The sequence below is a fragment of the Macaca nemestrina genome, chromosome 14 (assembly GCF_043159975.1).
Source record: "Macaca nemestrina isolate mMacNem1 chromosome 14, mMacNem.hap1, whole genome shotgun sequence".
In the NCBI taxonomy this organism is placed as follows: Eukaryota; Metazoa; Chordata; class Mammalia; order Primates; family Cercopithecidae; genus Macaca; species Macaca nemestrina.
The window spans coordinates 14,221,826-14,357,335 of NC_092138.1; the positions used below are offsets into that span (position 1 = coordinate 14,221,826).

General features: G+C 39.0%; 1 protein-coding gene across 2 annotated transcripts; it reads left to right on the forward strand.

The window, feature by feature from the left end:
- The first annotated feature begins 18,830 nt into the window (after nt 1-18,830).
- On the forward strand, nt 18,831-100,227 carry LOC105498749 (G kinase anchoring protein 1). 2 transcript variants are annotated; one of them, XM_071077618.1, is made up of 13 exons: nt 18,831-18,968; nt 19,073-19,204; nt 29,866-30,124; nt 35,319-35,462; nt 45,980-46,057; nt 50,087-50,210; nt 54,487-54,509; nt 70,601-70,757; nt 86,354-86,451; nt 91,289-91,352; nt 97,059-97,129; nt 97,638-97,715; nt 99,905-100,227. In XM_071077618.1, the coding sequence occupies exons 3-13, from the start codon at nt 29,909-29,911 to the stop codon at nt 99,950-99,952; spliced, it is 1,101 nt and encodes a 366-aa protein (XP_070933719.1). In that variant the 5' UTR covers nt 18,831-18,968; nt 19,073-19,204; nt 29,866-29,908; the 3' UTR covers nt 99,953-100,227. The 2 variants fall into 2 exon arrangements, with proteins under 2 accessions (XP_070933719.1, XP_070933720.1); XM_071077619.1 differs by lacking the exon at nt 70,601-70,757 and having other exon boundaries at nt 86,350-86,451.
- Nucleotides 100,228-135,510: the final 35,283 nt, after the last annotated feature.

A 135,510-nucleotide genomic window follows, 5' to 3' on the forward strand; every position in this document is an offset into this window, starting at 1 on the left:
ATATTTGAAGAATAAAACTAATAATAGACTAAAATATCTATCAAGTATGTATTATTATATAATATAAATGTACATTATATTATAAAAGTATTTTACAATATAACTATATTATTGTTATTCTCAAATACAAGTATATTGTTATTTTTAAAAGATCCAGCTAAATATTGCTTTTGTCAGAGGGAGTCACCTGCTGCATATGTGGGCTAAGACAACCTCTCAGCTTTATAGATTGAGGTTCATTTACAGTCCTCAGAGCTCACAGAAATGGTCAGTCTTGACTTTTTAAACATGCTCACTATTCTGTTTCTGGAATTTTTTTGGATTTTTAAAAATTTATAATGTTATATTTTTTGTTTACTAATATTATGCAATATAAGTTTTCATGCCTTTCCTGATCTATACACTCAATATATCTCTCACTGTGCTACTAAAATTGGGAGAAGTGGATGCTGTTCCATGGAATAGGGAAATGATAGAATAAAACTAAAGCATTGTAACATTTCAAGAGAAAGAACACTGGTTATGACATCTCCGGTCATACGGAGTATGTCTGTAAAGCCTGAAGTCTCGCCAAAGCATCTTTAATGATCTGATGGGCTTAAGTCTGATATTTTTCTCTACAACCTCCTTAGTCAGGCTTTGCAAACTGGCCAAACTACATTGGGGCTGTAAATATGTCAATGAAATTTTTACTAAAATCTCCAAGTTTTTCTGGCCAAAATTTTACTATATAATGTACAATTTAGTTTGGAATTAAGAACTAAACAGTTTACCTACCAAATGTAGCTTGTACTTTTTAATCATATTTTTCAGTTATAGGAAACATCCATTGTAATGACCTGAGAAATTATTTTGTTACTTAAGTTGTTCTTTGTTACTTTTCCAAACTTTCACTTGTCAACCAAGGTTGAGTTTCTTAAACTTAAATTAATGTTTGGGTGGGGGCTGTAGCAAAACCATCCTGACATGGATGCTTACTCAGAGTCACCCACTTCCTTGCTGAATCCATTTTTTCTGATGTAGTGCTGCTACAGACCTTTTCCTTTTGTCCTTCCCTCTGTTGCTATGGACTTGATCACCTCACATAGGACCCAAACTGTCACCCTGTGCTCAAAGACTTAAGGCTTCCTTTCTCTCATTGCTAGCCCCTAGGGAGTAGAGTTTCTCGGTCTCCTTGCTAAAAACCAGTTCCTTTAGGAAACAAATCAAAACAAAACCAGCTTATAAAAAGGAAAATAGTTTCTCTTTTAAGCATGGTACTAAAATTTATTTAAATTAAATAGATTTCTGTGGACTTACCTGGGAATGAAACAATTTTTAATATTGGTCCAATGAGATACTATTTTCTAAATTTCAAAAAACTAATTTACAAACTAACCTGGGAAATTTTATTTTTACCAGATTGAAGTCAGATTCTGGTTTCCAGCTAGTCTTCCACTTTTATAAATTTATGTATATTCATATATATAAATATAAGTCATATAAACCAAAAGTAAAACATACACATTATAAATATGTATAAATGCACTGACCTTTTGCCATTTTTTATATATATATATTTTATATATGTATATACACACTTGTATATATACAAGTATATAAGGAAATATGTATTTCCACAGGTAAAACAAGTATATGTAAATTAATTATTTCTAATTAAGGCATAGCACATTACTTAATCTTACAAGGAATTTATCATTAGGACCTTCATTAATAAATACATATTTATTTAAATATATTATTGCGGTGCTTTGTTGAAGGCACTGACCTTTTACCATTGTCTATATATATACACACTTGTATATAAACACTTGTGTATATATATAGTATATATATACTTGTATATATAGGGTATACATTATACATTATTTCGTTATATATTTCATATCATATAATGATACATAGTTATATATAGATACACTTTGTATATATACATATAGAAATAATATATAATGGTCAATGGTCAGTGCCTTTAACAAGCATAGCAATATTTATAAATATGTATTTATTAATGAAGATCCTAATTATAAGTTCCTTGTAAGATTAAGTAATGTGCTATGCCTTATTTAGAAATAATGTATTTAAGAATGTATTCTGATACTGGAATCCTACTTGCTCAAGAAATTAACACATACTTGTTTTACCGTGGAAATACACATTTCCTCAAAGCCAACTCACTAATAAAGCAAAATTTATATGAAAACAACAATGATTAGGTTTGATTATGCAACTGTGAGTTGATTTCTAAATAACAAAGGTATGGGTTTTTCCTGCCTTTTGGTGAAACATACATCCTTTATATAGTATGACAGATTTCATGCCACATATGCAAACACACATATAAATAATGTCATGAATAATATATTCTGGAAATGAACCTCTGGTCATTCTAGTTTAGTCAGTGTTCTCACAAAGGAAAGAAAAAATCAGACACCTACACAAGGCAAGTAAAATTATTGTTTTACATTTACTAATAATGATTTTACTCTTTTTCACATGCTTTGTCTAAACATTTTGTCACTTTATTGCCTTTTTGCATGTATATAAAATGTTTGTGGTTTTCTTTTTTTTATTACGTTCTTTTTTTCTCTAACAGTAATAAAGCATTTGAAAGGAAAAATATTTGTAAAGTACTAGTTACTTTCCTAACTCTAGAGTGTTATAGCTAACAGATGGAAAATTCTGTAAGGTGGGAACCACAGGTGGTGAGAACATTGATGAAGGTGCTTTTGTGCTTTAATGTGTGCTTTATTTTTGTTAATGTATTTTTTTATTGTTGCCTCAGTGCTTCATATCTTCATGAACTCAGGGTCCAAGGAGCCAGCAAAAATATGATCTTCATTAATTGTGGACTAGATTGCCACTAGCCATTGCCTTGTTCAGTCTAGGCCAATAAAGTGAGGAATGCTTATTTGAGACTAAATTCCTTATATAGAAAAAAAATAAAAGTCTTAGTTTTGGAATGACTATCAGGGAGTAAAATCCTCAGTGGGAGTTGGTCAAAACAAATTCTCATACATTAAATGCAAGTATGACATATTTTGATTTTTCACTTATTTCCTTAGGCACCTAGTCGTGACTTTCAAACAGTGGGGTATCAGTATTTAAAAGTTCAGGTAGAAAGTTACTTATGTCCACAATTCCTCTCTCAACTTCACTGGAATTTTTTTTAAAAAATTCATTATGTATATTTTACATTTAAAGTTATAACAGATTGTAGGCTGCCTTAACACTGATAATATATTCTTCTACATTTATATTTTCAAAAATTGAAAATAAAGGCGAGAATGAGATCCATCTGCAATAAGCATCTCAAAAGCATTGGGCATATAGTACTTTTTTTTTTTTTTTTTTTTTTTTTTTTTTTGAGACGGAGTCTCGCTGTGTCTCCCAGGCTGGAGTGCAGTGGCGTGATCTCGGCTCACTGCAAGCTCCGCCTCCCGGGTTCATGCCATTCTCCCGCCTCAGCCTCCCGAGTAGCTGAGACTACAGGCGCCCGCCACCACGCCCGGCTAGTTTTTTGTATTTTTAGTAGAGACGGGGTTTCACCGTGTTAGCCAGGATAGTCTCGATCTCCTGACCTCGTGATCCACCCGCCTCGGCCTCCCAAAGTGCTGGGATTACAGGCTTGAGCCACCGCGCCCGGCCGGGCATATAGTACTTTTGAGCTTATGTTGGCAGACGTACACCAAGGGTAGGGTACTGGGGAGCCTCTGCCCAATAAGGAGAAGTATTTTATCACTGTCATTGCTGCTGATAAAAGCAGGCTCACTTTTCATAGGTTTTTTTGTTTTTAAATTATCTGTAAATAATGCATCCCTTATTGCCTACACCAAGGTTGACTGCTGCGATTCCTTCCATTCCTTCGACTGTACAGCATACAAAGATAAAGCATCAAATACTGGAATAGTGTTTGATTTTTATAATGGCTTTCATGTCTACCCCAACATGACTTCAACATGGAGGTAATCAGAACAAAAGAAATTATGAAAAGAAATCCCAGAAAAAGTTGATGTTACAATGATAGCTTTTGATATTTTGCATAGTTCTCATTTGTCTGTTTTTATGTTTCCTTCAGGAATTTCTACAGTAAGTCAACAGAATTGGCACTATTTGAAATGCTAACTGTAATTTGACTGAAACCAAATATATTGAATTAGACTTACATATTATGTTCTACTGGTTAATTATAACACACAACTCTATTCAGTTATCTACAGTACTTTAAGAGAAAAATACAGGGCCCGGCCCTGTGGCTCACGCGTGTAATCCCAGCACTTTGGGAGGCCAAGGTGGGTGGATCATGAGGTCAGGAGATCGAGACCATCCTAGCTAACACGGTGAAACCCTGTCTTTACTCAAAACACAAAAAAATTAGCTGGGCATGGTGGCGGGCACCTGTAGTCCCAGTTACTCAGAAGGCTGAGGCAAGAGAAGGACGTGAACCTGGGAGGCGGAGCTTGCAGTGAGCTGAAATCGTGCCACTGCACTCCAGCCTGGGCAACAGAGCTAGACTCCGTCTCAAAAAAAAAAAAAGAAAAACACAACAATCTTACAGTCTGTTATAAAGAGCAAGATCCCTATATGCCTAAGGAACAAAATCATTCACAAAAGAAAAGATAAAATTCAATATATTTTTAAAATGTATACTTAATGATTCTTGGAAATTTGAAACTATTAATAATTATATAATTAAAGTAGACCAAAAGGAAGTATTTTTAAACCTTATTTGTATACTGTATTATTGTGTTTTCAAGCTTACTACAGTACATATACAAAGCAAGGTACAATTTTTCAAGTCCAATATGGTAAATATTGTTAGAAGTTATTTCTAACTTGTGGCTGGGCACAATGGCTCACACCTGTAATCCCAGCACTTTGGGAGGCCGAGGCAGGCAGATCACGAAGTCAGGAGTTCAAGACCAGCCTGGCCATGGTGAAACCCCATCTCTACTAAAAATACAAAATTAACCAAGTGTGGTGGCACACACCTGTAGTCCCAGCTACTCGGGAGGCTGAGGCAGGAGAATTGCTCGTACCCATGAGGCAGACATTGCAGTGAGCCAAGATCACACCATTGCACTCCAGACTAGGCAACAGAGGCAGACTCCGTCTCAAAAAAAAAAAAAAAGTTACGTGGTCTGAAGTGTCTTATTTTTAAACGAACCATTCCTTGGACCCCACTCCACACTTACCAACAACAAATTATAGGCATGTACTTACCTTTCATTTCCCACAATGATCCAGGATTCCAATAGCTCTAAGACAGATGACTGGAGTGGGAGGGAGACAGGAGGGAAAGAGGTTTATTTGAAAGCATTCCATAGACAAGCAAAGGATTTTCAAAAAATATTTTGAGAGAATATATTTCTCTGGCATAAGGACTGAAACTTAAATTCAACCTTTGGCTATCTCTAGACACTAAAGAATACTCTTGATTAGTACTGGCTTTGCCATTTAAAAATAGACAACTATTTTTTATACTGGTTTTTATTTTTTATACTGGTATATTTTTATACTGGTTCCTTTTCCTATATTTACTATTCACTCAGGATATTATGAAAAGAAGCCATCCTAGATCATATTTGAATATAAATTGTGGAGCCATTCAATAGAGAATTACAAGAAATAGCAGTTTGTGGTAAATTCCAATCACCTAACAACATACACTGAAGGAAGGCAGTTAGGACTTAAGTGATCTTACCTTTGAAGAACCATGAACGATATGCCAAAACAAACAAACAAAAAACTGCTGTAGGCAAAATGGGATTTATTTTTGCAAAACAATGATATCTCAACTATTTTGCTTATTTTTTCCCTCTGCTAAAATATTCCTGAATTTGTCTACCGAAAAACCTGTGTATAAAAAACTTTAATTCAAGATTACAAGCCAGCAGCTACTGGCCTGCCTTGAGAGGCTGGATTAACATTACTCATTTTCATATGTGGGCTGTAGTTGAACTTCACCGTCCTATCCTCTAGGAGTGAAAAGCAGTGAGGAGTTATCTGAGTTCAACTAATTGATCATTTTCAGAATTTATAACTATTAAAGTCAAAGTGTTGTCGTTACTTTCTAGCATGCTTTTTCTAGATGGGAATAATGAGAACAGGGCAAGGTATTTTAATACTGAGGAGTTAATCTCCTTTTGAAATTTCCATCACCTGGGAGGGTTGGGCAGCATCTGAATTGTTCCATTCAAGGCCTGGGGCTAAGCCCATCTGTTTCACCAGATACTTTCCTGGCTAGCTCCAGGTGTCACCAGCTGTTAGACATGACTAGAATGACACAGGCTGTAATTTTATTAATAGAGTACATTAAATGATATTTTCTAAACCAGTCTTTAAAAAAAAATCTATTTATGAATCACTACCCCACATCTAAAATCAAAATCATATTTTTCAAATGCAACACAAAGTAATTAGGAGGGAAATTACTATTTTTGCTACATAGTAAATAGTCTTGCTTTATCAAATAAATGCTTTATCAAATGAAAGCACTTTGAAAATTGAAGCGTCATATATGTTTAAGATTAAATTATACGTAGGTTTTCTATACAGTTGGATGTCAAAATGGGGTAACTGGCACACATGGATGTTTATTTTATATATATGCAAATCATAAGACATCTTCTAAACAAATTCTCAGTTTTAGTTATATATATCTTCTAAACAAATTCTCAATTTTAGTTATATATGTTTCAACAGTATAAATAAGAGTATTCTCTGGGAAGATTCATGTGAATTCTAGCAAAAATGTTTTAAAGACTTGCTGAATCTATTTTTATAGGCATAGAAATGCTTCATGACTATTTCTTTGATTTATGAGTGAAAGAGGATGTTTTCTACTGGATCTTTGACCACCAGTTTTTGGCTATTTATTACTTATTTTTTTAGTAACAATTACATTTGTAAGTTGTTGAACTATGTCTAGAAAAATAACTTTTCTTAAAACTGATATGAATTTTAAACCCTATTTTCCCCCAAAGAAACTATAAAACAAGAAGTTAATTTTTTTGCACAAGTATAGGTATATGATCAAATAAAAAGCAAATCAGTCTTCATTTAGCATCTGAGACTTTTAGCTCCTAAATACAAGAAGTGTATTATAATTAAATTTAACATTACCATAGTGGCCTGTCCTTCATAAACATTCAGAGGGAAACTCATTCCCCTTAGTTTGCAAGTATTTGCCAGTGTAAGGAATACTTTTTCTCTAGATCACAGCACCTATGACCTGAGCAGCCAAGTAAAGAGAAGGTCAAGACTTTAAGGGTAATGGAACCTACAATCATAAGTATTCTAGTTGATTGTGAACACATAAATCAGAAAAGAAGAATACTAACATACAGTTTTCCTGAGTTACCTTAAGTGGTATGAGGTATTCTTAGTAAGGTTTATTACAAAATTCAGTATCTCCCATGAGAAAGGAAGCTAGGTTTAAGCATTTGATTATGTGAGTTTAGTTGGCCTTTCACCCTTCAACACATGGGCCAGCACTGTGGGGTTAAGTTCTTACATGGGAAATAATCTGTACCTCTTCCAAAGGGTGGGCTGGTAGCTAAAGTTATTTATTTTCTGAAAACATTAAAAAATGGCATCTATATGTAAATGCTAAAATGTAAAGATGGGAATTTCTACAGGCTTTTAATTTATAGGCATTTCCCTGCTTTATATTTTCTATCAACCTTTATATTTTTGCTGATAGAGTTGAAAACTAAAAGCCCTATCCCTCAAGGAACTTATAGTCCAGTGATACTATTTATGGAGAGAGTAAATCAGGGAAAGGAAATAGAAAATTAGGGGTGCTTTTTCAGATGGTAATAATGTTTCTGAGCTCATATATACATAAAGCTGTAAGAACTACATGTAAACATACTGATCAAAAAATGCTTCTGTAATGTATGCATGCTCAAAAGGAGCAAGTATCATAAATTGTATCTGAACATGGAAATCACATCCAACCAGCTTTGATGGAAGAAGAAGAGCACTTTACAGTTTTAAGTCTTACATTTGGGTCTTTGATCAATTTTGAATTAGTTTTTGTACATGGTATGAGGTAGGGGTCCAACTTCATTATTTTGCATGCAGATATCCAGTTGTGTCAATATAATTGGTTGAAAAAAACTATTCTTTCCTCATTAAATTGTCTTCATACATTTGTTGAAAACCAATTGACCATACAGGTTTATTTCTGCACTCAATTTTATTCCACTGGTCTATATGTCTGTCCTATGAAAGAACCACACTATCTTGATTATGTAGTAAATTCTGAAGTCAAAGTGTGAATCCATGAACTTTGTCTTCTTTTCCAATATTTGTTGGTTATTTGGGGTCCCTTAAGTTTCCATATGAATTTGAGGACCAGTTGTCGATTTCTACAAAAAGGGACATGGAATTTTGATAGGAATTACATTGAATCTATAGATCAATTTGGGGAGTACTGCCATTTTAGCAATATTCAGTCTTCCAATCCATGAACTTGAGCTGTCTTTCCATTCTTTTAACCATGTTTTTTAGTTTTCAGTGCACATATCTTACACTTCTTTGGTTAAATTTATTTCTAAATATTCTTTTTGATGCTACTGTAAGTGGAATTGTGTTCTTAATTTCATTTTCAGATGGTTCATTGCTAGTGTCAAGAAATACAACTGCTTTTTATATATTGATCACTATTTATTTTTAGTGGATAGTAAATTGGTTTAAGAACACATGCCATGAATCAAGAAACTTAGATGGTGCTTACCATACAAACTAATTTAATGAGCAGAAACCCCAACTACTTTTTTGTTGTTGTTGATAAAATTTTAGCTGTTTATTTTAAAGACTATTTCTTTAGGAATTGTTTCTATTTTATTTCTAGGCTAAGGGGCTAAGGGTGGTAAGAGCACAGTAGGTCATTTGGCATTTGTAGTCTATAGTATGAGATCTTTCATATGTATTTTTCCTATAAGTGAAACACAAAGGAACAATCCTGAGCAACCCATGTCTCTCTGTATCTTGAGAATACTTTCTATATATTCCTCAATGCTATTTACTGTATTTTAAAGATTATACTGCTGACAAAGTTAATTTATTCAATAAACTTCTATGCGCTAGGTCTTCATGCTGAGTGCTAAATGCTAAAAGAAACAAAGCTTAATAAACCACAGATCCATCTGCCAAGGAACATACAGCCTGTTGAGGAAAGACAAGTAAACAGGCAGTTACATTTGAATTTGTTCATGCAACAACCATTTGAATGCAAACAATGAGCCTGGCACTGTAGTGACATACCAATGAGTAAAACAGACCAGGTCTCTGCTTTTAAGGGCTCACAAAGTAAAGAGGAATATAATGACTCTGGTAAAAATATAGAGGGTACTGTGGGAGTATGGAGGAAGGGCATCTAACTTTTAGGGGTAAGTGAGAATACATGGTATTTGGTTTTCTGGTTCCTGCACTAATTCGTTTAGGATAATTGGCCTCCAGCTGCATCCATGTTGTTGCAAAGGACATGATTTCGTTGTTTTTTATGGCTGTGACTATTTTGTTTTTCTTGGAGTTTATTATTTTCTTCTTCTTCCTCCTTCCTCCTTCCTTCTTTCTCCTTCTTCCTCCTTCTCTTTCCTCCCCCCCCACTCCTTCTTTTCTTCTCCTCTTCTTCTTCTGCTGCTGCTGCTGCTGCTGCTTCTTCTTCTTCTCCTCCTCCTCCTCCTCCTCCTCCTCCTCCTCCTCCTCCTTTCTTCTTCTTCTTCCTTCTTCCTTCTTCCTTCTTCTTCTTTCTTCTGACGGAGTCTGGCTCTGTTGCCCAGGCTGGAGTGCAGTGGTGTGATCTTGGCTCACTGCAAGCTCCGCCTCCCGGGTTCACGCCATTCTCCTGCCTCAGCCTCCTGAGTAGCTGGGACTACAGGCACCCGCCACCACACCCAGCTAATTTTTTGTATTTTTAGTAGAGACGGGGTTTCACCATGCTAGCCAGGATGGTCTCGATCTCCTGACTCCTGATCTGCCCGCCTAGGCCTCCCAAAGTGCTGGGATTACAGGCGTGAGCCACTGTGTCTGGCTATTCCCTTTTTCTTAAGTAGCTTAGTTTTATCTCTCTCTCTCTCTTTCTCTCTCTTTTTTTGAGACTGGATCTCATTCTTTCACCAAGGCTGGAGTGCAGTGACGCAATGATAGCCCATTGCAGCCTCAATCTCCTAGGCTCCCACCTCAGCCTCCTGAGTAGCTGGGACTACAGATGTGTACCAGTACACCTGGCTTTTTTTTTTTTTTTTTTTTTTTAAGGTAGAGACAAAGTCTCAAAATGTTGCCTGGCCTAGTCTTAGAACTCCTGAGCTCAAGCCATCCTCCCGCCTCAGCTCCCAAAATGTTGGGATTACAGATGTGAGCCACCACACCTGCTGGTTGCTTAGTTTTCTCTATACCTATCACAATTACATCTCCGTATTTTCCACCAGAGTTGTGAAATTTTGTTCAAAAGGTTCAGACATATTAGGTAATCCATCATTTCCATTTTCTTTTCTTGGAGACATCCCTTCTAGAGGCTTCCATCCTCTAGTGTGCTCTCCAGGCCTGCTACACAGCCGACCTCCTGGAACCTCTCTTCACCTTCATCTAGGGCAGGGGTGTCCAATCTTTTGGCTTTCTTGGACCACATTGGAAGAAAATGAATTGTCTTGGGCCACACATAAAATACACTAACAATAGCTGATGAGCTAAAAAATAAAATAAAAAATCACAAAAAAGTATGTTTTAAGAAAGTTTACAAATTTGTGTTGGGCCACATTCAAAGTCATCCTGGGCCACACACCACGGGTTGGAAAAGCTTGATCTAGGGAATTCTCTTTGTTTTCTGCTTTGTTGGAGTTCCGGTTTACCAGATCCCACGTTTTTCTGTTTCTTTTTCTTTTTTGAGACAGACTGTCACTCTGTCACCCAGGCTGGAGTATAGTGGCATAATCTCAGCTCACTGCAGCCTCTGCCTCTCAGGTTGAAGTGATTCTCCTGTCTCACCCTCTCAAGTAGTTGTTATTACAGGCATGTGCCACCACATCGGTTTTTGTTGTTTTTTTTTTAATTTTTTTATTTATTTTTGGTAGAGATGTGGTTTCACCATATTGGCCAGCCTGGTCTCAAACTTCTGGCCTAAAGTGATCCACCCGCCTCAGCCTCCCAAAGTTCTGAGATTACAGGTGTGAGCCACTGTGCCCAGCCACATTTTTCTGTTTCTTGATATACACCTTTACTTGGATGGAGTGCTCCTTCCAGCAGTTTCCTGAGGGAGAAGAGTATATGGAAGCTAAAATTTTTGAGAATTTCTTGATTTTGACATGTTTTCTCGCTTTCTGCACTGCTTTTATTTCCTCCAAGCCCCTTTTTTTTTCTTTCTTTTTTGGACTGAGTTTTGCTTTCATTGCCCAGGCTGCAGTGTAGTAGCTTGTCCTCAGCTCATTGCAACCTCTGCCTCCTGGGTTCAAGCAATTCTCCTGCCTCAGCCTCCCAAGTAGCTGGGATTATACGTGTGTGCCACCATGCCCAGCTACTTTTTTGTATCTTTAGTAGAGATGGGATTTCACCATGTTGGCCAGGCTGGTCTCGAACTCCTGACCTCTAGTGATCCACCCTCCTTTGACCTCTAGTGATCCAACCACCTCGGCCTCCCAAAGTGCAGGGATTATAGGTGTCAGCCACCAAACCTGGCCACTGAGGCTTTTTTTTTTTCTTTTCTTGTTTGTTCATTGTAGGTTATGTCTTTCATGTAAGGAGGTTTCTTCAAATAAATGGAGATAATCAGCTGTTCACCACATTTAAGAATAAGGTGATAGCTGGGCATGGTAGCTCATGCCTGTAGTCCCAGCTACGTGGAAGGCTGAGGCAGGAGGATCTTTTTTGTTATTATTATTATACTTTAAGTTCTAGGGTACATGTGTACAACGTGCAGGTTTGTTACATATGTATACATGTGCCATGCTGGTCTGCTGCACCCATCAATTCGTCATTTACATTAGGTATTTCTCCTAATGCTATCCCTCCCCCAGCCCCCACTCCCCAACAGGCCCCAGTGTGTGATGTTCCCCGCCCTGTGTCCAAGTGTTCTCATTGTTCAATTCCCACCTATGAGTGAGAACATGTGGTGTTTGGTTTTCTGTCCTTGTGACAGTTTGCAGAGAATAATGGTTTCCAGCTTCACCCATGTCCCTGCAAAGGACATGAACTCATCCTTTTTTATGGCTGCATAGTATTCCATGGTGTATATGTGCCACATTTTCTTAATCCAGTCTGTCACTGATGGACATTTGGGTTGGTTCCCAGTCTTTGCTATTGTGAATAGTGCCACAATAAACGTACATGTGCATGTATCTTTATAGTAGCATGATTTATAATCCTTTCGATATAGACCCAGTAATGGGATTGCTGAGTCAAATAGTGTATTTAGTTCTAGATCCTTGAGGAATTGCCACATTGTCTTCCACAATGGTTGAACTAATTTATACAGGCAGGAGGATCATTTGAATCCAGGACTTTCAGGCCAGCCTGGGCAACACAGAGATACCCTATCTCTAAAAAACCTTTAAAATTTGTATTATTATTTTAGAGAGTCTCACTCTGTCAACCAGGCCGGAGTACAGTGGTGCAATCACAGTTCACTGCAGCCTCAAACTCCTGGCTCAAATGCTCCTCCAAGCCTCAGCCTCCCAAGTAGCTAGGACTACAGGTGTGTACCACTAGACCCATCTAATTTTTTATTATTTTCTGTAGAGATGGGATCTCACTATGTTGCCCAACCTGGTCTTGAACTCCTGGGCTCAAGTGATCCTCCCACCTCAGCCTCCTAAAGTGTTGGGATTACAGGTGTTAGCCCGTGCGCCCAGCCAAAATTTTTCAAATAAAAGAATGAGGCAATCAAATGTTGATGAGAGCCCTTGTAGGTACAATCAGGGATTGCTGACTATTGGGCTGACCGTAGGAGACAGGCAACAAGCCACACTCTTCACCATGGGATCCCCAAACCTCAGTATTTGGAGACCTCTTCTCTTGGAGCAGCTGGTTTTCCCCTAAGAGGAAGCTTCTAGTCTCTCGACAGGATCCCAGTATTCTAGGATCTGAATTTGTGAATGAAGCTGGGGGAAAGGGGTCTGCCTTATAATTTAATATGCACAAGTTCACTTAATTATGCTTTTCTGTGTAGTGAGTCATCCCTATCTTCAGCTCTGCCTGGTGCCCAGGAGAGCTCTGAATCAACCTCTCCAGAAAGTAAACCACCCATCTTCTGGTGAATTTGGGCAGCATGGAATGGAGTAGGGAATATAGGGGAGGCAGGATCTCATTCTCTTTAGAAAACATTCACAGTGAATTCTCCTTTTCAGCCCTGCTCTCCCTCTACTTTCGAAGAGAAGGCAGCTCTAGTTTTAGAGCCTTTCCAGGGTGCTGTGACATGGATAGGTTCACTTAACGGCTGGTTCTGCCTCCTCCCAAAAGCTTAAGTAGTCACTTTGGAGGCTTTGGTAAGTCAGTGATCACTCATCCATCTGTTTTCCACGTTCCTAAGTTTTGTTGGCATTTTATTCAGCGGGGAGCTCTTTCCCTGTTTGCTTTTTCTTTATAGATTTATATCTTTTTTATTCCTTTACTGTCATTTTAATGAGGTCTCTGGAGTAAGTGGAGACAAACGTGTGTTCAATGAACTATGCTTAACCAGAAGTCCACTTGCCACTGGGTTTTAACATGTACAGATGTAATGAACATTTTCTAAGTAGGGAAAGTCCATGTACAGTCAAAGCAATTCCATAATAATTAGAAATAAGTATGATAATAGAATAACCATACCTAACTTAATGCTTATATGTACTTGTAGTCTTTAGAATGGTTGTGTGTGTGTGTGTGTGTAACGTGTCTTATCCTCACAATAACCTCATAATTCTACCCCTAGCAGTCTGAGTCCAAAGCCCCTATGTTATATAACATAGTACATCATTTCCCAAGCTACGAGTAATCTTATTTTCAATTTATCAGGTCTTTAGTCAATCCCCACTTATTGTTAACTTAAGCTATAACTGAAGTTTTAATTTTTTAATTTTTAATTTTAAGTTTTGGCCCAGGTGCTGTCGCTCATGCCTGTAATCTCAGCACTTTGGAAGGCTGAGGTGGGTGGATGACTTGAGATTAAGAGTTTGTAACTAGCCTGGCAACATGGTGAAATCCTGTCTCTACTAAAAATATAAAAAATAGCCAGGCATGGTGGCATGCACCTGTAGTCCCAGCTACTTGGGAGGCTGAGGCAGGATAATTGCTTGAACCCAGGAGGCGGAAGTTGCAGTGAGCTGAGACTGCACCACTGCACTCTGGCCTGGCTGACAGAGCAAGACTCCATCTCAAAAATAATAGTAATTTTAATTTTTGTGCATACACAGCAGGTATATATTTATGGGGTATATGAGATGTTCTGATACAGATGTTCTGATTATGCAATGAATAATAATCACATCATGTAAAACAGGGTATCTAGCTCTTTATAACTGAGGTTTTTAATGTAGATTTTGAACATTTACTGTGCATTGTTTGATGTGGCAGAGCTAGCATCACTGTAGATGTATCTACTTGAAATACACGTTGGAGGTAAGACAGAGTAGTCTATGACAAGTTTTAAAGCACTGTCATTTAAATTGGAAAACCTGGCATGTGTCTGGTTTATAATACAGACAGATGGGCATTTCCTGTAAAAGAAGGCAGTTACCATTGTAATTTGAGAGGTCGGAGAGAAGCAATTAGAAATCTTACTTTAGCAACATAAAACGTGAAAGCATCTGTTTAATGAAATGTGATATTTGTAAGAGTTTAACATATTAAACCACTGATGTCCCTGTGCAGCCTAATTTGGAGAATTCAACCCCTCACTCATAGATGAAAGATTTTAGTACTAGGGCTACTATCACTCTCTCCAAAACTACACACTACTACAACACTATTGTGGTATTACTCTTGCGGTAATTCTTTGTGAGGGGTATGTGTATATATGTATGTACGTATGTAGAATAGATATATATAACTAGGTGGATGTTCACTCAAAATCCTTACTGCATCTCAATTCCTTGACCTCCCTTCAGAGGATCTTGTACCCTCTGGTACCTCAATTATCCATTCTCAAATGCATTCCTTACACTCCAATATTACGGATAACTACAGCCCCTCCTCTAATTTAATTCAAGCCTCCACTCTCCAACCATCTCTTATCGTTCCAAGGTCATTCCATATAGTAACTAAACTTCAACAATTCTTCAACCTAATCAAAAACACCAATTCAGTCACTCTACCATCTTTCTACCATTCTTCACTCCTCTCGTAACTTTACTTCTTACCACTTCTGAAATTTATAAGGCCTCCTTTGCTTCTACCATCACCGACTCTGCCCTTAGCTCCTCATTATGCTTGCCTGGTCAAATCTCAGTCCTGGTTACTGCCAAAACTGCCTACTCAGTGCCTGCACATAAGCAACTGATTATGGCTGGAGAAAATTGCATAACCAAGTGGCTAGCCTCACTCTAAATTCATGACCACTTATTCAATGGGGCTCTTAGTAATGCCTGGAAACTTTACCATGTTCTTTAGTCAGTTCATTCTCCCTCACTCAAACTCTGATTTCACCTCCCTTCTTCTCTCTTCTTTTCTCATTACTTCCCATTAAGGACTACATTACCTAGAGTAGGCTAAACTACTATAACAAATAGACTGCAAAATGTTATGGCTCCAACTCAATAGAAATATATCTTGCTCACATAATTGGGTGTCCAGGTCAGTGGGTAGCTCTCCTTCATCCAGGCATCTTCTTTCTTGTGGCTCTGCCAACTCCGGAGGCTTGTGGTCATCTGTATAACTGAAGTAGAGTCACTGTGTCCACGGTCCAGCTGGCAGAAAGGAAAATGCATGAAAGAGGCACAAGTACTCTCAAAGTAAACGCCTTGGCCTGACAGTGGCAGACATAACATCTGCTCACGTCCTATAACTTAATACTTGACCATATGCAACTGGAAGACAGGCTGAGAAAAGCAGTCTGTGTTTTCAGGGAGAAGGGGAGACTAAATTGTGATGGACAATTAGCAGTCTGCCGAAATGATCTTGTTCCTCATTTTGCTGAGAAAATAGAAGCAATGGGAAGGGAAACTACTTTCTCCCACTGTCAAATCTATCTACGTATCTCGGTATGTCCCATATACGTGGGAACTGAGGAAGATGGGATCCCTAGACCAACCTCGACCAGAAAGGGGATCTTTCTTTCCAGGCTTTCAATGAGAACCATGTGGTCTTAAAGACCCTACTACCTAACCACAAAATGCAAACATACCTTCTTTCCTTGTGCTTTTCAACCTCTGTGGTTTTGGATATTGTTGATCAACACTCCTTTCAGTCCTGCTTTTGTGAAACTCCAATTTACCTTGCTGATGATTCTGCATTACCCTATTCTCCTCCCGCTTTCTGTTCTACACCCTTTCTTTGCTGGCTTCGCTCACCTAGATCAGAGCTTCTCAAACTTTTTGATGTGGCACAAATCTCTTCGGATTCTCGTTCAGTTGAAGATGCTGGTTCAGCAGGTCTGGGGCGGGCCCTGAGATTCTGAGTTTCTAACTAACGTCCTCATGTCAGTGCTGCTGGGCCACTGACCACGTTTTGAGGAGTGAGACTCTAAAGAGGGTGTTTTCCAAGATTCTGACCGTTGTCTTCTTCTTTTATCTCACAGCAATATCACCGCTAGGCTGATTATTAATGAGTCTATCTTCTAGTTCGGTCCTCTTTCTCATACTACAAAACCTTTATTTCTAACATATTAGTGTCCATGGCTCTCTGGCTGTCTTGACAACCCTTTGAATTCTTAAAATGTCCAAATCTAAACCGATCTTCTCTCAAGAAGTAGCTCCTCCTTTCCTTTGTTTGTAATTGTCTCTTTTCAATCTTGCAATTATCTACAAACTCAAAACCTCCACTTTCTTTGATTTCTCTCTTCCCACCCACAATTAATCAATCAGTTGCCAAATTCTATAGATTCTGCATGCACATCATCTCTCAACCATGCTCTTTTAAATTCCCCTGGCTGTCCCTTTAGGTCAGACTCATCATTACCTTTTACCTGGCCTACAGTAGAACTGTTAGTTTTTCCACCTCTAATTTCTGATTCCCCTCACAGATAAATCAATATTGCAAAGAAAAAAAACCTCCTTTTCTTCCCCCAAACTTCTAAACCATGAAAACTCAAAATGCTGAATTAAATACAAATTCATCCATTTGGTATCTTAGGCCCCATACTCCTTTGTCTCTGCCACTTCTCAACATACCCTGGAGTCTTTGCTCTTTCCCCAACACAACTTTCACTGATTCGCCTTCGTATATATACTCATGCTATCCCTTCTTGCTGTAAAACTCTGTCTCCTTCAAGGTCAATCCCAAATGCCTACTCCTTCATGCTGCCTTTCTTTCTTTATCCCCAAGACAGATATACACGGTTCTTTGATTCCCAGCAGTACTCTACCACTTTTCACATGGAACCTATCATGGTTTGTCTTTTATTGTCTATTTTATCTTTGTTTTATTCCTTAGTTATTTGAAGGCAAAGATATCTTCAACTCCCCTCTGTAACTCTGCAGCATCTTACCTGTGGGGCGTCTACTATTAGTTGAATCAGGGGGATTTATGGAGATAATGTGATGCGCTGGTAAGCTCACAGAATTGGAAGCCAGTACGGCTGGGTGCCGGCTCTCCCGTTTATTAGCTGTGAGGCTTTGGCTAAGTCACTTAACTTCGCCCGGAGACCACTACTACCTGATGGAGATAACGTTAAAGCGCCCTGCAACTCTACAGGGAACGGAGAAATGTTAGTTATTTTCCTTACAGAGAGCTGATGCAGTCTTGCTACTGGAATCTTGACTTGTAGGACCATCCCTACTTCACTGCCTGGAGGTCGAACCCCACGTTGCAGGGAACCCGGGCTACCAGGTCCCACCGCCCTTTTCCACTCCAGGGCCCTCTAACTGCTCTCCGAGACGCAGGTGATCTTGCCTTGCTGCGGGGGAGTGGCCTGGAGTCTCATTCCCTCGGGAGGCCTCCCTCCTTCCACCCGCTCGAGAGCCCTTCTCTTCCCTGTGACCCCGAAGACCGTGGTGCCGCCGCCTACGTGAGGCGTTTGGACCCTGCCCGGCCCCCGTAGCTCCCCTTCTCCAGCAGGTGGTTCTGGTCCTCTCCCCCAACTCGGGCGCGCACGTCACCGGCGAACCTCTAACCCGCGCCAGCGCCGCCACCAACCGCGAAAATAAACAAACCCCCGCGCACGGCGGACGCGCCAGGCCCCGCCCCCGCCCCCGCCCCCGCCCCCGCCCCGAGGCTCTCACGCCGCCCCCTCCGCCCGGGCTTCCCTCCACCCTCCGCCCGCCCGCCTGCTCGCAGCCGCGCTCTCCCCGCCCCTCACCGCAGCCTGCAGCCGCGCTCACCGCCGCGGTCCGCCCCGGCGCCCCGGGACCCGTTAGTGCCCAGCCCGCGGGCCGACCGCGACCCCAGCCCGGCGCGAGCCTGCCCCCAGCCCTGCCGACACTTGACCCAGACCAGTCTCAACGCCCAGTGTGGCCGCCCGGGGAGCCGCGGGAGAGGCGGCGGCGGGGGGAGGAGGGAGAGGAGGGCCGAGCCGGCGGCCCGGGAGGCCCGGTGAGTACGCGGAGGCGGGCCCGCCTCGCGGGGGTCCGCTCGGCGCCCCGGAGGCGTAGGCAGCGGCTCGACAGCGCTCCCCTCGGCGCCCCGGGGCTCGGGTGGCGGGGACTCGGCCTGAGGCGACGGGCCCCACTGGCCGGAGCCGCTGGGCAGAGGGCACGGGAGGGCCGCTCCGCGGAAAGGGCCGCGGCCCGACGCTGGGCGCAAGGCTCCGGGCGGCGGAGAGGGACTCGCAGCAGACTCCCAGGCCGGCGGCCGCTGAGCCTCCTGAGACCCCGCGGGGGCCGCTCGAGTGACAGGTGCCACCGTCCCCTCCCCGCCGCTGGCGCCCGCGCTCCCTCCCGGGGAGCTGGGCGCTCGGAAATTTCTGGAGCAACGACCTGACTCGTTTTCTCCCTTTCAGGTTTTGAAGCCGCTTCTCTGCCCGAGTTAGGTTTCGCCCAGCGCAATTTCTTTCTCTATGTACTTTGCGAATAAGTTTCGGAGCATCGGTTAACAGCCTATGGGTGAAATTTGGCTTTCATTCATGAATGAGGTATAGTGAATTACTTTTTGAATATAGTGCTCCTCCTCCTCCCCCGCCAGCTATTGAAAACTAAACGAACTTGATTTATTTTCTTCTGTTATTGTTTGGAACAGCCTTTCCGAATTTTTGTCAGATCTCGAGCATTAGGGTGCTTCATAAATATTGAACAGTAATGACAAAAATAGTTTATCAAATTGTCTGATTGCCTTTTCTCTTCATCCTCTTTTTCACTCTTTCACCAGATTTTTCAGAGTTGATGCTAATGCTTTAATTGGAAGGACTAATGAAAGATCATCTGTCTTATACTAAAAAGCCAGAGACACTTGTCTTCACCGTTTAGCATTGTCTGTTGCGTAGTAAATGTGCCTGGGATTGTAACTGGAATCATTTAATAAATGTGACTTGTAGTTATAAAAATATTTGAGAAGCTTTTTGGCTAATTAAAATATTAAAAATCTTCATAGAAATCTAGATTTCTTTTCTCAACAGATTTATAACACTACAGTAGCTTCAATTCTGGAGTAAGAGCAAAATCCAGAAGCTGACCAAAAGAACATTGTGGGCAAATGAAAATACATGTACTTTACTCGTGGGAGAATCCCTCAGGTCCTCACTCAGTACCTGCTTGTATTTTTTAACTTTCTTGGCGTGCAGAAAGTGGGAACTGCAGATTGGAGAGGGATGGCAGTACTTAACTATGAGGAAAAAATGGAGTTTGGGGCATACCCATTGGGTTTACTTTATTTACAGTGTGTTTGGAGCAGAGTTTTAGTATGCACTTCACATTTGCTGATTGTGAACCCTTTTTTTTCCTCCCTGAGGCGGAGTTTTGTTCTTGTTGCCCAGGCTGGAGTGCAATGGCGCTATCTCGGCTCACAGCACCTTCTGCCTTCCAGGTTCAAGCAACTCTCCTGCCTCAGCCTCCTGAGTAGCTGGGATTACAGACGCCCGGCTAATTGTGTGTGTGTGTGTGTGTGTAGTAGAGACAGGATTTCGCCTTGCTGGCCAGGCTGGTCTCGAACTCCTGACCTCGTGATCCGCCCACCTGGGCCTCCCAAAGTGCTGGGATTACAAGTGTGAGCCACCACACCCGGCCTGTGAACCCTAATTTTTAAGAAGCCAAAGTGAAAGATACTGTCTGGTTATTTGAAGAACAGAACATGAAATAACACAATTTTTTATTTCACCAGGTGTTAAATCAGTGATACTTGGTGCCATTTCATATTACGCTCAGTTAATTTAGATCTAAGTTATACCATTTCGTATTACGCTCAGTTAATTTAGATCTAAGTTATGTTTCAGTGAGGCCACACTAATTGGCATCTACATTGATACCTTTTTGGTCAGGCTAATTGGTAGTGTTTATATAAGATGGCTATCATTCATCTTATAAAAAGTGATATATTTTGTGGTTCTTAAGGAGTTTATATATATAATGTGTGTGTGTGTGTGTGTGTGCGCGCGCTGAAGTTCCCTAATTGTGGTCTTCTGGACTGAGATATGGCTGCTGCTGTCGGTCTTGATTCTAGTGAGGTCATAGTGGAGAGGGATAAGGTCATAATGGCAGTGTGCCTCCAAACCTTGATAGAGGCCAAGACTACCAGCTACTTAGGAATTCTTCTGCTTAGGTCGGCGTGGTGGTGCATGCCTGTAATCCCAGCACCATGGAAGGCCGAGGCTGGAGGATTACTTGAGTTCGAGATCAGCCTGGGCAACATAGTGAGACCCAATGTATACAGAAAGAGAAAAAAAAAAAAAAAAAGAAATTCTCTTGCTTGTAGCTTAGGCTATTCATTTTTAGAAGCAGTTTACTTAAGCAACCAATGCATCCTAATTCTTTTAAATTAACACTTTTGTTTTTTGTTTTTTTGAGACAGTCTGTCGCTCTGTTGCCAGGCTGGAGTACAGTGGCACAATCTCAGCTCACTGCAACCTCTGCCTCCCAGGTTCAAGCGATTCTCCTGCCTCAGCCTCCCAAGTAGCTCGGACTACAGGCACGCACCACCACGCCCAGCTAGTTTTTGTATTTTTAGTAGAGATGGGGTTTCATTGCGTTGGCCAGGATGGTCTCGATCTCTTGACCTCGTGATCCACCCACCTTGGCCTCCCAAAGTGCTGGGATTACACGCGTGAGCCACCAAGCCCAGCTGGCTTAAATCAACACTTTAAAACCAGATATGCTTCCTAGACAAAATTGGTTGTGGTGATTAGTTAGAATGGCACTTACCATAATGAAACAACTTTGAACTGCTAATAATTGCTCATGCACATCTGCATTATGGGACTTGAGGATTGTCTATTGTGTACTTCATGTTTCTCTTTTTCTACTTGTAGGGCACATCTTTCACTGCATAGATAGCTGTGTACTTGAAGAATGTAAACATGAAGAAAACACTAAGTTCAATAAATGTGTCTTCTGTGTGTCAGGTCCTGTGGTGTTTGTAAGGGATAGAAACTCTTTGTCTTTCAGGATCTTGAAACCAGGATCTTAGGGACTAGGCACAACAATAAAGAGATAATTTTTTGGAGTCCATTCAATAATAGTAAGTTTAAAATATGGAAATATTACAGAGGCGGAATGTTTGACTTCTAGAGCAGGTCAGAGAACGCTTCATAGATATGCTAGCACCTGAGCATGATTTTGAGGAATAAATGGAAGTTTTTCATTTAAGAGATAGATGGCATCGTAGACAAAAGAGAACAGCATAGTTAAAGATATGAACAAGTAAACTAATTGTGTGTTCAAGAAATTTCAAGTTGTTTTTTCTTGGAGTACATGCAAAATCTGAAGAAAGAGGGTTGCCGTAGAAAGCGCTAACATGCTGTTACATTTAATAAGTCAAATAATTGGCTTTTTGGGTATGAAGTATTTGTAAAATAGAGACTTTGTTATACTTTTGACATTGCTGTCATCTTTTTTTTTTTTTTTTCTTTTTTGACAAAGGGTCTCAGGTTGTCACCCAAGCTGTAGTGCAGTGGCACAATCACTGCTCACTACAGCCTCGACCCCTAGGCTCAGGTGATCCTCCCACCTTAGCCTCCCAAGTACCTGGGACCACAGTCATGCACTGCTATGCCTGCTAACTGTTGTACATTTTGTAGAGAAGGAGTTTTGCCATGTTTCCCTGACTGATCTTGAACTCCTGGGCTCAAGCAGTCTGCCCACCTCAGCCCTTCTAGAGTACCAGGATTACAGGCATGAACCACCACGCCTGGCCTGCTGCCATCTTAAGTATAAATTAATAGTTTTTAGTAGTGGTAGTCTTTACATTGTGGAAGATAGAATATATATTTATAAATGGTGAACTGCCTGCATATTGAGAATGTGTGTTTATTTCACATTTTGCCCTGAAGCGTTTCTGTTTTTAAAATTATCTTGTAAATTTATTTTGTCTTCCTTCAACTATACATTATCCTTGAAATTAGTTTTATCATTTATTTTATGAGATAGGGTTTTGCTCTGTTGCCTGGGCTGTCCCAAACTCCTGAACTTAAGTGATCTCCTGCCTCAGTCTCCCAAGTTGCTGAAATTACAGGTGTGCACCACTGAGCCCAGATATCCCTGAAATTGTTTTTAAAAGGAGCTCCAAGGGAAGAGGAGAAATATATAAATAAAATAATCATTAGAGTTCTGCACCAAAAACCTGATTTGTGTAGTATTTTAATAATATGCAAATGTTTAATATACAGTATTAGCCACCATATTCATAGACTAATGTATGTAACTTAATTGGCAGTCCAGTGTATTTTCATTTGCATTGTATGCCTTAATTATTATGTGTATATAAATGACTGAGCGTAGAAGCGTCTAACTTTTAAAGACCAAATGTATTTGAAGAAGTATAGAGAGGGAGGGAGAAGAGCTGTGTTTGAATCTGTTTATTCTAACATCTCTTAGATGTGGCTGTATGTGGAGATGCAGAAGTTTAGGACACAAGACTGAAGAAATACTAACGTTACCTAGCCATGACCTGAAATACAGTATCTTTTAAAAGCCTAATGTTTTCATAGTCTCCCTATTTATTTCTTTCTCATCAAGGTTAAAAAAAAACTTACAGAGGAATTCCTGGATTGCATAACATGACTATCTTTTTGAAAATTCTGAAAAATTAGTTAATGAGAGTAATGTTCTCTTAAAAGTATGCAACGTATTAGTCTTCGATAGTTTCTCTCTGTCATTTGACTTCTGCATCACTGATATGAATGGCCAAAGGCGTCTCATTGTCAATTCTGACCTATAGTTGCCCTTTCTAAATTTTGACACAGGGCAAAAAAAATCAATATTGTATTGAATACATTATGCTTAACTTTTTCAACTTGTGTATAGATAACCATTTGTTCTTTCTGGGTTTTTTTTTTTTTTTTTTTTTTTTTGGAAGTAATACGATCACTGTAGAGCTGGGCATGGTGGCTCATTCCTGTAATCCCAGCACTTTGGGAAGCTGAGGTAGGGGGATTGCTTGAGCCTAGGAGTTCAAGACCAGTCTGGGCAACATGGCAAAACCCTGACTCTGCAAAAAATTAGCCAGGCATGGTGTCACATGCTTGTAGTCTCAGCTACTCGGGAGGCAGAGGTGGGAGAATCACCTGAGACCAGGAAGTCGAGGCTGCAGTGAGCCATGATCACACCACTGTTCCAGCCTTGGTGTGGGAGTAAGACCCTGTCTCAGTTAAAAAAAAAAAATATATATATATATATATATGTGTGTGTGTGTGTGTGTGTGTGTGTGTATGTGTGTGTATATATATAGTCATTATAGAACATTTGGGGAAATAGTAAAAACTATAGAAAGGAAAATTAGTGAGTAATCCCATGTATTTCTTCTTTTTGGTATGTGTATAAATAATAGACATATTTAGAAATTGGGGATTATTTTCATATTAAGTTTTAGTCCCTTCTTTCATTTAAAATTACATTTCCTTCTCTTCCACTTCTGAAGTACTGCTCAGCGTACCTTTTGACATAGTATGTAGATTTCTGTCAAGGCTGTTGAGGTAGATGATGTGTTGATACGTTGGCTATTTTTTTTTTAAGTATAACATAGCACAGATGATTGAGCCCTTCCAGTTGTTTCATCTCCTATCCCTTAGCTGCAGATTAAGTAGTATTACTTTTTGTCTTTAATATTTACTGTTAGGTAAAGTATAATATAATGGCAAGTGGCTGCCACTATCTTACTCTTTTTTTTGCACCTTACCCTGATCAAACAAGGGATCATTAAAGGAGCATTTCCCCCTTTCCATTTTACCCTTTCGGAAGTTAAGACATGTTAACACGTAAGTTGCTGATGTGACGTAGCATAGGTAGCTGCTTTACCAGAAAAATAATTTTGTCTTTTGAGTGTTTGTCATTGGTTTTTTTCTTGATTAACAGTATTTGTCATAATACTTTCTTTTTGCTTTGTCTTTCTTTTGTTACTTTTCATTCATTCAAGAAACATTTAGTATCTATTATATGCCCACTATTTAAGATATAGTCTCAAATGTGACTCTTGGGTTTCTGGTAGATAGGTGTTTTCCTTCTGTAGTATGTTATGTGTAATCTTTAGGTCTTTAACTCTTTTCACTGGCTGACCACTCACCTACTACTCAATGCCTAAAAACATTTTTCTTTCATTTCAAAGATTAAAGCCTTAGCTTGTATAGGGGCCACATGTTGTTTAAGTTTCAAAACACTTTGCAGTGGAGTCAGGCATGCTTAGTCAAATTTTTAAATAGTTTGTACCAATTCTCCTATGTCTCATAGTGTCTCATGGCACATTTCAGTCTAATAATAATAGTAACACCCGTAAATGCATATATAGTCATGTGCTGCATTAACTATGTTTTGTTTTGGTCAATGATGGACATACAAAGCAGTATTTTTATTGTACTTTTTCTTTAGATACACAAATACTTACCATTGTGTTACAGTTGCCTCTGATACAGTCACATGCTATACAGATTTGTAGCTTAGGAGCAATAGGCCATACCATCTAGCCTAGGTGGATAGTAGGCTGTACCAGTTAGGTTTGTGTAAGTACACTGTGTGATACTCACACGGTGATGAAATCACCTAATGATGCATTTCTCACAACGTATCCCCATCATTAAGTGATGCATGACTATATTGAGTGCTTCTGGCTACTGTTCTAAGTACTTTACATATATTAACTTCTTCAGTCTTTACAACAACTCAGAGAGATCAAGTAGGTTGCCCAAGGACTTACAGTAAGTAGCAGGTTGGGTGTGATGGGCATTCTGGCTCCAGGTCGGTGGTCTTGCGCTGGTGCTCCCTGCCATTAGCTTTTTGCATTACTGACACAAAGAACCAGAGGCATCTCATTCTCCCAAAACTGGAAAGAGATTTAAAGGTGTCTGTATTGAACTAGATGGAAAAAAATGTGAAAAACACGTTTTTGTTATAGTATATGATTAGGATAAGTAAAACAATATAAATTAATAGGAAAGATACTAAATGTTGAATTTCTATAAAACTTCAGACTCTTTTCAGGGTTTCTAATGAGATAATTGTACTTGCTTCTGTGAACATTAACTTTTCATTTTTAAAATCAGTTTATCCACCAATGAAAATATTCAGTTCCTGATCTAGACTTTTAAATAATGATTTCTTAGGATTGAGTGTCCATTAAAACTTCATTTGTATGAGGAGGTAATAAAAACAAGCAATTTTTATCTAAGCATTCAGTAATTTGCAACAATTGGAATTATTTTTAAATGATCTAACAGCTCTTTTCATCAAAAATGTAATAGAAAATTTCTTGTGATAAATATGAAAGGATTTGGGGCAGTTGCGGTGGCTCATGTCTCATGTCCCAGCACTTTGTGAGGCCAAGGCAGTAGGATCACTTGAGCCCAGGAGTTTGAGACCAGCTTAGGCAACATAGGAAGATCCCCATCTCTATAAAAAGTAGAAAAAATTAGCCAGGCATGGTGGCACACACCTGTAGTCCTAGCTACTCAGGAGGCTGATGTGGGAGAATCATTTCAGCCCAGGAAGTCAAGGCTGCAGTGAGCCATAATCAGGCTGCTGCACTCCAGCCTGGGTGACAGAGCGAGACCCTGTCTCAAAAATAAACAAATGAATAAATCAGTGAATGACAGGATTTCAGATTCAATTGGACTTTCTAATTTCAAGTGTTTAAAAGTAATGACAAAGTTCTAGGTGACAGAAAGCATATGCATTGTTTGAGCAGTCACCTTGCAGCTAGATTTGATGTTGCTGAAAATGGATGTCACTGGCAAATGGGGAAAAATATAATCAATACAGAGATTTAAGGCTGTTGCTTTAAGGAAACCTTGCTCCCTAGATTTTGGGCTCCCCCGTTCTTGACTTCCTGCTTATTCTACTGCGTGCCTTGCTGTTGAGGCACCTTGAAAATAATCTTCCAACAGTTTTACAAGCCTGTCTATAATAATGGGTAACAGTGCATTCTGCAGTTGTCTGATGAGGTAGATTACTAGGACTTGGAGCACTTCCCTTTTCATAGTTGACATAACTCCAGAGTGGCATGTGCAGGAGCTACCCACTGAGGAGCACCGGATGAGGTTGCTTGTATCTGGAAGTGACTGGAACAGAGGCTCTTACTTTTTCAGGGGTTTCTGGCTGCCCCAAGGCCTGAGGGAAACTGTCTAAGGATACCCTGGTAAGATAGCTCTGTCTTATGCTACAGAAATAAAATTTCTATGAGCCTTGGAGAGATGTTTCAGAATAGAAATTTATGAACATTTAATGCATGCAAATAATCCATATATGAAATTCACAGTTTTCACATCAGTCCTAGAATGGAAAGAGATTTCTTTGTGTAAGTTATAAGTCATGATAAGGCTTCAATAAGCAATCTGAAAATCTCAGCAGCTGAAAGCAGCAAAGTTGCTTTCTTGCTCAAGCTGTAGGTCCATCACAGGTTAGTGAGGGGGCTTTGTTCACTGTGGTTGCAGACTTTATTAGATCTGGCTGATAGAGATTCCATCTCAGTATATGCTTCTGCAATCACAGAGGCAAGGAAAAGAGGACACGTTGAACCACACACTGACTTGTAAAGCTTTTTAAAGTTTATATTTCACTGGCCATAGTAAGTTACCTAGTTATGCCTGCCTTCAACAGAGAAGTGATGTATAGTGTAATTCCCCTTCAGGGAGGGACAGTGAATATTTGTGAACAGTAATACAGCTGCCACTTCCAATTAATAGCCCCAACATTTAAAATTGAATATAATGATAGTTGAACAATTATATAGGATTATTGTACCTTGAGTGCTCAAGAAAGTAACATTTTATATAGGATTGTTACTATTTTTTTGAGAGAGAGTCTGACTCCGTTGCTCAGGCTGTAGTCAGTGGTGCAATCTCAGTTCACTGCAACCTCCACCTCCTGGGTTCAAGAGATTCTCATGCCTCAGCCTCTGGAATAGCTGGGATTACAGGTGCGCATCACCATGCCCAGCTAATTTTTTGTATTTTTAGTAGAGACAGGGTCTCACTATGTTGCCCAGGCTGGTCTCAAACTCCTGGCCTCCAGTGACCTACCCACCTCAGCCTCCCAGAGTGCTGGGATTACAGGTGTGAGCCACTGCACCCGGCCTATAGGATTATTTTAATAAAATATGTTGAGGTTGAAGCAGAATTCATCTTTTCCATAATATTTCTGGAATTTCTTTTCCATTTTGAAACATTTTCTCCTTTGTCGTAACTTATGAAACTTTCATTCCCATGCTTGCAGGAAAGATTGGAAGCAAAAATCTGTCACAATTTATCATGTGGTATCATCTCTGTACATTGTCATATTTTGTCTTGATTTGCATATTTCTAGACACAGAAGCAATTTGTCTTAACATGATATTGTAATAAAAATGCTATAATTGGCCGGGCGTGGTGGCTCAAGCCTGTAATCCCAGCACTTTGGGAGGCCGAGACGGGCGGATCACGAGGTCAGGAGATCGAGACCATCCTGGCTGACATGGTGAAACCCCGTCTCTACTAAAAATACAAGAAAATTAGCCGGGCGAGGTGGCGGGCGCCTGTAGTCCCAGCTACTCGGGAGGCTGAGGCAGGAGAATGGCGTGAACCCGGCGGGGCGGAGCTTGCAGTGAGCCGAGATCGCGCCACTGCACTCCAGCCTGGGGCACAGAGCAAGACTCCGTCTCAAAAAAAAAAAAAAAAAAAATGCTATAATTTAATGACAGCTAGACAGCATCTTCAGACCTCAGTTCACTGTGATTTTTCTTCGTTGTGTACCAGAAACTTGAAAGATTTCCAAATGTTTTTCTGGTTACTTAAGGTGGAAGATTGAATATGTACTTCTCACTTTTCTTCCCTCCTGAAAACATACAAACGATAGCGTGTGGTTGGCTTTCAGAATGGATCTTAATGATCCTTACTTCTTAGTATTCACCTTTACATAGCCCTTTCCCACAATGAATAGGGTGGACCTGTGTGATAATGTGATGTAGTAAGAAATATATATGTAACCAGTGGGATATTGTGGAAATGACAGCAGTTCATTCAGATATGAGCACTGTGAATCAAGACATAGGATAAAACTATAAAGAAAAGCAAAGGAGTAAGTTATACAGAAATCGGGCTACTTGTTACCTCTGGCTGGTGCAGTGGGGGAATGCAGTTGGAGAGAAGCATAGGAGTCAGTTAACGTTTTGTTAACCTTTGTGCTGGCTACTTGGAGTGTTCATCTTAATTTTTTCCAACCGAACACTTTGTTCAGTTTCTGTGTACCTGAAACATTTCGAAATACAAATTTCTGAGTTGCCGTTCTGTTAAGACAGTCTGTGTCTTTTTTAATTGGAAGAGTACTTAGTCTTCTGGTTGTTACGGGGCTTCTTAATTTGGACTTTCAGATTAAGGTTCAGCAAATCTAGGTCCAAGTGGAGACTCAGCCACTAACTTCCAGAAAGAACTAAGGGAAGTCACATAACCAACCTAAACTCCACTTACCTTAGCTGTATAACTAAAGGATTTGGATTAGGAGCTACTGGGGGACTTTTAAGATCCCTTCTAAGTCTAAACGGTTGTGGAAAAGCTGACAGCACATGACATGAAGCTACACTCACCTATGCTTGCATGGAAGCTAGTGAACTAAAACATAATGCAGAAGGCATTTTGAAAAGTTTCCTTTGGTTGAGAGAATTTAAGCTCTTTATTTTTGCTGTCAGTTCTAAATCACAGTCTCCGGAATCAAACTTATGGTAGTATTTTATATATGATAAAAATGGTATTCTGTCTTTACTCCTTTTTTTCTTTTATTGGAAGTTGGGAGTTAACATGTAGTTGGACTAAAGATCTTTTTTTGTGTATAATGAAACAATGATACTCTTTTCCACTGTAAACCATATTGATTTAGAATGTTCTTTATAAATATGTATATATTACAGAATTATTGAGAGAGGAAAACCATGCATTTTTAAAGTATACATGGAAAAATGAGCACATTATATCTGTGAAATCTTATGTCATTTTTCTATTGTAAAATGTTACATTGCTTGCTTAAATATAAAAGTATGTTACTGCTAATAGTGCTGTGGGTATTAATCCAAATTTACTAAAGCCAGTGTCAGAAGAAATTTACTTTATATACATATGGTTGTTTTAGCATCTACAACAGATTTTACTGAGTGTTTGTTTACCCATCTGCCTATTCTTCTCCCTCCCCACAGAAATTGTTCTTGACAGAAGTATTTTAAAAGAAAAATCTTTACAATGGCCTCAGCAGTACTTAGTTCTGTTCCCACTACCGCTTCTCGTTTTGCCCTGTTACAAGTGGATAGTGGCAGTGGTTCTGATTCAGAACCTGGAAAAGGTAAAGGTCGAAATACTGGAAAGTCTCAAACTTTAGGAAGCAAGTCAACTACAAATGAGAAAAAAAGAGAGAAAAGAAGAAAAAAGAAGGAACAGCAACAGAGTGAAGCAAATGAGGTAACACTTAAAATTATTTGTGTTGTCTGCTTTCCCAATAGACGATAATCATCCTGAGAACAGATACTAGCTTGTTCACCTATGTATTCATAGTACCTGTTACACAGGTATTGTGTAAATATTACTTCAATGAATGGATGTGAATTTGTGTATATTTAAAATAAAATGTAATGATCTTTTTTTTTTTTTTTTGAGACAAGCTCTCACTCTGTCACCTAGGCTGGAGTGCAGTGGGATGATCACACTTCACTGTAGCCTCAACCTCCTAGGCTCAAGGTGTCCTCACACCTTAGCCTCCTGAGTAGCCGGGACCACAGGCACACACTGCCATGCCTGGCTAATTTTTGCATTTTTTGTAGAGATGGAGTTTTGCCATGTTGCATAGGCTGGTCTTGAACTCCTGGGCTCAAGCAGTCTGCTTGCCTCAGCCTCCCAAAGGGCTGGGATTACAGGCGTGAGCCACCACACCCTGCCTGAACATTTTTAAAATACATTTTTTTCTGACTTTGGAAGTTTGTGTGTTCATTGCATAAAGTTTAGGAAAGTCTTAAAAGGAAGCAAAGGTCACTTACAGATATGACCAGAAATATAACCAATTAATATTTTGGTATGTGTTTTCTGTACACATATATACATGTATATGAATATATACATGTATATATATATCTGTGTTATACTTAAATGAAGATGGGATTATTTAATAGACTTTCATAACTGGCTTTTAAAATATATTAGCCACGAGCGGTTTTCCGTATTAGTAAATACAGATATCTGTTATTTTAAATGAATCCACAGTTTACAATATTTAATTATGTGGTTATTTCATACTTTATTTAATTGAACTCATGATAAGCATTTGGGTTGTTTCCTGTTTTCTACTGTTATAGGCAAAAATCATATGACTAGTTGTTTTTGTTTTTTTGAGACGGGGTCTCATTGTTGTTACCCAGATTGGAATGCAGTGGTGCGATCTTGGCTCACTACAACCTCTGCCTCCCAGGCTCAAGTGATCCTCCCACCTCAGCCTCCCAAGCAACTGGGACCACAGGCACACGCCACTACACCAGGCTAATTTTTTGTATTTTTGGTAGAGACAGGGTTCATCATGTTGCTCAGGTGATCCACCCACCTTGGCCTCCCAAAGTGCTGGGATTATAGGTGTGAGCCACCGCGCCGGCCTCTCTCTGTTGCCCAGACTGGAGTTCAGTGGCATATAGCTCACTGTACCCTCCAACTCCTGGGTTCAAGCAGTCCTCTTGCCTCAGCCTCCCAAGTAGCTAGGCTAATTTTTTTTTTTTTGTAGAGACAGGGTCACAGTACATTGCCCAGGCTGTTCTCAAATTCCCGGCCTCAAGCAATCCATCTGCCTCAGCTTCCCAAAGTGCTGAGATTACAGGTGTGCAACTCTCTTTCTGACCCTCTGTGACTCGCCTTGAATGTACATTTTTATGCATTCGATGGTCATTTTTTTTTTCTGAGATGGAGTCTTGCATTGTCACCCAAGCTAGAATACAGTGCCATGATCTCAGCTCACTGCAACCTCCACCTCCCGGGTTCAAGTGATTCTTCTGCCTCCGCCTCCCAAGTAGCTGGAACTACAGGTGCACGCCACCACACCTGGCTAATTTTTATATTTTTAGTAGTGACGGGGTTTCACAGTATTGGCCAGGCTGGTCTAGAACTCCTGACCTCGTGGCCGGGCGTGGTGGCTCAAGCCTGTAATCCCAGCACTTTGGGAGGCCGAGATGGGTGGATCACGAGGTCAGGAGATCGAGACCATCCTGGCGAACACGGTAAAACCCCGTCTCTACTAAAAAATACAAAAAACTAGCCGGGCGAGATGGCGGGTGCCTGTAATCCCAGTTACTTGGGAGGCTGAGGCAGGAGAATGGCGTAAACCCTGGAGGCACAGCTTGTAGTGAGCTGAGATCCGGCCACTGCACTCCAGCCTGGGTGACAGAGCGAGACTCCGTCTCAAAAAAAAAAAAAAAAAAAAAAAAAAAAGAACTCTTGACCTCGTGATCCACCCGCCTTGGCCTCCCAAAGTGCTGGGATTACAGGTGTGAGCCACTGCACCCGGCCCATTTCTTTTCTTCAGAGTAAAAACTGTATAGAAGGCCCTTTTTTCCTAGACATCCTTAGCATTAGTTATATGACCAACATTTAATGTGCCCATTGTTTTTAAAAGAAATGCTGAAATACAACTCTAGTATGTGTTTTGTTTTAATAGAAGGAGCAGTTGGGTATATAAGGACCTTCCTTATTATTGTTTAATGAAAGAAGTAGTAAAAGTGTTTTATTCTCATAGTAATGTCCCAAGACTTAGAAAAAAGCATTTTCACTTTATATTTTTCTATTAAATTTCCATCTCCATTGCTTTCTAAATATTCTTTACAATGCTATCCACACAGTTACTTTAAAGGAAAGACATTTTCCTCACTAGATGATAACCTTTCAGAAGTCAGATCTTTCAGAACTTTTGATTGCCCACTATTTTCTTTTAGGAATTAAGATGATTTGCAGAAACAGAAAATAAGGCAATAATGGAGTTTATATTAGAGAATGAGAAAATGTAAAACAATGAGTGTGAAGGATCCGCCCTTTGCACTTCAGCCATTTGCAGTTCTATCAGCCTTTACTTTCTGTAAAGCAAACAGCAGCCAACCTACCAGTGCTTCATTTCCAGCAGCATCTCCTCCTGAATGTCCTTTCCAAGTCAGAAACCAGCTACTGGTGGTGTTTCTATCTTATTTCCTTTTATAGAACAATGTACTTGGTAAAAACCGCAATTACTTTTGCACCAACTTGGTATTACCAGTTAAAATTGTTAATCCACAATTGAAAGCCTCTTTATTAGTTTCTCAGGGTTGCCATAAAAAAATACCGCAAACTTGGTGGCTTAAAACAACAGAAATTGCCGGGCGCGGTGGCTCACGCCTGTAATCCCTGCACTTTGGGAGGCCGAGGCGGGCGGATCATGAGGTCAGGAGATCGAAACCATCCTGGCTAACACGGTGAAACCCCGTCTCTACTAAAATACAAAAAATTAGCCGGGCGCGGTGGTGGGCGCCTGTAGTCCCAGCTACTCCGGAGGCTGAGGCAGGAGAATCGCTTGAACCCGGGAGGCGGAGCTTGCAGTGAGCCGAGATCGCGCCACTGCACTCCAGCCTGGGCGACAGAGCGAGACTCCGTCTCAAAAAAAAAAAAAACAAAAAACAGAAATTTATTTTTCACAGTTCTAAAGTCTAGTAGAGTTTCAAATCCACACGTCAACAGGGCCATTCTCTCTCTGAGACTCCGTGCCTCTTCTAGCTTCTGGGTGGCAGCTGTCAATCCATGGCATTCCTTTGGCTTGCTGTGTCATCACCCCAATCTCTACCTGTGTTGTTATGTGGCATTCTCTATGTATCTGTGTCTTCACCTCTTTGTATAAGGACACCAGTCATATTGGATTAGGGCCCAACCTAATTCAGCATGACTTCATCTTAACTTGATTACATCTGTAAAGACCCAAATTCCAAATAAGGTCACATTCATGGACACTGGGGGTTAGGGCTTCAAGGTATCTTTAGGGAGGATACAATTTGTTAAAAACTTCAGATAAATTAAATTGAACAGTTCAAATGCGCAAAGACCAATTCACAATTCATCAGCCCCCAGAACCAGAATAGGTTCAGAGCTACTCCTGGGCTGTCAGATGGTCAGGTAGTATTTATGGACAGAAAACAGAAGTGAGGTACAGAAACAGCTGGACTGGTTACAGCTCCACCTTTGCCTCATTTGAACATAGTTTGACAGTTAGCCACCTGTGATTGGCTAAAACTGGGTGATTGGTACAAAAGTAGGTTACAGTTTGTTTATATATTGTTAGGTTATAGTTCACTATGTATGGAGAAACTTTCAAGTTGAACTTAAAATATGTAAAGAGGCAGTGGGGGCCAGGCGCGGTGGCTCATACCTGTAATCCCAACACTTTAGGAGGCTGAGGTGGGAAGATTACCTGAAGTCAGGAGTTCAAAAAGTAGCTGGGCGTGGTGGCATCCAACTGTAATCCCACCTGTTTGGGAGGCTGAGGCAGGTGAATTGCTTGAACCTGGGAGGCGGAGGTTACAGTGAGTGAGATCGCACCACTGCTCTCCAACCTAGCGACAGAGCGAGACTCTGCCAAAAAAAAAAAAAAAAAAAAAAAAAAGTAAGGAGGCAGCTTTATACTAAACTTTTTTTTTTTTTTTTTTTTTTTTTTTTTAACTGCTCCTTGCAGAGCAGGGCTAGCTCATAGGCAGTACGCCCAGTCTGCTGGCGAAACTTAATTTAACAAATTCAGTTCATAACAGCCTCTCAGTATTTTTCTCTCTTGTTTCAACTACTTTGTTTCAGATTATTTTTATTGTTGGGAGTGGCTTGGCCCATACTGTTTTAGTTGATTATGTTACTTTGTGGACTAGGCCCTGTATTTTTTAGCACTAGCAAAGTAGTCAGAGTTGTTTAGGTGATCTCTCACTATTTAAACTTTTAAATGTGTATGCTTCTGAGCTATATTGTTTTGCATTTTATTTTATTTTTATTTTTGAGACAGGGTCTTACTCCGTCACCCAGGCTGGAGTGTCGTGGCATGATCACTGCTCACTGCAGCTTCAACTACCCAGGCTCAGGTGATCCTCTCACCTCAGCCTCCTGGGTAGCTGGGACCACAGGTGCGTGTCACCTCACCCGGCTAGTTTTTTTTTTGTTGTTGTATTTTTTGTAAAGACTGGGTTTTGCCACATTTCTGAGGCTGATCTCAATCTCCTGGGCTCAAGCAGTCCACCTGCTCAGCCTTCCAATGGGCTGAGATTACAGGGGTGAGCTGCTGAGCCCGGCTATGTTTTGCATTTTAAGAGCACACTTGTTTTACTGTTTTCTACTCCTATAAACTTCTCTTTAGTAAAGAAGAATGATTAAAATGGAGGTATAATAGAGTATAATACATTTTTCACTTAATCATTTCATTTCTCTACCAATATTATCTCAAATGCTGGCAAAATTAACATTCTACAAAGATGATACAAAACACAAATAATAGCTTTAGTTGTATGAGTTAGCAAAACGAGTGGAGTAGAAGTATAAAAATACCATTTTTTTAAATTAAAAAAATCATTAGTATCCCAGGATTGGTAAACTGAATTTAATATATTTTTTCTTTGTTTTATTATAGCTCAGGAATCTTGCTTTTAAGAAAATTCCCCAGAAATCCTCCCATGCTGTTTGTAATGCTCAACATGATCTTCCATTGTCAAACCCAGTACAGAAGGATTCACGAGAAGAAAATTGGCAAGAGTGGAGACAAAGAGATGAGCAGGTACAACTACGTAAATAAAATTGTTTTGTTATTCATTGAATTTATGGATTTTTCAGATGGCAGTGCCTCTGAATTCATGTCACCACTGTTCTGAGAAGCAGTTTGTATTGGATTAATTCACATTTGCTGCTTTTAATAAGGGGTTCTGTTTTTGATCTACTCAAAAACAAAATTGTTACATTTGTTGTTTATGTTAGTTTTGGCAATACAAACCAGTTATTTTGTGGTTTTAAAAATCATCTGCCTTTTACAAATCAGGGAGAGACAGGGAAGGTAGGGGAACAGTATTAAATTATTCCAAGTAAGAAAATCACATTTGTAGGGCAGAGGTCTCTTGTTAAAAATACACAGTGACTAGGCTGGGAGTGGTGGCTCACACCTGTAATCCCAGCAATTTGGGAGGCTGAGGCGGGTGGATCACTTGAGCCTAGGAGTTTGAGACCACCCTGGGCAACATAGCAAAACGCTTTGTCTGCAAAAAATAGAAAAATTAGCTGGGCAGGGAGGCGCACACTTGTGATCCCAGCTACTCAGGTGGCTGAGGTGGGAAGATCACCAGAGCTCAGGAGGTGGAGGCTGCAGTGAGCCGTGAGTTTGTCACTGCACTCCAGCCTAGGCAGCAGAATGAGACCCTGTCTCAAAACAAAAAACAAAACAAATAATAGTGACAGTTTTGCTTAAAAAAGAAAGCTTTTGGGAAACTTTACCGTTGTTTCTTTAACCTGTTTACATGATACTTTGTTCTTCTATGTCTCTATTAAATGTCATTAAAAACCAAATAAAATAGATAACTCATTAAGACCAATACATATCTTTTTTTGTGTGTGGCGTCTAGGAAAATAACATACTAAGCGTGGAATGTACTCTAGGAGATGCTGTATGTATATAGTAAGTGATGAGTTATTTATTTGCCTGTCAGACTATCATTTGATACATTCAGAATGAGTATCGTTCTAGCAGATATTAGGTCTAGTAGAGTGGCTATTTCTGTCATTCTTGGGTTATCAGTTTTAAAATAAATAGACTATACTAAGTTATTCTCTTAACACAAACTATGCTAATTATAACATTTTCTTTAGGATTTTGCAGTGCCTCAGGCTCATCATTATGAGCATCAGTTATTACTGTAGAGCCATGCAGTAGTGCTGTTCAAATGGCAGTTCCAGGCACTGGTATACTGGATAAATCATCTTGTACTGTTTCTAGGGGTTGATTCTTTTTTTCCTTATAAAATATTCATTATAACCGATTCTTGTTTACAAAGATAAATGTTTTAATGATCTACTTGTTTAGCCAGTAATAGAATTTGCCAGTGTCTTCATTGGAGAGAATTTCTCCCAGTGGTCTAAAGTGCACTGGAGAACTAATAGAGGAAAACTACTCAAATTTGCACCAAAATAAATTCCATGCAACATGGGAACTTGATCACAGATATCTGATTGCCTTTTCTTCTGCTCCTACTGATTGCTGCTGAAATGAGCAGGTAATGATGAAAAGGAAATAGTCTAACTTGGCCCTGATCCTATATAAGGATGCCATTGAAGGCCCAGGAACTTTGATGAATTTCTGCTGAGTATACTACTGATGGATCACTTAGGAAGACTTAGAACCTTATGTGGGAGCCTCACTTGGAAGAAAATAATGTGTGGAAGTAGAGTAGATCTTGGGATAATTACGCTGAGAGGTGAGGAAGAGATAAGGGCAAGCCTTGCAACTGATGGACAATATACTGTTTGGAATCTATTTTATTATTACTAATAAATTAATAATAGATTTCAAAAGTAGCTACATTTAGAGGGATCAGGCAATGACTATATACTAGGCAGAAAGCATACAGTATGGTGCGTGTTCTTCCTGACACAGTATGAGAAATTTCCGGGATGGAGGGCTGAGCCAGACAGAAAGCTGGACATGGAAAACTTAGCTGTTATTTGGCTGCTTATGTCAAACACAAAATAGAAATTATGCTAGGAACAAAGTTTCCTAATCCTAAATCACCATATTGATAATGCAAATTTACATCAACTAAGTCTCAGCATACAATCTGAGAGCTAGAATTAAACACCCAACCAGATGGACAGTAGGAAAGCACCCAGTTCGCCTATTTATGAGCAAACACTAGATCTCAGTTGATCTCATGTCAATGGAAGAAAAGTTTCTGCCACATGAAGGAAAAGAACATTGTACTTAGTGTCTGGAGTGAAAGCACACCTTGAAAAAGATTTGCTGCAGGAAACGGAAGTCAATTTTAGATAGCACCTGTGTTTTGCTTTAATAAAAATCAAGAGGCTAGAACATTTTATAAAAGTCAAGGGGATAGTAATGTTATATAACAAGGTAAGATAAAATAATGGACTAAAATGAAAAAGTGAGAGAAATTAAAAGGGAAATGGGTGAATTAAAACTGAGACAGGACCGGGCACAGTGGCTCACACCTGTAATCCCAGCACTTTGGGAGGGAGGCCTAGGTGGGTGGATCACCTGAGGTCAGGAGTTCGAGACCAGCCTGACCAACATGGAGAAGCCCTGTCTGTACTAAAAATACAAAATTAACCAGGCATGGTGCTGCATGCCTGTAATCCCAGCTACTTGGGGGAGACTGAGGCAGGAGACTATCTTGAACCCGGGAGGTGGAGGTTGTGGTGAGCCAAGATCATGCCATTGCACTCCAGCCTGGGCAACAAGAGTGAAACTCCGTCTCAAACAAAACAAAACAAAAGTGATATGGGTGAATTTTAAAATTTAGCAAAATAAACTCATAGCAGATTAAAAACTTAATTAGAAGGACCAGAGTATCTACAAAGCTGTGCCAATTGTGTGAAGGAAAATTGGAGATAAGTTTTTCTGATAAAATTGACATGATAGATTGGAACACTGAATTTAAATCCAACAGAGGCATAATTAGTGTCCCTGAAACAAATAGAACAGAGGCAAGTATTAAAGATTATGTTGATAGGCCGAGTGCAGTGGCTCATTCCTATAATCCCAGCACTTTGGGAGGTTGAGGCAGGAATATTGCTTGAGGCCAGGAGTTTGAGACTGGCCTGGGCAACATAGTGAGACCCCAGCTCTACAAAAAAGAAAAAAGATTATTTTGATAAAAATTTCCTTAAGCTTAAGACTTGAATCTAAGCTTGAAGAGAACACCAAATTTAAGTCTTTTAAGAATTAGATTCTAATTTTAAGAATGAGGAATAAGGAAATAGTAGTATAAATATATGCACAGGAGAAAACTGGTTGCCTACACAGGATGAAGAATCAGGCTGGCTACTTTAAATACTAGAACCTAAATGTTAGGACCAAGAATTCCACATCTAGCTTAGAAGTCATTTGTGTGAATGTGAAAGAAACACACTCAGGCCCAGTGCAGCAGGTCATGCCTGTAATCCCAGCACTTTAGGAGACCAAAGTAGGCAGATCACTTGAGCCCAGGAGCTCGAGACCAGTCTAGGCAATATGACAAATCCCCATCTCTACAAAAAAATGCAAAAATTCACTGGATGTGGTAGCGCATGCCTGTAGTCCCAGCTACTCAGGCTACAGTGAGCCGTGATCACGCCAGTGCACTTCAGCCTGGGTGACAGAGCGAGACCCTATCTCAAAAAAAAAAAGAAAAAAGACACTCTCAGACATAACAATAACTGAGAGAGTATACCACCATTATCCTTTCTGCAAATTTTTCTGAGATGTGCTCTTGCCAATTAAAAAGGAAATCTAAATGAAGAGTACAATTAAAACACTAATGGTGAGTAAGCTGGTTCAATAAATAATTAACTCTAAGTAGTAGCTAACTTGTATCTATCCCAGCACACTTCATTGTGGAAGAGTGGTCTTATATTCGCTACCCATTTATTTGCTTAGATGTATATATCAAAAGGTGTTTATGTTTCTTAATTGAAATGGGTATCATATGATATATGATGTATAAAATGATATGTAAATTATATCCCAGTAAAGCTGTTTTTCAAAAAAACATGTAAGTCATGGTTTTGACTTGGTTGTATGCATAATTTTCACTTAAAAAAAAATTTTTTTTTTGAGACAGAGTTTCGCTCTTGTTGCCCAGGCTGGAGTGCAGTGGCACGATCTTGGCTCACTACAACCTCCACCTCCCGGGTTCAAGCGATTCTCCTGCCTCAGCCTCCCAAGTAGCTGGGATTACAGGCATGTGCCACCACGCCTGGCTAATTTTTTGTATTTTTTTTTTTTTTTTAGTAGAGGCAGGATTTTACTATCTTGGCCAGGCTGGTCTTGAACTCCTGACCTCAGGTGATCCCCGGCCTCAGCCTCCCAAAGTGCTGGGATTACAGGTGTGAGCCACCATGCGCAGCCACTGTTTTTTAAAATGATTAAATCAAGATCAAGAAACATACTGTTCACCAACAGCTGTTGTCTATGAATAAATCTCTGTCTAGATTTTTTTAGGTATAATCTGTTTTATTCATGATGCACTGATATATTGATTCCAGTGTACCTTTTTTAAAAAGTCATGACTTAAAAAATAAGTAGAAAAATCTCTTAAGGGTTTCAGTGATTAACAGACCGAATTTTATTGTGTATTTCTTCTGTTACTGTATTGATTCAAAGTCTACACGTCACTGGTATTTTTCTCACTCTGATGTGAAATGTCTGTTAGTATGTCCACAATAGCAAGTTCTCTCTTATGTGACATCCTTCAGTTCATTTGATAAAGGTTTTTTTCCAATAACTTGTTCTGGTTTTGTTTGTTTGTGAGTGTAATATTTATCATTAACTGTGTGACTGGTGTAATAAATCCCTTGGCAGTAGTTTGACTACCTGGTTTCCTTATAAGGGGTATAAATTCAAATTAATCCATTGTATGTTTGGCTCTTTAGCAACAAAATTAATCACTTTTATGCTAGAAAGCATTACTTAGTAGTTGTTCTGGAAAGACTCCTACAGGTCCCTAGGCTTTGTTTGAAAGAAAAACTGTGATATCTTCAGGCCACTGATCTCCCCAAGTTTCTTTCTCTCTTTTTTAAAAATTTTCGTGTATTTTTTGAGACGGGGTCTCACTCCCATCGCCCAGGCTGGAATGCAGTGGTGCAATCATGGCTAACTGCAGCCTCGACTCCCAGGCTCAGATGATTCTCCCGCCTCAGCCTCCCAAGTAGCTGGGACTACAGGCACACTGCACCACGGCTGGCTAATTTTTTGTATTTTTAGTAGAGATGGGGTTTTGCCATGTTGCCCAGGCTGGTGTTGAACTCCTGGTCTCAAGCAGTCCACCTACCACAGCTTCTCAAGGTGCTAGGATTATAGGTGTGAGCCACCACACCCAGTCTTCTGACCAGATTTCTTGACAGGTAGCTGAAAGCAAAAAATTGATGACTCAAATGAAAAATTTATTCATTATCTTAATTTTCTATTTATAACTTTAAATGTAAATGTAAATTTACAATTTAATTTGTAAATTTCTGCTCCTTTTGTGACATCACTCTTAAATGTAAATTTCTGCTCCTTTTGTGACATCACTCTTGTCCTTACACATACACATTTATATTCTATATTCACTGTATTGGAGTCCTGTTAATTTCAAAATTTATTGTGTTTTTATAAGTTGCATTATTTATGGTTCTATTTTCATTACTACTTTTAATTCTTTCATGACTCATGAACCATTTTTATTGCTTGGGGGTACGATAAAGCATACAACAAAAATGCAGACTTAGTAAATACAAACAGCACTCAGAAGACATAAAAATACATTAGCTGAGATGAACTGAATGTGGTCATGAATGTGAATGATACATGTCATTTTTGTAGAACTCTGACAACCTTTGGAATAATTATGTTCAATAAGACTACTGTAAGATTTCTGGGAAAATAATCTTGCCTTCCAAATTACTGAAAGATATGTAGTCTACACTTTGAAAATCTAACGGGTTAGAGGACCACTATGCACTACTGCTATTAAGTGTAATCAGTTGGCTATAAGTATTAGATATCTTCAGAATGAGGATCTTTTTTGTTTTATAATAACTATATTTCCATGTTGCCTATGATAATTGAAGACTGTTCATTTGGAATTTATTTTGTTTGGATTTAAATGGGTAAAATTGTAATGGTACTTAGACTTACAAATTAATTTTTAAAAAATGTTAGCACCAAAATATTTACTGTCCTTTAGGTTTTTCATTGGTTCTTCATACTCTTTAGCTGATTGAGCTATAGGTTTGCTTAAATAGAAAAAAAAAATGTTTTACTACTAGATGGGGAGTAGGAAGCATTGAGGAAGTCAAGAGGAAGGGGATCTGAAGTACTCCATCTTGGGCACATGTAAGTATCTTCTTGAATTCTGTAGGCATTTTAGGCCTACTGTTTCCTCTTTTTCTTCCTTTCCTCCTCCTCCCATAAATAAAAAGAAAATAATAAGGAACTTACCATTTGCAAACTTAAACAAGGTACTTTTTTAAAAGTATGCTTTTATTTGCATTTTATTGCCTGGAGCCTGTCTTATAGGCCCAGTCTCTGTCTCTGTCTCTCTCTCTCTTTTACTTGTACATTTACTGATTAAGTAGATTGTCAGCTATATTTATAGCAGTCTTTGACAGAGAATAAAGATATGTTTAGAGAATTTCAAATCATGTTTTCTTTCTCTTTTCTGATATGTGTTGGTCTTGTGCTACCATTCTCCCTATTATCTAAGGTCAAAAACCTTATCTTTGATTCTTTCACACTTTATATTGTCAGTGTTCCAAAACTTGATCAGTCTCTTCTTTATTTTCTGCACTGCTACATTTTGGTCCAAGTGCCCATATACTGTCTGAGATTACAATGGCTTAGTCAGACACATTGATTCTAGGTTCTCGCTCTTCTAATATTCCAGTTTATGTCTTAAAAATTACTTTTATTTAATGTTAGCATTCCTCTTTTATCTGCCCTATATCCTTAAATTTTAGGAAGTGTCTGGAACCTAATGCTGCCCTAACTAAGCAATCTTATTTTCTACTATTCTGCAACATGGGAGGGTAATTCTAATTCATTTGGTACTGCTCTTATGCCAGAAACTGTGCTAGGTACTTCATACGTATTACAAGTTTAAATCCTCAAAACTGCCTTGTACAGTTGATATTCCAATGTTCTTTTTAAATATTCTGAGATTCACAGAAGTTAATATAACTTGTTCAAAGTCACAATTAGCATGGGTGGAATAGGAATTTAAATTATCCATTTCTGTGATCTCCCAAAGCCTGTGTTTTTTCCACGTCTTTTTCTTGTAATGTTTAAAATTCACTTTTTGTCAGAATGACTTTCCTTAGTATCGCATAGTATATCTATTCTTAATATTGTAACATTAACATAATGTGGCTCTTTGTGCAGTTCTGTTTCTGCCTATCCAAATTGTATCTACATTTAAATACCAACGTAAAATTACGTTTGTTGTTGATCTTTTTCTCAACTTCTGTAGCTCTTTTAATGTCTTACTCTATTTCCTGTAGCTCATACACGTTAATCTTACATCCTCAACTGGGTAGGAATTCTTCAAGGGCAACCAAATTTAAGCTGCTTCTTTAAATTAAGCCCCATAGGCAGGGAGGGCACAGCCCCTAGAAAACTCTAAATGAATCCTTAGTGGCTGATTGATCATACAGTGAAATTTTTGGAAGATTTGTTCTAGTTTTTAAAAATTTAAATTTAAATCATTTTTGTCTACCTGCATTTTCTCGTATACTAGTTTATGTTAACAATTAAAAGGTAAATTTAAAGTCCGAAATACTATTAGAATCAGTTGCTGGGAGGGCCATATTTTTTTACTTTAAAATTTCGATGTCGTTCAGTTTTTATCAAGCTATTAGAATGAGCTGCCTTAATATTTAAATTCTGTGAGTTAATATGAAAAATAAAAATGACGTCTAACAAGACTTCCACTTCCTAACCTGTTCTGCCCACTACCTTATTTCTGGAATATCGTCAGACTATGTGACATATTAAAAATAATCTCAATTTGCCCTTTCTATAATAATTAAATGCCATCAATAGGGATTAAAAGTTTATTGGCAAATTGAACCAACTTTGTTTAGAATAAACAAGTAGTTTTGTTACTTTTTCTTTTTTTGAGATAGAGTCCCACTCTGCCAGCCAGTCTGGAGTGCAGTGGTGCAATCTCAGCCCACTGCAACCTCCACCTCTGGGTTCAAGCGATTCTCCTGCCTCAGCCTCCTGAGTAGCTGGAACTACAGGCATGCACCACCATGCCAGGCTGATTTTTTTTTTTTTTTTTTTTTAGTAGAGACAGAGTTTCACCCTGTTGGCCAGGCTGTCTCAAACTCCTGACCTCAGGTGATTCCCCCCACCTTGACCTCCTAAAGTACTGGGATTACAGGCATGAGCCACTGTGCCAGCCTAGTTTTGTTACTTTTTCTGTTAGGATGATTACTGTCCTTTAACTGTAGTGAAACATTTTGTATCAGTTTGCCATGAGGTTAGGTGGAGAAATTGATGTAAATTTCCTTTTATCTTATAACCATTGAATACCCATATACATAAGTGTATATAATAAGCCTAAAAGATTAATTTATTACTTTTTCTTGCTAATTTCTAGTTTAGATTAATTTTTCACTTCTTTTAAGTTATTCCATAAAGTATGTGTAATTTACACTGGGCTGAATCTGATTTTCTAGTCCTATATATCCTTACTTACCATTTTAATTCTAATTGTATTTTTCTGAGTTAGATTGTTTTTCTGTGTAAGCTTAATCATTTTTCCTCTCTTTTTATTGTATCAGCATAGGATTAGATGACATGCTTTCAAAGGGATGACTTTGTTTAGAAATGTTTAGTTCATAGTGTCCAGTGTTAATATTTTTCTAGTTTTTAAGGTGTCTCTTTGAAACAGATCACTTCTTTTTGGAGTTGGTTTCTATTTTAGTTTAGATTTTTAAAAATTATTAAGCAACAGAAATAATTATGATTAACTTAGGTAAAAAGAAAACTTTTTTGAAGGATACTGAGTGATTCTCAGATTTGAATTAAAAACTAAATAATTAGGTCTTGGGAAAGCTGGAAACCAAGGAATTTGGGAGTGCTCAGAGGCATGAGCTAGTAGATGTCATTTTTTGATGGTTATCATCAGATAATTAAACTCCACCTGCTTTTTCTTTGTTCTCAAAATTCCTGGGAGAAAAAAAAGGAATTGGATCACTTGCCCCCACCTTTTGTCATTGGTGATGATAGCTTGGGTGTTTGTGTGGTATGGCAGTGCTTAGTGTACAGAATTGTGTGACTGGCTGTCCTGCTGAGACCATGGGACTTTGGAATGAATTGCAGTTATTTAAAGGAATGGAGGAAGGGATTCTGGATTGATTAAAAAAAAAAGAGATGCCCACTAAATTTATGCTTTTGTTACCCTGTACACATGGACACATACATGTATACAAATCCAGGATGTTTACACATGTCATGTTGCAACTGTCTTATATACAGCTGCAAACACACTCACCTATGCCCAGCAGCGGACAACCCAAAGTTCCATCCAACTACTGCAGCATTCTGTTTGGCAATTAGGAAAAGTAAGTCCTGTAGAGATTAATTGGATTGGAGGATGGTGAAAGCTAGATTTTAAAAAGTTAGGTGAGCCGGGCACGGTGGCTCACGCCTGTAATCCCAGCACTTTGAGAGGCTGAGGCGGGTGGATCACGAGGTCAGGAGATCAAGACCATCCTGGCTAACACGGTGAAACCCCGTCTATACTAAAAATGCAAAAAAAAAATTAGCCAGGCGTGGTGGCGGGAGCCTGTAGTCCCAGCTACTCGGGAGGCTGAGGCAGGAGAATGGCGTGAACCCAGGAGGCGGAGCTTGCAGTGAGACGAGATCGTGCCACAGCACTCCAGCCTGGGTGACTGAGCGAGACTCCGTCTCAGAAAAAAAAAAAAGTTAAGTGACATTGATTAGTGAAAAAGAGGAACAAATGTATATCGCAAAGAATCATTATTAGATGACTTAAAGCAACCATATAGTTTATCATTTTGAGAGTAAAAAGATGCACTATGAACAATTATTCTGTAACACCTGGCATATACCAGGACATTTGGCAACCTTATTCTGTACCTGTGGTTTTTTCTATATCCAGGAAGTGGTATACTGTGTTCAATAATGCTTATTGAGTTTTTTTTTTGTATTCTTATATTTTTGAGTAATAATCACTCATAATTTTTGGTGTCCTAAACTGAATGTTGCCTTTGACATCTATTATAGTGCCAATAATTTGGTAAGATTTTTTTTATTAAGGTAAAAAGTAAGATTATATCATATACAACAGATAATTAACAATGAAGAGGAGAAATGAAAATCTCAAAATTGGAAATTTGTATTTTGATGTCTTCTATAGAGTATAGGCTTCCTAGTTTGGCATGGTTATATAACTTTGGAGAATCTATATTGTTTTTTAACATGTTTGCTTTCTTTTCCTCTATATATAGTAATGTGTGTGGTTATTTTGCTCGTGTGATGTAATGATACTGTCTGTTTATTGTGAAACTTTTTTTTTTTTTTAGCTGACATCTGAAATGTTTGAAGCAGATCTTGAGAAGGCATTATTACTAAGTAAATTAGAATATGAAGAACACAAAAAGGTATTTACATACTTAATGATTTAGATATTTTAGAAGTTTAAGTGGTGAAGTTAAAATCAACCTATTTGAATTTTACATAAAATTTCTTCTATAAAGTTTATCCAAAAATTCATTACCGTAATAAAATATTACCAAGAAGTGTTTATAATAGGATTCCTTCTCAACTTTTGAGATAGAACAGAAACAGTTGGACTAAAGCTTTGTCTGGCGACTTGGAACGTTTAGTTAAGGAATTTCCCCACCCAAGATGAAGGGAAGAGAGAATAAAATTCACAACAGATGATTTTAATTTATTTTTATTATTATTTTTTCTTGGGACCGAGTCTCAGTCTGTTGCCCAGGCTGGAGTGCAGTGGCATGATCTCACCTCACTGCGACCTCCGCCTCCCAGGTTCAAGCAATTATCCCGCCTCAGCCTCCTGAGTAGCTGGGACTACAGGCGTGAGCCACCACACCCAGCTAAATTTTGTTTTTTAGTAGAGATGGGATTTCACCATGTTGGCCAGGCTGGTCTCGAACTCCTGAGCTCTGCTGATCCACCTGCCTTGGCCTCCCAAAGTGCTGGGAATACAGGCGTGAGCCACCGTGCCTGGCTGATTATTTTAATTTTAAATGAACATAGAAAATAAGTGGATTTAAAATTTTAATATGGGCTACTATAGTACACGGGCATTCTTTAAGAGACCTCTGCCAGAGATGCACTACAATCAAATAAAGTAGGAGGCCATTTCTGAAATTTTGGCCTTGAAAGCTCAGCATTTGTCACTGAACTTTGATATTAGGTTGTGTGCTGAAATGCATTCTATAGCTTGTTATTGTAGGAGGATTTGAGTAAAAAGAAGTGTTGGTTTCCTAAGTTGTGTGAGTATTCATTATATTAATATCATTTAACATTTTATTCTTTAACATTTATTGGGATTATTTTTTGGTTTATAAAATTTGTTCAAGCTGTGATTACTCAGTGGTTGATCTTAAATGGTCTCTGGTCATCCTTAAGACATTTTGGCCATGTCCTTGTACATTAGTGTCTTCATCCAAAATGAAAACAAGCAAATAATTAAAATTCACAGCAGCTACTCAGGAGGCTGAGACAGGAGGATTGCTTGAGGCCAGGAGTTTGAGACTAGCTTGGGTTAACACAGCAAGACCCTGTCTCTAAATATATGGTTTTTTAAAATTAGCTAGGCATGGTGGTGTGAACCTGTATTCCCAGCCACTTGGGAGGCTGAGGTGGAAGAACCCCTTGAGCCCAGGAGTTAGAGGATGCAGTGAGCTATGATCATCCCACTGTACTCCTCCTGCCTGGGCAACAAAGGGAGATTCCATCTTAACAAAAAAATTCACAGCATTGCTTTTGCTAGTTATTGAACTTAGTTCCAGGGAAAAGGAAAAAAGTTGCTAATAAAGTGGGCTGTGTATATTATATGTGTTTCATTTCCATATCCCTCTTTCCGTTACCCCAAATGACGAAGAATGAACTATAACCATTATTGTTACATAGCCATTTAGACACAAAGCAGGAAAATTACAAAAATTGATACAGCTAGTTTTACTATGATTTAATCATTTAAATGGACTATCAGGTTACACTGGAGAAGTAATCCTGTTTTGCTCAATTAGGAGATACAATTTATCAAATAGAATATTATACAAAGGTGACTTCTTGCTGTTAAATTTATGGATATATGTCTAGATTCTAAAGCTAGAAGGATTACCTGTATCCTAGAGGAGAAATAGAGTAAATAGTGTTGATAAAATGTCATACTCCCAGCCAGTGTTCTTTGCACAGTCATAGGTGTAATACTCAAAATCACTGATTTTAGCAGATAATAATGACTAAGAGAAGGGAGGAACTTCTTTTGTATGCAATGGGTAGTTCGATGGGATTGTATTGATGTGTAGTCATTGAGATAAAAGTCAATATTCAATAAAACAACTCTTAATACAATTGTTTTAGCCTAAGGATTTTTATAACAGATAACTAAAGTTTAGGATGGCATTTTCTTTTCTTTTCTTTTTTTTTTTTTTTTTTTTTTTTTTTGAGACAGAGTTTCACTCTTGTTGCCCAGGCTGGAGTGCAATGGCGCAATCTCGGCTCACTACAACCTCCGCCTCCCGTGTGCAAGCGATTCTTCTGCCTCAGCCTCCTGAGTAGCTGGGATTACAGGCATGCGCCACCACCCTGGCTAACTTTGTATTTCTAGTAGAGACGGGGTTTCTCCATGTTGGTCAGGCTGGTCTTGAACTCCTGACCTCAGGTGATCTGCCCACCTCTGCCTCCCAAAGTGCTCGGATTACAGGAGTGAGCCACCATGCCTGACTGAGATGGCATTTTCTGTTCTGTTCTGTCAGTTATTCACCAAATAATTATTGAATAGCCAAAATGTGCCCCTTGAGTGTAGTGGAGGGAGACATAGTGTATAGTATTGAAAGATGTATGTTCTCAGTGCAGTGGAAACTCAGAAAACTAGAAGGTTTTTCAGTGGGGATGGGTTTTAGGAAAGGATTCTTTAAAAAGAGTCTTATTAGATGTATTAGAAGTTCATGAGGTAGACAAGAGGAAAGTAGGCATTCTGAAGGAAGGAGTGGCAAGTATATAAGAAGTATACATGTGAAAGAATATAGCATATTTGAAAAACTGTCATGTAAGGACCTAGAACTTCTGGAGATACAGCCAGAAGGATAGGACATAAATTACTTCATGTACTAGGCAAGGAGACTGGGTTTTATACATCCATTGGCAGAAAGCTGTTTAATCGTTTTTTTTTTGAGACGTAGTCTCACTCTATTGCCCAGGCTGGAGTGCAGTGGTGTGATCTTGGCTCACTGCAAGCTCCGCCTCCCGGGTTCACACCATTCTCCTGCCTCAGCTTCCCGAGTAGCTGGGACTACAGGCGCCTGCCATCGCGCCTGGCTAATTTTTTGTATTTTTGGTAGAGATGGGGTTTCACTATGTTAGCCAGGATGGTCTCGATCTCCTGACCTTGTGACCCACCGACTTCGGCCTCCCAAAGTGCTGGGGTTACAGGCGTGAGCCACCATGCCCGGCCCTAATCATTTTAACTTTTAGATTGATTTTGGGTTTTCATTTTAGAAACTCATGTGTAGCAGTGTAGAAGATGGATTGAGGAGCTAAAATTAGAGACTGTTGCAGTATCCAAGCAAAAGGGAGTTGGGGAAATGACTGAATGTACAAAGAACAGAGAATGAATTTAAGAGATCTTCAGGAGATAAGTTAAACAAGACCTAGTAATTAATTGGCTGTAAGGTGTGTAGGAGAGTAGGCAAGGATACTCTGAGGTTTCCAACTTAGACAGATGTGCAGATGGTGGCGGCATAACAAGGTACTTCATAAAGGATCGAGTGGGGAAGGCAGGGTGGTGAGATGGAAAGATAGAATATATTTCATGTGGAGATGCTTATTGAACATTCCAGTTCAGTTGTCTGTCTATAGAGAAATAATTAGTTTATTGGTAGAACTTTAAACTTTGAGATTGAAGAGCAGTGGGTATAAAGGTTAAATAGGTTAAGAGTGGGATAATGTGAACACCTGCTACGCTTTTGAGACGGTTGAGAAAAGAAGCCAGCAAAGGAAGCTTAGCAGTTGTCAGAAATGTATTAAGAAAACCAAGAGATGCTTGAAAAAAAAATGTGTTTTGGATTTGGCAATAAAGAGGAGGTTGACTTTAATTTTAGTGTCAGAGACCAGCAGAAGCCAGATTTCAGTGGGATGAGGCAGGAAATTGCTGATTATTGTCTTAAATTTGGTCTTGAAAGGAGGAAGGTAGCAACGAGGAGGGGGTTATAGACCAAGGTGTAACTTTTTTTGTTTTCATTTTAATGTTTAAGATGTAAGGGATTGAGTAAATGAATAAAGAGGTATCCCTTTATACAATTTGGCTGGCCTAAATTTTGGTTATTTGCCTTTTATTTTTTAAAAAAATAAACTTTAAGAAACATATTACCTATTGGTGAGTTTATTTTACAGTTTGTAAACTGAACTTAATTATTGTTGGTAATTCTTTTTAGGAGTATGAAAATGCTGAAAATACTTCAACTCAGTCCAAAGTTATGAATAAAAAAGATAAAAGAAAGACTCATCAGGGAAAAGACAAACCTCTCACAGTATCACTAAAAGATTTTCATTCGGAAGGTAATATATATACAATGCTATTATGCTAAAAGAACTATTCTACATCTAGTTTATATTTCAGTTGTAAATATCTTTATAATTTTTAAACAATAAGTAAAAGTTGTTCATGTATCATGTAGAATGTAAAAAATGTAAACCTGTGTCTTAGTTTGTTTTGTACTGCTGTAACAGAGTACCTGAGAATGGGTCATTTATAATGAAAGGAAGTTTATTGGCTCACAGTTCTGGAAGCTGGGAAGTCCAGTATCAAGATGCCAGCATCGGGTGAGGGCCTTCTTGACAAGTCATCACATGGCAAGAGTGAGAGCAAAAGGGGGCCAAATTTGCCCTTTTATAACCAATCCCACCTGTGAGGGTGGAGCTCTGATGGCCTAATTACCTGTTAAAGATCCCACCTCTTAATATTGTTACAATGGCAATTAAATTTCTTCTTTTTTTTTAGATGGATTCTCACTCTGTAGCCCAAGCTGGAGTGCAGTGGTGCAATTGTGGCTCACTGCAACCTCTGCTTCTGTGACTCAAGCAATTCTTATGCCTCAGTCTCCTGAGTAGCTGGGACTACAGGCCTGTGCCACCACGCCCAGCTAGTCTTTTGTATTTTTTAGTAGAGACGAGGTTTCACCATCTTGCACAGAGTGGTCTCAAACTCCTCAGCTCAGGAGATCTGCCCGCCTTGGCCTCCCAAAGTGCTGGGATTACAGGCGTGAACCACCACACCTGGTGGCAATTAAATTTCAACATGAGTTTTGGAAGGGACAAAACTGTTGGGAAATAAACTAAAACCATTTGGGGTTTTAAAGTAATTTAAAATCAGTCATTAAAACCCCATAAAACTTTAGTAAGAATTTATCTTTTTGTATTTTTGAGTTTGTCTCTGTTCTAAAACTTACTGAAAATAAAAATTGACATTTGTAGTTTGAGTCATCTTGAAACATATTATTTTCCTTATACATGAACTGATTTTGCTTACACTAAGCCAGGAATAATGTTTTCATATTTCAGCCATTATTGGTCAATGTCTTCAAGTTATCTGGAACTGCATCTTAAAAAATTAAAATACAAATTTTAGGACAAGACTTGTTACCAGAAAAGTGTTTATAATATCATTTGTATTTTTTATCAAATGGAGAAGACAGAAGGAATTTTACTATCCACTAAACTTTTGAAGAAAAACCACAAAGCACATTATTTTTAATGTGGGAAATGTTAAAAAATACTTAGCCTGTGCCGTACAGTATGGTAGCTGCTATTCATGTGTGGCAATTTAAGTAAAAATTAAAATGAAAATGTAGCTTCTTAATTGCACTAGCCATATTTCAAGTGCTCAGTAGTCACATATGACTAGTGGCTTCCATGTTAGTCCAGCTATAGAACATTACTATCATCACAGAAAATTTTATTGAACAGCGCTTTGTCTATACCAGTCAGAATAGTTGCTCACCGTATGGACAGCTGTTTGTTCATTGACAGAGCATTTTATTTGAGTCATATGAATTCAGCCTTAGTACATTGGGCATTGTTCTGTGAGGATAAATATTACCTTAGCAATAATTTTTTTTTTTTTTTTTGAGACGGAGTCTCGCTCTGTCGCCCAGGCTGGAGTGCAGTGGCCGGATCTCAGCTCACTGCAAGCTCCACCTCCCGGGTTTACACCATTCTCCTGCCTCAGCCTCCCAAGTAGCTGGGACTACAGGCGCCCGCCACCTCGCCCGGCTAGTTTTTTGTACTTTTTAGTAGAGATGGGGTTTCACCGTGTTAGCCAGGATGGTCTCGATCTCCTGACCTCATGATCCGCCCGTCTCGGCCTCCCAAAGTGCTGGGATTACAGGCTTGAGCCACTGCGCCCGGCCTACCTTAGCAATAATTTCAAAAAGAGAAAACCTAAAATACTGCTTTCAGAAATAAGCCTTTCTTTGAAAATCAGAGAATATATTTAGAAGATTGTATTGTTTTCCTTTGAGGATCAAGAAAGTTTTCCCCTGTAGGCTGCCAGTGATTAAGTTGCTTTGCTTTGGGAGTTAAAAAAACAAATATGGCCGGGCGCGGTGGCTCACACCTGTAATCCCAGCACTTTGGGAGGCCAAGGTGGGCGGATCACGAGGTTAGGAGTTCAAGACCATCCTAGCTAACACAGTGAAACCCTATCTCTACTAAGAATACAAAAAATTAGCGGGGCATGGTGGCACGTGCCTGTAGCTCCAGCTACTCGGGAGGCTGAGAAAGGAGAATCGCTTGAACCCGGGAGGCAGAGGTTGCAGTGAGCTGAGATCACGCCACTGCACTCCAGCCTGGGCGACAGAGGGAGACTCTGTCTCAGAAAAAAAAAAAAAAAAAGACATTTTATTAAAAACTAGGCAGAAACATGGAAATAATGCTTTCTAAAACTCCTGTTTTCCATATTTAATTTCTTAGGTAGTATGTGAATTTTAGAAAAACATCAGTATGGCCAGGCACGGTGGCTCACGCCTGTAATCTCACCACTTTGGGAGGCCGAGGTGGGCGGATCACGAGGTCAGGAGATCGAGACCATCCTGACTAACACGGTGAAACCCTGTATCTACTAAAACTACAAAAAATTAGCTGGGGATGGTGGGCGCCTGTAGTCCCAGCTACTCGGGTGACTGAGGCAGAAGAATGGCGTGAACCCGGGAGGTGGAGCTTGCAGTGAGCCTAGATTGTGCCACTGCACTCCAGGCTGGGGGACAGAGCGAGACTCTATCTCAAAAAAAAAAAAAAAAAAAGAAAAATATCAGTATGTTTTTTGTTGTTGTTGTTCTTTTTTTTTTTTTCTTTTTGAGACAGTCTCGCTCTGTCGCCGAGGCTGGAGTGCAGTGGCTGGATCTCAGCTCGTTGCAAGCTCCGCCTCCCGGGTTTACGCCATTCTCCTGCCTCAGCCTCCCGAGTTATCAATATGTTATTAAAGGGAAGCTACACAGCTTTTTCAAGTCATGATTAACACAGTTGAGGTTCTTCCTTAGGTTCTGGCTTCACATTGTATGCTAAATAGAACATGCTAGAAGAGTGACTGTGTAACTTACCAAGATTTGGTAGTTTGATCTGAAGTTGGTGATTTTGGCATTTACTGTGTTTATGGACACTGTTCTGATCAAGAAATTCTTTAGAGAACTGGTCCAACTTTTAGATTCTGAGTTGTAAGAAAGTTGTATTATTTTTGGTCCTTGAGAATAGAAAACTTCTGCTGTAGACAAGAAGCATTGTTAAGTATTAGATATCCTGATCATCTCCAATTTAAATAAGAATACTTGCTCACTATTTGTACTTTATTTAGAGACAGAGTCTTGCTCTGTCGCTCAGGCCGCAGTGCAATAGCACGATCCTGGCTCTGTGCAGCTTCTGCCTCCTGTGTTTAAGCGATTCTCATGCCTCAGTCTCCCAAGTAGTTGGGATTACAAGCATGTACCACCATGCCTAGCTAATTTTTTGTATTTTTAGTAGAGATAGAGTTTCACCATGTTGGCCAGCCTGGTCTCAAACTCCTGGCCTCAGGTGGTCCGCCTGCTTGGACCTCCCAAAGTGCTGGGATTACAGGTGTGAGCCATCGCCCCTGGCCTTATTTGTACTTTAAATTCCCTTACGCTTTCCTCATTCTGCTCTTGGTAATTGCTTTCCAGAAATGCTGTGTTGTTTCTAGGCCAGTAATTTCTTTCATCTAGATATATTTGTCATGGGTTATTTTTTGTGTTAATTGTATAAATATATATCAAGTTTTAGGTTTTTTTATAGTACTATTAAATCACCTTGATGTATGTTTTTAAAATAAAATAGCTAATAGTTTTAAAGGACATAAATTACTATTCTACCTTTTCGTTACACAAAAGCAGCAATCTGAACATTTTTTGTAGTTGTAGTAGCCTGTAATTTGATTTCGGACATATTTGTGTCCCCTTAACTTGCTCCCCCCACCTCCCAAATTATCAAAAAACTAAATTATGTGGAACTGTGGAACTCATATGCTTAAAATGCAATAATATCCCTTGATATGGGTGTCATTTACTAGGATAATAAGACTTGATCCTTAAGCTGAGTAAATTAGTAATTATATACTGAATTTTAACATCTTAAACCTAGAAAAGTAAATCAGATGAGAATCAGAAAACTCTTAAATGAATTCTGTAACTCATATGAGATAATTTTGAAATTCTGTCCATTTGGTGTTTTTTTTGTTTTTGTTTTTGTTTTTTTTTACATGTTAAAACATTTTTATATGTTAAATTCCTTCAATAAAGTTTCATCTTTATTTCTTTTTCATTTACAGATCACATTAGTAAAAAGACTGAGGTAAGTCTTATTGTAGCCATCTTGTAGAAAACACTGACGATTTTAAGAATAATACTTTTACTATTTAGCAGTAAGTCTTTTTGGAGACATAATCATTTAAAGGACAACCCATAGGTTTGTCTTGAGTGAACCCAATCATGTTTCTGCCATTATATAAAGATGTAAAATGCATTACTAGAGAATAAAAACAAGATTATTTGCATGAAGCATAACATCATTTGGCTTTATCATCCTAATTTGTGTATATGTGTGTATGAGCCAAAGGTTACTTTGTGTGTGCCAAGCTTAAAATCTCAGAGAAAAGTGGTTTAATCTCCCACTTTGTATTTTAATCTTTATTAAAAACTTATCCTGAGAAGATGTCTCATAGTATTTTGGAATTATGGAAATTTGAAATGAACTGTGATTCTTTAAATGTACTCATGGGTAGAGTAACCTGATTATATACTTCTCTTACCATCCACTGCTAGTGTCGCCTACACTTCCTGGTGTTGGGGATTTGGGGTTTTTTGTTTCTGTTATTTAAATACTGTAGTACAGCCTCTCCAAATCTTTTAGTTGGGAGATTCTGCTATTTTAAAAATCCTCTAACATTGAGGAAGATACTAACAAAATGTTGAAATTATTTTTATCTTTTAAGGTAATAATTTCAAAGTTTTGTTCTTCTATTATATATGTGTTCTTATTAGTAATTCCATTGTTTAATTTTTTTTTATGGTCAGATGGTCCTTGATTTCACTTATATATATGGCTTCTGACCATTTTTTTGTTTATTTCAGACATTTGCTTGACAGGCTAGGAAAATGAAATCTCTCTCTTAAAAAAATCACATCTAAATAATTCTGTGATTATATTATTAATTTAGTTCCTAACTACTATGCATGCAAACACAGAATTGATTTGCTGTTAAAACAGATGGTTGATTTTTTTTAAAGTTATTTGCAAACCATTGTCGTCATTTCTTAGATTAAAATTTAAATGACTACATATATGGACTGAATATTAATTCCATGTTTGAAAGTGGCAAACATACTTTTGAACTGATTCCAATTTATTTTTGTCCATTGATTTATTTGGGGGATAGTGTTACACAAATAAGAAAGCAGGTATACATTGTGTAATGCATTATTCTACAATAGTGCAAGATAACTCTATAAACTGTTTGATGCTTGCCTTTTCTTCTTTCCTGATTTGAAAGAAGACAAAAAATGCAAACTGACAAGATCCTATTTAATTATTAAAGATGAGTTGTATTTAAACAAGCTTCTGTATGTAGAATAATATATTTTGTATTTCCTTGTAATTTTAGAACTGTGTTCTGTCTTGTTAAATTACCTGATACATAACATTCATTTTGAAGATTTCTGATGATTAAGTTCCACATTTGTTAATACAGTCTAATTATAATTTATTTCCCTTATAACTAAATTAAGAAATTGGTTATAATACGTAATTCACATTACCTTTTTTTTTGTTTTTGTTTTTTAACTTTTAAGTTCAGGGGTACATGTGTAGGTTTGTTATATAGGTAAACTTGTGTCACAGTGGTTTGTTTTGTCACCCAGGTATTTTGTCTAGTACCCATTAGTTATTTTTCCTGATCCTCTCCCTCCTTCCACCCTTCATTCACCCTCTGGTAAGCCCCAGTGTGTCTTGTTCCCCTCTGTGTGTCCATGTGTTTTCATTATTTAGTTCCCACTTATAAGTGAGAACATGCAGTATTTGGTTTTTGTTTCTGCATTAGTTTGTTAAGGATAATGGTATCCAGCTCTATCCATGTCCCTGCAGAGGACACAATCTCATTCTTTTTTATGGCTGCATAGTATTCCATGGTGTATATGTAGCACATTTTCTTTATCCAGTCTACCACTGATGGGCATTTAGGTTGATTCTGTGTCTGCTATTGTGAACAATGCTTCAGTGAACATACACGTGCATGTGTCTTTATAACAGAACCATTTATATTCCTCTGGGTGTATACCCAGTAATAGGATTGCTGGATCAAATGGTATTTCTGTTTTTGGTTCTTTGAGGAATCGCCACACTGCTTTCCACAATGGTTGAACTAATTTACACTCCCACCAACAGTGTATAAGCATTTCTTTCTCTGTAACACTGTCAGTATCTGTTATTTTTTGACTTTTTAATAATAGCTATTCTGACTGGTGTACCTTTTGATACTTGTTAAAAGCATGCCAAAATTATGTTCCATTTCCATTAGAGGTATTACTTTCTGGGACTTAAATATTTAAATGTTACAATGGTTATACCATTGATCTAGGAATTTAGAAGATCTTTTTTTTTCCACAGAGAATCCAAAAAACCCTAAAGAAACTTTCATTTGAACTCTTAAATAAAATGTTATTTGCTCCTACAAATGTACTGGTTTTGTTAACATTGTATGCTGAATGATTGACTTAATTCATTCCATCTTTAATATATTACTTAGGCCAAGGGATTTTTTTTCATGGCTACTCTAAAGTTCTTAACATCTGTGGAGAATAATATTCTTCTTACCTACCTCCTCTTAAATCAGATATTTATTGGATAAACTTCAGGAGGGAAAAGATTTTACTTTATTGAGGGTTGATGAGGTGTACTTGAACTGCATATATATTCCTCTAACTGTTAACTAAACTTGTTCTCAGGTTAATTTCATTATTTCTTTTTTCTTCTGTCTAGAGTAGGTGCTTGTACATACCTCTTTATAAAATCTCAACAAATCATGCCGTTTCAGGAGTTTTATTTGATTCTTAGTCTTTTTCTGTTGGACTGAAGTTGTTTTGTTTTTTAATATGTTGCTTTTTAAATGCCAGAACTGTTAGGAAGGGAATCTCATAGATCCTCATTTCTCTCTAGTCCTACTTTTTTCTGGCCTTCCAAACTCTGGTCCTTCTAGTATAGTTTTAGTTTTAAAAATCGTAGTGACCATCATGTGTCTTGAAGTCTAAATGATCAAGTCTTCAATATGCTTGAATGCATTATCATTGGAAGAGTACCCAAGAAACTGTAACAGTGGTTGTCAAAGGCGACGGTGGGGTAGATATCAGACAGAGGGATACAAGAAATAGTCTGCTTTTTATAGTATAAGCTTCTGAATTTTCTGTCATGTCCATGTACTACTTATGTAAAAATTATATTAAAAATGAAAAGGACTGTGTGAAGAAAGGAACCAGGGGACAAACCCAGTCCTGTCTGTCTCTACAACCTACTTCCTTCTTATAGCACTGTGCTTTAGCACTATGCTCCACGTGTCTACCTTTAGCTGATTATGAGTGTGGACAAATAATTTATTCACTTTAGGCCCTAGTTATATTATGAAGAGTAATGTTGGATCTGTTGATTTCTAAAATTATGATAAATGATCAGAGTGCGATTGAAAATAAAGAATAAAGAAAAATACACCAAATAGTGAACCCTGTAGTTAATGCTACCAACACACAGGAGTGTGGCAGTAATAAAATTAGACTATTAATTTTTTTTTTTTTTCTTTTTGAGATGGAGTCTTGCTCCGTTGCTAAGCTGGAGTGCTCACTGCAACCTCTGTCTCCCGGGTTCAAGCGATTCTCGTGCCTCAGCCTCCTGAGTAGCTGGGTCTACAGGCGTGCACCACCATGCCTAGCTAATTTTTGTAATTTTAATAGAGTTGGCGTTTTACCATGTTGGCCAGGATGGTCTCCATCTCTTGACCTCGTGATCCACCCGCCTCAGCCTCCCAAAGTGTCAGGATTACAGGTGTGAGCCACTGCACCTGGCCTAAATTTTTAATTTTGTTTCTTGTTTTTTTTTTAGACTGTTAAATTTTAAAAGCAAATAAATTTAATCTAGCTTTAAATAAATCTCACCTAGAATCTGGTTTTACCTAAAGATTCAACCTATTTTCTATTCTTCTCAGTGTATTGAGCTCATTCTTGTTACTAAGCCTTTCCTTGTTTGTGTGTGTTACATTTGTTAGCTCTCTTTGGTTGTAAGCAACAGAAGGCCAACTCAATTCAGCATAAACAAAACAGAGACAGTTATTTGGTTCATATAACCACATCATGGAAGAATAGGGGGAGAGTTGACCTCATAGTTGACTGGATCCAAGCATTTAGACAGCTTTAGGACTCTCCATTTCACTCCCTACTCTCATCTGCTATCTGTTCCTTCACTGCAAGTGAGATCACATGATTACTTGGGGATCTTGGGGTTATAGCTTTACAGAATTTCTTACAAACCGTTAATTAGCTGTTGAGATTTGACAGATTCATTTCTTTTTTTTTTTTTCTTTTCTGTTTTTTTGTTTTGTTTTGTTTTTGAGACAGAGTCTCTCTGTGTTGTCGTGGCTGGAATGCAGTGGCGCGATCTTGGCTCACTGCAACCTCTGCCTCCTGGGTTCAAGCAATTCTTGTGCCTCAGCTTCCCGAGTAGCTGGGATTACAGGCGCCCACCACCACACCCAGTTAATTTTTTCTTTTTAGTAGAGACGGGGTTTCGCTGGGTTGCCCATGCTAGTCTGAAACTCCTGGCCTCAAGTGGTCTACGGGCCTTAGCCTCCCATAGTGTTGGGATTTCAAGAGTGAGCCACTGTGCCTGACTCAAGTTGTTTTCTTTAAAAAAAAGAATTTTTTTTCCTTTTTTATCATCTGCCAAGGCTCTGTCATCCATCAAGTTGTTTTCTTGAGGAGTTGAGTCAAGAGGCAAGAGTATTTCCTAGATGGTGTGATATATTTCCTATCACATCACATCAGGGGCCATAGAATGTGAGGTTATTTTTGTGATGTTAAATTGATTACTGGTTCTAAAACCATTCTCCCATAAAAGGAACCAGGACTCCTTGGAGAAATAGCTGTATCTAGGGTGATGACAGGGAGTACACAAGATGAGCCCAGAGCCAGGCATGGTGGCTCTCGCCTGTAATGCCAGCTACTCCAGAGGCTGAGGTAAGAGGAATGCTCGAGGCCAGGAGATCCAGACCAGCCTAGGCAACATAGTGAGATCCCATCTCTTAAAAAGTTTTGTAAAAAACATTAGGCTCAGTGGTGCACACCTGTAGTCCCAGCTACTCTGGATGCTGAGGCAGGAAGATTGTTTGAGCCCAGGAATTCCAGGATGAGCTATGATAGCACCACTGCACTCTAGCATGGACGACAGAGTGAGACCCCATGACTTAAAAATAAAAGGGGGGGCTGGGCGTGGTGGGTCACTCCTGTAATCCCAGTACTTTGGGAAGCTGAGGTGGGCAGATCATGAGGTCAAGAGATCGAGACCATCCTGACCAACATGGTGAAATCCCGTCTCTACTAAAAGTACAAAAATTATCTGGGTGTGGTGATGTGTACCTGTAGTCCCAGCTACTTGGGAGCTGAGGCAGGAGAATCGCCTGAACCCGGGAGGTGCAGGTTGCAGTGAGCCGAGATCACGCCACTGCACTCCAACCTGACAAGAGAGCCAGACTCTGTCTCAAAAAAAAAAAAAATTCCAACCTGGCCACACAGCAAGAGCAAGACTCTCTCTCAAAAAAAAAAAAAAAAAAAAAAGAGGCCGGGCGTGGTGGCTCAAGCCTGTAATCCCAGCACTTTGGGAGGCCGAGACGGGCGGATCACGAGGTCAGGAGATCGAGACCATCCTGTCTAACCCAGTGAAACCTTGTCTCTACTAAAAAATACAAAAAACTAGCCGGGCGAGGTGGCGGGCGCCTGTAGTCCCAGCTACTCGGGAGGCTGAGGCAGGAGAATGGCGTAAACCCGGGAGGCAGAGCTTACAGTGAGCTGAGATCCGGTCACTGCACTCCAGCCCGGGCGACAGAGCGAGACTCCGTCTCAAAAAAAAAAAAAAAAAAAAAAAAAAAGAATTGTCTGGGTTGTCTGTTTACTCTGTGGATAGTTTCTTTTGCTGTGCAGAAGCTTTTTAGTTTAACTAGGTCCCATTTGTCAGTTTTTGTTTTTGTTACAATTGGCTTTTTTTTTTTTTTTTTTTTTGAGACAGGGTCTTGCTCTGTCACCCAGGCTGGAGTGCAACGGCACGGTCTCGGCATACTGCAACCTCTGCCTCTGAGGCTCAAGCAATCCTCCCACCACAGCCTCCTGAGTAGCTGGGACTACAGGCACATGCCACCACTCCCAGCTAATTTTTTGTATTTTTGGTAGAGACAGGGTTTCGCCATGTTGTCCAGGCTGGTCTCAAACTCCGGGGCTCCAGTGATCCGCCTACCTTGACCTCCCAAAGTGCTGGGACTACAGGCATGAGCCACCGTGCCCGACCTGCAGTTGCTTTTGAGGAGTTGTTCATAAACTCTTTCGCGAGGCCAGTGTCTGCATTGGTATTTCCTAGATTTTATTTTAGGATTCTTGTAGTTTTAGGTCTTACATTTAAGTTTTGAATCCATCTCGAGTTAATCTTTGTATATGGTGATAGGTAGGGGTCCAGTTCAATCTTCTGCATTTGGTTAGCCAGCGATCCTTGAACATTTTATCGAATAGAGAGTCCTTTTCCTTACTGCCTATTTTTGTTAACTTTGTCCCCAGTAGTCCTCATTTCTGGCATATAGTAGGTAATGTAAATGAATGTTGTTGATGAATAAATGTTCTACCTTCTCACCAAAACCTTCCCTAGACTTGTTTGGTCTGTCTCTCCTGTACATTTTAATGATATTTATTTATTTATTTATTTATTTATTTATTTATTTATTTTTTTGAGACGGAGTCTCACTCTGTCGCCCAGGCTGGAGTGCAGTGGCCGGATCTCAGCTCACTGCAAGCTCCGCCTCCCGGGTTTACGCCAGTCTCCTGCCTCAGCCTCCCGAGTAGCTGGGACTACAGGTGCCCACCACCTCGCCCGGCTAGTTTTTTGTATTTTTCAGTAGAGACGGGGTTTCACCGTGTTAGCCAGGATGGTCTCAATCTCCTGACCTCGTGATCCGCCCGTCTCGGCCTCCCAAAGTGCTGGGATTACAGGCTTGAGCCACCGCGCCCAGCCTTTAATGATATTTATAACAGGCATATAGTAGGTTTCATTTTGTCTGCCAGTTGAAGTATATTGTTAGGGCTTTTATGGAGCTTTGCGTTAAGAATTCTGATACTGTTGTTGCTCAGCAAGAAAAAGTACAATTATCAGTTAATTATATTGCCATTTACAAAAGAAGAAGTTGGTGCATATTTTACAGATTCTTGCCATCCCTGATGTACAGAAGAGTGCTTAATTATTGGGTCTGTTACTATTTCATGTACTAGTTGTCTCTCTCAGTACACTGTGAATTCCATGAGAGTAGCCCATGCAGAGCATAGTATTATTTGCATAACAAGAGTTTAATAATAATTATTTCAAGTCAAGTTCAAAATTTGAGTCCATCAGGTTCATCTTAGGGGTGAGAAAAAGTAAGCTTAACTTGTATATAATGTCATACTTAATGTAATACCTCATTGAAGAACACTGTGTTCTTTTTTTTTTTTAATTTCCAACTTTTAAGTTCAGGGGTACATGTGCAAGATTTGCAGGTTCGTTACATAGGTAAATGTGTGCCATGGCAATTTGCTGCACAGATCATCCCATCACCTAAGTATTAAGCCCAGCATCCATTAGCTGTGTTTCCTGATGTTCTCCCTTCCCCCATCCCCCGCTCTTCCACAGGCCCCAGTGTGTTTTGTTCCCCCCCACCTTGTGTTTATATGTTCTCATCCATTCAGTTCCCACTTATAAGTGAGAACACAACAGTATTTGGTTTTCTGTTCCTGAATTAGTTTCTGAGGATAATAGCTTCCAGCTCCATCCTTGTGCATGGCTGCACAGTATTCCATGGCATATATGTACCACATTTTCTTTAGTCTATCATTGATGGGCATTTGGGTTGATCTCATGTCTTTGCTATTGTGAATAGTGCTGCAGTGAACATATGCATGCATGTATCTTTATAATAGAATGATTTATATTCCTTTGGGTATCTATCCAGTAATGGGATTGCTGGGTTGAATCATATTTCTGCCTCAAGGTCTTTGAAATAAATAATTTACACTCCCACCAAAAGTGTAAAAGCCTTTTCTCCACAATCTCATCAGCATCTGTTATTTTTTTATTTTTAATAATAGCCATTCTGACTGGAAGAATACCATTTTCTTTTGAGACAGGGTCTTGCTCTGTCACTCAGGCTGGAGGGCAGTGGTGTGATCAAAGCTCACTGCAGCCTCAATCTCCTGAGCTCAAATGATCCTCCTGCCTCATCCTCCTGAGTAGCTAGGACTACTGGTGCACACCACCATACCCAGCTAATATTTTCTACTTTTCGTAGAGATGGGGTCTTGCTATGTTGCCCAGGCTGATCTTGAACTCCTAGACTTAAGCAACTCTCCTGCTTTCCACAGTGCTGGGATTATAGGTGTGAGCTATTATACCTGGCCAGAACATCATTATTTAGATTCCCTCTTGAAATAAGTTAAAAGCACTCAAGAGTGGTAAAAGAGAAATAGCACATATACATGGACCGTTTTGAAGTTTGCGTGTTACTGTATATTAAGGTATCTTAAAACTGTAAAGCTGAGAGGCTAGTCCTTGAGAAGGTGACTTTGGAGCCCTTGGAAATATGAAAGTATTGTAATAAAAGTGACAGTTTTTCTCAAATTGATCTATAGGGTCTTTGCAGTTGCAGTGAAAATCCTGGAGTTTTAAGAACTCAACAAGTTGGCCGGGCGCAGTGGCTCACGCCTGTAATTGCAGCACTTTGGGAGGCCGAGGCAGGTGGATCACAAGGTCAGGAGATCAAGACCATCCTGGCTAACAGTGAAACCCTGTCTCTACTGAAAATATAAAAAAAAAATTACCTGGGCCTGGTGGCAGGCACCTGTAATCCCAGCTACTCGGGAGGTTGAGGCAGGAGTGTCAAAAAGAAAAAAAAAAACTCAACAAGTTACTAATATGGAAAAGCAATTGCCAAAAAGTAGCTAAGAACTCCTAAAGAAGAACCATATATAATGTCACTCTGTCATTTGTCAGTATTCCATATATGCATGTGTTTGTTTTTGAGCTATTTTGTTCTGCTGGTGAGTTTATTCCTGTGCTGATACTACACTGTGTTAAATATTCTAACATGGTAATGTCTTATATATGAAAAAGCAAGGGACTCTTTCTTAGCCATATTAGAAAAAAATCCGAATTGGAACTCTGCCTTCTATCACACATTAAAATCAGTTCTATATAAATTGAATGCATATATGAAAGGCAAATTTTATAACTTTTAGAACTATAAAATACAGTAAAATATATTTGTGGCATATGGTTAGGGGAATACTTAGCAAAAACACTAACCATAAAACAAAAGGTTGATAAAGTAGATGTCACTCAAAATGAATAACTTATTTTCCACAACATACCAGAATGGATATAAAAAGACAAGGCACAAATGCGAAAAAGCTATTTTCAAAACAGAACTGATAAAGCATTAGTATTCAAATAAAGAACTCCAATCAAATGATTACTGTCTCATAAAAATATAAAAAATAGACAAGTGACATTATGCATTTCACAAAATAGGAAATATGAATAGCAAAAACATACAAAATATTCGATTTTGCTGCTAACCAGAGAAATGCAGTTATGATCACACTGAGATACTGGTTTTTTTTCACTCAGCAGGCAGGCAGAAATTACAAAGTGTACAGACAAAAAGATTCAGAGATTATAGATCAATCGAGTTTTGGATCAGTTTATATTGGTGGGAATGCAAATTAATACAAATATTTTGCATGAGTTTGGTGTTCATATAAGTCAAATATTCGTTATGGCCCAGGAGTCAGCAGTTTTTTTTCTGTGAAGGACTAGGTAGCAAATATTTTAGGCTTTGAGGTACATCCAGTCTCTGCCACAACTACTTAGTTCTACCACTGTAGTATAAAAACAGCTATAGACAATACTTAAATGAATGAGCATGCATGGCTGTGTTCCAATAAAACTTCATTTGTGAAAAAGAGGCAGCATTTTGGGCTGTAGTGTGTTCACCTCTGATACAGATTATGATTTAGCAGTTCACTTGTAGGTACACATGCCTTAGAGAAGATTGCATGTATTTCCTAGGAACCATGTACAGAAATATTTATGTGTGCAATGGCCCAGCATCATGATCTCCATACTACTCAGGAAACAAATTCGAAAAAATTCAAATGTTTATCTTCAGTAGAATGGATAAATTTTAGTATAATCACACAATAGATTACGTAGTAGTGAAAGCAAATGAATATTTAAGTCCAGGTAACAACATGGATGAATCCAAAAGAGAATGTTGAGTGAAGAACCAGTCTCAGAGGAATGCATCAGAGTGATACCAATTTTATAAAACTTAAAATTCAGCAGAACTAAGTATTCCTGCTAAAAATGTTTAATCTATATGTAAATCAAACCTTAAGATCTGATTTCCGTTTTACAGGAGATGTAGGAGTTAGAAGTGCAAGTTAAGTGATACCTAAAGGGAACAATCAGGCAAATTTAGAAGATAGATAACTTTGTAGGACAACTGACCTGGTCTCTTCAACAAGAAACTGTTACGGAGAAGAAAAGTTTGGGTGTGGATGAGGTTCTCTAGATTGAGGAAGATTTAAGAGATATCAAATGCAGGCCGTGCGCAGTGGGTAGCGCCTGTAATCCCGGCACTTTGGGAGGCCGAGGTGGGTGGATCACGAAGTCAGGAGATCAAGACCATCCTGGCTAACACAGTGAAACCCTGTTGCTACTAAAAAAAAAAAAAACAAAAAAAAACCAAAAAAATTAGCTGGGCGTGGTGGCAGGCATCTGTAGTCCCAGCTACTCAGGAGGCTGAGGCAGGAGAATGGCGTGAACCCGGGAGGCGGAGCTTGCAGTGGATCATGCCACTGCACTCCAGCCTGGGTGACAGAGCGAGACTCCGTCTCAAAAAAAAAAAGAGATATCAAATGCAATATGTGTAGGCTTTTATTAGATTAGCAATAAAAGACTTTTATACAATTGAAATTTAAATGTAAAGTAGGTATAGACCAGGCGCAGTTCCCCAGCACTTCAGGAGGCCGAGGTAGGTGGATCACTTGAGGCCAGGAAGTCAGAGGCCAGCCTGGCCAACGTGGTGAAACCCCATCTCTACTAAAAATAGAAAAATTAGCCAGGTGTGATGGCACGTGCCTAGAGCAAAACTGTCTACAAAATAATAATAATAAGTAGGAATAAGGTGATGTTAACAAATATGATTTTTGTTAGGTATGATAATGATAATATGGTTAAATTGGACAATTGTTTTATAGCTGCATGTGAAAGAATTTCTAGATGAACTATCATAATAACTGTACTTTAGTATAAAGTACCTAGGCGCAAAAAGGAGGTTCAAATATAGAAAATCCTTAAATCTAAGTGTAGAATATATGGGTGAAAATTTTCATAATAAGAAGTTAAGAAACCAAACAAAATGAAATTTTATTATTTAGTGGTGCATCTGTAAAACAACAGAAACATGGAAATGATCAACACTAAGTTGAGTTAATGGTTCCTCCTGGAGGCACGAAGATGAGACTAAGGAAAGAGTATATGGATGGGCCAGAAGGTCTATAGGTATTATTCTAGTTTTTAAGTAGAATGGTGTGGGATCAAGGGTGTTTTTTGTTTTTTTTTTTAACAGCTGTATTGAGTTATAATTTAAGTACTATAAAATTCACCCATTGCAAGTATGTAATTTGCTCATAGTTGTGCAGCCATAAACACAGTCTAGTTTTGGAACGTATCCATAATCTCAGAAAGTTCCCTCATAACCATTTGTAGTCAATTCCTACTCCCACCTTCAGCCCCTGGCAACCACTGATCTACTTTCTGTCTCTAGAGATTTGCAGTTTCTTGTAACCTATAATGGACTCATAGAATGTGTAGTCTTTGTGTTTGGCTTCTTTCACTTAGCATAATGTTTCTGAGGTATATCCATGTTGTAGCATGCAGCAGCAGTATACCACTGAATAGTATTTCATTGTATAAATGTTGTTTATTCACCGGTTATAGGCTTGCTGTGAACATTTGACATATGTCTGTGTGTGGATATGTTTTAATTTCTCTTAGGTGGTTACTTAGGAGTGAAATGGCTGGGTTGTATGGTGAATTTATGTCTAACTTTTGAAGAGTCTGTCAAATTGTTTTTCAAAATGACTACCATTTTTCACTCCCCCCAGCAATATATGAGAGTTCTAGTTCCTGTGCATCCTTGTCAACACTTGGTATTATCTCTTGTTTTGATTATAGCCGTTCTAGTGGGTATGTAATGTATTTCATTGTAGTTTTAATTTGCATGTTCCTAATAACTGGTGATTTCAGACATCTTTTCATATGCTTATCAGCCATTCTTACATCTTCTTGAAATATCTATTCAAATTTTTTGTTCATTTTTGTGTGTTTTCTTATTGATTTGTATGATTTCCTTATGTGTCTGGAAACAAATCCGCTGTTAGATACATGATTTGCAAATACTTTCTTCCAGGCTGTGCCTTGCCTTTTCTTTTTAATTTTTTATTGATACATAATAGACGTACATATTTTGGGGATGTCTTTTTGGTTTTTTAATTGTGTGTTTTGAAGCACAAAAATTTTAAATTGTTATCAAGTCTAGTTTGTCACTTTATGGATTGTGCCTTTTGTGTTCAATAAATAAATCTTTGCCTAACACAAGCCATGATGATTTATTCTAGAGGCTTTATGGTTTTAGTTCTTCCTTTAAAGTCTGTGATCCATATTTTGAGTTAATTTTTGTGAATTGTGAAGAAAGTCCAAATTTACCTTTTGGCATATGCATAGACACTTCTCCCAGCACAACACTCTTATATCCTTAATAAAATACCTTGACACCTTTTTAAAAAGTAAATTTGATCATAGATATGAAGGCTTATATCTAGATCCTCAATTCCGTTCCATTGATCTGTATGTCTATACTTATATAAGCACCGTAGTGTCTTATTCATTGTGTGCTTGGTACCAAATAGGTGTGTAGAATTTGAATTAAACTGAAATTGAATTGACTAGACTTATTAAGTTAAATATTTCATATTCTTACGTTTGCCATATTTTTATCTTTTTTTCTGATATGTGTGGGATGTAGTAGTTGATTTATTTTTGCTTTTCTCCCCCCTATAGTTTTTTTTATCAGTAAATCTTTTGAAAAAAATCCCATCTCTAGATCAGAAAGAAACTTCATGCCTCACTCAAAAATACTTAAGAGACAGAATACCCTTTGTGATAGGCATGATGGTAATAGGAGCAACTATCAACAAACAGGGACATTGGCTAGAATTATAATCTCTAGTGATATGAAATCCAGAGGCTGATTAGTTGGTAGCAGTATGTTATTCCTTCCACAGAAGCTCAGCAGTGTTTTTAGCATTTCTGTATTTATTGCTGTAAAATAGAATATTACAAGAATATACTGGAACTATTTTATGAAGCAGTAATCTTAGAGTTATACCTGTATCCCTTAGCAATTGCACATGCATTCTTAAGGCCATAATTACTTGGTGGGGAAATAATACTTGCTCTATCAACTTCTCATGATGTTTATGAAATTCAAATAAGGTAATGTTTGTTTAAGTGCTTTGCAAAATATAAAGTGTTGTACAATCATTTTTAATGTCATTCATATAGTAAGCACTGATATACAAATAAAGTTTTTTTCAAACACTTTACTTTCTAAGATAATATGAAGTGACAAGTATGAACAATTATTGAACCTTGGGGTCATTTGCCCACAAATACAATTGAGATGGGTAAAATTGTGAAATTGTGAATAACTGTAGCTCAAGAATGTGGGGTCAGGCATGGTGGCTTACACCTGTAATCCCAGCACTTTGGGAGGCTGAGGCGGGTGGATCATCTGAGGTCGGGAATTTGAGACCCACTGGCCAATGGGGTGAAACCCCATCTCTACTGGAAAAAAAAAAATAGCCAGGAGTGGTGGCATGTGCCTGTAATCCCAGCTACTTGGGAGGCTGAGGCACAAGAATCGCTTGAACCTGAGTGGTGAAGGTTGTAGTGAGCCGAGATCGGGAGAGAGAATGTGGGACATAGGTGAAACCAATGAGTGAAAGGAATATTTTCTTCAATCTCTGTCTTCATAACAGGATGTCGAAGAGGAAATGCTCCTTCTCTTGGAGAATGTAAAATTTCTATTATATAATTGGATAGACAGTGATAAAAAAATCTTATCTTTTACAAATCTTCTATTGGCATGTAGAATTTATATAAAAATTATTTTTAAATGCAATGTAAGGCTGGGCATAGTGACTCATGCCTGTAATCCCAGCACTTTGGGAGGCCAAGGTGGGCAGATCACCTGAGGTCAGGAGTTCGAGACCAGCCTGGCCAACATGGTGAAACCCCGTCTCTACTAAAAATACAAATTAGCTGGACGTACATGCCTGTGATACCAGCTACTCAGGAGGCTGAGGTGGGAGAATTGCTTGAACCCAGGAGGTAGAGGTTGCAGTGAGCCAAGATCATGCCATTGCTCTCTAGCCTGGGCAACAAGAGTGAAAATCCGTCTCAAAAAAAAAAAAAGCAGTGTAAAAGATTGAGCAACATAAAGCTATGATAATCAAGACATTGTGGTACTGGCATAAGAATAGACATTTACAGATTGGTAGAATAAGATTAGGAGTTCAGAAACAAACTATTGATTTTGGACAAGGGTCCCAACACAGTTAAAAGGGCAAAAGAATAGTCTTCTCAACGCATGATGCTAGATATCGTCATGCAGAAGAGTGAATTTCGACCCTTTCTTCACACCGTGTACAAAAATTAACTCAAAATGGATCACAGAACTAAACACATGAGCTAAATCTATAAAACTTTTAGAAGAAAATATAGAAGTAAATTTTTGAGTTAGGCAGTGGTTTCTTGGATAAAATTGGATTTCATCAACTTTAAAAACTTCTGTGATACAAAGAATACCATCAAGAATATGCCAAGACAACCCACGAAATGAGAGTAAATGATTGCAGATCATATTCAATAAGATATAGACATGTAGAATATATAAAGAACTGTTACAACTCAAAAAAAACAAGTAACCCAGTTAAAAATGGGCAAAGGATCTAAGAAGACATTTCTCCAAAAAGATATACAAATCTCCAATAAGCACACAAAAGGGATGTTCAGCACCATTCGCTGTCAGGGAAATGCAACTGAAAACCCCAGTGAGACAGCACTTCTCACCCAGTGGCTATCATGAAAAAGGCAGAACAAGTGTTGATAAGAATGCGGATAAATTGCAACCCGCTAGACTGCTGATGGGATTGTAAAATGATGGACTGCTTTGGAAAATTATCTAGTGATATCTCAAAAGGTTAAACATAGAGTCACCAGCAGTTCTACTCTTAGGTATATACCCAAGAGAACTGAAAATATGTCCATGCAAAATCTTGTGCATGAATATTATAGCAGCATAATTCATAATAACCAAAAAGTAGCAACAACCTGAATGTCTATCAACCAGTGAATGGAGAAATAAAATGTAGGATGAGATATTTGGCAATAAAAAGGAATGAAGTGCTGCTACAAGCCATAATATGAATGAATCTTGAAAATATTTTGCTAAGTCAGAGCCAGTCAAAGGTTCACATATTGGGTTATTCCATATATACAAAATGTCCATAATAGGCGAATCTATAGAGACAGTAAATAGATTAGTGTTGCCTGGGGCAGGCAGCAGGTATTAGGAGGAAATGGGGAGTGACTGCTAATGGGTACAGTTTCTTTTTGGGGTGATGGAATTGTCATACAGTTGATTGGGGTGATGGTTGTACAACTCTGAATATATTAAAAAACCACTGTCTTGTACCCATTAAGTGGGTGAGTTGTTCAGTATATAACAGAAATTTAAAAAGCAATATCTAAGTCCAAAAAATACGATGAAAGGAAATTTCCAAATGTGTCTCTACTGTTTTATCTTCTGGAGATGGAGAAGGACCAAGTGGTTGATTGTCTCTTAGCTGTCATTTTTCTTTCTTTTTTTTAATCCTTCTAGTGCTTGACTAGGTGTACCAAATGCGTATCCCTTCTAGTGGTTGACTAGGTGTATTAAATGCATAACAATGCATGTTGAATGATAGTAAATCATAATTCATTTTTGACAGGAATTGAGTTCTTCTCAGACTTTATCACATGATGGAGGATTCTTCAATAGACTGGAAGATGATGTTCATAAAATTCTTATTAGAGAAAAACGAAGAGAACAGCTTACAGAATATAATGGAACAGATAATTGTACAGCTCATGAACACAACCAGGCATGTAAAGTAGAAAATTCTCTTAAAATCACAGTAAATTGAAATGTAATTTTTATTTTTTAAACAAGTAAGCAGTGGAATCAAATTATTGTGTAAAGTAGTAGTTTAGGATATGATCTTAGTAACTATCACTCAAATATTTATATTAGAAAGTATAGAAATATTTATATTATGAAGTATACTTATACTATATGAACTAGTTCATTCGTTGATGACTATTTGCTGAGCATGTGCCATAAGCCATGTACTGTTAGGCACTCATAGGAGTGAGTGGAAACGTGAAGATGGATAAGACCTTTCTTCCCTTAGATACTCAGAGTTGTGGGGATATGGAGAGGTAGACCTGTAAAAGGATCATCATTCAGCACAAATGAAGACTTTAAGGGAGATATGAACAATAAAAAAGAGGTTTTGAATACTGAAGGTAATTGATCACTGCTTGGGTGAATTGTGATGGTTATATAAAAAGTGACATTTGGGATGGAGTATGGATAGTGAGGAGCTGTATAAGCTGAGAAATAGAGAAAGACTTTGGGTCTAAGGGAGCTGCAAGAACAAACGTCCTGAAATATAAAAGGCCCTAGACTAAATATTTAGGAAACTGAAAAATTCTGCAACTAAAAAGTTTACGGTTAAGCAAGTCTGGGATGACATGACTGGAGAAATAGATTGGATTTATGTCAGAAATGTCTTTTCTGTGAAACTAAGAAGTTAGAATTTTATCCTATACAACAGAGTAAGCTATAGCCCATGAATCAAACCTGGTCAGTGGTCTGTTATTACGAGGACTGTAAGCTAAGAATGGCATTCATATTTTCAAAATAGTATTTTAAAAAGAGAAAAGAGCCTGGCACAGTGGCTCATACCTGTAATCCCAGCAGCTTGGGAGGCTGAAGCAGACAGATCACTTGAGACCAGGAGTTCAAGACCAACCTGGCCAACACAGCAAAACCTCATCTCCACTAAAAATACAAAAATTAACCAGGCATGGTGGCGCATGCCTATAATCTCAGCTACTTGGTAGGCTGAGACATGAGAATTGCTTGAACCCAGGAGGTGGGGTTGCAGTGAGCCAAGATCGTGCCTCTGGACTCCAGCCTGAGTGACAGAAAAAGACTGTGTTTCAAAATTAAATAATTTTAAAAATTAGAAAAGAGAGAATATGGCTGGGTGCTGTGGCTCATGCCTGTAATCCCAGCACTTTTGGGAGACTGAGGCAGGCGGATCACTTGAGGTCAGGAGTTCGAGACCAGCCTGGCCAACGTGGTGAAACCCTGTCTGTACTAAAAATAAAAAAAAATAATCGAGTGTTGTGGGCGCCTGTAGTCCCAGCTACTTGGAAGGCTGAGGCAGGAGAATCATTTGAACCCAGGAGGTGGAGATTGCAGTGAGCCATGATCACACCGCTGCGCTCTAGCCTGAATAACAGAGCAAGACTCCAACAACAACAACAAATATGTGACAGAGACTGTATAAAACCCATAAAGTCTAAGATGTTTGTTGTTGGACCCTTTACAGAAAAAGTTGCCAGCCTCTGCTACATGCCAGTGTTACCCAAAATATATTATCTGAAGGAGAAAAAAATGCTTTCTCTCCTCATACCCTGGTCCTGTTTATATGGGACCAGGAAGAGGTGAGACGTACTCCAAGATACTCACTGCCACATCTTAAATTCCATCATACAGAGAAAGTGTGTTACCTCTCAGACCTCTATGTCTGCATTTATTTTTCTCACCATAACCACTAGTCTCTTACTTCGTCTTAACTGTGAACCTGTTCTTTACCCTATATTGACCTCCAATCCATCATTTCTCCCAGCTTGAAACTTGTAGTAATTTCAGTAATGTCCCCATGAACACTTTACCCTTACTTCCTTAATTTTTCTGTGATTCTTTTCTTGCCAGTATGTAGCATTGGCTCTCACAATATTGTCTACCTTGCCTATTTTAATTCTCCGGCTACCAGGTGTTTAAAAAGTATTTTTTAAAACACTGCTAATGTTATCTGAAAATCAGTGCTATGTAACTTTTGCCATAGTCTCATTTCTTCTTAATGGTCCTTTGATTGATCTCTTTCTAACTTTGACAAATTCCTACAATAGCCATTCCAAATTCGGAATCTGGTTCCCATCTGTTTTCCATCTTTTCCTCTCTTCAATGGATGTTACCTCTTTGTTTACCGCAAAGACTGGTAAATTCAGTCATATAGCAAATTAACACCATCTATTAATGTTTGTGTTATATGGTATACAGGAGAAGCTTTAAGAACTTTTTACTCTAAAGCAGCAATAAGATTTGTTTATAAATAACACTATTTGTTATGGAAAATCTATTTTCAACTTAGTAGTGGGAAATCCTTGCCTACCCTGATGTACTCATGAGGTTCTTTCTGGCACTGAATTAAATTTAATGTTTTCTTATCTTTCCTCGACTTCCAAATTTTATGTGCAATCCAAGCATGTTAGTCCATTCTCATGCTGCTATGAAGAAATAGCCAAGACTGGGTAATTTATAAAGGAAAGAGGTTTAATTGACTCACAGTTCACTTGGCTGGGGAGGCCTGAGGAAACTTACAATCATGGTGGAAAGCACCTCTTCACAGGGTGGTAGGAGAGAGAATGAGTGCCAAGTGAAGGGGGAAGCCCCTTATAGACCATTAGATCTCATGAGTATTCACTCACTATCACAAGAACAGTATGGGGGAAACCATCCCCGTAATTCAGTTTTCTCCCACCTGGTCCCGCCTTTGACACATGGGCCCAGCCAACCATATCATTCTGCCCCAGGCCCCTCCCAAGTCTCATGTCCTCACATTTCAAAACACAATCATGCCTTCCCAAAAGTCTTCCAAAGTCTTAACTCATTCCAGGATTAACCCAAAAGTCCAACTCTAAAGTTTCATCTGAGACAAGGCAAGTCCCTTCTGCCTCTGAGCCTGTAAAGTCAAAAGTAAGTTAGTTATTTCCTAGATATAGTGGGAGTACGGGCATTGGGTAAATACGCCCATTCCAAATTGGAGAAACTGGCCAAAATGGGCTACAGGCCCCATGCAAGTCTGGAATCCAATAGGGCAGTCATTAAATCTTAAAGTTCTAAAATGATCTCCTTTGAGTCCACATCTCACATCCAGGTCTTGCTGATGCAAGAGATAGGCTCCCACGGCGTTGGGTAGCTCTGTCCCTGTGGCTTTGCAGGGTACAACCCTCACTAACTGACTGCTTTCACGGATGGCATTGAGTGCCTGCGGTTTTTCCAGTGCAAACCGTCGACGGATCTACCATTCTGGGGTCTGGAGGACAGTGGCCCTCTTCTCATAGCTCTGCTAGGCAGTGCCCCAGTAGGGACTCTGTGTGGGGGCTCTGACCCCACATTTCCCTTCCACACTGCCCTAGCAGAGGTTCTCCGTGAGGGCTCTGCCCCTGTAGCACACCTCTACCTGGACATCCAGGAGTTTCCATACATCCTTTGAAATCTAGGCAGCGGTTCCCAAACCTCAGTTCTTCTGTGCACCCACAGGACCAACATCATGTAGAAGCTGCCAAGACTTGGGGCTTGCACCTTCTGAAGCAAAAGCCTGAGCTGTACCTTGTCCCCATTTAGCCACGGCTGGAGCAGCTGGGACACACGGCACCAAGTCTGTAGGCTGCACACAGCATAGGGGCCCTGGACCTAGCCCAGAAAACCAATTTTCCCTCCTAGGCTTCCAGGCCTGTGATGGGAGGGGCTTCTGTGAAGGTCTCTGACATGCCCTGGAGAAATTTTCCCCATTGTCTTGGTGATGAGCATTTGGCTCCTCCTTACTTATGCAGTGGATTTGAATTTCTACCCAGAAAATAGATTTTTCTTTTCTACTGCATTGTCAGGCTGCAAATTTTCTGAACTTTTATGCTCTGACACCTCTTGAATGCTCTGCTGCTTAGAAGTTTCTTTCACCAGGTACCCTAAATCACCTCTCTGAAGCTCAAAGTTACACGGATCTCTAGGGCAGCAGCAAAAAGCCACCAGTTTCTTTGCTAAAGCGTAGCAAGAATGACCTTTACTCCAGTTCCCAACAAGTTCCTCATCTCCATCTGAGATCACCTCAGCCTGGACTTCATTGTTATTCAACAAGTCTCTAGGAAGTTCCAGATTTTCCCACATTTTCCTGTCTTCTAAACCCTCCAAAATGTTCCAGCCTCTGCCTGTTACCCAGTTCCAAAGTCACATCCACATTTTCAGGTATCTTTATAGCAGCCCCTGACTGTGGTACCAATTTACTCTATTAGTCCGTTCACATACTGCTGTGAAGAAATACCCGAGATTGGGTAATTTACAAAGAAAAGAGGTTTGACTCAAAGTTCTGTGTGGCTAGGGAGGCCTCAGGAGGCTTACAATCATGGTGTGAGGCACCTCTTCACAGGATGGCAGAAGAGAGAATGAGTGCTGAGCAAAGAGGGGAAGCCCCTTATAAAACCATCAGATCTCATGAGAACTCACTCACTAACCGAAGAACAGTATGGGGGAAACCGCCCTCTCCACCTGGTTCCACCTTGACACTTGGGGATTATTATAATTCAAGATGAGATTTGGGTGGGGGCAGAGCCAAACCATATCACCAAGCAACCATGTTAATTAACATTTACGGTTAGTGTATTCACTTCTTCCTTTTTCATTGATTATGGTTTTCCTTTTTCATTATGATTTTCCCCTTTGTAGTATCTTCTTAAATTTTAAAGCCACCTGAGATCATTTTTGGATAGAAGGAATGATATTTGTATATTTCAGCACATAATTAGGTTCCTCAAGGCCTTTATAGAAAGAAGTTGGGTATATAACTTGATATTAACACGTTTAAATAATTAAGTAGCAGTATGATATAAAACCAAAGTGATAGTGTGACATAGTGGAAAGAGAACAAACTTTGAAATCAAACAGTTTTATCAATTGTATTACATTGGGATGAAATTACCTGCCATTCTTACACTATTAGGGAAGTTATAGATTATGATTTAAAATGTTTAGCAGAACATGTTTTCCACCAGTATGTACTTAATAGATAATTATTTTTGTACAGGCAAAAAATGGTAAGCCCCAGAAAAGATACATTGTTAAAATGCTATAGTAATTCACAGGAAAGGGGATCAGAGATGGCTTTGTGAGGAGAAAATAGCATTTGAATTAGGAACTTAGAGTAGGATTTGGGTTTTCTTTGCGTTTCGTTTTTTTTTTAAATTATTTTTTGTGGCTACATAGTAGGTATATATATTTATGGGTTCCAGGAGATATTTTGATACAGGCATGCAATGCTTACATAAGCACATCTTGTAAGCATTTATCCTTTGTGTTACAAACAATCCAATTATGCTATTTTAGTTATTTTTAAATGTACAATTAAATTATTGACTATAGTCACCCTGTTGTGCTATCACATATTAGGTCTTATTCGTTCTTTCTAATTTTTTGGTACAGATTAACTATCCTCACCTCCTGCCCACCCCCTCGCTGCCTTTCCCAGCCTCTAGTAACCATCCTTCTACTTTGTAATTCCATTGGTTCAGTTGTTCTGAATTTTAGATCTCACAAGTAAGTGAAAACGTGATGTTTGCCTTTCTGTGCCTGGCTTATTTCACTTAGCGTATGACCTCCAGTTCCACCCATGTTGTTGCAGATAACAATTTTTTTATGGATAAAGAGTACTCCATCATGTATAAATACCACATTTTCTTTATTCATTCATGTGTTGATGTACACTTAGGTTGCTTCCAAATCTTGGCTATTATAAACAGTGCTGTGATAAACATGGGAGTGCAGATACCTCTTCAGTATACTGATTTCCTTTCTTTTGAGTATATACCCAGCAGGATTGTGGGATCATGTGGCAACTCCAGCTTTATTTGGTTTTTGGAAGAGATAGGTGTCTAGTTTCATTCTTCTGCATATGGATATCCAATTTTCCTAGTGCCGTTTATTGAATAGACATTTTCCCCCAGTGTATGTTCTTGACACCTTTGCCAAAAATGAGTTCACTGTAGGTGTGTGGATTTGTTTCTGGGTTCTCTGTTCTGTTCCAGTGGTCTATGTGTGTGTGTGTGTGTTTATGCCAGTACCTTGGTATTTGGTTACTATAACTCTGTAGTGTAATTTGAAGTCAGGTAACATGATTCTTTCAGTTTTCTTCTTTTTGCTTAGGGTATCTTTGGCTATTCTATGTCTTTTGTGGTTTCATGTATATTTTAGGGTTGTTTTTTCTATTTCTGTGAAGAATGTCATTGGTATTTTGATAGGGATTACATTGAATCTGTAGATTGCTTTGGGTGGTATGGACATTTTAACAATATTGATTCTTCTAACCCATGAACATGGAATATCTTTCCATTTTGTCATCTCTTCTTCAGTTTCGTTCATCGGTGTTTTATAGATTTCATTATAGAGATCTTGTTTGGTTAATTCCTAGGTATTTACTTTTATTTATGGCTATTGTAAATGGGATTACATTTTTTGATTTTTTTCGGATTGTTCTCTGTGGCCTGTAGAAATGCTGCTGATTTTTCAAGGTTGATTTTGTATCCTGCCACTTTACTAAGTTGATCAGTTCTAATAGTTTTTTTGTGGAGCCTTTAGATTTTTCCAAATATAAAGTGATATCATCTGCAAACAAGGATAATTTGACTTCTTCCTTTCTAATTCAGATGCCCTTTATTTCTTTCTCTTGTCTGATTGCTCTAGCTAGGACTTCCTGTACTACAATGAATAACAGGGTGAAAGTGGGCATCCTTGTCTTGTTCCAGATCTTAGAGGAAAGGCTTTCAGTTTTTCCCCATCCAGTATATTACTTGCTGTGAGTTTATTGTGTATGGCTTTTTTTATGTTGAGGTATGTTCCTTCTATACCCAGTTTTTTGACGGTTTTTATCATGAAGGGATGTTGAATTTTATCAAATGCTTTTTCAGCATCAATTGAAATGATCATGTGGTTTTTGCCCTTCATTCTGTTTCAATCTGTTGTTGAATTCAGTATTTTTTTCAGGGTTTTTTGCATCGATATTCATCAGATATTGGCCTCTAGTTTTCTTTTTTTGATGTTTCTTTGTCTGGTTTTGGTATCAGGGCCTCATAGAAGGAGTTTGGAAGTATTCCCTCCTCGTCTTTTCTCAAAATAGTTTGAGTAGGATTGGTATTAATTCCTTAAGTGTTTGGTAGAACTCAGCAGTAAAGCCATTGGATCCTGGGCTTTTCTTTATTGGAAGACTTTTTATTATGGCTTCAATCTTATTATTGGTCTGTTCAGATTTTGGGTTTCTTCATGGTTCAATCTTTTTAGGTTGTATGTGTCTAGGAATTTGTCCATTTCCTCTAGATTTTTCAATTTATTGGCATATAGTTGCTCATAGTAGCCACTAATGATCCTTTGAATTTCTGTAGTGTTAGTTGTAATGTCCCTTTTTTTAATCTCTGTTTTATTTGGAACTTCTCTTTTTCTTGATGTGGTTAAAGGTTTGTCAATTTTAATTTTTCTTTTGTTTTTTGTTTTAATTTTTAAATTTTTTTCAATTTTGTTTAATTTTTCAAAAAATCAACTTTTGTATTCTTCATTTCAGTTTCATTTATTTCTTTTATATTGATTTCATTTTAGTTTCATTTATTTCTGCTCTGATGTTTATTATTTCTTTTCTTCAAATTTTGTGTTTGGTTTGCTCTTGCTTTTCTAGTTCTTTAACATTAATTGTTAGGTTATTTGAAGTTTTTCTTCTTTTTTGATGTAGGCACTTATAGCTATAAATTTTCCTCTTAGTATTGCCTTTATTGTGTCCCATAGCTTTTGGTGTGTTTTTTCCATTATCATTTGTTTCAAGAAATGTTTCAGTTTCCTTCCTAATTTCTTTGTTGAGCCACTGATCATTCAGGAGGATATTGTTTAATTTCCATGTATTTGTATAGTTTCTAAAATTCCTTTTGTCCTTGATTTGTAGTTTTATTACATTGCGGTCAGAAAAGATGCTTGATATTATTTCAGTTTTTTAAATGTTTTAGGACTTGTTTTGTGACCTAACATAGGGTCTGTTCTTCAGAATTATCTGTGTGTTGAAGAAAAGAATGTGTGTTCTGCAGCTGTTGGATGAAAAGTTCTGTCAATATCTATTGGTCCTTTTGGTTTATAGTGCAGATTAAGTCCAGTGTTTCTTTGCTGATTTTGTTTCTAGAAGATCTGTCCAGTGCTGAAAGTGGAGTGTTGAAATCACCAGCTTTTATTGTATTGGGGCCCTCTCTTTAGCTCTAATAATATTTGCTTTATTTATCTGAGTGCTCCAGTGTTGGGTGTATATGTATTTAAAATTGTTATGTCCTCTTGCTGAACTGACCCCTTTATTTTTATATAGTGACCTTCTTTGTTTCTTCTTATAGTTCTTGTCTTGAAATCTATTTTGTCTGATGTTAATATAGCTACTTCTGCTCTTTTTTGGTTTCCCTTGGCATGGAATATCTTTTTTCTTCCCTTTATTTTCTGTCTATGTATGTCTTCATAGGTGAAATGTGTTTCTTATAGGCAACAGATCATTGGGTCTTATTTCTTAATCCATTCAGCCATTCTATAAAGACAATAGAATTTGAACATGCAGAGATGAAGAAGAAACTGGGATGCCTTGAGTAAAAGTATGGAGGTAATGAAGTATAAACCAGTTTCATTAAAATAGAAGGTTTATAGAGGAATGTAATATAAATTTGGTAAGTTAAGTTGGAAAAGATTGTAGCGAATTTAAAGGCTGATTTATAATTTAGTCAGCAGACATTAAAGAATTTTTGAAGGTTTTTGAGCAGAAAGCAAAGTTTATTACAGTAATATTAATTTCACTGCAGTGCCTAGGAAAAAACCGAAGGAAGGTAAAGACTACTAATTATTAGTAAGGATATAGAACAGCATTAACATACCACTAGTGGGAATGTAAATTGGTATAACCATTTTGGAAAACAATTTGATATTCACTTTTAAAGTTGAAGATAATGGGCATGACGTTATGGTCTAGAAATTCTATGCCTAGATTAAACCTTGAAGACATGTCCAAAAAAAGTGTTCAAAACTCAGTTGTTTGTAATAGCAAAAGAATAAGAGAAGTGAGTAAGTTGTAGTTATACATAGCAACATGGATGCATATCAAGAGCATAGCATTTAATGAAAAACACAGGTCACCAAATAATAATTTGATGACATTCATATAAATTTTTTTAAATAGCCCTGTCTCTACAAAAAAAAAAATTATCCAGGTGTGTTGGCATGCACCTGTAGTCTCAGCTACTCAGAAGACTGACGTGGGAGGATTGATTGAACCTGTTAAGTCAAGGCTGCAGGGAGCTGTGATCATGCCACTGTCTTTCAACCTGGTCATTGAAGCAAGACCCTGTCTCAAATAAATAAAAATTAAAAATAGAAATGTAATACATTATTCAGGGCTTCGTATACGTGTAGTAAAAGACTTTAACAAAAGAAAAGACTGACATAATCTATAATCATGGATATCCTCAGGAGAGGAGGGAAAAGGGGTATGATTGGAGAGAGGCATATGGTATTGGTAAGGTATTGGTAATGTTCAAATTCTTTTTTTTTTTTTTTTTTTTTTTTTTGAGACGGAGTCTCGCTCTGTCGCCCAGGCTGGAGTGCAGTGGCGCGATCTCGGCTCACTGCAAGCTCCGCCTCCCGGGTTCACGCCATTCTCCTGCCTCAGCCTCCCGAGTAGCTGGGACTACAGGCGCCCACCACCGCGCCTGGCTAATTTTTTGTATTTTTAGTAGAGACGGGGTTTCACCGTGGTCTCGATCTCCTGACCTTGTGATCCGCCCGCCTCGGCCTCCCAAATTTGTTCAAATTCTTAATCGGCTTTTTGGTTTATTTTTCTTTTTACCTAATGTGTCATACATAAAATTCTTTTGCATATGTGAAGTTTTTCCTAAGTGAAAAAATTAGAATTTTTTCATAGCATTTCATTAAGTGTAAAGGAGAGAAAAGAGGATTCATGCCATTTAAAGAATTATCCACTTCTCTTTCTGTGTATACCTCTTTCCTCTACCCATTGTGCTTCTTTCTCAGAGAAAGAAAACTCTTCTGCTTTCCAAGGTTAAAATCCTTTTTAACTGTGTATACATTGATATACTAGGCATTTTTAAAGGTGAAAAGTAAATCAACCCTAAGTCTGTCATTCTTAACATGACATTTAGTTTCTTTTTTTTTTTTTTTTGGAGACGGAGTCTCACTCTGTCACCTGGCGGGAGTTCTGTAGCACTATTTTGGCTCAGTACAACCTTCACCTCCTGGGTTCAAGCAATGCTTCTGCCTCACCCTCCTGAGTAGCTGGGATTACTGGCATGCACCACCACACCCAGCTAATTTTTGTATTTTTTTTTTTTTTTTTTAACTAGAGACAGGGTTTTGCTATGTTGGCCAGGCTGGTCTCGAACTCCTGACCTCAAGTGATCTGCCCACCTCAGCCTCACAAATTACTGAGATTATAGGCATGAGCCACCATGCCCAGCCTAGTTTCATTTGTTAATAGTGTTTTTCTAGGAAAATGCCTAGATGCATAGGTATTTTAAAATAATTATAACAATAATGAATCTAGTTTTCTAACCCCTTTTGTAAACCAGGTGTTATATCCTGCCAAATCAACATGCTGTAAGTTGCTTAGTACTTGCCCTATTATTGAACATTGTTTAGAATTGATGGCTTGATATTCACTGATCATACATTTAATTTTTTGGTGAATTGTTTCCTTGGAGTAGATTGTTTTAGATAGTAATTGAATCAAAGGATATAAGCCTCTGTGTTGCTCTTGGTGCATTCAACATACTGTCTTCTAGCAGCAGGATGTGAGCTTACTAATTTCTCCACAACGGCACCAGCACTAGGTAGATCAGTCATCCCTGATCCCATCCCCTCTTGTGGCCTTTGGGGCTCTGTTTTATTAATTATCTTTGTGGCATATTCCATCCTGTTGTTTGATGCATACCTTACTCTCACTGTGTTCAAACCCAGGCTCATCATCTTCCTCTCCACACCAAGCATTTGGCTTGACTTCTGTCATTTCAGTTTTTGGTTTCCTCATTTTACCTAGGTATCCAGATTCTACAGTGTGTGTTTGTTGTTGTTGTTGTTGTTGTTGTTTTTCACTTTTCTGTTTTTCAAGATTTTTAGAGTTTTAAATCTTTGAAATGTTTTTCAGATCTGTCTTTGTTTCCATTCTTACCAACATTCTCTAATTTAGCCTCTCATTATCTCTTACTGGCATTATTTCAGTAATCTAACCAATCTTCATGCTTCTTGCCTTTAATGCCAGATAATGTGTTACACCCTGCTAACAAATGCCTTTTTATAAATCATTACTTCCATCATGCCATGCTGTGCCCTTAAACTTCAGTGTCTGTTGAATTAAGTACAGTGTCCTTGACCTGACACCTAAAGTCCTTAGGCTATGCTTTTCAAACTGAGTTTCCCAACCCATTCAGTAGGTCCTAAAATCAGTTTAGTAGGTTGCTACCAAAAAATGGGAAAGGAGAAAATGTCAGAGTATGTGACACCTATTTATATTTTGTGAAAGTTGTTTCTATGTGTGCATGTGTCTGTGTGTCTATGTAAAACATTCCTATCATAGGGCACTGTCAAATAAGTTTGAAAACCTTCTTATACAGGATATCCTTAATTATCTTTAGCTGTTTGTACTCTTCCAATTTTTCTTCTAGCTGGAGCAGACCACTCCTGTCACAGAATGCTGGGTGCGTCCCAGCTTTATTCAAGGTTCATTTCATTCATTTCACATGCCATCTCCTCCCAGAAGCTCTCTCTCACTGCCTCAGCCGAACCCCAAACCCAAGACACAGAAAACCTGGATATAATTTTCCTTTTTCTATACCCCATAGCATTTTGTTTTTCTTATGGCACATTTCACATCACACATTTTCCCTGTCATTTTTAATAGATTACAGATCCCTTGTAGGCATAGGCTTTATCTTGTACATCTTTTCATCCTCATTTTAGTATAATATTTTTTACTTAGAAGATACTTTTTAAAAGGTTTTTATTGAAATGTAGGACTTCATTAAAAATGAGTATACATTAAAACAATACGACTTTGCTTTAAAAAGTAGTATCTCTTGTAGAAATTTTGGGAACTACCGACAAGTAAAATGAAGAAATGATAATGGCAAAAATAAATATTTGAGGGTTTGCTATGTATATGCCAGGCACTGTGTTAAGTACTTAAAATGTATGATCTCATTTGATTATTAACAACTAACTATGAAGTTGGTAGATATCATTATCATCCCCAATTTTCAGCTGTAGTGGGAGAAAAATGACCCTAATCTCATTCACCTAGAGAAAACAGCTAGGGTACTGATATTTTGGTGTGGTCTTACTTTTCTATGGATATATACTTTTTCCCTCATCAATGCAGAAACTGTTAGATGGACCACTTTTTCAGTTAAACGCAAATGGTGAGCATTTCAGGACATTGATTTTTTTTTTTTTAATTTTTTTTTTTTGAGATGGAGTCTCACTCTGTCGCCCAGGGTGGAGTGCAGTGGCGAAATCTCAGCGCACTGCAACTTTTGCCCTTCAGGTTCAAGCCATCCCTGTGCCTCAGCCTCTCGAGTAGCTGGGATTACAGGCATGTGCCACCACTCCCAGCTAGTTTCTGTATTTTTAGTAGAGGGTCACCATGTTGGCCACGCTGGTCTCGAACTCCCGACCTCAGGTGATCTGCTCACCTCTGCCTCCCAAAGTGCTGAGATTACAGACGTGAGCCACTGTGCCTGGGACATTAATTCTTATACATGGAATAATTCAGTTTATAGATAAATTGCCTCCAATTACTTACACTAAGAAAAAAAATTTTTTTAATGTACCAGTTTGGCCTGGTGTGGTGGGTCACGCCTGTAATCCCAGCACTTTGGGAGGCCGAGGCAGGTGGATCGCCTGAGATCAGGAGTTCAAGACCAGCCTGGCCAACATGGTGAAACCCTGTCTCTACTAAAAATACAAAAATTAGCCAGGAGTGGTGGCAGGCACCTGTAATCCCAGCTACTTGGGAGACTGAGGCAGGAGAATTGCTTGAACCTGGGAGGCGAGGTTGCAGTGAGCTGAGATCACACCACTGTACTCTACCCTGGGAGATAAGATCGAGAACTTTGTCTCAAGAAGAAGGAAAAAAAAGGTACTAGTTACCTGGCTTTGCTTACTAGCGAGATTGTACTTTTTTTCATGTTTGTTGGTCATATGTCTATCATATTGGTTGCATTTTCTGTTTTTCCTTTACCTTTTTATTTTGTTACAGTGTTTTTTTTTTTTCTGAGATCTTTCATCAAATCACATCTATGAATCTTTTCCATTTTTCCTCTTTTTTTATGTCAATTTCAGAAGGGCTTCTTATTCAAAGATAATCATATTCATCAAGATTTCTAAAAATACATAATGGTTTATTTTTATTCAAAAGTAAAACAGTATTATTCCATGATTATTTACTCAGTATAAAATAATTTTGATAAAAGGAAATTTTAAAAAATAAAGTAAAATCATAATCCCATGTTCACACAGTTATAATTTAAAGTTTTGGTGTATGTTCTTCCAGAATTTTTTCTTTGCACACACTACAATTTTGGAATCATGCAGATATTATTTTATAGCTCTATATCAGCATTTTTAGTGACTTAGTTTTCAGTTTTTGAATTTACTATATATTTAACCTATATTCTATTGTTTGACATTTAAATTGATGTCCAGTTTTGTGTTGTGATAAATCTACAATGAACACTTTTCATAGATACTTCGCTACCTCATTTATCTTTTGGAGATAAATTCCTAAAAGTGAGATTCTGGAACTTAATAGTAGTATATTTCTAATTTTGACCTACTCACCTCATTACTTAAACTAGAAACTTAGATTGTAGTGTCCATCTTCTTCCTCACCTGCCACATTCTTTCAACCTTTCATCAAATGCTACCTCCAAATTATTTCTCAAATATACTTCTCTGTATTTATACTGCTTTCACCCTAATCCAAAGCATAATCTTATTTGACCTGGGGTTATAGTAGCTATTAAAGGATCTTTCTACCTGTCTTACCTCACTCCATTTCATTTCCACACAGCATGAAAAAGGATCCTTTACAAACATAAGTCTCACACAATCAAATCTAACCTAGCAGTCCTTCACTGCTTTCTGTTTTATTCAGAATAATGTGCAGACTGTTCTTATGGCTTACAGGGTCCTCCAGGATCAGGTCTCTACTGGCTTTTCCAAAGTCATCTTGGACCATCTTCCCCCTCACTATCTTACCATACTGGCTTATTTTTTTCTTCAAATTCTCCAGGCCCTTCCTTCCTGCAAGGCCTTTAAACATACTGTTCTTTCTACCTGGAAAGCTCTCACTTCCCCTTTTTACTTAGCCAATTCCTACCCATCACACAAGGTTCAATTTAAGTGTCACCACTTTAAAGAGCTTTACTAATCTAGAAAAGAAGCACAGAATCTTTTCGGTTCGGTTCACCATGGTGTACCCAGCTCCTAGAAGTTAGATGCTCAGTGAGTATTTGTAGAGTACTACGTTGATGTTGCCACATTACTCCTTAGATAAACAGAACCATTTATATTCTCATCAAAAATATGACTTTGGGGTGATTTTTTTTTACACTAAATTTGTTTATTTTGGTATATGGTGCAAGATGACAGCGATTTAACCTGATTTTTCCCAGTTAGCCATTTGTCCTATAACCTACCATTATTCTGTAATTCAGCATTTTCTCACTTTTTAAAAGTATCATCCTTACAATAAATTCTTATATCTCAAGTCTCTTTCTGGACTTTGTTTTCTGGTACATTGTTCTGTCAACCTAGGTGCCATGATTTTATTTATTTTGCCTTATATAATTGATAGGCAAATCTTTCTTCATCAGATTAACTTTTTGTTTTGCTTCCATCCTGAATTCTCCCAGATGAAGTCTTTACTATCTTTATAAGTTCCAAAGAACAACATCCTATTGGAATTTCTATTCAAATGTTAATTGAACTTACAAAGTAACCTGTAGCCTTCCTATTTACAAACCATACTTTGTGTCATTTTCAAGATTTTATAATTTTCTTAGTGTTGGTCCTAATCACTTCTTAGTGTTATTCTTCTGGTTGGGTTTTCTTGCTGTTGTGAGGAAATTATTTTTCTAGTTATGTCTTCTACCTGTTAATTGCTAATACAGAGAAAAGCTATTTATTTTAGTTTTTATATTTTTTATTTATTTTGTATTTTTAGTCATTTTTTGAATTTTTGAATTTTTAAGATAGACTAATAACAACAACTTGTCACAGAGCACTTTTTAATATGTTTGTTCCAGGATGGAAATATCCTTTGAAAGCCCTGATATTGTTTGTCAGTATGTTTGGGTTAATTATAAATACTTCCTTGCTTGCATTGTATGTATTAAGATTATATAATTGAGTGAAAATGGAAATGTAGTCAACAGCATAAGATGGCCTCAGAAAATTAAGGTCAGAATTTTTCCTCTTAAACTTTTCACAAAGGATATTATAAACCAGGATTAGCAGAATAATCAAAGTCCTAAAATGTTGTTTCTCTCTTTTCAGGAAGTGGTTCTGAAAGATGGAAGAATTGAAAGACTAAAGTTAGAGCTAGAAAGGAAAGATGCTGAAATCCAGAAGCTGAAAAATGTAATCACTCAGTGGGAGGTTTGTGTCCATTTACTGTTGCTAAAGAAAATAATTCTATACATTTTCACATTTTGTTTTTCTTACATGTAAATATGTTTAATATGCAATTCATGGGAATAGTCATTCTATTTTTTATGTTCTTAAACTCTTTGATTAATGGTTTAAAATCTGAATGATTATTTATTTATTTATTGTTGTTGTTGTTGTTGTTTTTTGAGTCTCATTCTGTTGCCCAGGCTGGAGTGCAATGGCATGATCTCAGCTCAGTACAACCTCTGCCTTGGTTCAAGCGATTCTCCTGCCTCAGGCTCCTGAGTAGCTAGGATTATAGGCATGAGCCACCATACCTGGCTAATTTTTGTGTTTTTAGTAGAGAAAGGGTTTCACCGTGTTGGCCAGTCTATCCACGAACTCCTGGCCTCAAGAGATCCGCCCACCCCAGCTTCCTAAAGTGCTGGGATTACAGGCATGAGCCACCATGCCTGGTCGTATTTTGTTTTTTAAAAATCAACTTTATTGTGGTATAGTTTACACATAGTATAAAATGTATTTTTGTTGTTGTAAAATACATATAACCATTTAAACTGTATAATTCAGTGGGGCATTAAGTATCTTTACACAGCATTGTGTAATCATCACCACTGTCTATTTCCAGAACTTTTTCATCATCCCAGGCAGAAACTCTTACCCACAGAGAACTCCCCATTCTCATTTTCCACACCCCGGTAACCTCTAATTTCTATGAATTTGCCCATTCTAGGTACCGCATGTAAGTGGAATCATACAGTGTTTATCCTCTTATGTGTGGCATATTCACTTAGCATAATGTGTTTTTTTGTTTGTTTGTTTTGTGAGACAGTCTTGCTCTGCTGCCCAGGCTGGAGTGCAGTGGCACAATCTTGGCTCACCACAACCTCCGCCTCCCAGGTTCAAGCAATTCTCCTGCCTCAGCCTTCCGAGTAGCTGGGACTACAGACATGCACCACCATGCCTGGCTAATTTTTGCATTTTCAGTAGAGACGGGGTTTCACTATGTTGACCAGGCTGGTCTCAAACTCCTGACCTCGTGATCCGCTCGCCTCGGCCTCTCAAGGTGTTGGGATTACAGGTGTGAGCCACCGTACCTGGCCTACCATAATGTTTTTAAGGTTCATCCACGTTGTAGCATGTGTCAGAATTTCATCCCTTATTATAGCTGAATAATTTTTCATTGTGTGTATATATTTTGTTTACTGGTGCATAAGTATCTGAGTCCTTGCTTTCAGTTCTTTTGGGTATGTACACACCTAAGAGTGGAATTGCTGGACTATATAATTCCACATTTAACTTTTCGAGGAACTGCCAAACTTTTCCATGGCACCCGCGTCATTTTACCTTCCCACCAGGAGTGAACGAGGGTTCCAGTTTCTCCACATCCTTTCCAGCACTTGTGATGTATACAATGTATTTTTAACTACAAATCTTACCTCTCTCCTTAGGTTTTTTTTAAAAAAACAATTTTTTTAAATCTGTTATTCATATCAAGTATCATTCTTTTTTGACTAATATGAATTCACTCAACAATTATTTATTGAGTGCCTATAATGTGCCAGATACTTTTTGCACCCTGTGTATGTGGTAGTGAAAAAAAATAAATCAAGTTCCAGCCCTGATGGTTCTTACATACCTCCTCCTTCTACTCATGCCTTTAAGAATCATCCCTATTAAAACTTTTTTTGACTGCACCCACTCATTTACCTTAGCTTTTCATTTACATTTCTCTTCGTTTTTGTTGTACTAGGCACAGGGAATACAAAGATGAGTTAACAAGAAGCTTATAGATTAATGGGGGAAGATAAACATGTAAATAGTTGCAGTACAGTGTAGGATATGACAGAGTGCTCCAGAAGAACAGACAGAGGAATGAATGAGTTGCTGCTATCAAAAATTGGTAAGGATCTCATAGAAAAGATGATTTTTCCAGGTAGAGAGAATTGTGTGTACAAAAGCATGGGAATATGATGGAAAGTACATTGTGGCTGACATTCAGAGAAATGGGAAACTAGAAGTTGAGATTGCAGGTATGAGTTGGGGTCAGAATTCGAAGGCATTTGGATTTTAGAGAGGTTATTAGGCCGAGCACGGTGGCTCACACCTGTAATTCCAGCACTTTGGGAGGCCGGGGCGGGCAGATCACGAGGTCAGGAGATCGAGACCATCCTGGTTAACACGGTGAAACCTCGTCTCTACTAAAAATGCAAAACATTAGCCGGACGTGGTGGCGCGCACCTGTAGTCCCAGCTACTTGGAAGGCTGTGGCAGGAGAATTGCTTGAACCTGGAAGGCGGAGGTTGCAGTGAGCTAAGATAACGCCATGCACTGCAGCCTGGGTGACAGAGCAAGACTCCATCTCAATAAAATAAAATAAAATAAAATAGCATTAAAGATCTTTAGAAGGGAAGTGACATGATGATTATTAGGTACCTGGCACGTTACAGGCATTGAATAAGTAATTTTTATGTGAGTTAATATTAGTCAAAAAAGAATACTTGAGATGAATAATAGATTTAAAAATCGATTTTTTAAAAAGCCTAAGGGAGGAGTTAAGATTTGTGGTTTAAAATAAAATGTATACATAACAAGTGCTGGCAAGGATGTCAAGAAATTGGAACCTGTTCACTGCTGGTGGGAATGTAAAATGACGCAGCTGCTGTGGGATGGTATTGGGAAGATACTTGGGATGATAATGCATGTTGCTGAGGCTTGGAGTGAAGACAGCCTGCTAAAACAATGGATAAGTATAGAGTGTAAGAGGAGGAGCACATCTTTAACTGGTTTGGGGAATGGGAACTAATAGATTTCATTTTGGACATGTTGCGTTTTAAATGGCTACTTTTTTTAGACACAGCGCAGCAACAATACATGTGTATTTAATTTTATCAACTTTGTATGCTTTCTGTCATGAAATTAAATATACTAGCAAAAATGTTATGTATTTCATATGTGCTCTTTCTTATAAGCTGCATGTTAGTGGTATTTTATACATTTATATTTTTATATATGCAGTTTTTAAGCAGTGCAAACAATTGTCACAGGTAATCATGCTGATTTGCAATTTTTGCTTTGTGAGATATTTTAGACCCTAAACCTTGAGTAAGAGGTACCTCCATGAAGACTGATCTGGACCTTGAACAAAGGCTTGAGCCAGAGATAGTTTGGTGAAATACTAACATAGGTTGAAGCCCTGAGGCTGGGAATTTCCTAGTGAGTGTAGTTTCATATTCACAATGACTATTTCTATATTCATAGCGAATATAGTTGTGGTTGAGTATATGTGTTTTCCCCCGTTATATTTTTATGTTTCCATTTGACTGGTCTCCCTTGTTCATTTCTGAGCTTCTCAGCAGTCCTCCTACCTTTATATTCAGTATAGCGCTTACTTTGTTTTATTGTATTGACTGTAGTATTATTCAGTAAACATTATTTACTTATCAGCGATTTAATGGACAGAGTAATATTTAGTAAAAGCCATCTTTATTGGACTTAAAACACTTTTTAATTTGTTTTTTAACAAAGATTTGAATCTGGTAACTACTATACATATCTATGTATATGTTGAGAGGAAAAAATGATTTTTCTTATATTAATGTTTTCTTTAGGTTTTTGTTTTTCTATATATGTTAAATGCATTGTTTTCTCTAATGTATTAATGTATTAAATCTTTATAAATGATTCAGGCCTGGGCGCAGTGGCCTCATGCCTGTAATCCCAGCATTTTGGGAGACCAAGGTGGGTGGATCACTTGAGGCCAGGAGTTCAAGACCAGCCTGGCCTACATGGTGAAACCCCATCTCTACTAAAAATACAAAAATCAGCCAGACATGGTGGTGCATACCTGTAGTACCAGCTGCTAGGGAGGCTGAGGCAGGAAAATCACTTGAACCCAGGAGGCGAAGGTTGCAGTGAGCCGAGATAGCGCTATTGCACTCCATCGTGGGCAGCAAAGCAAGACTCCATCTCAAAAAAAAAAAAAAAAAAAGTAAATAAGTGATACAGAGAGTGTTATAAGATGTGTTGAATAAGGGTAGCATGGGGTAAAATTGCTTAAAATATGGATGCGAATGTGGGAACACAATCCTTCTTGTTCATAAATGTATACTTGTATCATCATGTAATGTGAGAAGAAGCCATCTGGAAAAAGAAATTGAAAAAGAGTTGAAAGATATTTGGATAAAGTACTAATTCATGTCAACCAAAAATTGTAACAGTGATTATTTAGTCAGTGAAGTAACAAATGATTAGTGAATCCTCAACTGAGAAGGTATAGAACTGCCCTATAAAATTCAGTATCCACTACAAGTCTATTGCATTTTAAATTTAAAGTTTAAAAATTAATTTTTCTCAGTCACACCAGCCACATTGCTAGTGTTCTTTCAGTAGTCGCGTATTGGACAGCGGCAAATACAGAGCAGATGTAGAAAGTCCTAGTGTATTGCCGGACAGTACTGCTTTAGAACTGTGGCTCATTTTCCTTTTGGTTTTCATTTAAATTATTTTGAATTGTATAAGGGTTTTATCTGAGGAAGAAAAGAAGATTCTTTAGGAAAATTGAGTTTTCTCCACTTTTATCCTTCTCTTCTTTAATTTTCAATCACATATAATATTGATATATATTATTGTGCCAGGGATTTAATTGTGCCAGGGATTTAATTTAAGTTGTAGATAGTTCCGAATACATTTTCCTCCATCCTGTTTGTTTCAAAAATAATTATATCTTTGAGCAAGCCTAGAATTCAGAGCTCTGTAAGTTGACAGTAAGTAATTATTATATCACTTACTTAAAAAAAAAACTAAATCTTTTTTCTTTGACTATTAGGCAAAGTATAAGGAAGTAAAGGCAAGAAATGCACAATTATTGAAAATGCTTCAGGAAGGTGAAAGTAAGTGGATTTTATGTTTTTGTAATTAAAAGTTTATCTTAAATAATATCTGAAGGTACTTTTTCAAATGTGTGATTTACCAACTGAACAAAAGTGTTTGGTAGCACAATAGGGTTACTATAGTTAATAATTTGTATATTTCAAAATGCCTAGAAGATTTGAAGTGCCCCCAACACAAAGAAATGATAAATGTTTGAATTACTGGATATCTTAAATACCTATTTGATCAGTACACTTTGTATACCTGTATCAAAATATCACATGCACCCCATAAATATATATGATTATTATGTGCCAATAAAAAAAATTGAAAAAGGGACTCAACAAAGTAGAAAGGCTTCCCAGAATGATACAAGATAGAGAGTTGGCCAGGAATGGTGGCTCATCTGTAATCCTAGCACTTTGGGAGGCCAAGGTGGGCAGATCACTTGAGTCCAAGAGTTTGAGACCAGACTGGCCAACATGGTGAACCCCCATCTCTACTAAAAATACAAAAAGTAGCCAGATGTGGTGGTGCACATCTATAATCCCAGCTACTTGGGAAACTGAGGCACGAGAATTGTGAACCCGGGAGGCAGAGGTTGCAGTGAGTCGAGATTGCACTGCTGTACTTGCAGCCTGGGGAGCAGAGCGAGACTGTCTAAAAAGAAAAAAAAAAAAGAAGCTGGATAGCTGCTCATAAAGTTATTATTAGATCACTCTTACAGCACCTTACTTTTATACCAGTTTATAACTATTCGGGTAAAAGAAACTCTTAAAATTCAATTCTTATAGCTTACTGAACTATATTTAGAGGGAAAACAAGCCTAACATTTGCTTAGGATTCTGCTTTTCAGCTCTTGAAGGAGGCAACCTGTCATCACTTTAGATTTTCTTTTTTGTTTTCTTCTTTCCTTCTCCCCTCGCCACTGCTCTTCATACTTTTGCTGCTACTCTGTAAACTTTTGACAAGAAGTTACCGGCAGGAAGCCAAGGAAATCAATCCAAAAAATGATTACAGATTATAAGACTAGTGAAGCTGATATACAAAAGCCCACCAAATCAGTTGCATTTCTCACTATGCATATACCTAGTGACATTTATCCTGAAAGTTTTATGAAAATTTTCCATTCATAATAAAAAAGGAAATATATGTTAATTTTTAAATATGAGACTTAGGCAAAGGAAATTATAAACCATAAAAGAAACAGAGATTAAGACATAAAGGAGAAAATCTTTCTCTGAATAGACGAAATGTAATCAACAATTTTCCTATTAATAAATGCTAATGAAACTCCAAAGATAGCTCCTGTGAATATTGTATAGCTCTTAAGAAATTGTGAAATTCACCTTGAAAAATGAAAAAATACCAAAAATTGTTTTCAGCTGTGAAGGTACAGTCAGCCCTCCATATCCGTGGGTTCCCTATCTGTGGATCAGTCAGTTGTGGATCAAAAATATATTTTTTGAAATTGTACGTGTGCAGACTTTTTTCTTGACATTACTCCCTAAACAATACAGTGTAACAGCTATTTACATAGCATTTATGCCATATTAGGTATTATAGGTAATCTAGAGATGATTTGTTTTATTTTTATTTATTTATTGTTTTGAGATGGAGTCTCGCTCTGTCGCCCAGACTGGAGCACAGTGGCGCGATCTCAGCTCACTGCAAGCTCCGCTTCCCGGGTTCACGCCCTTCTCCTGCCTCAGCCTCCAGAGTAGCTGGGACTACAGGAGCCCACCACCACACCCGGCTAATTTTTTTGTATTTTTAGTAGAGATGGGGTTTCACCATGTTGGCCAGGATGGTCTTGATCTCCTGAACTCATGATCCACCTCCCTTGGCCTTCCAAAGTGCTGGGATTACAGGCGTGAGCCACCGCACCCGGCCGGTAATCTGGAGATGATTCAAAGGATATGGGAGGCTATTCATAGGTTTTATGCAGATATATACCATTTTATATCAGGGACTTCAGCATCTTTAGATTTTGGTATCCTTGGGAGGTCTTGAAAGCAATTGTTTACCAAGGGATGACTATACTTGGAATAGAACTGTCCAAACAAAATTTAAACTGTATTACAAAATAGTTGTCAAACAATGAGTAAAAATCAGAAATCATGTCCAGTTGAACAGAACGTGAATACTCTTGAAGGAGATTCAACCTTATGTTTTTTATAACTTAATTATTATACAAATAGAAGTTAAAGAATTATAGGGGGAGGCCAGGCGCAGTGGCTTATGCCTGTAATCTCAGCACTTTAGGAGGCAGAGGTGTTCCTCATCTGAGGTTAGGAGTTTGAAACTACCCTGGCCAACATAGTGAAACCCTGTTTCTACTAAAAATACAAAAATTAGCCAGGTGTGGTGGTGCGTGCCTATAATCCCAGCTACTTGGGAGGCTGAGGCACAAGAATCACTTGAACACAGGAGGCAGAGGTTGCAGTAAGCCAAGATCATGCCACTGCACTCCATCCTGGCTGACAGAGTGAGACTTTGTCTCAAAAAAAAAAATTATGGGGAAAGACATTATTTGGACATTTAAATGTCTACATCCTGAGATTAATTTAGACCTGTGCATGTTATTGATCTCCATGTGGGTCTTTTAAAGAACAAAATTATGAAAATTATGAAAATAAAACAAAATTATGAAAATAAAAAAGTTATTTAGAAGATGTATTTCTAAGTGCAGAAATGAAGAGTATCATTGTGTATTGGATGTATAAATTCTAAATATGTAAAAATAAAATAATATTTCCTCATAAAATACTGTGGAAATTGAGAAAGTTAACTGATAAAAACTTGCTCTCAAAAATAGATTAAGAATCTCTATCAGTAACAACAGTGTCCATAGTATAAGTAATCCAGGTAGAATTTTATATAGGATCACTACATGAAAATACTTGTAACACTTATAATGTAAATGTAAATATGGTCATTCTGTAATAATGCAGCATGTGTTCCTAAAAATCACTAGTCTCTGCAAAATCACACGAGATAGCCAGGCACGGTGGCTCACACCTGTAATCCCAGCTTTGGGAGGTTGAGACAGGTGGATCGCTTGAGCCCAAGAGTTTGAGACCAGCCTGGGCAACATGGCAAAACTTTGTCTCAAAAAAAAAAAAAAAGAAAGAAAAAAAATTAGCCTGGCATGGTGGTGCATGCCTGTGGTCCCAGCTACTTAGGAGGCTAAGGTGGGAGGGTTGCATGAGCCCAGGAGGCTGAGACTGCTGTAATCATGCCGCTGCACTCCAGCCTGGGCAACAGAGTGAGACCCTGTTGATAAGGTTTGGCTCTGTGTCTCCACCCAAATCTCGCCTTGAATTGTAATAATCCTCGCATGTCAAGAGTGGGACGAGATGGAGATAATTGAATCATGGGGGTGCTTTCCCCCATGCTATTCTCATGATAGTGAGTTCTCACAAGATCTGATGGTGTTATAAGAGGCTTCTGCCTTCGCTCAGCACTTATTCTCTCTCCTGCCACCCTGTGAAGCGGTGCCTTCTTCTATGGTTATAAGTTTCCTGAGGCCTCCCCAGCCATGTGGAACTATTAGTCAATTAAACCTTTTCTTTATAAATTACCCATTCTCAGGCAGTTGTTTATAGTAGTGTGAGAATGAACTAATACATCCGTCTCAAAAAAACAAAAAAACCCACAATACTTATGAGAAAAAGGGAGGTTAGAAGCACAACACTTAAAAACGTTGTCAGTGACACATGAAAAAAACATGGGAAACTAAAAACAGTAACACAGTTTTACACATGCTAAAATGGTTAAATACATAAATATTACATAAATACAGCACTTTACCTTGAAGAAAACCTAAAGTTTGCTTGTGGGGAAATAGGTCTCAGAAGGGTTACAGCTTGTGTGTTACTGCTACATGGTGGAAGGATGGAAAGTTGTCAGGCCAGATGGGTGTGATTCCTAACACACAGTGAACCAAGGTAGCTGGTAGATATTCAAGGAGTACATGTGGGTGTGGTTTTCTCTGTTCATAAAATTGTACTTAAGTGGATTGAAAATTTGTGATATGTTCAGGTTGTTACCTAATACATCAACCTCATTGAAACAAATTTGTGTTTTCAAAACAAGCATTATAGGATGACTGACTGTAATTGAAATGTTACATAACTATTTAAAATCACTAGTTTTCAGCAAGTGTTTATAATCCTGGGGATGGAGGAGTAGAAAGCATAATTTGTAAAAGTTCCCAAGTTGATTCTTGAGAGACTGAATTGATTCTTGATAGGTTGTTTCATCTTATCATATTAAACTATGAAAATAAATTTGAACTACAATCTTACATTGGCAGAGCTGTGGTGATATCAGTACTCATATATTTGAACATTTCCTCCTTTGCTAATTTTACTACAATTTTACCTCTCTAGTCTCTCATAGTTTGTTTTCAAAGTGAGGAGTTAGTTTTTCATATATTAGCCATTACCATGAGTTAAGGAAGTTCTCAGCCATGTGAAACTTTCTGAAGCTTAGGAAACACAGGGCCAAACTATAGCTATCTTGCTTCCACCAAGATAGAAAAGCTCCTAAAAAATAATGAATAGTTCTAAGAGACCACACATGTCATATGATCATTTGTGATCATATGAGCTACATTTAGTTGACATTGCTTTATTGGTATGAAAAGTCAGAGAATAATAATTTTGTTGGCATTATAGTATGCTCACCCCAACAATCCAACAAAAAAGCACTCTATGTTGTTTTTATTTATTTTGAGACAAGTCTCACTCTGTCACGCAGGCTGGAGTGCAGTGGCACGATCTTGGCTTACTGCAACCTCCGCCTCATGGGTTCAAGTGATTCTCCTGCCTCAGCCTCCTGAGTAGCTGGGATTATGGGAATGCACCACCATGCCCGGCTAATTTTTGTATTTTTACTAGAGACAGGATTTCACCATGTTTGCCAGGCTGATTTCGAACCCCTGACCTCAGGTGATCCGCCTGCCTCAGCCTCCCAAAGTGCTAGGATTACAGGCGTGAGCTACCGTAATTGTTTTTAAAATCTTGCTTTAAGATTAGTCAAGGTATTTAAAATTTTTTCCATGTGTGAATTTTTTTTCTTGTATCCTTGTCCTATTTAGAGTAGATATAAAAATTAATCTTGCACCATATTTGTGCAGTTAAAAAAATATATATTTTTTTTATTGATAGAGTCTCACTCTGTCGCCCAGGCTGGAGTGCAGTGGCACCATCTCAGCTCACAGCAACCACCACATCCCCAGTTCAAGGGATCCTTATGCCTCAGCCTCCCAGGTAGCTGGGATTACAGTCATGTGCCACCACACCTGGCTAATTTTTGTATAATATTTTTTAGTAGAGACAGGGTTTCACCATGTTGGCCAGGTTGGTCTCCAACTCCTGGCAAGTGATCTGCCCACCTCGGCCTCCCAAAGTGCTGGGATTATAGGTGTGAGCCACCATGCCCAGCAATAAATATTTTAACACCACAGAAAATGTAAAATTTCTAAGAAAAAAATGCTGTGGTGATAATGATCAGAATTTACTGGTGAAAATGTAAAACAAACAAACAAAAAAGAATTTACCAGTGAAAAGTAAGAGCTATGCAAGGTCAAGAAGTACATTCTTTAAGTATGACAAGAAATCATTGTTCTAATTGCACTACTATGTCTTAGTTCCCTGAAGTATTGTTAAAGTATTTGAGTGACTGGGAAATCTATACTGCTGTTTTTCCTTTTTTGTCAGTGAAAGATAAGGCAGAAATACTTCTTCAAGTTGATGAATCACAAAGTATCAAAAATGAGCTCACTATTCAGGTAAGGAACTGTGGAGCATACATGACTGGTTTTCTTAAGCTGTCTTTAGTCTTGAGTTATTAAACTTGACTAAACAAATACAGCCCATCAGCACTGTAAGGAAGTAGTGTAAATTGTACTTTATTATTATGTAATAGCACATGAATGAAGATTCTGTTTACAACACTAAAGGAGGTAGGTATGTCCTTCCCACTGAAGAATGGGGGATGATGAGGTTGTATTTTAATGAACCATGAATTTAGAGACAGAAAGGACAGATAGAACTTACCCTGTATCTGGGCTTGATTTTTCTCCCCTTCACATCGTTATTGTCTTCTTCTCTCAGGACACTTTGCCCCATCTTTAATATAGAGCTGTGTACAATACCAAATGGAAATTATGGGGGGAGTTTCTCCTCTGTTACTCATCCATTTAGTTGTCAAAAACCTATCATTGTGAATATGTTAAGAATTAGAGTATTTGCCAAAAACCCCAAAATGTCTTTTTCTTATTGAATATTTGGTTACAGGTGACTTCACTTCATGCTGCATTAGAACAAGAAAGATCTAAAGTGAAAGTATTACAAGCAGAATTAGCCAAATACCAGGTATGCTTTTATATTTATAAGGGTTTTTATCACAAATAATACATTTGGAGTAGATACTGTGTAGAATAAATGCAGTATTTTGTTCATAGGCCAAAATTTATTCACTAAATATATTGACAATTTTGTCATTGGTCATATAATTTACAATGTAGAAGATGTTAAAGTTATTCTGCACATTGGTATATACAGCAATAACTAGCATAATTCAGGAAAATCCTTGGGACTACATAGATGATACAGCATGCATGCCATTGAATCATACTGGGGAAAGGCACAAAAGGACAGTTGTCCTGTTTATAAGGTTGATCACTTGGGTACAGCGATATCTTCCAGATATCTCCATTGTAAATATATATTTTCCCTTTTATAATTAATATGTGAGGTGATACTTTGAGATTGTATGACTGTCCTTTTCACCTAGTGGCTTTAGCATCCATTGATATTTGTGTCTTTTTTTTATGATTGCAAAATAGTGATTTTCTAATTCTGTCATTTCTTCTGCATTTACAAGCTAGCATTGAGCAGTTTGTTCCAGGATGAAGCAATTAAAAATACCAGTACTTCGTGTGTGTGTGTGTGTGTGTGTGTGTGTGTGAGATATATATTTGTGTGTATATATATGTGTGCTTCTAAATCACAATATAAAATACATTAACTGGAATCATAGCCAAAAAAGCTCAAAAGCCACTGATGGTGTGGAGAACATAGCAGTTGATTAGCCCTGGCTTTAAAATTGAATCAGTACCAGAAGGAGAATTCCCTTTACCTGGGAGACCTTGACAAGGATTCTTGTGTGTTTGCTGTTTTGGATTTTTAAGAAATCTCATCGAGAAGCATGGTAGGAGTTTTATGTATAGTGGGTATCTACTTCAAAAAATATTTTTGCTAAATTTATTTTCATTTTTCTGCTAACAGGAAATAAATCTTGTTTTTGATACTTGTCATTACACATCTCATGTTCCAAAAAACCTATTCATACTGTTTTTCTGTGAATAAAATCTTTGCAAACTTTTTATGTGGTCACGAGTGAATGACAGCATTCTTATGCTCGAGTATTGTTTCATTTTGTTTTATAATGTTGATGTAGAAATAGTTATAGTCAGAAAAAGAATGAAAGAAATAAAGAGAAACTGCCATCATTATCAAATGAGCCTGGGCTCCATATGCCCCTGATACAACCACCTCTCTTTCAGAGATGCACTTCCACAGAAAAAATAGTTCCCGAACTTGGCTGATCATTGGGATCACTTGGAAACTTTGAATTAAAGATTGTTAGCCAATTAAATAGGTGTGGGACAAAGCCTAGATGTCAGAATTCTAAAAATATTACTGCTTAGGTAATTCTGATGATCAACTAAGTTTGGATACCATTCCCATAGTTTATAAAAATGGGAAAAACTGTACATACAACTATGATAAGGTAAATACATCAAACCATTATTTATGGTTAAATTGAAGGGGGTAGAGTAGCTATTGATGATTTTAATTTTATTCTTTGCATGTTTGTACTTTCCATATTCCTACAATGAGCATTTGCTTTTTAAATCAGAATAAAACAGAAAATACTATGTTTATGTTAAAATATTTATGTAAAACTCTTCTTGTCCTTTATGCTGCCTTTCCTTTTCCTTGGCTCAAGTCAGATACCATAAGTGATGTTTCATATGGAGCAAATTAAATATAAATTTATATATGCAACTGAGCAATATGAAAACCATAACCTAGATTTCAATCCACTAATGAACACAATCAAATTTCTAATGCTAATATGAGCAAAACTCAACAGAACTTGAACTATAAATTGAATTACCCAAAAGGTAATGAACTGAATTACTAAATTTACTGATCATATGGAACAAATTAAGTGTATCATTTATTTTAGTATTGATCAAAAACTTTAATTCTGGAATAGTCAAAATGAGTTCTAAAAAAATAAAATATCGGTGACCTTACTAAGGCACAACTCTTATTCAAATAGAAGTAACTTTTCTAAAACCGACTTTAACCATTTATAAAAAATAACTATATTAAAATAATGTAGCGGTATGTAGACTCAAATTTACAACAAAATCAAAAAAGAAATTGCTTCCTTCTCGTACCCCAAGATGCCTTTGGTTTATATTTTTAAAATGAAGTGGCCCCAAAATGGTATGTCGTAAATAATTTGCCCTATTTTTTTTTTTTTACAGGGTGGCAGAAAAGGGAAAAGAAACTCTGAATCCGACCAGTGTAGGTGATTAAATTAGCCTTTGAAGTCAACACAAAGTTTAAAACTTTCAGGATTTTGCAAAATTGTATATATTTAATGCCGTGCAACTGCTAAACTATGCAGTTTTTGTTGAAGGAACTAAAAGCAACTAGCTCACTAATGGTCTATAATTTTATTTCTTTTGGCTTAAAGTGAAAAAGAAGAAATAGAGAATTCCAGCAGAATTCAGTGGTTATTGTTTACTATCCATACTTCTTATCACTTTAGTTTTTCATCAGTCAATAAAATTAATTTACTCTTCCACTAATACGTTTGATTTGTTAAGTTTCAGAAACATGAAAGTATTTTTGCTTACAGCATAGCCAGTCAGTTGGGTCCTTTCAGTTTAGTGAATATTTTCTCAGCACTTTCTGCACACTAAACCCTACAGGACATGCAAGAGGAAATATGGCTGATACCCTCAAGTAGCTTATGCTTAGGGGAAATAGAAGGTGGGAGTGGGTAGGCCAGGTGCGGTGGCTAACATCTGTAATCCCAGCGCTTTGGGAGGCCTTGGTGAGCAGATCACTTGAGGCCAGGAGTTTTAGGCCAGCCTGGCCAACATGGTGAAACCCCATCTCTACTAAAAATATAAAAATTAACCAGGCATGGTGGTGCACGCCTGTAATCCCAGCTACTCGGGAGGCTGAGGCAGGAGAATTGCTTGAACCTGGGAGGCGGAGGTTATAGTGAGCTGGGCGACACAGAGAGGATCTGTCTCAAAAAAAAAAAAAAAAAAAAAAAAAAAGGTGGGGGTGGGTAAAACAAGAGCAAAAAATAATTACCATAGATACTAGAGTATGAAATCACATTGTTTGGAGATTGAAAAAACTTGCATGAAATAACTTTTAGAGGGTAGATACTTTTTCTGTAAATTTATTGACAGGCATTCCAGGCAGGCAGAATGAAAAACAGTCTGTGGGCTGGGAATGGTGGCTCATGTCTGTAATCCCAGCACTTTAGGAGGCAGAGGTAGGAGGATCTCTTGAGCCCAGGAGTTCGAGACAAGCCTGGGCAACATGGTAAGACCCTGTCTCTAAAAACAAAATTAGCCAGGCATGGTGGCACATGCCTGTAGCCCCAGCTATGCACAGGAGGCGCAGGTGAGAGCATCACTTGAGTCTGGGAGGTCAAGGCTGCAGTAAGCTGTGATCTTACCACTGAACCCTGGATGACAAAGAAAGAAAAAAGAATTAGGGCCGGTTGCGGTGACTTACACCTGTAATCCCATCACTTTGGGAGGCTGAGGCAGATGGATTGTTTGAGCCCAGGAGTTCGTAACCAGCCTGGGCAACATGGCGAAACCCTGTCTCTATAAAACTAATAATAATAATGTCTGTGAATGCCTTCATCATAAGATAAGGGCTAAGCCAAGGTTGTCTAATCTCCACACTTCCCCATGTCAGTATCGTATAGGTGATCCTACCTCATGCAGTAGAGCAAGAAAAAAAAAGGTATACAGATTGCAAACAAACAAACAAAAAATTTGGCTTGAGAACAATAACATGCCTCACTGGGAATAGAAAGAGTATTGGTAGCCGAGTTTGGTGGCCCATGCCTGTAATCCCAACACTTTAGGAAGCTGAGGTGGAAGGATCACTTGAGCCCAGAAGTTCAAGACCAGTCTGGGCAACATAGTGAGAACCCATTCCTACAAAGAATTTTTAAATAATCAGCCAGGTGTGGTGGCACGTGCCTGTCATCCTAGCTACTTTGGAGGCTGAGGTGGGAGGATTGCTTCAGCCTGGAAGGTTGAGGCTGCAGTGAGCCGTGATTGCAACACTGTACTTCAGCCTGGACAACAGAGCAAGAGACTGTCTCTCAAAAAAAAACAAAAAACAAAAAAGGGTGGAGGGCATTGGTGTGTAGGAGGAATAAATGAGAGATTTTTCGCTGGTCTGATTAATTGCTGTAATAATTAGTTTATGGGATTCAACTGTTTTTAGTAGAGGCAGCAAAATACAATTATGATTCATTAAAATACAAGATTTTAGGCCAGGCACAGTGGCTCATACCTGTAATCCCAGCACTTTGGGAGGCTAAGGCAGGTGGATCACTTGAGGCCAGGAGTTCCAGACCAGCCTGGGCAACATGGTGAAATCCTGTCTCTCCTAAAAATACAAAAATTAGCCAGTTGTGATGGTGCATGCCTATAGTCCCAGCTACTGGGGAGGCTGAGGCACAAGAATCGGTTAAACCCCGGAGGTGGAGGTTGCAGTGAGCTGAGATCACACTGCTGCATGCCAGCCTGGGCAGCAGAGCAAGACTCTGTCTCAAAAAAATAAAAATAAAGTACAGTTTTGTGTGTGTGATAACAAAGATGAACACATAAATGCTAGTCTTCAATTGAACAGAATAGGTAACCCAGAAATAATGCCGCACCACCTCCAACTATCTAATATTTAACAAACCTGACAAAAATAAGCAATGGGGGAAGGATTCCCTATATAATAAATAGTGCTGGGATAACTGGCTAACCATATGCAGAAAACAGAAACTGGTCCCCTTCCTTATACAATATACAAAAATTAAGATGGATTAAAGACTTAAATGTAAAACCCAAAACTGTAAAGACTCTGAAAGGCAACCTAGGCAATACTATTCTGGACATAGAAATAGGCAGAGATGTCATGATGAATAAACCAAGAGCAATTGTAACAAAAGCAAAATTTGACAAACAAGATCTAATTAAAGAGCTTCTGCACAGCAAAGGAAACTACCAACAGAGTGAACAGCCAGCCTACAGAATGGGAGAAAATTTTTGCAAACTATGCATCTGACAAAGGTCTAATACCCAGCATCTATCTATAAGGAACTTAAATTTATAAGAAAAAAAAAACATTAAAAAGTGGGCAAAAGTCATGAACAGATGCTTTTCAAAAGAAGACATACATGCAGCCAACAATCATATGAAAAAAAAGCTTAACATCACTGATCATTAGAGAAAGGTAGATCAAAATCACAGATACCACATCACACCAGTAAGAATGGCTGCTATTAGTCAAAAAATAACAGATGCTGGCAAAGTTGTGGAGAAAAAAGGAATGCTTATACACTCTTGGTGAGAATGTAAAATGGTTCAGTCACTGAGGATGATAGTGTGACAATTTCTCAAATAACTAAAAACAGAAATACGATTTGACCCAGCAATCCCATTACTGGGTATATATCCAGAGGAATATAGATCATTCTGTCATAAAGACACATGCACACATATGTTCATTGCAGCACTGTTCACAATAGCAAAGATGTGGAATCAACCTAAATGACCATCAATGGCAGACTGGATGAAGAAAATGTGGCACATATACATGATAAATACTATGCAACCATTAAAAAAAAAAAAAAAATTTGCAGGAACATGGATGGAAGTGGAGGCTGGTATCCTTAGCTAACACAGGAACAGGAAACCAAATACCTCATGTTCTCATAAGTGAGGGCTAAATGAACGCATAGGGGGAACAACATGTACTGGCGCCTACCAGAGGGTGGAAAGTGGGAGGAGAGAGAGGATCAGGAAGAATAACCAGTGGGTACTAGGCTTAATACCTCGGTGATTTAATAATTTGTACAACAAACCCCTGTGACACAAGCTTACCTAGGTAACAAACCTGCACATGTATCCCTGAACTTAAAATTTTTTAAAATGCTGGTCTTGGCCTCCAAAACCAGCATTATATGAAAAATTCCACTTCATGACAGTCTTTGAAGAAAAAAACACAAAGGTAATGAAATTGTCTTCATCGCTTATATATGTCTGGCCTCTCCCATGAGGTTATATGAATATTGCAAAGGCATATAGCTATAAGACATATAGAAAACAGCAAAATGACAGCAGTCTTATCAGTAATTAAATGTAATGGACTAAATAATTCAATCAAAAGACAGACTAGCAAAATGGGTGTAGATAAAAACCATGATCCAACTAAATGCTGTCCACGAGACACTTGCTTTAGATCCAAAGACACAAATAGGTTGAAAGTGAAAGGATAAAAATGGATATTCCACACAAATAGTAACCTAAAGAGAATAGAAGTGGCTACATAATATCAGACAAAACAGACTTTAAGTCAAAAAAGGTTGCAAGAGACAAGACATTATATATTAATGTTCAAAACAGCAAGTAGATGTAATAAACATTTATGCATCTAATAAACTATCAAAATATATGAAGCCCAAACTAATAATATTGAATGGAGATACAGCTCTACAGTGATGGTTGGAGATTTCAATATCCCACTCTCAATAATAAATAGAACAACCACACCGAAGATAAGGAAAATAGAGGACTTGGACCACAGAATAAACCAATTGAATCAGACATATACAGAACAGTCTACCCAACAACAGAACACCTGTTTTTTCTCAAGTGCATATGGAACATCTCCCAGGACAGACCATATATTAGGCCATAAGCTAAATTTCAAAAGACTTTCCGTTTTTTTGTTTGTTTTGTCTCATCTGACTCATCTTCCACCAGTAGACTTTAAAAGATGTTAAAGTATCTTCTCCAGCCACAAAGACAGGAAGTTAGATACCAGTAACAAAAGAAAAATGGAAAAATTCACAAATTTGTGGAAATTAACATCTTCTTAACCAATGGAATAAAGATGAAATTACAAAAGAAGTTGCAAAATACTTAGAAACAAATGAAAAAAACACAAAATACCAAAACATAAGGGACACAGTGAAAGCAGTGCTAAGGGAGAAATTACTATAATGTTTATATTAAAAAAATAAATCTCAAATTAACAACCTAACTTTGCAAAGTAAGGAATTAGAAAAAGAAGAACAAACTAAACCTAAAGCTAGTAGAAGGAAGGAAATAATAAAGACTAAAGCAGAGAGAAATAAAAACCGGAAAAAGAGAAGATTAACAAAACTAAAAGTTGGTTTTTCAAAAAGATTAACAGAATTGACTTCAGATAGAAAGACTAAGAAATGAAGGAAGAAGTCTCAAATTGCTAAAATGAGAAATCTAAGTGGGAACATTACTACAAATTCTAGAGAAACAGGATAAGAGTACTATGAACAATTGTACACCAACAAATTCGATAACCTAGATGAAATGGAAAAGTTCCTAGAAACAGAAAATTCACCAAGATTAAACCACAAATAAATAGAAGATTGAATCAATAATAAAACTTTTGTTTTAAGAAAGAAAAGCTGTGGACCTGATGGGAGACGGATGGTGGTGATAATTGTACAGCAATATCAATGTACTTAATGTCACTAAACTGTACACCTAAAAATGGTGAAGATTATAAATTTTATGCTATGTGTATTTATGTTATATGTATTCCCTACAATAAAAAGTAGAGAAAACAGAATATTAGGCTCTTCATATAAAGAAAAATCTAAATGGTCTGTAAGCCTAGCTTCTTAGGAGGCTAAGGCAGGACAATCACTTGAACCCGGGAGGTGGAGATTGCAGTGAGCTGAGATTGTGCCATTGCACTCCAGCCTGGGCAACAAGAGTGAAATTCCGTCTTAAAAAAAAAAAAATATATATATATATATATACACACACACACACACACACACACACACACACACACACACAGACAGAGAAAGAATTTAAATGTTTCTGACAGTAATGCAGGAAATTAGAAATCAAAATGCTATGAGGCGGCCGGGCGCGGTGGCTCACGCCTGTAATCACAGCACTTTGGGAGGCCGAGACGGGCAGATCACGAGGTCAGGAGATCGAGACCATCCTGACTAACACGGTGAAACCGCGTCTCTACTAAAAAAATATAAAAATTAGCCAGGCGCGGTGGCGGGTGCCTGTAGTCCCAGCTACTCGGGAGGCTGAGGCAGGAGAATGGCGTGAACCCGGGAGGCGGAGCTTGCAGTGAGTGGAGATCAGGCCACTGCACTCCAGCCTGGGCAACAGAGCGAGACTCAGTCTCAAAAAAACAAAAACAAAAAAAAAAAAACTATGAGGCATATAGAAAACAAACAGCAAAATGACAGCAGTCTTTTCTTATCAGTAATTACTTTAAATGTAAATGGACTAAATAATCCAATCAAAAGAGACTGGCAAAATGGATGTAGATAAAAACCATGATCCAACTAAATGCTCCCCAGAAGACACTTGCTTTAGATCCAAAGACACAAATAGGTTGAAAGCGAAAGGATAGAAATGGATATTCCATGCAAGTAGTAACCTAAAGTGAATAGAAGTGGTTACATAATATCAGACAAAATAGACTTTAAGTCAAAAAAGTTTGCAAGAGACAAGACATTATATATTAATAAAATGTTCAATACAGCAAGTGGATATAATGAACATTTATGCATTTAATAAACTATCAAAATTTATGAAGCAAAAACTAATAGAATTGAATGGAGAAATAGTTTTATAATGGTAGTTGGAGGTTTCAATATCCCACTCTCAATATTAAATAGAACAACCACACAGAAGATAAGGAAAATAGAACCACAGAATAAACCAGTTGGATCAAACAGACATATACAGAACACTCTATCCAACAACAGAATACCTCTACCAACATGGCAAAAATTTAAAAGTCTGATAATACCCAGGTTGATGAAATTTTGTACCCACCAAAATTCTCTTACAGAACTGGCAGTAGTGTAAATTGTTACAACCATTTTGGAACATATTTTGGCATTACCTTGCAAAGCTGAAGATTCATGGATCCCATAACCCAGCAATTCCACCCTTAAGTATATATACCCTGAAGAATCTTATGTATATATTCATAGAAGCATCATTTGTTATAGTAAAAAACTGGGGAAAAGAAGTCCATCTGAAATAGATTAACAAGCCTCCCCTATATAGTAACAATATGGATGGATCTCAATACTAGGTGAAAGAAGAAAGAAAAGAATACAAATAGTATGATTTTAGACATATTAAATTTGAAAATAGGCAAAATTAATTGCATATTGATATTTTACAGATGATAACATACAAAATCAAATACATGATTACCATGAAAGTCACGTTATTGTTTATCGCTAGGGACTGGGAGAGGATTATGATAGGAAGAGACACACTAGGGAGATCTTCTGGGCTGCTGGTTCTATTCCTTGACCTTGGATACAATTACATACTTACATATATCTTAATATATATCTAAATTATATTTATATATAGATGTACTTTATGCACCATATAATGTATATCACAAAATTAATTCATAAAAGGGGGACTGTTTGCAAGCATCTCTTAAATACTCTCCATAAGGCAGTTCCATGTTATGTTAGAAAACTAAAATAATCCTAGATCCTAGACCCTTAAATAAAATAAACTATTTAAATATTTCTAGGAAGAAACAATTAGGCTTTTTGCTCCCTCTTAAAAACGTATGGATGTGTCTGGGCCCTGGAAGACTCTAAATGTCCATTTTGCCTTTTTTGTGATTTTAAAAATATTCTCAATTTTGCCCTTTTGCTAATAATGAGCAAAAGGGGGAATTTTTGAACACCATGTAAATTTTAAAAGTGTACTTTAAAAAGTATACATGACTGCAAATGGGAATACTATATGTTGAGTAGTAATCTTTGATTTAAGATCAAAGTAGGCCGGGCGAGGTGGCTCAAGCCTGTAATCCCAGCACTTTGGGAGGCCGAGACGGGCGGATCACGAGGTCAGGAGATCGAGACCATCCTGGCTAACACAGTGAAACCCCGTCTCTACTAAAAATACAAAAACTTAGCCAGGCGAGGTGGCAGGCGCCTGTAGTCCCAGCTACTCGGGAGGCTGAGGCAGGAGAATGGCGTGAACCCGGGAGGCGGAGCTTGCAGTGAGCTGAGATCCGGCCACTGCACTCCAGCCTGGGTGACAGAGCGAGACTCCGTCTCAAAAAAAAAAAAAAAAAAAAAAAAAAAAAAAAAGATCAAAGTAATGCATTGGCCATAGCTCTTACTTGCTTTAGAGCATTGATTGTGTGCATCTTTTCCCAAGTTCATACTCAGTAATGTCATATCATATTGATATCTTGAAATTGAGTATGATGGAATATTTACAGCATGGAAATTGGCAAATGATACAAGCTACAAATACACCCCCATCCCCACCCCAGGCATTTGTTAAACATTTATCAGCACACCACTGCTTAAGGACTAAGAGTTCTGAATATAAGTTTAAACTTTTTTTTCATTAGTTTTCCTATCTTTGGAGAAGCTTAACCTACTTCACAAACAACTCTGTCAAGGCAGTCAAGTATTTCTTAGGACTAAAACAAATATGTATCTCTAACAAGATAACTTAATTGATGTAAAACTCAGAAAAGAGTAAATTGAAATGTAGAAAAAATGGAAGAATAAACACAGTTTGGCATGCCTTAGACCATGCCCCTCCCATTTTGTTGCTAATATGAAAAGGAAAAATTACTGAAATAGCCTCCCTTTTAGGCAGTTTGCTCAGCAGTTGAATTTTACTTCCAACTGCTCTGTTTAGGAAAAAATAAAACTGTCCTCTGTTCTTTGGAGGTGAAAACATGGAGGCAGTTTCCATATTGGGAATATTATGAAATTTGGGGCGAATGTGTTTAGTATTTGATGTAAAGTTTTTTTGTCTTTGTCCCAGCTCCCTGAAGCTATTTAATAAAGGCCTTTACAGTTTTACTGCTATTGTATTAATCAGGGATACAGAAGTATTATTTATCCAGCTTTTCCACCAAATGGAAAAAGTTATAATAGCCCTTCTGAAGTGAGATGTAGATACTAGATACTTGTGAGATGCAGTGGCCTTTAGTGAGTTAATGTCTAATAAGAAGGAAAATGGGATGGAAATCCAGAAAACCCAGACTATGTTTTGGCTGTGTTGACCATTTACCCAATGATAGCCATTTAGTTGTCCTTTGCCTCAGTCTCTTCATTCTAAGACTTAGACTTAAAATACTGATAATATAATTCATAAAGATTTGCATTTATCTTTTGGAGCATGTTGGGGTAGAGGCAGTGTTGAAGCATAAAGTGGTAGAATAGATTTAATGGTCCAACACTAAACAAGACAAAAATAACTTCTGCATTTCAATAAAGGCTATGTTTTCTTCTTCCTCTTCCTTTTTCTTCCCCTTCTCCTCCTCTTTCTCCTTTTTCTCCACCTTGGTTCTTCTTCTTTTTTGTAGAGGTGGCGGTCTTGTTTCGTTGATCAGGCTGGTCTCAAACTCCCAGGCTCAAGTAATCCTGCCTTGGCCTCCTGAAGTACTGAGATGACAGGTGTGAGCCACTGTGCCCAGCCTCACCCACTTTTACTTTGGGTGCCATGTGATCTATTTCTTTAATTCTTTTTTTTTTCAACTTTTATTTTAGGGTCAGGGGTACATGTGCAGGTTTGTTATATATGTAAATTGCATATCATGGGGGTTTAGTATACAGATTATTTATCCATCCAGGTAATAAGCATAGTACCTGATAGGTAGTTTTATGATCTTTACACTTCTCCCTTCCTCCACCTTCGAGTAGGCATTGGTGTCTGTTGTTCCATTCTTTGTGTCCATATGTACTCAAAAGTTTAGCTCCCACTTGTAAGTGAGAACATGTGGTATTTGCTTTTGTGTTCCCATGTTCACTAGAACACTGACCTCTGGCTCCATCTATGTATCTATAAAGGACATGATCTTGTTCTTTTTTATAGCTGCACAGTATTCCATGGTGTTTGTGTACCACATTTTTCTTTATCCAGTCTACCGTTGATGGGCATTTCGGTTGGTTCTGTGTCTTTGTTTTTGTGAATAGTGCTGTGATGCTGTGATGAACATACGCATGCATATGTCTTTATGATAGAATGATTTATTTTCCTTTGGGTATATGTCCAATAATGGAATTGCTGGGTTGAGAGCTAATTCTGCTTTGAGTTCCTTGAGAAATTGCCAAATTGCTTTTCACAGTGGCTGAACTTGTATGTTTAGTACACTGAACCTAAGAGATTTGGCTTCCACTTTGCAGAAAAGTTACTCCTTTTGAAAGCATACTTTCCCTCCTGCTCTTCCTCCTCTTTCTCTTTCCTCTCTCCCTTCCTCCCTTGCATTGTACTGGCTTGCTTAGCAGTGAATTTTAAGATACAGCCTTCTAAAAAAAATGGCTAGTTGTTGTGTAAGATATTTTACGGAGTCTAAACTCCTACAAAAATAGGTCTAAGCCCAGTCTAGCCTGCCTGTAATGTTTTCATTTATCAAATTCAGCCTATATTTAGAATAACATTCTAATTACACTGTTCACTTAGATGTATTTTTATACTGATTTTTTTTTTTTTAATTCACAGTTTCGTAGGGGAAACTCAGCCTCTTTTTTAGGTTGAAAAAACAATATTTGTGGTGAAAAATTTTAGTAGTTTTTTTCTCCACCAAATTTTAAAGTGAGAACTATATTGGAGGTTGCCAGGCTCAGCCAATACAAGAATCCTTCTGTTACATCTGTAATACTATATTTTCTTTTCTTTTATTTTTGAGACAGAGTCTCACTCTGTCTCCAGGCTGGAGTGCAGTGGTGTGATCTCGGCTCACTCCAACCTCTGCCTCCCGGATTCAAGTGATTCTCTGCCTCAGCCTCCCAAGTACCTGGGACTACAGGCGTGTGCGACCACACCCAGCTAATTTTTGTATTTTTAGTAGAGACAGGGTTTCACCATGTTGGCCAGGATGGTCTTGATCTCTTGACCTCATGATCCACCCGCCTCGGCCTCCCAAAGTGCTGGGATTACAGGTGTGAGCCACCACACCCAGCCAGTACTATATTTTCATATGGCTTTCATGAACATTCACAAGCAAATTTAGTCAATTGTTGAGCACTTCTAATTATTAAAGCCTCCTCCTTTTAATGATATGGTTTGGCTGTGTCCCCACTCAGATGTCATCTTGAATTGTAGTTCCTGTAATCCCTACGTGTTGCTTGAGGGACCTGGTGGGAGGTGATTTAATCATGGGGCAATTACCCTCATGCTCTTCTTGTGGTGGTAGTGAGTGAGGTCTCATGAGATCTGATGGTTTTATAACGGGCTTTTCCTCCTTTTGCTTATTCTTCTCCTTGCTGCTGCCATGTGAAGAGGAACATGTTTGCTTCCCCTTCTGCCACGATTGTAAGTTTCCCAAGGCTTCCCCAGCCATTATGAACCGTGAGTCAATTGAACCTCTTTTCTTTATAAATTACCCACTCTCGGGTATTCCTTCATAGCAGTGTAAGAACAAACTAATATACTTTGGGATGCACTGAACTGCCTCTTTTTAGTTTCCATTCAGTGATCATAATTCTGTGCTCAGGAACCACATAATTGGTTGTAGTGTATTCAGAAACAATTATTGTGTTCACACTGAGACTTTTTTCTTGTCCGAGTTGAACTTTCCCAGCCTTTTGAAGGCAGTGTAGTAGGGTTTAAGAACACAGGCTTTAAAACCAAAACAAACCTGGGCTTATAGCCTAGGTACACCATTTACTACTAGTCCTATGTTTTGACAAAAGATACCTAATTTCTCTAAGCATCAGTGATCTTACCTGTAAATTAAGCATAACAACACTCTCATAGGACCCTTGTGAGGAGATAAAATCAGATAATGGATGTAATGCATTTAGTACAGGACCTAGTCAATAGTAAACACCGAAAGAATAGCAACTTATATTTAGATGTCTCTTGTGTAGTTTATAGATCTTTCATTGAAATCACCTTCCTCTGGGTACACTCTGGTGTGTCATTATTCCTCTTAATAAGTGGCTCTCAGAACTTAACTTAGTTGTTTTAATGTAGTTTGAATAGTTCATAGTACAAAAATCTTTCTTATCTTAGATGGCAAACCCGTTTTAATGCAGCCTACACTCAAATTATTTTCGGTAGCTAGGCTACTTAAGTTTCTAGTTGACTAAAACCAAGTCTTTTTTTCGGTTGCACTACCATCAAACCAGCTCTTTAGAATGTATTTGTTTATTTATAGTTATGTCTATTCACTATTCCTAAATTTGCTTTGGCCTATCATTACAGAAATTTTAAATGATTCTGTCATCTGCTATATTAGCTAGTCTTCTAAATGCTATCCTCTACACTTTCTAAAAAATTTTGTGGATATATAATAGGTATACATGTATCTGTGCATTTGATCAAGATCACTCATGTCTTCCACATTGACAGTAATAGTGGACAGAATATAAAGCAAAAGTACAAAGTCCTGGTGTATGCTGCTGGAGACTTCCTTTCAATTGAGAGAGAGGAAGTTCCAGGCAGATCTCACGTGAACTCACAGAATGAGAACTCACTCATTACTGCGAGAATAGCACCAAACCATTCATGAGGAATCTGCCCCTATGACCCAAACACCTCCCACTAGGCCCATCTCCAACAATGGAGGTCACATTTCAACACGACATTTGGAGGAAACAAACCATCCAAACCATATCAGATATTGTATGAGGTTTTTGTCAAGTATCTTGCTGAAATCAGAGTTACTGTGTTTATATGCCCAATTATCAGCCCAATTATTCTGTTAAAACTTGTGAATAAAGCTACTCCAACACAATACAATATTCTCACCAAATTCATTTGTCTTTTAGAGGTCACTGCTTCATTTTGTTAAGTTTTTGTTTGTTTGTTTGTTTGTTTTGAGACAGAGTTTTGCTCTGTCGCCCAGGCACGAGCAGTGGCACAATTTTGGCCACTGTATCTGGCCAATAATGTCTTTTATTACAAAATCATCCAGCTCAGAATCACATGTTACATTGTGTTGTCATGTCTCATTTGTCGTCCTCAGTCTGGAACAGTTTCTCAGTTTTCCTAGACTTTCATAAATTTGACACTTTTGGAGAACACAGGCCATTTATTTAGTAAAATGCCTCTCCGTTTGCATTTGTCTAATGTTTACTCATGATTAGACTTAAATTATGCATTTTAGGCTGTAAAATCATAATAGTGGTGCCACATTCCTCTCACTGCATCCTATTAGGTGATGCATGAGACATATTTGTCCCATTCCTGATGATGTTCACTTTGATGATTTGATTAAGGTGGTGTCTGCCTGGCCTTTCCCATATACTCTTTTTCCCTTTGTTTAATAACTTGTGTCAGTTCCTTTAAAACTATATAAATATACTATCTTAACCAAGTTTTCAATGTATTCATTTATTTATATCTTTGTGGACTCATGGTTTCTCCTTCAGTGAGTTGTAATCTATTATTTTGTTGTTCGAATTGTCCTCAGTTTGGTTATTGGGAGCCTCCCTCAGCTGTTTTTGGTGCCCCTTAGACATGTCCCATAATTCTTTTAGCACGTTTTTGCTTTCTGGTACAACAAAAAAGATGTACTTTTACTAATCAGCCCCGTGACTCGGGCATTCTCCAGGGAACCCTGGTTTCTTTTATAAGAGAATGGTATTTAAAAGCCAAGATCTGTGTGCTAGGTATGCTTATTGCTATTGTGATAATGCTGCTCCTAGGTCTTTTGGTGTACAGAGCTAAGAATATACACGCATGTCTTTGTTTTTGTTCTTTTTCCAAGATGGCAGGTAGGAGGCTTTTAGTATGCCTCAGCCACTAGGAAATAGCAAGATAGTACATAAAGATCACTTCTGTGAGCTTTAATTCAAGAAGGAAAATGGGAATCTACCAAAATCATGATGGAAACCCCAGATCCCAAGGAGGAGAACACAAGCAAATAGCCCCCATGATGGCATCTAGCTGATAAAAGTGAGTGAAGCCCCAGTATGTGAGACAGAGAATCTTCCTCTGTGACTTACCTTTTGTATTAGTCTGTTCTTATGCTGCTAATAAAGACATACCCGAGACTGTGTAATTTATAAAGAAAAGAAGTTTAATGGACTCACAGTTCCACATGGCTGAGGAGGCCTCACAATCATGGTGGAAGGCAAAGGAGGAGCAAAGGCACATCTTACATGGTGGCAGGCAAGAGAGCGTGTGTAGGGGAACTGCCCTTTATCAGATCTCGTGAGACTTACTATCATGAGAACAGCATGGGAAAAACGCACCCCCATGATTCAGTTACCTCCCACTGGATCCCTCCCACAGCACATGGGGATTATGGGAGCTACAATTTAAGATGAGATTTGGGTAGGGACACAGCTAAACCATATTACCTTTCTACTAGGATCCAAGCAACCCAGGATGAAGGAGGGCATGTTGTTTGTCCCAGGCCCTGGAGCTAGCCTGGGGAAAGGCTTGGAGGCACTGAGAGGGAAAGACACTGGGAAAAGCTACAGGCATTTTCTTAGAGTGAGGGCTGGGAGCAGGATGCCATTTTTTAATTCAGGCACATACAAAGTTAGTCATTCTTTGGTGACCTGGCAACATGGTCATGCAGGGATTTTAGTTTTAGGCCAGAGATTGTAGCACCTGCTCTGGAGTGGGCTAGGGGCCTCTACAACCAGAATTGTAGAAAGGGCCTCAGCAGTAGGTGAAGGAATTGTGTTCTCTCCTGCCACAGGCTTAAGGCAGGAAAAGCTGCTACCACTGCAGTTTCTCCTGGGCAACAAGACTTGCAGCCAGGGCCAGATTGATGACCTAAACCTGGTCTGTATGTCATTGCTGGATGTACCAGCCTGCTCTTCAAAAATTGTGGTGCAGCAGGGCTCTCTCCACTCCACACCCAGGAAGATCTCTAGGCATTCAGAGCACCTGTTTGCATGGGTTAGCAGCCTGAGTTTCCCTACCATTCCTGTGCAGAGATCCTGGTGCAGGAGGGCCTTCTCTACTTCATGTCCAGGCAGATATCCAGGCATGCAGAGTATGCACTTGTCTGAATCAGTAGCCTAAGCTGGCCCGTCCTTCCTGTGTTTAGACTGTGGTGAAACAGGGCCCTCTCTGCCCCACAGCCAGGCACATCTCCAGGGAGTTAAACCACCCATTGACCTGGATTAGCAGCCTGAGCTGCCCCACCTTTCCACTGCAGAGATTCTGGTGCAGCAGGGCCCTCTACACTCCAAAACCAGGCAGACCTCTTAAGTATCTGGAGTACCCATTATCCTGGATGAGGAGTTTAGTCCCCTCTCTCACCCCTTGCAGAGAAATTGGGACTGAGGAAGTTTCTCAGCTCCATTCCTAGGTACACCTCTGGGTGCCTGGTGGCCACTCACTGGATACTCCCTTGGTGCTGATGCTTGCGCCTGCCATGAAGGGACCTGTACATGGGCCTGCCCTGTCTGGCCCTGCCCATTTTGCCCCGCCCCCTCAGGACTGAGCAGAGAGTTCAGACGATTGTGCACTCCACAGATCAGCCCATTGTCTGAGGCAACAGGGAGCATCTTCCAGTAAATAAGGATCAAGCATATACCCATCCATGTTGGCTGCAGACGACTCTTACCTGTAAGTACCATCCGCTGGCTTGCAAGTCAAACTATACAATGCAATATAAAACCTGCCAAAAGAAGTATACAGGGCTATAGAAGCAAAGTCAAAAGACCCTACCCAGCATTCTCTACAGTCACACCCCCAGGGTTGGCAGTGGGGGTTGGAGAAGGGAATGGAGAAAAAAGCCCAATAATATTATAGGAAAATAATATACCTGCACACAAATACTTATGAAAATTAGAAGTGCCAGTGTCTCCAGATGAGAAGGAACTGTCATAAAAACTCTGGCACCATGAAAAATCTGAATATAGAGACACCATCACAGGATTGTATTAGCTCTCCAGCAATGGTCCCTAACCAAAATGGAAACTCAGAAATGACAGGTAAAGAATTCAAAGCAAGGCTTTGTGGTGGCTCACACCTGTAATCTCAGCACTTTGGGAGGTCAAGGCAGGAGGATCGCTTGGAGCCAGGAGTTTGAGACCAGCCTGGATGACACAGCAAGACCCTGTTCCTAGAAAAATTTTAAAAATCAGCTGGGTGTAGTGGTGCCTGCCTATGGTCCCAGATACTCAAGGTGGGATCTTGAGTGGGAGGACTGCTTGAGCCCAGGAGTTCAAGGCTGCAGTGATCTGGTGACAGAGTGAGAACCTGTCTCAAAAAAAAAAAAAAAAAAAAAGAAAGAAAAAGAATTCAAAGAATGGATTACAAGAGAGCTCAATGAGATCCAAGACAAGGTTGAAAATCAACACAAACTTATAAAGCAATTCAGGAACTGAAGGAAGAGATGAACAGCTTAACATGAAACCAATCAGAGCTTCTGGAATTAAAAAACTCACTTAAGAAATTTCAAAATGTAGTTGAGAGCTTTATCAGTTGACTGGACCAAGCTGAAGAAAGAATTTCAGAGCCTGGAGAATAGTCTTTTGAAATAATCCCAGTCAGACAAACATGAAGAAAAAAATACTTTTTAAAAATGAACAACGTATTTGAGAAATATGGGTGTGTAAAGAAACCAAACCTACAAATTATTGGCATTCCTGAGAAAGAAGGGGATAAAGTAAACAACCTGGAAAATGTATTTAAGGAAATAATTCAAGAAAATTTTCATAACCTTGCTAGAGAGGTAGATGTCCAGATATAGGCCGGGCGTGGTGACTCACGCCTGTAATCCCAGCGCTTTGGGAGGCCGAGGCAGGCGGATCACAAGGTCAGGAGATCGAGACCACGGTGAAACCCCGTCTCTACTAAAAATACAAAAAATTAGCCGGGCGCGGTTGTGGGCGCCTGTAGTCCCAGCTACTCGGGAGGCTGAGGCAGGAGAATGGCGTGAACCCGGGAGGCGGAGCTTGCAGTGAGCCGAGATCGCGCCACTGCACTCCAGCCTGGGCGACAGAGCGAGACTCCGTCTCAAAAAAAAAAAAAAAAAAAAAAAAGATGTCCAGATATAAAAAATCCAGTGAACACTTGTGAGATATTATACAAAATGAACACCACCAAGGCAAATAGTCACCAGACTGTCCAAGGTCAACACTAAAGAAAAGAAGTCTTAAAGGCAGCTAGAGAAACAGGTCAGATCATATACAAAGAGAACCCCATCAAGCTAACAGTGGACTTCTCAGCAGAAACCTCACAAGCCAGGAGAGATTTAGGGCCTATTTTCAGCATTCTTAAAGAAAAGAAATTCCAGGCAAGAATTCCATATCCTACTAAGCTAAGCTTTGTAAATGAAGGAGAAAGAAAATCTTCTCCAGACAAACAAGCACTAAGGGTATTTGTTACCACTAGACCAGCCTTACAAGAGATCCTTAAGGGAGTCCTAAACATGCTAATGACAGAATGATACCTACTATCAAAAAAAAAAAAAACAGACCAGTACATAGCCCACACGCCTTACAAAGCAGCCACACAACAGAAACCGTAAGGCAACCAGCTAACAACTTCACAGTAGGATTCTGTTTCTAGGAAACCCTAAAGACTCCACCAAAAGGCTCCTAGAACTGATGAAAAGACTTCAGTAACATTTCAGAATACAAAACCAATGTACATAAATCAGTATCATTTCTATATATTCATAACATTAAAGCTGAGGGCAAATCAATAATAAATCCTTTTTGCAATAGCCACAAAAAATATACCTACAAATACATCTAACCAGGGAGGTGAAAGATCACTATAAAGAGAACTACAAAACACTTCAGAAAGAAATTGTAGATGACACATACCAATGGAAAAATGTTTTATGCTCATGGATTGGAAGAATCAATGTCATTAAAATGGCCAGACTGCCCAAAGCAATCTACAGATTCAATGCTATTCCTATAAAACTTCCAATGTCATTTTTCACAGAACTAGAAAACGACTATTCTAAAATTCATATGGAACCAAAAAAGAACACAAGTAGCCAATGCAATCCTAAGCAAAAAGAACAAATCTGGAAGTATAACATTACCCAACTTTATACTATAAGGCTACAGTAACCAAAACAGCATGGTACTGGTGCAAAAACAGACACGTGGACCAATGGAATAGAATAGAGAACTCAGAAATAAAGCCACACACCTATAGCCATCCGATCTTTGACAATGTCAACAAAAATAAGCAATAAGGAAATGACTCCCTTCTGAATAAATGGTGCTGGCTAGCTATATACAGAAGAATGAAACTGGACCCCTACTGTTGGCAGTGGCAACCCATTTGGAGTGGCCACTGCCATCATGCTGGTTGCAGCAAGGAGGTGTGGCTGAGGTTGTACACTCTGTGGAGCCGGCGGGAGCCAGGGATAAGTGGGTACCTCACCCCTTCCAAGTTGGTGGGGCAGGAGCTTGCCAGGTGCAGCCACGGCTGCCCAAGTTGTGACTGTGGACATGGGACTCCCACTGCATAGAGCAGGCAGGATCCCTGCCTTGCCCCAGGTGCAGCTGCTGCTGCCCAAACTGCAGCTGTGGACTCAGGTATCCCTGCACTCTTGGGGGCCTTGCCCACCGCCCCCACAGGTGCAGAAATGCCTGCTCCCACTGCCTGGCTTCTCCATGCTATTGGTACCTGCTCCAGTCTCAGAGCAAAGTTGGGATCAACCCCAGGTGCTGTCACAGCCTGGCCAGGTGTGCACACGCTTGGGGCAGTGTTGACATGCCAGTCTCTGCCACCTTGGCCCCCTCTAGATTTTGGGCACTAATGAGCATAGGAGGGAAGCCAATGGGAGTGCTGAGAGAAGCCTGACACAGGCCTACAGGCACCCCTTGGCACCTACAGCCTGAGTGCCATGAATGGCAGCAGGAGGCAGACAGGTTCCTGGGTGGAATGGGGTAGGTCCCTGATGAGGCCCCACCTTCAGGTCAAGGAGGGCCTGAAGCCTGAGGGCCAGGCTGCCAGTCCCACAGACCAGAGTGGAAACTTGTGGTGCCTTTTCCAGGCCTGCCCAAGGCCCACCCATAGACCAATCAGTGTGTACTTCCTCCCCTCTGAGGCCCATAAAAGCCCTGGGTTCAGCCAGAGCTGAGCAGACTTTGGGATGAATAGCTACAGAGAGGAGCTACCCACTCCAGGGCCTCCTCTGAGCTATTCTGTCACTCAATAAAGCTCCTCTTCACCTTGTTCACCCTCCACTTGTCTTCATACTTCATTCTTCCTGGACACAGGACAAGAACTTGGAACCTGCTGCATGGCAGGGCTGAAAGAGCTGCAACACAAACAGGGCTGAAACACACCCCTTGCTTCCTGGTGTTGAGAGTGAAGATAAGGAGAGAAGAGCTGTGGCCCTTCAGGGAGCCCAGACCTGGGAGCTCCCTGAGCCAGGGCTGTGACTCCCTCTTTGGGGCCCTATGAGTCTCCAAGCTTCCAGGCACCACTATGTTCCCCATTGATAGCTGTGGAAGCTGCTTGTCATGTGCCTGGTCCAGCCGCACCCTTGCAGAGAACCAGCACCCATGCCAGCACCTGGAGCTGCCTGCCCCACTGCACCAGCCAGTGTGCCTGACTGTGCACAGTGGCTGGACCCCATGCTGTCTCAGTCACACAACGCTTGCCGCTCCATCCTGGCTTGCCCTTGGCAGGCAGGGTACCTAGGCTGGTAGCATGAACTGAGGGCAGCTTTCTAGGTCTAGTGGGCAGAATGAGTCCAGCAGGCCCAGGCAAAACTCAGGCAAAGGCACCACCAGCCACAGAGGTTTCTGCCCAGAAAAGTGACACCTCAAGGATCCTGTAACACTACCTTTCACTATATACAAACATTAATTCTAGATGAATTAAAGATTTAAATGTAAGACCTCAAACTATATGAATCCTAGAAGAAAACCTAGGAGACATTATTTTTGGACATAGGCTTAAGGAAATAATTTATTATTAAGTCCTCAAAAGCAAGTTCAACAAAAACAAAAATTGACAAGTGGGACCTAATTAAACTAAAGAGCTTCTGCACAGCAAAAGCAAGCATGAACAAAGTAAAGAGAGAACCTTCAAAATGGAAGAAAATATTGATAAGCTATGCAGCCAACAAAGTAATTTCCAGAATTATAAGGAACTTAAACAATTCAACAAACAAAAACCAACCCCCATTAAAAAGTGGGCAAAGAACATGAAGACACCTCTCAAAAAAAAGACATATAAGTGGCCAAGAAACATATGAAAACATGCCCAACATCACTAATTATCAGAGAAATGTAAATTAAAACCACAATGAGATACCATCTCATACCAGTCAGAATGGCTATTAAAAAATAAAAAAACAGTAGGGGCTGGTAACGCTGCAGAGAAAAGGGAACATTTATACACTGTTTGTGGGAATGTAAATTAGTTCAGCCACTGTGGAAAGCAGTTTGGAGATTTCTCAAAGAACTAAAAATAGAATTACCATTCAACCCAACAATCCTATTACTGGGTATATAACCAAAGGAAAATAAATTGCTCTACCAAAAAGACACATGCACGTGTATGTTCAATATAGCACTATTCACAATAGCAAAACATGGAATCAGCCTATGTGCCCATTAACAATGGATTGGATAAAGAAAATGTGCATATACACTGTATCATATTCTGCTATATGAATACTACAGAGCTGTAAAAAATTTTACTTGCTGTATCATATTCTGTTATATGAATACTACAGAGCTGTAAAAAAAAAATGAAATCATGTCATTTACAGCAACATGGATGCAGCTGGAAGCCATTAGCCTAAGCAAATTAACATACTGCATATTCTTTCTTATAACTAGGAGCTAAACATTGAGTACTCATGGACATAAAGGTGGCAATGATAGACCCTGGGAACTACTAGAGAGGGGATGGAAGGAGGAGGGAAAGGGTTGAAAAACTACCTGTTGGGTACTCTGCTCACTACCTGGGTGACAGGATCATTCATACCCTAAACCTCAGCATCATGTAATATACCCATATAACAAACCTGCACGTGTACCCCTGAATCTAAAATAAAAGTTGAAATTATTATTATTTTTATTTATTTATTTATTTATTTTGAGACGGAGTCTCGCTCTGTCACCCAGGCTGGAGTGCAGTTGCAGGATCTCGGCTCACTGCAAGCTCCGCCCCCTGGGTTCACGCCATTCTCCTGCCTCAGCTTCCCGAGTAGCTGGGACTACAGGTGCCCGCCACCACGCCTGGCTAATTTTTGTTTTGTATTTTTAGTAGAGACGGGGTTTCACCATGTTAGCCAGGATGGTCTCGATCTCCTGACCTCGTGATCCACCCGTCTCGGCCTCCCAAACTGCTGGGATTACAGGCGTGAGCCACCACACCCGGCCTGAAATTATTTTAAGAAGAATAATACATACACTCATAGATACATTTCCATCTATAGTTATATCTACATCTATACTGAAAACCATGAGTTCAACTGATTCTAATCCAGTATTGTAAATTTCATTCTAGTTTTCTCCCTTACCGTATTTGTAATTCCCTTCTCAGACAGTAAGAGACCTGGCTCCCATTGTCCTTTATATCCATACAATTGAGTCCTATTACTCACAGTAGTTACACTGTATAAAGTCCGTGGGAACACCGAATTACTAAATACTGAACAACTGGTCAGAGCAGAAGCACAGGGTTTGGTTCCTGCAAGTCTCTGGTCACAACATTTCTATCCACTGATCAATACCTAACCTTCTTTTATGTGTGTTTCTATTTAAGGACCCTTATTTAATATACGTTGTTCTTTCATTAAAATTGAACTCAGGGCCCCAGCACTATAACTCATGCCTAGGTAAAGCTTATCTACATGGGTATTTTCTCCATAAGGCACATCACAGCCTTCTTGTGCTTAAGAACACTAGTCTGCACTTCAGCCCTATGCTTGGGGCCATTGTAAACACTGAAATCCCCACAAAAGTAAAAAAAAAAAAATGCCTTTTAAAAAAAATTTGGCACTAAATAAACGTGGAAAAGATACTTGTTTACAGTATGAGTGCTGAAATGAAACAAGACCTCAGCTGGGAATGTGTACATCCAGCAGTTTAAGGTTTTTGTTGCTATGCACATGTCCGTGAATGGTCATGAAAGCATCGCAAGTATTGATTTTGAGGTTACAAATACATTTTGCCAAGGACTCAAATTCTCAAATATGGAATCCACAAGCAATGAGGATCAATTGTATTTATTTGATGAATGTCCTCATTTGTAACCCATCTCCTATTGGTGCTGCCTCCCCACTCCACTGTGGGAATGCCCTTCTCACCCTGCTCAGTCTCTGACACTCAGCTCTGGCTGTAGTGCCTGCCACCATGCCCCCCGCCTTCTTCTCCTCCACTCTTGAACCCACTTGTTGACTTTAGGACTGAATTAGGAAGAGAAAGGAGAAGGATACTACTTCACTTTGAAAGTTTAAAAAGAATCTGTCTAAATCAGTGAGGTATTCAGAGGTAGAGAAGAAATAAAACATTTATGTATGTCTCACTGAGCTTGAGGAATAAAGTAATACAGATACAATTGAGGCCCCACTTTCTATGTATTCTTCCCCAATTCCATTCCCTTTCTTTCAAAGGTGGTTACTATCTTCCTTTATTTGTTGTTATTCCTATTCATGTTTTTATACCATAATACATTACTTTGCATATTTTAAAACTTGATATAAATAATATACTATATGTAGTGATATACGACTTGCATTTCTTTTTGCTGAATGTTTTTTAGATTTTACTAAATTGATACCTATATCTCTGGTTTGCTTATTTTGCTTGCTGTATCATATTCTGCTATATGAATATGTAAATATGTTATTTCCCATTTTAATTATTACAAACAGTGTGGCAATAAATATTCTTGTATATGTCTCTTGTGATACTATAAGGGAGTTTTCTAAGGCCTATACTTAGAAGTAGAATTGCTGGATTGTTGGATGTGAGTATCAGAAACTTTACTGGATACTGTCAGTATTATATTCCAAAGTGGCTATACCAATTTACACTCCCAGCAGCAGTATGTGAAACTCCCCTTTTCTTCACATCCTTAACAACACTTACTATTGTCAGATTTGTTTTTGCCTATAAGTATAATGGGTATGAAATAATATCTTGTTTAAATTTGTATTTTTCCATATAAACTATGAGATTGAGCATTTCTTAGGCGTTTACATTTGAGTGAAATGCCCATTTTTCTTTTAGGTATTTTTTTCTTGTTTATATGCAGGCATTCTTGATATAGTCTGGATACTAATTGTTGTTTATGTTTCCCACATAGACTTTGCAGCATATGGCTTGTCTTTTCATTTTGTTTATAAAGTTTTTGATGTACAGATGTTTTCTATTTTTTATTTATTTATTTATTTATTTATTTATTTATTTATTTATTTTGAGACAAAGTCTCACTCTGTTGCCCAGGCTGGAGTGCAGTGGTGTGATCATGGCTCCCTGCAGCCTTGAAGACCTCTTGGGCTCGAGTGATCCTCCTGTCTCAGCCTCCTGAGTAGCTGGGACTACAAGGCATGCACCACCACACCTGGCTAATGTTTTTTGTTTTTTATTTTTGTAGAGATCAAGTCTCACTATGTTGCCCAGGCTGGTCTCAAACTCCTGAGCTCAAGTGATCCTTTTGCCTCAGTCTCCCTAAGTGTTGGGATTACAGCTGTGAGCCATTGAACCCAGCCAGAAGTTGTTTTGTTTTGTTTTGTTTTTGAGATGGAGTCTTGGTTTGTTGCCCAGGCTGGAGTGCAGTGGCGTGGTCTTCGCACACTGCAACCGCCTCCAAGGTTCAAGTGATTCTCCTGCCTCAGCCTCACAAGTAGCTGGGATTACAGGCGCTGGTCACTGTGCTTGTCTAATTTTTGTATTTTCAGTAGAGACAGGTTTTTTTTTTTATTTTAATGTAATTATGTAAGTGTTTCTGTTATGATTTGTGCTTTTTGCATCTTTTTAAAGAAATCCTTTGCTAGCTTCTAAAAGCTATTAAGTTTTGCTTTCCACATTTAGGTTACCAATCCCATACATAAACTTCTTGCTTACCCCAGTCAAGCTATGACACTTGCAGTGATGGTTTGGATGTGGTTTGTCCCCACCAAAAGCCATGTTGAAATTTGATTCCCAATGTGGCAGTGTTGGGAGGTAGGGGTCTAGTGAGAGGTGTCTGGGTTATGGGTGGCAGATTTCTCATGAATAGATTAATGCCAAGTGAGTTTTCACCCTTGAGGAGTGGATTAGTTCTCTCAAAAGTGGGTCGTTACAAAGTGAGGTTCCTCCTGTTTGGCTCCCCTTTGTACATGTCCACTGCCCCCTGTGACCTTCTGCCATGTTATGACATAACTGAAAGACCCTCACCAGAAGCCAGTGCCATTCTCTTGAACTTCCCAGCCTGCAGAGCTATGAGTGAAATAAACCTCTATTTAAACATGTCCCAGCCCTGGCTATTCTGTTATAGCAACACAAAACAGACTAAGATAGTCAATATGTATATTAATATAGTCATACTCTTCAGGGATTGCACCTTGATTATACACAATTGAGACAGAGTTTAATCTTTCATGAAACTTCAGAGTTTAGCTTATAAACAGTTGAGCATTTCACCCTGAACTTAATTGAAAACTATTAGGATAGCCGGGCGCGGTGGCTCACGCCTGTAATCCCAGCACTTTGGGAGGCCGAGGGGGGCGGATCACGAGGTCAGGAGATTGAGACCACGGTGAAACCCCACTCCACTAAAAATACAAAAAATTAGCCAGGCGTGGTGGCGGGCACCTGTAGTCCCAGCTACTCAGGAGGCTGAGGCAGGAATGGCGTGAACCCGGGAGACGGAGCTTGCAGTGAGCCGGAGATCGTGCCACTGCACTCCAGCCTGGGGGATAGAGCGAGACTCCATCTCAAAAAAAAAAAGAAAAAAAGAAAACTATTAGGATGCCAGGCACAGTGGCTCACACCTGTAATCTCGGCACTTTGGGAAGCTGAGGCAGTGGATCACCTGAGGTCAGGAGTTTGAGAGCAGCCTGGCCAACATGGTGAAACCCCATCTCTACTAAAAATACAAAAATCAGCTGGGCATGGTGGCACCTGCCTGTAGTCTCAGCTACTCAGGAGGCTAAGGTAGGAGAATTGCTTGAACCTAGGAGGCAGAGGTGGTTGCAGTGAGTCAAGATCACACCACTGCACTCTAGCCTGGGTAACAGACCGAGACTCCATCTCAAAAAAAAAAAAAAAAAAAGACTATTATGGAGTTCTTAAAATTAGCATTTTTGTAAACCTTAGTAATTAAGTGATTTTTCTTTTTTCTGTAACTCTAAATTCTCCCAATGTGGGGAATGTACTTATAAATAATAAATTAATTAAAGTGTTGCCATTTCTTAGCTGGATTAATGCTAATTTGAGGGTCTTATTCTTTAGAGTAGCATAGGCCAAATCAGATCTGCTGCCTGTTTTCCTACAGCCTGTGAGTAATAATGGTTTTTACATTCTTTAATGGTTGAAAAAAACAAAACAAAAACATTTTATAACATATGAAAAGCATATGAAATCCCAATTTCAATATTCACAAGTGAAGTTTTATTGTAACATTGATTGCTACACTGATTCATTTACATATTGTCTATGGCTGCTTTAGTGCTTACAACAGCTGAGTAATTGCAACAGAGACTGTATAGCATGCAAAGCTCAAAATACTTAGTCTTACAAGATAGTGTTCCCTGTGAGAGCAAAGGGCAGGCAGGTTTACTGCCTATTATAAAAGATTTGGGTTCCCTAAGCTCAGAGTTCCTTTCTTGTAATGCAATCTACTACATGTACTGATGACATTTGGCCCTCTTTGAGTTGCCCTCTGGCAACTAGGCCTTGGGGAACTGGCACACTAAAATGCTGATACTTTGCCTACTGTATTGCTGTGAGTAATAAAGTCCTTTGTTTCAGGAGTCTTGTGTCTTCTATCCACATCTATAAAATTGTGGTAGGCAAACTTGTTTATTTGTTTGTTTGTTTTTTGAGATGGAGTCTCACTCTGTTGCCCAGGCTGGAGTGAATGGCATGACCTGGGCTCACTGCAACCTCTGCCTCCCAGGTTCAAGTGATTTTCCTGCCTCAGCCTCCCCAGTAGCTGGGATTACAGGCACATGCCACAACACCTGGCTAAGTTTTGTATTTTTAGCAGAGACAGGGTTTCACCATGTTGGCCAGGCTGGTCTTAAACTCCTGACCTCCGATGATCTACCTGCCTCAGCCCCCCAAAGTGCTGGGATTACAGGCATGAGCCACCATGCCTGGCCCCAGACTAACTTTTTAGTTGGCATGTAGAGTAAAACCTCGATGCTTCACAGTTCTTGGAAGTTTTGATACCCAGGATAGGATGCTGTCAGAGATATGGCTTTTTGGAAGAGGAAAGATAGGGGTCTTGTGGCTTGGTCAATGGGATTTTAGGGAATCATCAGGAAGTCCAAAGGAACCTATTGATTAAATTGTATTCTCAATCAGGCTACACATCGTTCTCCATTTTACTGCCTCTTAATGAGGAGGAATTGGAAAGGTGGTCGCAGGCCAACTACTGGGAAATAGGTTTAATGACAGCTACCCAAATGGTGGCCTGGTTGTTGCTGACTCTCCTCTGGGTGAAAGAACTTCTTTGTCAATCTGCAAGTTACTCCATTGTAACTACAGCTAAATTTTGCCTTCTTTCAAACACCTACATTGAACATAAAAGGGAAATATGCAAACGCTATGGGCAGAAACCCAATACATTTTTAGAACTTTGACTGGTTTACTTGGGAGATGAGGGAGTAGGTGTGTAATGATAAGAAAGGCAACAGCTACGCTATCTTACAGCTCAGGCCTTCCTTTAGTCTATCATACTAATCTTAGATCCATCTGGAGATGACAGTAAAAGGTCTTGGAATTTTTTGCAGTGCACACGGACTGCTACAAAAAGCTTTGGTCCTCTGAGAGAGATTTTCCTGAGAGAGAGAACTCCTGTGGGAAATGATAAATGAGGCATTCAGATTACTATTAAGGCTCTAAGAAACTGCCTTAGACTGAGATTACAATGTTGATGAGGTAACCAACTGAAGAATGAGAAACACACCCAAAGAAATCTAGGTAACTTCTTGTAATCAGTCCTGCCATCATGGAAAACTCCACCTATCACTTATGTTGAATTTAAGAGATGTTATTTTCATAATGGGGCAGTAGATATCCCAGATTAAGGTGGACTCCTCAAAAAGGTCACATTTTGTGAGCCGATCCCAAAGGGCACAAACCCCAGACATACCTGGAAAATGTGGCTCTGGCTGCCACAAAATTAAGACTTTGCAACCTTATATATGGCTTTCAGTGGACGGAAAACACTGGAAGTTTGTTTGGTTAAGCTGCGGTCAGCCACTGCATAGCTTAAAATGCACCTCGCTTACTGTACAGTCACTCTCTCCTGTGCCTCTCAATCTCTCCCTCCCCTACTACCCCAACCTGCTTTAAGGAATAGATGATTAGGAGTTTCCTGGTCACCAAGGGGGACCAAAGGTCTAGGCACCTGTCAAGTGTGTTGGGGAACTTTGGGGAGGGGAGGAACTCCAATTCTTATGGTCTTGCTGGATATAGGCGTCCGAGTCATTATTCTACCCAGTTCCATGGGAGGCACTAGCATGTGGATTCAGCGAATGGAATCTGGGCAGAGTTCACCTGGTCAAGGAGAACTAATAGGTAGGTGGGACCCATGGTTCAATCAGTGTATTGTGTATTGCTTTTACATATGAATGTGTAATAGGAATTTATGTGTTCCCTCATCCTGTAAGTGCCATAGGAGAGTCTCCTGATTGGGAAAAGCTGCAGGTAGAAAAGTGCTAGTGTCTGAGGCTCCATAGTTGTAACAACCCCTCTAAGTTACAAGTTGATGATTTTGCTGATTGAAGTCTCTGACAAAGGGGGGCAGCTTCTATCTGGAGGTGCCCTTGGAGTTTAGGACTCATAGCCTCCCTGACATAGCAACCATATATATCCATTTTGAAAAGCACCTGATAGTTTGCTACTGGGCTCTTGCTGAAACACAGTGCCTGACTGATAAAGGCCTTTTGACTTCTAGCCTGATATTCCCATTTTGGGGGGCATCAACTTGGACAGAATGACTAACAAGGTGGGAAGGGCTCAATAAGCCTTGTTTGTCAAATGGAAACAATATATTCAAGAATGCCACTGTTCTGGCCCTAGAAGCATCTTGGCTTTATAGGAGAAAGTGGCACCTATCTCTCTGGGGGAAACCTTATCTTTCCCCTTTCCTCCTGACTTTTCTATCTGAACCAAAGCCACCAGCTCAGTGGTGCCCTCAAGTCACAATTCATTATCCTAAATGCCTGTGCCTAATTCACTCATGGTTTGGCCAAACTGAAACCTGATGGGAGTTCTCTGAGCTGTGGTGGCTATTCAACCCCAGTGTTGACTATGTAGAACCAAAAATGGATGTGGTTACTGTACTAGTAGGCAGAATTCAAGGCCAATGACTTATCTCTGACCATAGTCCTCTTGATGAACCTTGTTATATTAATACTAACTCTTGGGCTGTTGCACTGGCCTAGCTCTTTGGTCTGCACTTGGAAACTACAAAGTAGCAGACTGAAAACTCTCCTCTTTGGGGCCATGAACTATGGAAACAAATCACAGCCACTGACTTGACTGTGTGGGTGCCTTAAGTAGATGTCCATGGTAAAAGCCCAATCTCTGATGAGGCTGATTGGAGTCAAGCACTGATCAAGCTTGGACTGCCCTGACACAGATGCCTCTGTGCATCATTGTACTAGACATGGCCCACACTCATCATCCTAAGACAGGGCAGAGTAATCTAAACACCTGATGCAAAGGCTACCATTGCATGCCAAACCTGTGACTCCTGACAAAAGTGGACACATTCATCTCACAGTGAACAAGATCATGCTCCTGGCATATTAATTTCACTGGACTTTTGACCCCCTCTCGTGGATATTGGTGGTGCCTAACTGCTGTTGACACTTTTTCACGTTATAGTGTAACTGGTCCAGTCTAATCAGCTGACTTTAGCCACACTGCTGTGGTCCTTGAAACTAATTTACATCATGCCTTTGAGTTTCTGGACCATTTGCAATCTAGTACTGCTGTGCCTTTTATGGCAAAAGCCACTCAGTGGGCTAACAATCAAGATACTTAATGGACCTTCCATGCTCCCACTATCCACAGGCATTTGGTATTGGTGAGCATTGGAACAATTACCTCAAAAATTAACTCAAAAAGATCTCTCACTCTCTCTCTCACATTTCTTCTTAGTCCACACATTCTGGTACTAGGTATTTTGGTCACTGAATCGGGCTGTCCCCAGAAAGGGATCATCTTTTCTTGGCCACTTCCTAGATAATGATCAGGACAAAAGGGATGGGATTGGGTGGGGCATGTGTTGCTTATAAATCTGCCTTGAAAATTCAGAATTCCACCCTGGGAATTCCTGGGCATCATGCTTCTCTCTTTCCCCTAATGGCAATCACAGGCTGACCCAGTTGGTACACCCTCTGGGTGGCGGCCAGCCAAAAGGGAGCCTAAGGGATTTAATTCTGGTTCAGCTACTTAGCTCTTGTTTAACAAGGTCCCAGGTCATAAGGATAATGACCACGTGGTTGGAAACATTGCTCCCTATAGTAACCCATGTGGACCAAAATGGGGGACACAATGGGACTCTATATGTTTTAGAAAAATGTCCTTTTGTTGTTGTTGTTGTTACACTTTACCTTTCTGGATACAAGGTCTGCGTGTGAGAAGGAAATTATTTGAAAAAAAAAGGTGAAATCCAGTGTGTCTGGAATGAGATACACTGATTTTTTTTTTTTTTTTTTTTTTTGAGATGGTGTCTTGCTCTGTCTCTCAGGCTGGAGTGCAGTGGTGCGATCTCGGCTCACTGAAAGCTCCACCTCCCAGGTTCAAGCGATTCTCCTGCCTCAGCCTCCTGAGTAGCTGGGATTACAGGCATGTGCCACCACACCCAGCTAATTTTGTGTGTGTGTGTATGTGTGTGTGTTTTAATAGAGACGGAATTTCACCATGTTGGTCAGGCTGGTCTCAAACTTCTGACCTCAAATGATCCGCCTGCCTCAGTCTCCCGAACTGCTGGGATTACAGGCATGAGCCACCGCACCCGGCGTGGTGGTGGAGGAGGTAGATTAAACAACCCCAGCACTAGGAGAAGGAACATCTTAGAGTTTGGGAGGCATAGGAAAGGTAGAAACATCAATGATCTATCTTTCAGAGCCATCACTGGATCTTTACTCATGAAGGAAAATACTCTGGTGAGGCTCTCCTGAACGAGCAAACACTTTGAATATAACTGACTACTGTGTCTGCCACATCCTGCCAGACAGCTCTGACTGCAGTTGATTGCCATACTCCTTCACCTTTAATAAGAAAACTACTGAAAAGAGCAGAAAATGGCCCAGCTCCTGTATCTCTCATGCAAAACATCTGTCGACATCTCTGGATATCTTTCCCACTCCTGTTCCTGTAAACTTTGCTAGTCATTCTATAGAGTAGATGAATACCACCTGGTTGGTGGCAAGGACAAATAGAATGGCATGGACTGAAGGCCCTCAGGCAGTCCCTCCATAAATAAAAACTAGGCTTAGTTATTCAAACTGTACTGGGAATCCTAAGGCCCACCAACCATCTGGGAGGCCCTAATGTGAATCACATGTTGGGGGCTCTGATAATTATAAACAATGTTTTCTTTCCAGGTGCACAATGTATACTCCCAGGATTATTATTATTATTATTTTTTAGACAGTTTCACTCTGTCGCCCAGGCTGGAGTGCAGTGGTGCGATCTTGGCTCACTGCAACCTTTGCCTCCTGGGTTCAAGTGACTCTCCTGCCTCAGCCTCCAGAGTAGCTGGGACTACAGGCGCACACCACCACACCCAGCTAATTTTTGTGTTTTTAGTAGAGACAAGGTTTCATCATGTTGCAGGCTGCTCTTGAACTCCCGACCTCAAGTGATCCGCCTGCCTCATGAATTTCTTATGTAGAAGTCAGCCAGTAACTTGCCTTATCTTAAAAACACCTTACAGACTGGGTGCAGTGGCTCGCGCCTGTAATCCCAGCACTTCGGGAGGCTGAGGCAGACAGATCACTCGAGGTCAGGAGTTTGAGACCAGCCTGGCTAACATGGTGAAACCCCATCTCTACTAAAAATACAAAAATTCGCAGGGCGTGATGGCATGGGCCTCTAGTACCAGCTACTCAGGAGGCTGAGGCAGGAAAATTGCTTGAACCTAAGAGGTGGAGGTTGCAGTGAGCCGAGATTGCACCGCCACACTTCAACCTGGGTGACACATTAAGACTCCATCTCAAAACAAAACAAAACCCCAAAACACCTTACAGTGACTTACACTGTAGAGGTGGTCATAAGAAAGCTTCCAGTGTTTCAGGAAACACCATCAGTAGATAACTGGGAGAACTGTGCAAATGAGGCTATTCTAGATTACTTAGAAGATTTTTCTCAGAGGGATAACTGACTTGCTATGTATATATGCACCTGTGCCAGTTACTCTTACAATGTGAGCCAGCCAATTAAAAGAATGAAACAAAATTTTTCCTAACTTCAGCTGAAATGATCAGTGATATCATATTGGCTCTAGAAGGGATTCAAATCCGCCTCACTTCACTGCTTAGGGTTGTTGATTGATGTAATTGTCCTAGATTTCCTCCTTACAGGCCATGATGAAATATGTGCAAATGCTAATACATCTTGCTGTACTTGGATATATTCCTTGGGCCAAGTGGAAAAAATCAATACATAATGCCAAGGAGGCAGCCAAAGTAGACCCTAAAGCTTTATGAGATTTGTTCAGCTGATTGGGCCTGGAACGCTGGAAAACATGGTTATTAATATTGCAGGTTGGCCTTATCTTGCTACCAGTAGTCTTGTTGACAAGTCTTATTAATGCTGTATGAAACAAATTGAATAGATTTGGTCCCAGCCTCTGGTGAAGATTCATCGGAGTGTCTATCAGTGTGGCATACTCATGGGAAAGTTTGCCAGAAGTCAAGAAAGTACAGAAACAAGGGGTGGATGTCGAAAGACAATTCTTTATAGGTCTTTCATGATTCTGCACATTTGATGAATAGAGGCACTGCCTAGCTATAGTGGATAGAACAATGGCTGCCCAAAGATGTCCACATTTTAATCTGCAGAACCTTTGAGACTGGGCACAGTGGCAAAGGCCTATTATCTTAGCAATTTAGGAGAGTTAGGTGGGAGGATCACTTAAGCCCAGGATTTTGGGACCATCTTGTGAAACAGAGAGAGAATGCATCTCTCTCTCTCTCTATATATAAAAAGATTAGCTAGGCATGGTGGTGTGTACCTGTAATCCCAGCTACTGGGGAGGCTGAGATGGGAGGACTGCTTGAGCCTAGGAGGTTTTGGCTGCAGTGAGCTGTGATCATGCCATTGCATTCCAGCCTGGGTGACTGAGTGAGATTCTATCTCTTAAAAAAAAAAAGAAAAAGAAAAAGAAAAAGAAAAAGAAAAACCTGGCTGGACACAGTGGCTCACGCCTGTAATCCCAGCACTTTGGGAGGCTGAGGCAGGCAGATCACGAGTTCAGGAGATCGAGACCATCCTGGCTAACACGGTGAAACTCCGTCTATACTAAAAAGACAAAAAATTAACTGGGCGTGGTAGCGGGCACCTGTAGTCCCAACTACTTGGGAGACTGAGGCAGGAGAATGGCGTGAACCCAGGAGGCGGAGCTTGCAATGAGCCGAGATCACACCACTGCACTCCAGCCTGGGTGACAGAGTGAGACTCCCCCTCAAAAAAAAAACCAAAAGAAAAAAGAAAAAAGTAACCTTTGAAAATATGTTACCTTACATGCAAAAGTGACTCTGCATGGTGTAATTAAGAATACTAAGATGGGAAGAGAATCTTGGATTATCTGAGTGGGCCAACATCATCACAAAGATCCTTATGAAGGAAAGAGGGAGGCAGAGAGTCAGAGGAGATGTGACAATGAAAGTAGAGGTTGGAGTGATGTGGCCACAAGTCAAGGAATGTGGGCATCTTCTAGAAACTGGAAAAGGCAATGTAGTCTCCCTTACAGCTTCTAGAAGAAACACAGACTTTGATTTTAGCCTTTTCAGATCAATTTTGGACTTGTGATCTCCAGAACTGTAAGTTAATAAATCTCTGTTGTTTTAAGCCACTAAGTACATGGTAATTTGTTACAACAGCAATAGCAAACTAATACATTGTCTTTCTTCTGGACAATTGTCTTTTCTTTTCTTTCTTTTTTTTTTTTTTTTGAGATAGGGTCTTGTTCTATGGCCCAGGCTGGAGTGCAGTGGCACAATCTCAGCTCACTGCAGCCTCAACCTCTGGGTGCAAACAATCCTCCCATCTCAGCCTCCCGAGTAGCTGGGACAACAGGTGTGTGCCACCACACCCGGCTAACTTTTGCATTTTATATAGAGATGGGGTTTTGCCACATTGCCCAGGCTGGTCTTGGTCTCCTGAGCTCAATCTGCCTGCTTCAGCCTCCCAAAGTGCTGGGATTATAGGCATGAGCCACCAAACCTGGCCTGGACTATTTTTTCAAGGGTATTTCTATAGTGAACAGTCTTAGAAGATAAAGTATCTTCCTACAGAGCAAACGGAAGTCATGCTTACTGCCTATTATAAAAGATTTGGGTTCCCATGTTTGGATTTCCTCTCCTATAATGCAAACCATTGTGTGTACAGGTGTCACCTAGCTCTCTTTGTATCACCCTGTGGAAATTAGGGCTTGGGTAACTGATGCAAGAAAATGCTGACACAGTGGCCACTGATAATGGCTGTGAGTAACAAAGACCTTTGTTTCTCATGTAGGAGTCTTGTGTTTTCTGCTAGTATTCATGAAACTGATAGCTTGTAAGTAGGGACTCAGATCCTTCACAGTTATTTGACAGATTATAGAACAACTTGGATAAGCCACAGGTTCTGCCTTGACCTTTCAACTCATTGACCATTCTCAAATGGGAAAAAGGCTGTAAGAATTATTCAAGTGCAATGAATGATGGGAAGACAATACTTTCTTTTTTAAACACCTCTCAGCTTCCAGAAGCATTATATTTTGTCCCCCAGAAGCATTAGTATCCTCTGGAATTCTTGGATGATTGGCATCATACTTCTTACTGCAGATTTTGAAAATTTCGAACCACTTTTTCCTGTCCTCAGTAATCACCTAAAATTTCCCCATGGCTCATTTGCTTAGTTTATACATAATGGCAGACTCTCCACATAAGGTAACCTCCTAAGAAACACATTCCAAATATGTTTGTTTTGAATACATTTGTCCACTGAAATCACCAGGCTTAGAGTTTTACACAAAATAAGACCAAGCCTGAGTCTACTTACCAAAATATATATCCTTCTATTCATATGTTTCCAGGAGAACCAGTCTTAACACTTCTGCAAAATATTCAATGCTTGCCTTAGGGACTGTGTCTTAGGTTATCAGCAGTAACCTGTTTGTAAGAGAGGTCAAAGGAGAATAGTCTTCAAATATTTTCAGGCATTTTCATAATACCTGAGTAAATTCCAGACTCTTGATAAGGGGTGAGTAGGTGAGATGCAGTAACTGAGATTAAGTTTATAATGGAATCCTGGCAATACTTACCATCTACTGGGAAAAATTCGCAATGAAGTTTGTCTTGGGTATTCTAATAGACTCAGAATTAAAAAGACTTCGTAGTGAAATATCATTCTTTTGATACTTGGTAACATTTGCTACTCCACTTTGTAAGGGGAAATAAGAGGAAAGATGCAGATGGTAAGGATGATTTCACCAGCTCTCTGTACAGCATTGGTTCTCAACCAGGGGCAATTTTGCCTCCCATGTGACATCTGGCACAGTCTAGAGACATTTTCTATTGTCATGACGGGGGTAGGGTGGGACTGCTACTGACATCTAGTGAGTAGGGATTCTGCTAAACATCCTACAATGCACGGAAAAGCCCCCCACAACATAAAATTATCTGACCCCAAATGTCAATAGTATCAAGGTTGAAAAACCCTGTAATACAGGAAAGATTAAAAATAGTGAGACTGGTGATAGAATAATTCTCTATCTTGACTGCAGTGATGGTAACACAAATTTATGTATGGAATTTTGCATAGAGCTACATGCATACACACACGTGTGCAAATAAATGCAGGTAAAAAAATGATAAAAACCAGTAAGGTCTGTAGTCAACATGTCAATTTCCTAATTTTGATATTATGCAACAATATCAAATGCTACCACTGGGGGAAGCAAGGGTACACAGAACTCTGTTCTATTTTTGCAACTTCCTATAATTACTTCAAAATAAAAAGCGAAAAAATGAATAGAGCCCCAGCTGTGTTCTTCAAAGAGGCTCTCTTTACCTTTTGCCGCTGCCAGTGCCCCCTTTGCTTCTGTGTGTTATGCAGTGCTTGGTACAGCACCAAGAAAACTGTGGGATCCTACTTAGCACCTTTTATCCAAAGTTTGTAGTGGCTGTACATGTATTAGGTTGGTGCAAAAGTAACTGCAGTTTTGTCATTAAAATATGGCAAAAAATGCAGTTACTTCTGCACCAACCTAATATTTGCACCTTCTACCCAGTGTCTAAAGTTTTAGTTGGCAAATTAGTAAACACCCATCTTTACCACCACCTCTTCTCCAGCCCGAAGACTCAGAAACAACTGGAACACTTTATTTCCTTTGATTTCGAAGTAGCCCTAGAGATATTCATGAAATATTCCAATTGTTCCTAGGCTATGGACCCACTTTGGGACTGGTGTTCTAGGAGAGGTTCTATTTCCCATTATGAACTCTTTCTCAAGACATTGTCCCTCTCAACA

What these genes read in the sequence shown, in the direction of transcription:
- LOC105498749 (XM_071077618.1), top strand. Translation starts at nt 29,909, where the DNA reads ATGGCCTCAGCAGTACTTAGTTCTGTTCCCACTACCGCTTCTCGTTTT. An exon ending in AATATGAAGAACACAAAAAG is followed by an intron (nt 46,058 to 50,086) that starts GTATTTACATAC and finishes AATTCTTTTTAG; the next exon opens with GAGTATGAAAATGCTGAAAA. An exon ending in AAAATGAGCTCACTATTCAG is followed by an intron (nt 97,130 to 97,637) that starts GTAAGGAACTGT and finishes ATTTGGTTACAG; the next exon opens with GTGACTTCACTTCATGCTGC.